Source organism: Triturus cristatus, chromosome 4_1, assembly GCF_964204655.1.
Source record: "Triturus cristatus chromosome 4_1, aTriCri1.1, whole genome shotgun sequence".
Lineage (NCBI taxonomy): Eukaryota > Metazoa > Chordata > Amphibia > Caudata > Salamandridae > Triturus > Triturus cristatus.
In genome coordinates this window covers 56,851,858-56,996,036 of record NC_140585.1, presented here as the reverse complement: position 1 = coordinate 56,996,036, position 144,179 = coordinate 56,851,858, and the positions used below count along the sequence as shown (strand labels likewise).

Here is a 144,179-nt window from a genome sequence, read left to right as displayed (position 1 = left end):
TGCGGGTTTCCTCTTCACAACGGTGAGCAGTTTTGGATGTCTGAAGATGTCCTGACTTGCACGGAGCGCTCTCCAGGATCTTCTCCAGCCTGTGACACCTGGAGTCCACTGTGACGCGCTTGGCGTTTCAGCAGCGCTGCCCGCGGCCGCCATCTTGCCTGCAACGTCCTTTCTCAGGAGCAGCCCCGACGAGAGAAATGTGGCACGCATATGCGTGTGGTGATTTTTTTCTTCTGGAAACTTCAATATTTTGAACTCCGAGGTCTCAATACATGTGGAGCCAGGTATTTTGCTCAATGTCCATTACTATTCTCTCTCGCTTTTCTCATGCCAAAGTCTGCTTTACAGGTTAGTCTGTCATGGATGGATCTCAGGAAGATCTTCCATTTTCTCTCCCTACCATCACGGAAACAGGCAGTGGTGGCCCTTGTGGTGTCCAGGTTAGACTACTGCAATGCCCTTTACTTAGGGATAAGCAAGGGACTTCTTCATCGACTTCAATTGGTGCAGAATGCCGCCGCTAGGCTGGTGATGGGTCTCCCTAAATTCCACTCAGTTTCAGCTACCATCAGAAGCCTGCACTGTCTCCCGTTGGGGAGGAGAATTGTGTTCAAAGCCTTATGTCTGGTTCACAAGGCCGTCCACAATAGGGGGTCAGAAGGCATCAACAAAATGTTTCAAAGATATCTTCCCGGCAAGGACTTGAGATCTGCAAAGCAAGAACCGGGTAATAATTCCCAGGGTGAGGAAAGCCAGGGGGGGGAGGGCTTTCTCGTTGATAGGGGCTAATCTGTGGAATTCCCTTCCTTCCCCAATTTCCACTCTGGAAACCCATTCCTCATTTCGTAAGTCCTTTAAGACCCGGCTTTTCACCTGTCCTTAATCTTTCCCCTGTCCTAACCTTTAAGCTCTGAACTCTATAGACATCTCGTACTCTGATCTCTCTCCGCAACGCCTTGATGCCCCTGGGCTAAGTTCTCGCTGTACAAAACTTATATTTATTAATTCATTCATTCATGGATCCCTGACAACCTCGCAGATTGCCCATTTCCATTGAGATCGGACATGATATCTTTTGCTATGTATATCTGATATGCAATGTTCGTTATGTCATATCCTTGTCTATGAGCCTGGAGAGAGCCCTGGTTTTTGTGACTGATTAAATAAGGTGCGCTTTGGCTGCTGTGCCTTCAAATCCTGTGCTAGCTTTCTGTTTTTGGAAAACACTTGGTTATAATTAATAAGGCTTTCACCGTAGTCACCAAGTCGTCTTAGAAATTTTACCAACAGGGAGAAAGGTATAACAAAGGTATATCCTTTGGACACTGGCAATTATCAATGGAGGTGCTTATGCCCCAACCTTTTGTGTGCAAAAACAGATGTGAAAACCTGTTTGCATGACCCTCCTTACCGCCTAATCTTTCTCTTTTGATTACGTTGCTTATATTGAATTCTATTTACGGCTCATTCAACAATACCTCTTCAAAGGTGTGGTTTTGGTTTCACTAGAACATAGCAATACTAAGTTTTCTCACATCATCTCTGTGAGAAGTTGGCCTGGTATATGATGTTCACTAGTTAAAGTGACCACCTTGTACCATGCCAAGCAACCCTTATGGTGTGGTTGTAAGTCAACCTTTTCGGACTAGCTGCCCTAGTGGTAGCGTAGGCTAAGCAGTCTTTGAGGCTAAACTCGTGAAGCGTGTTAAGCCAGCTGTTTTACCAAATGTAACCCCCTTTTATACCAATGAAAGGACACCACACAGATATATATTGAAAATATATATGTATTTATTTCTCAAAGTATCCCCTAGACTCTTTATGAGCACAGGAGCACAAATCGTTAAACAAGTATACGTTAGAATACACAGAAGTTGCACTTTATATGGATAGGCCCTGGTGGCCGCTCAAACCATATACTAAAATAGTGGTATAAGTACCACGAACAGAAAAGGGAAAAGGACTAGGGCCTCTAGAATCGCTGGGCCTACAAGGAGCTAACTTTAGTTAGTGACCAGGAGGTCCACGGGTTGCGTGTGCAGAGCAAATAGTCACACGCGGGCTCCCATAGGTTTTCAATGGGTGCGTAAAAGTTACAAAGTTACTGCAAAAAGGATCTTCCGAATGGACTATGAACTCAAGATTGGAAACACAGACACTAGAGATGATACTCTACACTTGGGCACCAGAGTGCCAGCTTTACCTCACCCACAGGAAGCGGGTGCATAGGTCTCGAAGTGCGTCGGGTTTCTTCTATCTGTTCAGTGGAGCCTGAAGACAAAGATGCTGCAGGCGGTCGATCCAGAAGAGATGCGGTGGATCCAAGAGTGGATCGGAGTTGTAGAAGACCTGTAAGCAGAGGGGACAGTGTGCACAGTCACTATCCCGTGACCAGCGTGGCACCAGGTGGGTACCAGGCGATGTCGGGTGCAAACAGGAAGAAAGGTGCAGCTTGTCTCTGCAGCCACGTGGTCCCTGAAGGTCGATGACGTCCAGGAGTCGGTTCACGAGCTGTCCCACGCAGGCTTTCGCTGTCGGCGGTGTCTGCGACTTGATCAAAGCAAACAAGCCTTGGCAAAAGCAATTGTTGTGGAAACCGAAATAAGCTGATGGTTCTGACCAGCAAGGTCAGAGGGATTGCTCCTTTGGAGGGAAGCAAGGGCCAGCCTGGAGCAACCAGACCAGCAGTGTAGTTCTTGAAGTTCGTCGCCAAGATGGCCACTAGCCAACGGGCCAGCAACCGGTTAGGCATGTCGAGTGGCAAAATGCAGAAGGGCCCCACGCAGATCGTGGAGATGCTGGAGGGCTCACCTTTGGTGCAGATGCTGCTCGAGGGTTGGGCTTCTCAGATCCCAAAGCACAACTTGGAGGGAGCCTCGGTTGTTGCGCTTGCAGCTTGTCGTGGTCGTTTCAAGATGGCTGGCTCCACGTGTCTCGGTGCCTCCACGGGTCTCCTCTTTTCAGGGACTGTGGATCGGGCGGTGAGAGGTCTGGAGGTCCAGGTCTTGTCAGTCTCTGGGCTCGGGCTCCGGCTGGAGGCGGAGGCAAAGCAGACGTTGATTCGCTGGATGGTGCTTGCGTTAGCAAGGTGGTCACTCCCTGACCACAGGGGAGATTTCCTTCAGTCTTCTGTGCAGCAGAATGTCGAAGTTCCCGTCTTCTTCTTAGTTTCAAGTTGATTCCAGGATGTCTGAAGTCTTAGGACACAGCTCCTACCTTTAAGCGGATTCTAGGGGCCGGACTACCTGCTAGGTCCCTCCCTAAGGGTGGGACCAGGAAGGGGGGTGGTTACACCCCCAATCCTTTGTCCAGCTCACCCCAGGCCCGGGACTGGTGTGCCCCAGGACCGGATTGAACTGGCATATGCACCGAGGCTCCTTGTGAGCCTCAGGCATGTCTGGTTTCTTTCAAGCCCTACCTGACCAATACACAAAATCCTGTCTGGGGTGGTGCACGCACCTCCCCTGGCAGGAAACCCTTTGTCCACACCTCCCAAGCTTGAAGGACTCCCAGCAGCAGGAGGGCAGACTTGTGTCTGTGGTGGCAGCATCCATTTTGTGGAGCTGAGGCTATGTCTGATTTTACCCGGGTTTCAGGTACTGTACATGTCGTGTCCCTCTAGAAGGGTGGAATGCTAACCCCGTCGCCAGAATTGGCGAGGGGTTAGTATTCCAATTCGTATGACACCTTACTCGACATGTTTTGATAAAGCCAAACCAAAGATAGCATTTAACCGCGAGGTTCATAATGCACTTAAGAGTATATGGTATGACGATATCTGGAAACAGTAGAAGGAAGTTGTTCCGACCACTGCAGACAGGCTCAGCTCATGCCAGAGCACCATCTCACATGGAACCAAGCACTCTGCCTTCAGGATTGTTAAGGCCTGCCATAGGAGTGACTTATAGGTTAACATGTGTCCCATTTAAGGTTAGGTATAGGTATACTACACCTAAGTAAGAGGTGGTTACACCAACTTACCCCAGCTGAGTGATCAGCCAGTTGTGTCAAATTTGTTAGGCCAAGCCTGGGGTGGCATAAACATGCTTCAGCCCCTGGCAGGCCTTGGATACACCAATGCCCTGGGTACCTAGTGTACACTGGTACAGGGGCTCACAGGGTGATCCACTTCCAATTGGTTATGCACCTAGGGTGCATAGTGTAAATTTAGTAGAGAGAACAGCAGGCTGGGGGTCTTATTGGCAGGCCCACAGCCTCAATATGTCAAAAACCAGTGAAGCAAAAAGCAAAAATTTGGGGTGACCATAGGATAGCAGACCCTACTCTCCTACAATCTCCTTGACTCTCATATGGGAAGACTTAAAAAACTAGGCTCCTCAGCGCCACGCATCACGCATACGTTCATCAAAAACTCTAGAATCTCTCTGAATTTTCTAATATGGAAGAGTCATTGGCATCTGCTTCCAAATCTTTATCTCCCTTGAATGTAGGCACTTTTACAGCTGGCAAAACTACCACCAAAAGACTAAAAAAGGACCCGCCTTCGCCGCCAAAAGCTTCTTCTCCTGTATCTTTGGATGTAGTATTGGAAGAGATAATGGCGCTTCGCCCCTTTATGGAAGATACTTTCACAGAGCTGCAATTCCTAATGGAAAACTGGTCTCTAATGAATGAGCGTCTCACCACAGTGGAACAAAGTCACACTCATGAGAAGATTAATACGCTTCAGTCTCAGGTTTCATTGCTACAGCAACAGGTTGAGTATTTGGAGAACCGAAATAGAAGGAACAATCTTCGCATTTATGGTCTGCCAAAAGTCTCAGAGGGACCAGATCCCATATCTTTTTTCAAATCCTTTCTTCGTAAAATATTGCACCTACCTAAAGAAACTTCGCTTAATATTCAGCGAGCTCATAGACTTGACCACCAACGTGCAGACAACTCCTGCTCCCAGAGACCAAGAGCGGTCATCATGTACTTCCTTGAATACACAGATCTTCTCAAGGTGCTTTCAGCAGCTAAGTCTATTCAACACATCTCATGGTCTGGTTCTACACAATTTTTTGCTCAGGATTATGCTTAATCAATAGCAAATAGACGCAAAGTATTTTTGAACATGAGACCTGCTCTACACGCTATGGGTACTGTATACAGCCTTTTTCAGCCCTGCCTCTTCGAGGTTACATATAATAACAAAACGGCGACTTATGAGGATCCCGTCAAATTGCAAAGTTTCATACATTTTTGCAAAACTGACTCTATGGACTTTTCCGGAGCTTCATCTTATCATGTTGTTTGAATAGTTCTTTCATTTAATACAATGAGATCTGTTTTTGACTTTTTTTTCAGGTCTTAACATCTATTACTTCAATTTTCATTATCTGTTTGTTTTTTGCCATTCATATAGTTGGTTTATTCTGTGGCACTGTTATTTTATTGTGCATGTCTTGTTTCCTCGTTATGATGAACGTTTTTGTTTTTTCTTCCCTCTCCTCTTCTTTACAGGTTCGTATTTACCATGTACCCTCACCTTATTTGAATTGCTGTGGTTTGTTCTCGTTTCGGTGAGTTTTGGCGCGCCATTCGTTCTTTGTGGCTTTACCTCCCCCCACTCCTTTGTGATGTCTTTTGAATTAGGTATGTTGTATCTTGTATCTCTCTTTTTTTTCTCTGTTCCTTTTATTTTTGTTTCCTTTCCTTGTATTATTTTTTTCTCTTTTGCTTCTTTTTCTCATGTCCTCTCTCTCTTGGTTAACCTCTCTGTCTTCATCTGCATATCTACTTTGCTCAGTTTCCCTTTTCTATTGTTTTTTCTACTTTTGCAATCTTATATCCTCTTTTTTCTCTTTCCTCTTATCTTTGTGCTTTTTTTCATTATTCTATTTAGGACTCTCACTGTCTACTCATTTTGGTTTCTTATCTCATGCTCATTTTTGCATATATTCTCCTTAATTTCTCTCTATCACTATATATTACGTTTTTATGGTTGGATTGTTATATATCTTATCCTCTGCTCTTCGAAGGTCATTGTAGACCTTCAACTTCCTGTTGTTCTATTGTTGTTCCTATGTCCTTGAAAATTATATCATGGAATGTCACAGGTCTGAATTCTCCCATCAAACGGCAACGTGTTCTAATGCATTTATCAAAATTAGGAGCAGATATTGTTTTATTGCAAGAATCCCATTTGAATGTTACGGAATCTTTGAAGTTAAAGAAAGGATGGGTTGGAAATGTTTTTCTCTCTCCAGGTGACAGCAAGCACAATGGAGTTATAACCCTATGTCATAAATCGTTAAATATCAACTTGCTTTTGCAACGTTCTGGTGAGGAAGGAAGATGGTTGTATACTAAATTGCAAATTGGGGTTGTTCCGGTCTCTTTGCTTAATGTTTATGCTCCCACTAATGGGGATCCCATGTTTTGGACTTCCTTATCTCAGCAAATTTCCTCCTGTATTGATGATAATTTTATCCTCGCTGGTGATTGCAATCAAGTGATGGATACTTTTATAGATTGGAAAACATTTGTTTCTTTCAAACCGCATAAAGCCCATAAATTATTTACTCAGACCATTGAACAATATAAGCTTATAGATGCTTGGAGAATTTGTAATCCCACCACCAGATAATTTACATTTTTCTCCCCAGCCCATCAAACTCAATCTAGATTAGATTATTTCTTTGTCTCGCACAACATATCCCAATCACTAATAGGTGCTGATATTGGCTCTATCCTCATTTCTGATCATGCCCCCATCTTAATTCAATTGGATATAATTTCAAAGTCTAATCAACCTATAAGATGGCGATTTAATAACTCACTTCTTCAAGTTCTAAATTTTCACTCCTCCTTTGTTTCCTTCTTCAATGATTACTTTTCTGTAAATCAAATGGAGACTTCACTTTTCCGTAATCTGGGATGCATATAAGGCAGCTGTTAGGGAGTTTATTATTTGTTTTGTCTCAAGAAAGCGTAAAAATGCTCGCAAAGTAACCAACGACCTTTTGGCCGAGATAAAGAGATTGGAACACTCCTATTATTTCTCAAAATCCCAAAACTGTCTCACAATTTATTAAGGCAAAGTTTCAATTCAATAAGGAATTAACAGATAATGCCTCACAATATTTGTTGAAGTCTCGCACAAAGTTCTATGGTGGTCAAAATAGGGCTGGCAAGTTTTTGGCGACCTACTTAAAAACTAAAAATAATACATTTGATATTGATGCCATTCTAGATCAACACAATACACTACGAACTAAGGACCCAGAGATACTTAATGAATTTCTTCTCTTTTTCAAATCACTGAATTCTCTCGAAACTTCACCTTCAGCATCTGACATCATGCAATTTCTCGCAGACACCCGCAAATCGTTTAACACTCAACTTGATCTTAACCTTTTAGAATCTGATGTATCACAACAAGTACTTCTAGATGCTTTACAAACACTCAAGAAAGTCAAAGCCCCGGGATCGGATGGGTTCACAGTTGACTTTTTCACCCACTTTGCTCCCATCCTTCTCCCCAAGTTACTCAATCCCTTAAACCTTTTCATGCAATCAGGAAAATCTACCGGATCCTTTATAGATGCCCTAATATGTCTGATACCCAAGGAGGGGAAGGATTTGAAATATTGTAAGAAGTATAAACCCATTTCTTTTGTAAATATTGATTATAAAATCTTCTCTAAAGCCCTGGTTATTCGACTTGACTCTTTCCTCCCTCGATTAATAGGCGTAGAACAATCTGGTTTTGATAATGGCCGCCTCATCTCTGACAATACTCGATTATTTTATCAAAAGCCACACACTTACTAAACTCACTACCTGTGGTGGCATTGGATGCCGAAAACGACCGCAACACCACCACCCTGCTGGACAACCTCGACAACCTCAGTCTCAAGCAGCTAGTGACCTCCCCCACCCACCACGCCGGACACACACTCGACCCCATCTTCTCATCCAGCAAGCACATCACCTTCAGCCACGCCACCGGACTCCACTGGACGGACCACAGGTGCGTCCACTTCAGCTTCAAAAAGAACACGATCCACCACCACCAGCAACAGGTCGCACGTAGAAACTGGAACAAGATCACAGCCGACCAGCTCGCCGCAGCCCTGAGCCAAGACCCCCCCGCCAGCTCTGCGAACCCCAGCCGGGCCGCCAACAATCTCGCGAAATGGATCAGCAACTGCGCAGACGACCTCGCCCCACTGAGGACCCCGCCCAGCAGACCCGGCAGTAAGAAAGCACCTTGGTTCACCGACGAACTCAAGAGCTCCAAGAAGAACTGCCGTGCCCTCGAGCGAGCCTGGCGCAGAGACCCCACACCAGACAACATGACCACCCTCAAGCTCGCAACCCGAAAACACCACCAACTGATCCACACCACCAAGAAAACCGCATTCAAGGAATGACTGGACAACAACGCACACAACAACAAGGAACTCTTCAACATCGTCAAAGAGCTCTCCAATCCCAACGCCGGAAACAAAGACATCACCCCATCACAAGACCTCTGCAACTCCCTCGCCTCCTACTTCCACAACAAGATCGCAGACATACACAACAGCTGCAGCACACAACCAACGCACCCTATGACCACACCAACGACCCCCACCACCACCCTCTGCGCCTGGACCCCGATCACCCCTGAAGACACCATCCGCACGATGAACTCCATCCACTCCGGATCCCCAACCGACCCCTGCCCTCACCACGTCTTCAACAAGGCCGACGCTGTCATCGCTCCCCACCTGCGGGGCATCATCAACACCTCCTTCGACACCACTACCTTCCCAGAGAGCTGGAAGCACGCCGAACTCAGCGCTCTACTGAAGAAACCATCAGCGGACCCCACCGAACTCAAAAACTACCGCCCCATCTCGCTCCTCCCGTTCCCGGCCAAAGTAATCGAGAAGTCCGTCAACAAGCAGCTGGCTGCCTTCCTCGAGACGAACGGATCCCTCGACCTCTCGCAGTCCGGCTTCCGGGCCAACCGCAGCACCGAGACCGCCCTCATCGCAGCCACCGATGACATCCGAGCCCTGCTCGAAAACGGGGAAACTGCGGCCCTCATCCTCCTGGACCTCTCCGCGGTATTCGACACTGTCTGCCACCGCACCCTAGTGCAGCGCCTCAGCAACGTGGGAATCCAAGGAAAGGCACTAGAATGGATCATCTCCTTCCTCACCGGAAGGACACAGAGAGTCCGCCTCCCCCGTTCAGATCAGAAGCCACCGAAGTCATCTGCGGCGTTCCTCAAGGCTCCTCGCCCAGCCCCACCCTCTTCAACGTCTACATGAGCCCCCTCGCGGCCATCGCACGCCAACACAACCTCAACATCATCTCCTACGCCGACGACCCCCAGCTGATCCTCTCCCTCACCAACAACCCCACCACCGCCAGAGCCAACCTACACGAAGGGATGACAGACGTAGCCGAGTGGATGTTGAACAGCCGCCTGAAACTGAACTCAGACAAGACGGAAGTCCTCATCCTGGGCTCTTCACCCTCCGCCTGGGACGACTCCTGGTGGCCCACCGCCCTGGGCAGTGCACCCAAACCCACAGACCACGCATGCAACCTGGGCTTCATCCTGGACTCTTCCCTTTCCATGACCAGACAAGTCAACGCCGTCTCCTCATCATGCTTCAACATCCTGCGCATGCTACGTAAGATCTTCCGGTGGATCCCCACAGAGACCAGGAAGACGGTCACCCAGGCCCTCGTCACCAGCCGACTGGACTACGGCAACTCCCTCTACGCCGGAACCACCGCCAAACTCCAGAGGAGACTCCAGCGGATCCAGAACGCTTCAGCAAGACTCATCCTCGACATCCCCCGACACAGCCACATCTCCGGACACCTGAGAGACCTGCACTGGCTCCCGATCAACAAAAGAATCACCTTCCGTCTCCTCACCCACACACACAAAGCCCTACACAACCAAGGCCCAAGATACCTCAACTTCTACACTCCCACATGCCAGCTTCGATCGACTAACCACGCCCTCGCCGCCGTCCCCCGCATCCGAAGAGCCACCACTGGAGGAAGGTCCTTCTCCTACATGGCCGCCAAGACCTGGAACTCCCTCCCGACCCACCTCCGCCTGACCCAAGACCACCTCGCCTTCAGGAAGCAGCTCAAGACCTGGCTGTTCGAGCAGTAGCGGACCCCCCCTCCCCAAGCGCCTTGAGACCCTCCGGGTGAGTAGTGCGCTATATAAATGCTCTGATTGATTGATTGATTGATTTGATCATGTTAACTGGTCGTATCTCTTTTTCACATTGAAATGGTTCGGATTCAGCCCAAAAATTATGTTCCTGATTTCTATCCTATATTCTAATCCAAGAGCAGCCGTTTTTGTTAATGGTACTTCATCTTCCTATTTTGATTTAAAAAGAGGGGTCCGACAGGGCTGCCCACTATCTCCGTTCCTTTATAGGTCTCGCCTACGCAGCGAGAATGCGATGCATAGGCAAAAAGACCTTTTACAATCGCTTTGGCTTTTCAGCCAAAAACGTGCACGTGTTCCATTGCCTTCAATGGCAACGCGTGCACGTGTGGAGATTCACTTGCGGGAACGTGCAGCGCCATATGGTAGCAATTATAGCTCCTGGCGCTGCTCGTTCTCGCAAGTGAAACGCTTTCACTTACCCCCTCCTCTCGCTCCTCCCCCTCCTTTTAGCGCGAGGAACGCGCTTGTTTCTTCTTACAATCTGTCTTCTCCGCCAGAAAATTAATGACTGTTTCCTCGCATATGGATGGGTTCCTTTTTTGCTGCCAGATACCAGCTTTGGATATCCTAAAGATCTGTCCCCTCCTAACTTTTAACATTGCTAAGCCAGTATTTTTTCATAGGTACATTAGAGTACTGCAAAACCCTCACTCTGCTAATGCGGCTTCCAAAGTACACAAGCATTGGCATAGCCAATAGGTCTCGCCTTTGTGATCTTATAAGTGTTTAGCCATGCAACTGTTAATGTTGTTGCATCAAGCATATTGTGCTGCATAACTAAATACTTATAAGGTCCCAAAAGTGAGACCTATTGTCTATGCCAATGCTTGTTATTCCTTTATGCTTGTATTTGTATCTGTGTGAAATAAGGAATAAGTCTCTAACTTTCTAGTATAGGGGCGTGATATTTAGTGGTTTTAAGAGGTGAGCCTACAGAAACAAATTAATAGTTTGTTTTGGCAGATGAGGGCGATTTCGTGGGCGAATGAGCCCACTGACATTTATGGGAGGAATTTCGTCAATCTGGAAAAGGGAAAGGCGTTACTGTGTGGAAAACGCTGAGGGAGTGGCCCATGAGAGTTGACAGCGAGACAGGAAGACATCTAGAAAGTGTGACGACAACATTGAAAGGAGGCAAGAGGAAAGAAGCGAAAGGCTAGGCAGTGACAAAGATAAAAGAGAAGATGCAGTGACAGACATGGGAGAAGTTGCATTGAGAAAAGAGTCACCTCCACTGCAAGGATTATTCTTATCAGCAAACGCCTGATGAGAGCAGTGTGATGGCTAGACCTGGATGTCTGCATGTCTATTCACTTATTTAGGGAACATTTATTGCTTACTCAACACACAACGTCATCCCAAAGAATGTCTATGGTCTTGCGGGCTATGGAAGCATTTTTAGGGATCTCAGCATGCCCCTTGGGCTACAGAGGTGGGGGCTGACAAGTAAGGTATAAGTCTAAGTGGTCAAGCATTGTGTGCAACGAACGGGGCAAGGGTGGGCACAACAGCGCATGGACACTGGAGTCTTGCATCCACTGGCAAAACTATTCTCCAGGTCTTGCTTGCTATTGGGTATCATCAACTGCTGATTCCATAAGGCAACTGCCTCATCTATCCTTATGGGAGCAATATCCCGGGATTGTCACTTGGCTGTGTAGAGTGGTATGGCATAGAACTCTTGGATGGAGTCAGTGACGTGGAACAGACACACACACAGGTGCACACACACAAGCACACACACACATACACACAGACGCACAAGCACACACAAGCACATACAGGCACAAGCACAAACTCAGATACACTCACAAGCAGACACAGGAACACACACAAGCACATACGTGGATACACTTACAAGCACATACACAAACACAGGCACACACAAGCGTACGTACAGACACACACACACAGGTGCTCTCACATACACAGAGGCAAGTGGCAGTCCGCACAGGTAAGAGCATAGGGGCAGTGAGGCGGAGCGGGGTGAAGTCAAGGGTGTTGGAATTCAACAGACGACGGGATAGGTAATATTAAAATTAACAATCACTTACCTTGAGCTCGCCGTATCACCATTAACTGGAAAGGCAAAAAACTTGGTTTCTTGTCCCACGCAGGAAAATGAGTTTCTAAACTGTGTGAGTTTTTTTACAAACACCTTAAGTCTCAGACCGTGCGTACTCAAAGCTTTCCTCGGGTGCTGACAGGTTTGCTTTTGCTGCTATTCAAGGAATAGAATGCAGTTTAAACAAGCATTTGCAATGCAATAGGTCTCGCATTTATAAGAGTTTGAGCTATTGGCATTGCAAAATTACAATGCCTTTTATTTATGTTTTGGTTTTAAAACAAATAAAAGGCATTGTCATTTACAATGTCAGTAGCATAAACTCGCCTAAAAGCAGTGTGTGGAGTGCAGCAGTGTGTGGAGTACAGCAGTGTGCGGCGTGCAGCAGTGTGTGGCGTGCATCAGTGTTTCGTGTAGCAGTGTGAGGCATGCAGCACTGTGTGGCGTGCAGCGGTGTGCAGCAGTGTGCGGTGTGCAGCAGTGTCGTGCAGCATGCAGCAGTGTCGTGCAGCAGTGTCGTGCAGCGTGCAGCAGTGTCGTGCAGCGTGCAGCAGTGTCGTGCAGCGTGCAGCAGTGTCGTGCAGCGTGCAGCAGTGTCGTGCAGCGTGCAGCAGTGTCGTGCAGTAGTGTGCGGCAGTGTCGTGCAGCAGTGTGCAGCAGTGTGTGGCGTGCAGCAGTGTGTGGCGTGCAGCAGTGTGAGGCGTGCAGCAGTGTGAGGCGTGCAGCAGTGTGAGGCATGCAGCAGTGTGAGGCATGCAGCAGTGTCATGCAACATGCAGCAGTGAGTAATGCAGCAGTGTGCAGCAGTGTGTGCCATGCAGCAGTGTGTGGCGTGCAGCAGTGTTTTTCGTGTAGCATTGTGCGGCGTGCAGCAGTGTGCGGTGTGCAGCAGTGTGAGGCGTGCAGCAGTGTGCGGCGTGCAGCAGTGTGAGGCGTGCAGCAGTGTGAGGCGTGCAGCAGTGTGAGGCGTGCAGCAGTGTGAGGCGTGCAGCAGTGTGAGGCGTGCAGCAGTGTCGTGCAACATGCAGCAGTGAGTAATGCAGCAGTGTGCAGCAGTGTGTGCCATGCAGCAGTGTGTGGCGTGCAGCAGTGTTTTTCGTGTAGCATTGTGCGGCGTGTAGCATTGTGCGGCGTGCAGCAGTGTGTGGCGTGCAGCAGTGTGAGGCGTGCAGCAGTGTTTTGTGTAGCAGTGTGAGGCATGCAGCAGTGTGAGGCATGCAACAGTATGGCGTGCAGCAGTGTGAGGTGTGCAGCAGTGTGTGGCGTGCAGCAGTGTGAGGCATGCAGCAGTGTGAGGCATGCAGCAGTGTGAGGCATGCAGCAGTGTGAGGCATGCAGCAGTACATGAAATACAAGCATCTCACTGCTAATGGGTTAAACACTGAATATAATACCATTTACCAGCACAACATGGGTCTAGAGACACACAGAAAGGCAGAATAGAGTCCGCTATTTCAGATCACATTCTCAGCCTACAGCTTGGTGCCATTAGCTGGTGCGCTCACACCACCACTGTTAAGCGCCCGGCTTTTAACTAGTGCACCACGTGCTGCCCCACGAGGCCGCCAGTAACTGCAACACTGGGGCTCGTGCCCCAGCCCTTTCACTTTATAAATCACTGTTAGCAGATCTGTTAATCCCACTGGTGCAACTCCAGTGAGGCAGGACTACGGCTCCCACAATGCATCACATTATTAAACGAATGCTCAGGACTGGAAAAGACTCGAGACCTGACTGTTCAACTGAAACCCCCACCGCAGCAGCCTCAGCGCCTGGTTACCCTTGGGGGCGATTAGACGCACTTTACAAAACTTGTTGATGTTAAATTGATAATGAATACGTGGTTGCTGGCGAATGAGTGCATCAGATAATCTGTGCTAGAAGTAAAATGTGGACTTTATGCCACACCCGAGCGAATAAACGGAAATACTTCTTTGCTCGGATACCAACCCCACCTTGTTCTCTCTCTTCAACGCACATCACGCACATGGTCACTGCTTATCATGAACTAGCATTACGGGCGCTCTATTACATAAATAAAAAGCCATGGTGAATGCTGCTGGATGCTGTTTGGCAGGTGGGAGGGGTAAATAAAAGGCCACAGTGATTAAACAAAGAAAGTGAAACCAGCCATGGCATCTTGCTGGATGATGTTTGGGAGACAGAGAACAAGAGCGCACTGAAGCTGACGAGGAGGGAGTGGGAGGGGGGAGTGGGGGCGGGCGCAGTGGTGTGGGCCGCAGTTGTAAAAGGCAGGGAGAGGGTGAGATTGAGGAAGGGAAAGATAGGGATCAAAGGAAAAAACAAGGGGGTGGCAAATGGTGTGCACTTTGATGTCCTCAGGGCTCACTGAGGACATCAAAGCAAGTGATCAGGCAGTGCTTTTCAGGCTGCCAAATGGTGCGCGCGCCCGGGGCACATGCACTGTATTTGGAGGCCTGAAAAGCCACTGTTTGCACTTCCAAAACTCGCTTACTATAAGTCTCGCCAGAGCAGCGCTAAAGCGCTGTCTCAGGCAAGACCTAAAAAGCAATGTTAGCTGTGTTGTTATTTCAGTGCAAGCTTCCTTCACAGACTGTGATTCAACTTCTCACCTATAGCCAACTTTTAGCTGTTTTCAATAGACATCTTATCAGCCATATTACAAGCTTATGGTGAGCGAAGAGCCAACCATCTGTGAACCGTTGGTTGTCGGCTGCCATGTTAAAACATGAAGCGCATTGGGCTCTGTGTTGAAAAACAACATAATAACAGCAGCACGGCCAGCATGTTAACACATGAAGTGTGTGAGGTGCTTTGTTGGCAAAAAATTGATACAAAAGTAAATAATTGTAAAGAAAAAGGTGGGTAGCCTCCACATTGTTTTTCTATTTATTTACTTTTGTAGAAATCGCATCACAGCCTGCTCTAGCTATAGATGTTTAAAGCTAAAGAGTAGCGTGCCGCGATTGCTACAAAAGTAAATAAACGAAAAAGAAATGCGGCATCGCCCGATTTCTTTTGTCTTTATTTACTTTTGCAGCAATCGTGGCATGCCACGCTTTAGATTTAAAGCTGTGAAACTAAAGCGAGGCATGACTCAAATGCTAATAAAACAAATGAATACAAAAAACAGTGGGCGGCCGACTTTACAGCTACTAATATAGTAGGTAAATGAAAAAAAACGCTTTACTTGGCAATTTTTACAGTAAAGCAGATTTTAAAACAATTACCTCCTCTGCAGTGTCACGGTTTCAGAAGCCGGCCAGAATGTCGTACCTGCTTTGTTATGCCATTATTCAAAACACGTTAGTGAACATGTGTGTAGGAGTGCAGCGCCTCAAAGCCGTGACGCTGTCAGCAGCCACTGCTTCGTGCCAAAATTAAACATGACTGCAATGAGACCCCATGAGAGCAAGTCAGATAATACCTGGAATTAATATACGTTATGTGAAAAGGTTTATTTGATCCACTGTTCAAGAAAGATTCTGTTGCTAGGGGAGGAGCTAGCGTTTGGTTACATTTCTGGCTGATAGCAGAGGGTGCAAGTTGCTCGGCAATTGCTAGGTAGAGCTCCGCTTCTTAGGAAAACGTGATTGCTGCTAGAAGAAAGCTCAGAGTGTTAGTGGATGGCGCCGGTCACAAGTTTAAAGAAAAGGTTGCTGGGTTTGTCGATTGTGCCAGTTTCCGAGGAACGTGCCTGGCGCTAAGTGAGAGTGCAGTGGAAATGCACAGCCCGTGAGTGGGCCGTGCGTGAGAGAGAGGGGGAGCAGGAGGTGAGCCCACGAGTGGCGCGCGCGCTTGGGAGAGCAGTCCGCTCATTTTCAAGCACTGCGCTCGTGCTTGTGGCGCACCGCTGCGCACTACCGCAAGGTGGATGTCGCCACAAGGGCAGTGCTACGGCTAAAGGCCCTCCTACACAGCACATGCGTGCTGCGTAGGCGAGACCTAAAAAGTAATAAACAATACAAAGACGGAGACTAGGAACTTGAAAATTATCATAGCTAGATAGAAAGTGGCGATACAAGGTAAAGAAGTGCCACAGCTCCTTGTACTGCGGCATTTAGTCTGCTTCCTTCATTGCATGTTTTTGCTCACTTCATTCCTGTTTTACTACTCCTCTAACTGCAATGGTCCGCCCCACATTTTACATGCTCTTTTTCCATTTTATTTCTTCACTTCATCCCAGTTAATGTTCCTTTTCTCTCATCCCAAGTTAACTGTCCTTTTCTCCTATCATCTTCTATCCTATCATCTACATGGCCCCGCTTGCAACTATGGTCAGAAGCCACAGACTCAACATCGTCTCCTACGCCGACGACACCTAGCTAATTCTCTCCCTCACAGACAAACCCACAGCAGTAAAGAGCAACTTCCACAATGGGATGAAGGCAGTCGCCTCCTGGATGAAGGAAAGCTGTCTCAAGCTTAACTCAGACAAGACCAAAGTCTTCATCCTGGGCTCCAATCCCTCCACCTGGGACGACACCTGGTGGCACGCAGTGCTTGGAACCCCCACCCTCTGCACAAAACCTCTGCATCATCCTGGACTCCTCAGTCTCAATGAACTTCCAAATCAACACTGTTTCGTGCTCCTGCTTCCACACGCACCGCCTGCTTCATAAGATCTTCAAGTGGATCCCCACCGAGTCCAAGAAAACGGTCACCCATGCACTCGTCAGCAGCAGAGTCGGCATCACAGTCTACACCAGCACCACCCAGAAACTCAAAAAGAAACTGCAGAGCATCCAGAACGCCTCCCCTAGACTCATCCTGAACATCCCTACGCCACAGACAAATCACCGGCCACCTGAGAGACCTTCACTGGCTACCCATCACTAAAAGAATTAGCTTCAAGATCCTCACGCATGTATACAAAGCTCTTAACACCAGACCTGCATACCGCAACCACCGCTTCTCCTTCTACACTCCCACCAGACCTCTCTGCTCCACCCAACTGGACCAGGCCACCATCCCACGGATCCGCAAGACCACGGCTGGAGGAAGATCCTTCTCCTACCTCGCTGCGAAGACCTGCCTCTGCACCTCAGACAATCCCCATTGCTGCTGAAATTCAGGAAGGACCTCAAGACCTGGCTCTTTGACTGAACACAGATCCTTCCTGCACCCCAACAAGCGCCTGGAGTCCTCATGGGTGAGTAGTCAGGTTTACAAGAAACCTGATTGATTAATTGATCATTCGTCTTCCTTCAAAAGTTAAATAGCTTATATTTTACGTACAACTTCCCTCCCGCCTACAATATTGTGTCATATCTCATCCAATACTATTACTATTCTTTCTTACTACGTCAGTCACTCCACCTTCTTTCATAATATTACTCTTTTTTCACATGTGATAGCACTGGGTTCATTGCATTACTATGTTTTTAATCCTATCTACATCAACCTTCTATTATTTCCTTTTTCTTCCTACATTTAAAAGGGCTCAATAAATACCATGAACAAGTACCAAGTTACGATGATTATTACCTAGAGGTCACTGACAACAAGATGTTATTTATCATCATGGTGCTCCTCGTCCTGGGATCTTGCACTACTCCATCTTGCTCTTCCCATTATCTTGCTTTTCTTCCTCCATTCTGAACTCTTTTGCTCCAGATCATGCTTAATCACCCATATGATCTTATTTTTCTCTCTCTAACACTTATTACTTTCTTCTTGACGCGATTTTACAAAACAATGCACAAGTATATATCCACCATTCTGCTCCTTTTTTCCTGTGTTACTCTATCTTTTCTCTATCTCATTACCTTCCTTATCTCGTAAATTAACCCCCTCTTCTTTCAATGATCATGCACTTTTTTACGCTAGCGTGTTCAGTCTACGACCATGCTACATTCCTCTACTCTCTTCCCATTATCTTACGCTTCTTCCTCACCACTTTCCTTCAACCTCTTCCCATCAATCTGTTGGTTGCCTCCATCCACCAGTACCACACACAATGTTGTCACTCATCTTCCAACCAATATAGCTTCTCCCAATTTCCCTATTACTGCTTCTTTACCCCACTCGTCTTCCTTCTACCATGATGTTGATGCAGCGTGGAATACAAAATCCCTCTTTCCGTCACAGACCATATATCACATAGACAAACTCATTCACTATTTTCGCTGGTGGGGCCCATAACACCAACATTTATTCTCTATTGGTCTGTGCTCCTAAGGAGGTGATTATTCCATTCGCTGTATTGGAAGGAAATACCTGTTTGTCTCCAATGAGCGATAGATCCACCTAACCTTCTTTCCCTCATTAAGACCTAAACATCACCATTAGTATTCCTTCCTGACGAATGCGCACTTCACCCAGAGATTCAGTAGCGCTGTTCGTCATTACAGATACGGAAGGCAGCCATCTTATGGCAGGCCCAAATGGTCAACTTAAGCAAAGAAACACAAAAACGTAATTAATACATGGTAATGACTATTAAAATGTTATTCCCTCGCTAAACCCTGTGTGTGTGTATTTATCTAGCAGAAAGCAACACTTAATGCAGGTTATACTTATTTTATAAGGCACAAATCACAATTACATCACGAAAGCAACATATAACATGCAAATTCTACTTATCTATTATTAGTATGCGTACGAAAATTAGTTTACACATTAATTAGGCCATGCGAATGCAGTTCCCACGTGTATTTCTTATATTAGTAAGGTTGGTCAATTACCACAGCAAACAATTAGTATGATTACTATTAATTCATTATTCTTATTAATGTAAACATGCAAAATGGAGAGGGTATACAATTTTTAAAGAAAACCCCACTCCAGCAATCCCCCCTTTGGTGATTTTATCACCACCACATCACTAAATTTCTTTACCCTTTTTACGGAAAATATTGAAATGCGTTCTTGCTCTTATTCATAATTCAGTTTCTTCAAATTCATCCCTTTTTGCCTTTTTATACATACTCTCTTTCCACTCTTCTAAGGTTATCTCTGTCTGGATCCTTTTCTTTTCTTTTGAGTTTTTCTCTTTTTATTTTATTCTTTGTTTTCTTGTTTCTACAACACATCCAACCTAATCTTAATATTAATAATATGATAATCACACATGTTAATGGGAATAATATCTTACCTATAAATGTACTATCTATTTTAACTAAGAAATTTTTAATAGCAGGTATTTTCTTTCCAATTCGTTCCCAAACACCTTCAACCTCCAGTGGTGCAAGTTCATCATGCAATTCAGTAATATTTTTAATGTAAACTTTCAGATCTTTACTTTCGTCTGGAATGTAAATGCAACAATGTTGAACTTTCAGCATTCCGCAGACTCCACCCTCTTTTGACAATAAAATGTCAAGGGCAAGTCCATTTTGCATTACCATAGCACACATGGCAACCATTTCAGTATTGACCAATAAGAATCCTTCAGCGGTGCTTGTAGACAAGCGATCCACTACTGTTGATAATTTTCTAATTTTGTTTGCATTCAGAGATATTCCCACTGCTGGTATCAATGCTCCAAATATATCACCCACAATTTCTGCCCAAGATTCTCTTTTATTACGCATTAAATGATTAGTTAAGCTATGTACACCATCTGCTCCTCTGTCCATGTGAAAGATTTTTGGAAATACCAGGCCTACGTAACATGTGCCATACCAATGGTCTGGCAAACGATAATATGCCCTGTTCCCACAGATAAAATATAGTCCAGGGAAAACTGGATCTCTTCCACCTTTAAATCCCCATCCATCCATGATTCGGTATGTATCATGGCACTCGTATTCCCTAGAAAATAATTGTCATACGCCGTTTGATTCCTTCTTATACATAATTTCCCTTTCTGAGGCCAACCTAAAGCCAAAGTTGGACTAGATTCTCCTTTCAGGTGTTTTTCCATGTCTACATCCCAGACTGTTTTCTCCCCTTTTCCTTCAGATACCTTTCTTTGCATTTTCAATCTCCTTTCCTCAACCATGTCTAAGAATGTCTTTTCCTTTCTCTTCAAACTGCAAGCCAAATTATTTTGAAAAATATATTCTAATGTTAGTTCACTAGTTTCTAAGAAAAATTCACCTAATACTTTAGCAGGTTTTACCTTGTTTAGTTTGTTATTAGCTGGTACTTGCGCAAAAATGTTATCTACATCTGAAACATAATACTCTAATTTCCCTGTCTGATAAAACAAACTAGCTATCACACTACATGTTATTCCATAAGTGGCTGGAAGGTGATGATAAGTCACTCCCTCTGCCACAGAAGAAGGTAACTGCATGCAGACGTAGCAGTCCCTTACATCCATTGTCTTTAGATATTCATACAACAATTTTGAAAATACATTGTTAGAAAAATCTGTTATAGACCTATCTTTATGTAAATGGTTTCTATCTGTCACAGTCGGAACTACCTTTGAAATTTTTACTATATTAATGTATCTATAGTAACTTTAAAAGAGATCACAAGAGCGAGTATGCTCCATAAAAGCATTAATAATCCTGTACAACAGCAACATGTTTTACACCATCTTTTCATGAAGGCACATCTACTTTTACTACTATCTATGTTAGCCATCTTTACTAAAATGGACCGTGTCTTTTGGCTTAGCCTTTTCTACTTTATGAGTAGTTTCTAACCCAAGGCTTCTAAGCACCTACGGGGTTCTATCAGTTTCTACTTTTACTCAAATTATTGTTTTCCACATCAACAGCTTCTTTGTTTATTCAGTTTGGCAATTCATCATCCTTTGCCTCTTTCTCGTAATCTGGATACAGAATTTCCTGAATCTCTGCTTCTTCTTCTCCAATGTCAGACAAGAGAACTCTCAGGATGTCTGATTCTTCTTCTTCGTTAACCACTTTCAGTACAGTCTCCTCTGGATTTCCTTGACTATCTGCCTCTTGTTTTTCTTCAGGCAGGGCCACGTACGTCCATTCCGGCGACTTATACTTCTGGTTAGGCTTCCTTGTTCTTTTTCCTTCTTCTTTATTCTGAATTGTTTCTTCTTCCTTCGATTTTTCTTGGCTTGTCACTTCATTCACCTGCTCTGCCCTTGGTGAATTTACTCGTGTCAGCCGATATCTCAATCTCTTTATTTTGTTTGGCCACACTTCATCTTTTGCAATTCTTTTCAATTTACCTCCTTTATTATTCTTTTCTTCTCTCCAAGCTCTTTTCCTTAAAACTCGACCTTCAGGTATCTCGTTTTCACTTTCTTCAGATTCTGTCTCAACTTGCTTTTTCTTTTCAACAACTTCCTTTTCCACCCCCTGTTTTGTTTTCCCTACTTCTGTCCCTCCTCGGGTCTCCGACACGCAATCTTCCTGCTGGCTACTTGTCCCTTCACCTAGCTGGATGTTGCAGTTCCCTACACCTCCTCGGGGGTCTTCCACAATCTGTCCCTCTCTCTCTGTACCTGTCCCTTCTTCACTCAGATCTATTATTTCAGGTGGAATTTCTCTCAGTTTTTCATCTGGGACTTCCTTTTCCCGAATATCTTTCACTACTTCTTCAGGCTCTTTTCCTTTCTTCTTTCTGTGTTCTTTTTTGGGACCTCGTCTTCCTTGTTCGTTTTCAGAATCTGAACTGTCACCAGAAATCTGCAATCTTCTTCTCAGAGAGATACTTCTGGGGACCAATATTTGATTTGGTTCTTTTTCCCCCCCTTTCAGGATTTTCTAGTGTTTTTGGCTCTTCGTTATCTGATTCAGTACTTGACTCTGATTCGTCATAGTATTCTTTTTCTTTGCTGTCCACTGGATTTGGTATCCTCAAAGTATGACTGGCATGGATCCAGTTTTTCAGTCCAGCACACTTCACAGCTGTGGTTGTGGTCAGAATGACTTGTCTTGGTTTTCCCCACCTGGGAACCAAGCAATTTCTTCTTCTGTGGACTTTTATCCTTACCCAGTCCCCTGGGCTCAGATCATGGGCTGGCTTCCTTTCAAGAGTGATGGCATCCGCTCCAACCTGATGAAACACAGAATGAACTGCGTCAGCCAGGCCTTTACAGTACTCCAATACCATGTCATCAGAAATAGTCATCAGCTTGTTGACTGGAATAAACACATGCCTCATCGCTCGTCCCATGATTATTTCATGAGGACTTAACCCTGTAGTTCTATCTGGTGTCGCTCGGATCGTCATTAGTACTAGAGGCAAGACACCGGGCCTTTCATTCTTGTGGCTAAACACATTTTTCCAATTCTATTCTTGATTGTACCATTCATTTGTTCAACCACACCAGAAGCCTCTGGTCGGTAGGCACAATTCAGTTTCTGTTGTACATTCAATGCTTCACTAATCAATTTTACAATCTCATTTGGAAATGTCCTCCTCTGTCTGATTCAAGAGTCACTGGGAACCCGAACCTGGGGATGAATTCTCTCAATAGTAGCTTTACCACTGTCAACCCATCATTTCTTCTTGTTGGGAATGCTTCCACCCACCTGGAGAATAGGCAGACTATAACCAGAACATACCTCAGTCTGTTACATGGAGGCATTTCAATGAAATCCACCTGCATTCTAGTGAAAGGCCCTCCTTCGCGGCCTATGGTTCCTAGACTCACCACTGTCTTCCTCCCAGGATTGTATTGCTGACATATTAGGCATCTCTGACATAGACTTTCTGCTACAAGTCTGATTTTTGGATTGTACCAGGTCTGCCTAAAAGACCTGATCATGGCGTCTCTCCCTATGTGTCCCTGGCCATGATACATCCGTGCCATGGTAGACATCATGCTATCAGGCATCACTGGTCTTCCATCTCGATAGACCCATACATGGTCTTTTGCTCTTGGGGCACATCCTGCTTTTACCCATTGTTTCATTTCCTCATCTCCTGACTCTTCCTGCAATTGTCTTACTTCTTCCCAAGTTCCTACAACGTTAGTGTAGTATCCTGGTCTGGTATGGTTTCAGATGTGCCAGTGGAATGCTGACAGTATGATGCTAGATAGAATGTTGGGAGTGGGAATGGACAGTTGGTGAAGGGCTGAGCACCTGGAAGGTTGCTCCTGGTGGGGCTAGACTCTGGCTGTATTTCTGATCCTGTAACCAACCTCAATAAATCTACATAAAACTACTTTCTGGATCCTGGCTTGATTACTACAATTTTATGGCGACGAGTTGAACTAAAGAACCTGCGTCTGCTACCTCTGTAACCTTCAACTTCAAGTCTACTTCAAGTCTGGAGTACCTACTCTCAAGCTAAAGCAACTCATGTAACTACAGCTGCGATTATTCAACCAACTGGCACACCATAGCCCCACCAGTGACCTCTACAACGGTCGCCCTCAACGCTACAGTGCCAGCTCCTGTCTTTTCAGCAGCTCAAGTCTCTGTCTGCTGTCCCTACAGCGTCTGTTCGGTTGCTGCTCAAGCGCTGGTAAGCCTCTGCTCTGCTGTGCCCTCAAGAGAGGGTAAGCCTGTTTTTCAAGTGCTGTGCTTTCTGCTGTGCCCTCAGGAGAGGGTAAGCCTATTCTGTGCCCTCAGGAGAGGGTAAGCTTGTGTCTCTATATCTTGTTCCTGTGCTGTGCCCTCAAGAGAGGGTAAGCCTGACATTTTACTACGTCTTGTTCCTGCATTTACATTTACAACTATCTGAAATACATCAACAACGTTTTTTTTGTGCAACAAGTATGATGGCAATCTAAGGCTATCAGTGCTTTTCAATCTCCAGAGCAAAGTGCGCTGTGACTTAAGTCTGTCAATGTGGAGTTCATTTTGGTAAAGTGTGACATTTTGTTAGCGTTGCATCTGCCTAATCTCCACTTGAACTTGTGGCATGTTTTTGGATTTGGCAACAGTGAAAGGCAGGCTGCAGTGTATGGCATTATGAGGAAACCACCACCCCTCGTGAACACTGGGGTTTCTGTAAGCCTCGAGGTATTCCAAAAGTCACATGTGCTGTGTTATTTTGTTCTGAATTGGATGTGCGACGTTCTCTAACTGGTTGCGGCTGGTTTTCAGTGTCATTTTAAAGTCTTCTGCCTGCTGCTGAAGAAAGGCATGACATCTTTGATTTGGTAAAGTATTATTTTCTTTGAAGGGCATGTTTGTTTTTCATTGCCTGTAAAACATGGCAGTTGCGCACTATTTTAAATTTAAATTTGTGCTCGCGCACCTTACCTGATCCATGGTGTCGCGCTCTTCAGCTCACGAGCCTCTTGTGACGTCCTTCGAGGTTCCCATCGGCGTTTGGAGGCATTGGCATGCCGTGAACCATCCTGCACGACGTAAGATAGCGTGGGGCCATCTTGGAATCATCTGCCTGATTTGCTCTTTCATGGAGTGTCATTTTGCCAGCCACAATTTCAGTGTTTTCTGCCAACCACGTTTTAATTAAAGTTTATTCAATGTTACTCTGTCAGCGGAGCCGTCGTGGGAGCAAGAATTACACTCTCTCTATAACTGTTGCCTGCTCGCAGTGACTTATTATTGGAGGCGGGATGCTTTTCTCGAGGGGAGTGTAATGGTGTTAAAAATTGAGAAAACTTGTTTCTGTTCATTCTCGCCGCTCTGTGCCATCTAGTGACGTTTTTTTTTTTACGAGCTTGAAGCTCCATGGTAATATTTCTCACCATTCTATAGTTGTGTTTCACCTCGAAAGTCTAATTGTATTTCGTTTTCATTTGCGGATCACACTGTTTAACCCTATGCCTTTTATGCACATGTCTTTTGACTTATCTGTGAGTTGTGACTTCTCTGTGAAGTGTGTTTTTAGGTTTCTTCTTTTTGATGTGCATATACTTTGGCCTTCATTGGAGGTGCAACTTCTTTAGTTTTATTGTTATAGGGTGTTGTGACTATGTCGGTCACAGTGTGGGGTATACATGGTCAATACCGTCTTACGAAGTGATGGTACTCTTTGTTTTTATTTACCACTTTTGTGCGTAATGTTTTGTTCCCCACACGAGGTCTGTTCCTCGCTTTGTTTTTACAACGATTACAGTGTACATTGTCTCAAGGTACACATGGTTAGGTGTGGACTAATGTCCCACTTGTGCCTGCTCTTCTAATGACCTCTCCGTGAGGTGTGTTTTGGGGTTATGTCCCTAGTTCATGTACATATCAATTGACCTCCAGTTGAGGTGCGTTGCGCGGACGTTTGTCCCGCATTTTCTATGCACAATCTGTTGACCTCTCCGGAGGTGTGTTGTGGGGCTTTTCCCGTTATCCGGTGCATTTCAATTTTTTACCTCCAGTCGAGGTGCGTCCGTAGGTGGACATTACATTATTTGTCAATTGCCTCCACGGCAGTGCACGCTGTACCTTTCTTAGTGGTCTAAGGTTGGTCATGGTTTTTTTTTCAAAAGTGCACATATTTATACCTCAACACGAGGTTGCCCATGCAGATCCAAATGTTGTTACCCTTGGTGGGTGTGTGGTTTAAGTCGCCACAGTGCAGGGGTTACGTTACTCTGGGCGTTTCAATTGTATTAGTTTTGTTTGCACGCTGTAGCCCAGTTGTATCTTATAATTGTAATCTCTTTTTCATGTTGTCGATGGGGAAGTCTGAGTACTTGGATTCCTCTTCTTCTCTGTCGTCTTGTTTTCTCCTGAGGTGAGCTGTTTTCTTGTATTTCTACCTGGCCAGTGGTTATGCAGAGGACAGTCATTAATGGATGTTTTCTTCTTTTATTCTTTGGAATGGATGTTTTCTTCTTTTATTTTGTGGAAGGGAAGATGGGTGTTTTACGTCCTTTCATTATATCTTATCCCTTTCTCTCTCTGGTGTTTTTGTTAGGTTGCTATCCTTGGAAGGGAAGATGGGTTTGGTTGTTGTTATTCTCTCTCATCTCCTTTCGTTATGTTTTGCATTTACTTTTTTACGTGTTTTCCGGTTTTCTCCTTCTTGTAGCCTGTATCTAGTTTCTGTTCTTTTTCTCTCCTGTCATTCTAGATTTTGGCGTTTCTTTTTGTTATGTTGGAACAAAGGGGGATATGTAGTATCCTGGTCTGGTAGGGTTTAAGATGTGCCAGTGGAATGCTGACAGTATGATGCTAGATAGAATGTTGGGAGTGGGAATGGACAGTTGGTGAAGGGCTGAGCACCTGGAAGGTTGCTCCTGGTGGTGCTAGACTCTGGCTGTATTTCTGATCCTGTAACCAACTTCAATAAATCTACATAAAACTACTTTCTGGATCCTGGCTTGATTACTACAGTTAGTAAACATTAAGGAGCAAGAAAACATTTCTTTTTCCTTTGCCCGATTGACTGAATTCTGATTTCGTGCGCAATACTGTGCCATGTCATTTGCATAGCGGTTCCCGGTAGTAATGTAATCACCACCTTGACCATGGGCAGCACATTTTACCACAGCCAATTGTCTAGGCAGTTGTATCGCCTCAATCAATTTTCCAACCACTTCAGCATTCTTAATAGGAGTTCCACTTGAGGTCAGAAAACCTCTTTGTAGCCAAAGTTGTCCAAAATCGTGGACGACTCCGAAGCCATACTGGCTGTCAGTTATCACAGTCACTCTCACACTCTTCCCAGTCTTGCGTGCTCTAGTTAAAGCAACAAGTTCAGCTACTTGGGCTGATCTCACTCCTTTCAGGTAAGATGCTTCCATCACTGCTGCAACCGTGCATACTGCATATGCTGCACTTAGCACTCCTTCATCCGTTCTCAAACATGATCCATCAACGAACAACACATAATCACTTTCTGGTAAAGGTACATCCTTTATATCTGGTCGTGGTTTTGTGCAAAAATCAAGTAAATCCAAACAATCATGATCTGCTTCATCTCTCACTTCCACTTTCTCTGCGTCAGGCAACAATGTTGCAGGATTAACATTCAGACACCTCACAAAACTTACATTTGTTGCTCCTAATATGACTTTCTAATACTTAGTCAGCCGACTATGCGTCATATATTGAGTGCGACTTCTTGTCAGGAGTATCGCCACATCATGAGGAACAAACACTCTAAATGGATATCCCATCACAATTCCTTCACTCTGCTCCAAGCTTCGACATGTTGCAGCCACTGCCTTCAAACAACCAGGTAAAGCTGCAGCCACTGGGTCAAGCATTGATGAAAAATATGCAATTGGTCTTCTTAACCTTCCATGTTTCTGGATCAATACAGAAAGTGCACATCCATTTCTCTCACTGCAATACAACTCAAATTATTTCTCGTAATCAGGCATGCCTAGTGCTGGTGCTTCGCACAAACCATCTTTCAATCGTTTGAATGCTGCCAATTCTTCCTTGTTCAATTCAAGGGAATCTTTTACATCACTTCTGTTCAGACGTACCAAAGGTTTTGCAATCAGGGAAAAATTACTTATCCACTGATGGCAATACCCCACCATTCCCAGAAACATTCTCACCTTTCTTTGAGTCATGGGGGCTTTCATTCCTTTTATGATTCTGATTCTGTCTATTGTTATTTTCCTCAGTCCTTTCTCAATTTTATGTCCCAAATACTGTACTTCCTTTTTACAATACTGCAATTTTGTTGGGGACACTTTCAGTCCTCCATCTGCCAAGTGATTCAGTAAGGCTATAGTGTCTACCTCACAAGCTTCACGTGTTTTCAACGCCACTAAGAGGTCATCAATATACTGCACTAGTACTGAGCTTTCGGGCATTTGCAGACTTTCTAATGACTTTTTCAACAATTGATTGAATATTGAGGGGCTTTCTGTATACCCCTGTGGGATTCGGCACCATGCCAAAATCCGCTCTCCAAAACGAAATGCAAAAATTTGCTGACTGTCATGGTGCAATGGGATAGAAAAGAAAGCATGGCATAAATCAATCACTGTATACCATTCCGCATCATGGGGAATCTGGTACAGAATCACTGATGAACTTGGCACAATGGGGCAACATGACACAACGATTTTGTTTACTTTTCTCAAATCCTGTACTATTCTGAATTTCCCATTAGGCTTTTTCAGTCCCATTATTGGTGAGTTACATGGACTACTCATTATTTCTCTCAAAATTCCTTGCCTAATCAATTTCTCAATTATTGGGGTTACTCCTTCAATTATCTCAGGTGTCAATTTATATTGAGGGACATTCGGATAGGTTATTCCTTCTTTTACAGTTATCTTTACTGGATCTACATTTCTCATCAGCCCTACATCTTCTCCAGTGAAATCCCACACTTCCGCTTTTACAGACTGTTTCAGTTCTTTAGGTAATTCATCAGGGTTGAATACTGCATATGTTCCAGTTATTTCATTCTCTCGATTGGCTAGTGTCATTTTATACAATGCATCCTCATCTGGTGTTTCAAATGCTATTCCATCAGGAGTACAAAATATGGTGCAATTCATTTTGCACAACAGGTCCCTACCTAGTAAATTCACAGGACTAGTGTCGCACACAACAAAGCGGTGCATTTCGGAGAATTTCCCTATACTAACCTTCACTGGTTCTGTAAGATATGTTTTTATCTGTTGGTTGGACACACCAACTACTTGGATTGTTTCATCCGAAAGAGGAAGATTCTTAACATCAGCTGATCTAACAGTTGATCGAGTAGCGCCAGTGTCCACTAGGAAAGTAATATTTTCATCATTAACTTTCCCATCTACAAATGGTCCTGTCTGGTCTACTTCTAGAGTTGTGCCAAGTACGCACTCTTCTTCCTCCCTTCGGCACCGTCAATAGCCTCCTTCTGAGTCACTCTCATCGCGTTGCAGCCAATACTGCGAAACAGTGCGAGCGCGTGGCGGCTTAGTTACCCGTTCTTCATTGTAGAATCCCGATTCATTACTATACTTCTGAGAGTTTCTGCTTTGCGGGAAAGGCGGTTTTGGCACCTGATTCTGTGAGGTAACCACCTGCTGCTGTTGCTGCAGTTGACCACTCACCTCATTCTGCACCTGTGGATTCAATGATGGATTTTCATTATTAGTATTCGGAGGAAATTTACACTCGGATTTCCAATGCCCTAACCTACCGCATTTATGACATGGGAACTTCTTTTTGGCTTCTTCTATATTACCTTTCCCCTTTCCTGGGCCGCATCTCGGTTTAGATCCTGGATTGTTTGCCTGTTCTATTAATTGAGCTTCCTGCCTCTCCGCTACTTTTACCTGTGCCCACATTGCCTTCTCCTTTAACTTCCGCTGTTTTGCCTCAATTTCGTCACTGAAATATTTAGCATGTCTCAATACTTTATCTATTTTCTTATTTTGCCAATCAACCATATGCTGTTTTATCATGTCACCAATTTCTGGGTGTAGACCATATACAAATCTGTATACGAAATGACTCAAATCCTTGTCACTCAGGTTCTCATCTCCACTGAACTGCTTAAATGCTAGAATTAGCCTCTCATAGTATGCATGTACTGACTCTTTTCCTTCCTGATGTGTTCGGTCAATTTTTACCCAATCTGTCTCTTTAGGGGGCACTTTGTTTTTCAAAAATACCATAACCTGTTCATATTTCTTCATTACCTCAGGGTCCGGAGCTCCAGTTTTAGGATCCCTAGGGTACTCCTGAGTTGGCCAGTTGATCATCAACTTGCACTCTGTCCACAAATCTGCCGGTACTATTATGTCAAATAGACTATTCAAATATATCCATAGTACTTTTGACAATTTCACAAATCTGTCTACCTGCCGGTACCACTCGACAGGCTTTTCGCGCAGTCGAGGAAAATCATTCGTAAAGGACAAAATGTCCTGTCTTGTCCATGGGACGTGTACATATCCTCCTCCTGGAATCTCCCTCATGGGGTATTCTGTTGCTACCTTTCCTTTTTCTCTAACCGGAAATGCTGAAGCTGCCTTCTCTGAGACATCATCACGCTTTTTATACCACTTACTTCTCCATTTATCCACATCTCCCCATTTTCTTAATAGAATGATTATGTCCTTAATCTCACCTATCCGTCCTGTGGTATTCAAATTTTCAATATCCTTTTCAGTGAAATCAACTCGATAAGGTTTTTGTAATGCCTTTACCTTCTCAATATCTATTCCCATTTCATTCGCAACTTCTCCTAGACTTTCATGCAGGTTTTTCGCTCTCCATGTCACACTTTTACACAGGAACAATAATTCCTCATCCTGATAGTTTTTCAATTTTTCAATAGGGATAGTTCCTACTATTAATTCTTCTAATACCATTCGTAATTTGGCCACATCTATTGACTGGGATTCTTTATCTTTTTTCTGTAACCCTCTGAGCCATTCACTTAATTCTTCTACAGATGGTCCTACTGGGTTTTCTACACTGACTTGTTCTGGAATCCTTTGGGGTTCAAACAATGTTTCCACCGTCATTCTACTCTTTTCTGCATAATTCTGAGTTACAAATGGATTATTTGAAACACTCGGTTCAAACATATTTATTGTCGGTCCCCATGGATTCTCATTCTGAGTCTGTTCAGGGCTCTCAACCAAATTATGGCTTCTATACTGTACTGTCAAACAATGTTCGCTCTCTTTTTGTTTCTCAAATATGGGCATTACGGGACCTATGGTTACCGGAACTGTTACAGCTTCTAGATTTTCGGTCAATTCTCTTATTTTCTCTGTTAATTCTAGAGTGGTTTTGGCTAATTCTGCAGAATTTTCTCCATTTACTCTATTTTCTGTCTGTTTTTTTACCTCTCTCACGGAGTTACTTTTCCCTAATTCTGGTGACATAGTCTCTGTTTTAATGGTTCGTAATGTTTCTCTCATTGGGTCACTTGGTGACAATGCTTCTGGTTCTGGTCGATATGGTGGTGGATTCTCATAAAACACATCATCAAGAACATCATCTTCCGATTCATTCGCTTCGTACCCACTCGATTCTACGTTATGCCTTTTTTCTACGCACTTTCTTCCGCGATTCTCTCCTACTGATCTTATGGGAAACACACCCTCAGTCATGCTTGCATTTTGCCACCATTTCATTCGATCATCATGTGTCTCATGTCCGTATGGTCTGCCAAATAAATGCCTATATCCTCTACCATTTCTTTGTCTTTCTCGTTCATGCATCTCGTCTTCCCACTCTGTCAATGCCTCAAATTGCGTCGGTCTAGGTCTTGGTTCTAAATACATCATCTTCTCTCGTAGATTCCTTAAAACAGCCAAATTAAAGGAACCATATTCTGGAAATGCCAGGACTCCATCGTCCTTGGTATATTTTACCCAATTGTCTATCCAAATACAAGTATGGTACCCATATTTCGCAATCATCAAAGATGCGGGGGTTTTCGGTGGAGGAAGTAACTGTCCTTCCCTAGTTTTGACCTGTTTATCTTTCTTAAACCACTTCTTAATTCTACCAAACCACGACTTCTTCTCCTTGTCTGGTGGCTGGGAATACATTTTCTTGTTTTCCGTGTATCGCTAGTCTTTTCTACAACTGTACCGCTATTCTGTCCACTCGCAGCGCGACTCACGCTAACGCACCAATCAGGAGCGTCTACGTCACTGTCACAGTCCTCGAATCCCAGCGCGACTCACACTAACGCACCAATAGGGAGCGTTTACGTCACCCTGTATTTCTCCACTCCTAGCGCGGTTCTACACTAACGCACCAACCCGGAGCATTTCACGCCTCTGACCTACTGTCCAATCCCAGCGCGGTCGTTCTGACGTCAGCAGCCGCTGCGGCAGCTCTGCTCCTGTCTACCCCTCCTTTACAAGTCCGCTCAGTGAACTTTTATTGCAACTTTTACAATTCCATTAGTAACAACACAAAAACATCTCCATTGTCCGCTTCGCTAAACAAAGAACAGCAATAGACCTTTCTCACGAGAATTCCGTCTTTCTCGAGAACAGCGCTTACCTCTGCCCTACTACGGAATTGTTACTTCCGTTGATAAAGTAGCACATCCCTCTACCTTACCCTTCTAACAAGCATCAACTAACCGTTTCTCTAGAATTAAGACACCTAATTAGAGACCCAATGCGCCTGAGAAATAACACTAAAGTTTCGCCATTAATTGGAATGCTTTTTTCATGCACACACTATCATGCAGGGAAAATGTAGACCATTCACACAGAATCCTGTCTTTCCCGAGAACAGCGAACAGTCTGTCCTACTACAGAAGTATAACATACGTTAACAAAGCAGCGCTTACCTCTCCTTTGTCCTTCTAACAAGCTCAGAGAACACCTGCTACCTTTTCAGTGATAAGCGTTATCGGTATGCCATATGGTTTCCTGGTACCTAAGACCAAAATTTCACAGGTAACCCTTTGCTATCATACACACTTCTCCCACACAGAGAATATTTCTAATGGCAACACACGACGATGCTACCGAATCGAACCCAGACAATGCGCTGTGCAACTTCACCTGTCACACGTTTCTCCTGTGTACCTACGGGCAACCACAATTCCGTCTTTCCCGAGAGCAGCGCTTACCTCTGCTCTACTACGGAACTGTTACAAACTTCCGACTTCCTACATCCCAGAAGCCGTGCAAACAACATAAAACTCGATGCGACTCAACATCAAATGTTAGTACATAAACCAATATCAATCAATAATCAATAAGCTATTTACAAGCAATAATCACCAAAATCAAAACCGTAGCTAACCATATCTCTGCTACCAAGAAAACTGATGCAGCGTGGAATACAAAATCCCTCTTTCCGTCACAGACCATATATCACATAGACACACTCATTCACTATTTTCGCTGGTGGGGCCTATAACACCAACATTTATTCTCTATTGGTCTGTGCTCCTAAGGAGGTGATTATTCCATTCGCTGTAATGGAAGGAAATACCTGTTTGTCCCCAATGAGCGATAGATCCACCTAACCTTCTTTCCCTCATTAAGACCTAAACATCACCATTAGTATTCCTTCCACGTAAAGGCCATGGATCAGCTAGCTGCTGATTAAGGTGGTTTCTAAAATCTATAATTTCTTTACATTAATACATTTTCTCAACAATAATAATGACCCAACACAGTTCTGTAATAATTCATTTAAATTTTATCTAAAATAGGAAATAAACCATTGATTAATTAAGCAGCTTGACCATCATATTTACCTATTCTAGCTAAATGTCGTCTTCTAAGTCAGAGTTTTGGTCAACAGTTCAGTCTGTCAAAGAAAATGGAAACAGCTGTCCTGCAGTGTCACTGTCCTCTCCGTCAGCATAACGTCAGGAAATCGAAAATCTGTGGAAGGGTCTCACTCACAACCTCTCTATTTTACCATATTTTATAGTAAAGTTATTGCAACAAGTAACAAGTTTTCGGGTCACAGTTCTTCTGATTGGTTGGTTTGGTACAGTCTTTTAAGGTTCCCATAGGCATCTTGCCATGAGGTCATCAAACTTGTCAATTCTGGTTTTTCTGGAAGTCCTTTGTCTGTAAGGTTGGCACCTCTCCCGGTATAACCTTGATGGGTACAGTCTGGCTAGGGTCAGAGGAAGGCCACTGCTGCTGCTGGTGACGCATGCGCACTTCACCCAGAGATTCAGTAGCGTTGTTCGTCATTACAGACACGGAAGGCAGCCATCTTATGGCAGGCCCGAATGGTCAACTTAAGCAAAGAAACACAAAAACGTAATTAATACATGGTAATGACTATTAAAATGTTATTCCCTCGCTAAACCCTCTATGTGTGTGTATTTATCTAGCAGAAAGCAACAATTAATGCAGGTTATACTTATTTTATAAGGCACAAATCACAATTACATCACGAAAGCAACATATAACATGCAAATTCTACTTATCTATTATTAGTATGCGTACGAAAATTAGTTTACACATTAATTAGGCCATATGAATGCAGTTCCCACGTGTATTTCTTATATTAGTAAGGTTGGTCAATTAACACAGCAAACAATTAGTACGATTACTATTAATTAATTATTCTTATTAATGTAAACATGCAAAATGGAGAGGGTATACAATTTTTAAAGAAAACCCCACTCCAGCAATGTCAGACATTTGCAAAAGCAATTTTACCAAACTCATCCGCCCGTTTCAACACTCAGTTCCCTTATCAACATTGCTATCCCCGTGCACCCATGCCGTTACTTGTGTGTGAATGCAGCTCAAGGGGGGGCTTTAAATAATTCTGCACCCGTACACAACATAAACCACCTCGTGAGCACGCTTACATATATCCCTGATTTGCCATGCACAAAACACAGACTGTGTCCCTTCGACACTCCCCCTTCCAGGAACATAACTCGTTTCCTCCCAGCCCCTCCCCGCGAACGGACACTGTCAGATTTGTACCCTCACCATAAACATCCCCACCACCTTCCGCCAAGACTCACCTGACACCACTAGGGCCTCGTTGTGTCCTACCGTGTGGCAATTTCCCAACTCCTCTAACGGGGCTCTGGGCGAAGCTCTGAAACGGAGACTGTGGATCGGTCTGTTGGAAGGGTAGGATTGAGGAGAAGGGGCTTGTATCCATTTCGATACAAATGGTACTAATATAAAGATCTTCTGTCCAGCGACATGAGACGTATGAGGTGTAGACTGGCTAGCTAGGGTGGACTCTCCGTGTAGCAGGTCCGGGGCGGGGCTGCAGCCTTTTCCACAACAAGCTTCCCGAGGCGCTGCGCAGAGTATGGCTGCCAGGAGCTCACGGCTCGTAGTCACAGCGGCACGTGCTCGACCGGGTTGATCTGCTCGTGCCGATTAGCCAGACAACTGCTGTCAGGGGTAGTGCGCAGATGCGGTTTGTGCATGCGCGGGGTCAGCGACTATGTCAGAGTCAGGGCGCATGTCTATTGGCTGTTGCCGTGTGTCCCGGTGCATCCCCAGGCCCCTCAGGCCATTCAAGGCATTACCTACAACTAATGGAGCTCGAGAGCGCGCGTAGAGAGGGGATGGGACTTTAGGTCACTCTCAGGGTCGGCAGACAGTAAATACCTCACAGCAAAAAGAGAGTTTTCTTTTACGATGCAATTATGGTACATACAACGAAATTCAAATGTGACGCAATACGATGATGCCGATTATATACAAGTTGTTACTTTAGGAAAGCAGATACACAATGTATTTTTTTACGCAAGTGAAGTCGAAGCTTTATTGAACAAGCACGGTCGGCTTTCACTTTCGTCCGTAGTGAAAGCTTTCTTGTCTTTATGGGGCCATGTGTTTGAGACACATGGCCCCATAAAGATAAGAACGCTTTTGCGATGACAGTAAGTCAAGTGAGCCAGTCCAAGTGGGACGGCTCAAATAGTGAAAACTGTATGTCAGCAAGTGCTCTTTCCCAATGGCTGGCCGCTGTTTAGCATAAATGGTGACGCCAGCTAATGGGAAAGAGGGGCGGGGCTTAAAGCCCGATACTGACACTGACCCTAAATCATTAAATCTCCCCAGCGAGATTACGCCAGGCTCAACCTAACAATCTCTTAATGAAAACGTTGTCAACGGTCTTCTTCCTCTCCTACCTCTCGCAGTGTACATGCTGGCTGATTGATCAACCAGTAGAGCCCAGTTGTATTGTGTTACGCTGTTTAAAGAGACTATGGGGCTCATTTATGAGCCCCTGCGTCACTTTTGTGCCACAGGTGCGTCACTTTTTGTGACGCACCAGTGGCTTAAAACAATCGCCATGTTGCGCCATATTTACGAAGTGGCGCATCTAGGTAGATGCGTCACTTCGTAAACCCCTGCGCTACATTATACCTGTGCCAGGTATAATGTATGCAGGGTGGGCGTACCCCCGCAAGAAAGGGTCGTAGGAGTGGCGCAGCGTCACTTCTAGGACGCCAATGCGTCAAAACCTTACGCCTGCCTCATGGCAGGCGTAAGGGTGACGCAGGCACTTTCACATGGGGCTTGCTGAAACCTTAGCAGCTATGATAAGGAATAACCTCAAAACACAGGAAGATTAGAAAAAGTCTGTTCTTTTAGTTTTCGCTTTGACATATGACTTATTCCACACTGTATTTGGTCTGGTGTATAAAATTGCTTGGTATTTTTACTTTGTTATGTACCATGATGTGCATTGGAAAAAATAAAGCGTTAAAAAAAAAAATGAAAAATGAATAGGCTGACCAGTTTAATTGCACCACTAACACGTATTCTCATATATTTAATGAAATATAAACTCACTTCCACTTGACAATTTCTGTAAATACTCTTTAGTCCTCTGCATCAGTGTTTTGAAGATGGTCATATGAAGACAAGCTGTAAATACTTTTTTACAGCAGCAACCAAGGGTGAGACCCTGTACGTGGACTGTGTGTATCTTAAAAACATTCATTTCTGTGACATCTAACCACCCAGATATTTCCTGCCACAAAATGCTTGTTTGCGTATATTCACTCCTGGAGACTGGATGTGAAGGTTCTTTAAGTAGGCAGCAGAGGGCGCGCCTCGCCTGCTGATGAAATCCACTGAACACATTGTATGAAATGGAGAAGGGTGTCCTGTTCCAGGTCAGCGGTGGCAGAGACAGTACAAGCAGCAGATGTTGACATCTTTCCTGCCTCTCCCTCTGTGTCCAGCCTGCTGCAGAGGAGGAAGGACGCCCTGGCTCTATGTGCAGTTATCTTCATCTTCAGATCCTCATAGACCCTCCTCCTCCTACCCCAGACCCCAAATCTGCACCTGCCCACCCCAGCCATAGGAGGAGGAGAGAGCCTGGACATGTCTGCACAGGTTTCTGCTCAGGTAGGAGATTGTCAGCACCTTGTGCTGTGTTTGTAGAAATAGACTGAATGATCCTGAAAGAAATCTCTGTCAGGAGCCGGGCTCTTCTATCCAGAGACCTCTGGGGGCCTTTCCGTCCGCCCTGGGGGTGTTTGTGGTCATCATTTGTTTTAAGGACAGGATCTGTGCACTGCACAGCATCTTAATGCACTGTGAGAAATCTGTGCACACTGCACTGCATTTCACTGCACTATGAGAAATCTGTGCATGCTGCACTGCATCTTACTACACTGTGAGGAATCTGTGCACACTGCACTGCATTTCACTGCACTATGAGAAATCTGTGCATGCTGCACTGCATCCAGGTAGGAGATTTTCAGCACCTTGTGCTGTGTTTGTAGAAATAGACTGAATGGTCCTGAAAGAACTCTCTGCCAGGAGCCTGGCTCTTCTATCCAGAGACCTCTGGGGGGCTTTCCGTCCGGCCCTGGGGTTGTTTGTGGTCATCATTTGTTTTAAAGAGAGGATCTGTGCACTGCACTGCATCTTAATGCATTGTGAAAAATCTGTGCACACTGCACTGCATTTCACTGCACTATGAGAAATCTGTGCATGGTGCACTGCATCTTACCCCGCTGTGAGGAATCTGTGCACTACACACTCCACTGCATCCTAATGCACTGTGGCAGATCTGTGCACACTGCACTTTACTGCACTCTGATGAATCTGTGTCACCACAATGCTTCTTACTGCACTGAGGAATTTGTGCCACTACACTGCATCTTACTGCACTGTGAAAAATCTGTTCACATTACACTGCATCTTAGCGCTCTATGAGAAATGTGTGCACACTCTTTGCTAGGCTCTTGCTGTCAGTTTGTTGACTTGCCCACCTGTACCCCTGTGTCAGAAGCATGTCCCCCAGGCAGTTGAACATCAAGGCTCTCCTCCTGCCCCATGCCCCTTTGCCCCTGTTTTCATATCTCAGTCTAGGTAAAGCCTCAGTCATTTCAATAGGTTCCAGCGGCATAGGTTGGCTTATAGCATTATCTGCTGCAGAGGTTGTGTGTCTGCTGCAGGGATTGTGTGTATGTGTGTGTGCACTGACCTTGGGTCTGCCAGGTAGGAGGCCTTTCAAGCTGTGGAACGTAGGTGTCTGTGTTTTTGATGTACCTCTGCAGGTTGGATGTGTGTGCATATGAACAGGGTAGAGTTGTCTTTGCAGGCTGTGTGTGTGTATGAGGCGTATCTACAGTGTGTCTTTTTGCAGGGTGTCAGTCTTAGCAGATGTTGGCGGGACTGTCAGTCACTCTTCTTGGCCTCCTCTCTGTACAGGAATCTTTAGGATCACTTGCTGTAAGAGGGTCTGCTCTGTGCAGAATAGTCAGGTGCGACTTGGTACACAGCAGACGTCCGAGCAAAGTCATGTGTGAAGTTCTAGTTCTGCCACATAGTTTGGAAATATTAGGCATCTTTGAGTGAGACTTCAGCACGACTTCCAAATATGTGAGTGATTACAGGCACCCAGGGCTGCTTGTATGACAATGCTACAAGGGGTTGCCGCACTCTCTCATCAACGGTGTGTTGGTGAGGATTGTGCTATGATATGAAGCCTACATGAAGGATTCCAAGAGACCCTTGAAGTCATTCTGCTCTAGTTGTCACTTCAGCAGGAAGGGGAGAACAAGATGAGCGAGCAGAAAAAGCAAGAAGAGGCCAGAGAAGAGAAATAAGAGGGATACAGAGAGAAAACACACGAAGGGTGGAGAAAAGTAATTAATAGATATCTGCCAAAATATGAAAGAAAGAAAATTGTACGGGAGGGAATGAGAGTTCTAAAATATGGCCAGGAAAAGAAATGTAATAAACATTATTTATAAATTGCCAAAAGTTGAATTATATTTCAGGAGCTAAAAATGTGATTTAAGTTTGACGTGAATGTGAGTCTTCAAGTGTTATCGGTGTAATGTGCTGTTTAGTGGGACCAATACTTCAACCAACTTCATATCTTTAGATCTGGGACTTAATCCCAATCACCAAACGATATAAATTAACCAAAGGGAGGGATCAATGTATTTTCGGGTTACCAATCTCAGCTCAAGTGAGATAGTTAAGAGGTCCCAGGTTCCAACCGTCCTCCTTTATAAATGTGTTTATGCACATACTGCACAGATCTGTGTTACCTTTGTATCAAACATACCAATCCTAATAAATTCTGTTGGAGGTGGCCCTTTCTAGGGTGCTTTCCCTCAACTTTTTTTTTGCTTTTGTCCCTCCTGGTTTTCCGCTGATCTATGTAATAGCCCAAGGACTTTGATTGCTTTTTACACTGCAATTCAGTGCCAAAGTGATGTGCTTGGCATAAACATACTGGTGATTAGCGTATACATGATTGGCTAAATTGAGTTTGCTTTAGTCCATTGTCTAGGGGTAAGACATATACCTAGGGCATGTAACTCAACACCTCCTGCGTGGGCCTGCAGAACTGGTTGTGCCACCCACGGAGGTAGTTCTTCAAATGTGCCACAGATTTGCCATGACGGGGTCTGTGTGCGCAGGTTACTGTTACTAGGCTTGGCATTTAAGAAGACGCTTGCCAAGGTCCTGCATGTCTCTTGCTATATCTGAGTACTCCCTGGGAAAGGGTGCGGTGTCGGGAAGAGGTAGGGCATGTGCGTGTGTACGCTACATACACTGGTAATGAATGGCACCGAGTAGTATGTTTGGTACAGTAGGGCCTGTTCCTCGTATTGGATTGGCCTGAGGGATCCGTGGAAAGGCTATTAAGCTGAATTTCCTGCATGCAGAAGAGGGTCAGTATATTGTTTGTTATCGATGAGTTCGTAATGACGAACCTGCTCCGGTGGTGCGAGTGAATTTGACATTATGACAGTGGAAATACCACTTTGGGAAAGTGGGAATGCGTGTACTCATGGCTCTGTATGCCTATCTGCCTGTCTCCAGTTCACAGCTGGCTGCTGGGGGGATGGCTACATCTGTGTATTTCTGATAAGACAGCCATAAACTAAGGACTTAATGTATACTGTAGACCTCTCACTCTGAGGGGACTTCCTGTGTTGGTTAAGAGGGGGTGGAATTGGCACCTGCATTCCAAGTGGCAGGGTTGTGGCCCCACTAAAGATACTGATCAAGCCTCCCAGGGTAGGATGTCAGACATGACAACATTTAGAGAGGGCCCGTGCATTTCAAAGGTGGCCTTTTGAGCTGATCTCATCTTCATAGGTCATTGTGGGTATAACCACTGGGCCTCTGCCTTTAAGAGTTAGAGACGCTTTGGGGATTGGAAACATACTATGCTGGTTCGATGCTGGGACATCAACAAGAAGAACTATTGGGGCAGGGGGGCTGCAACTGGATTATCTGCTGACTTGTGGTGGTCTGGGGTTTATTGTGCTATAGGAAGGGGACTATCACTTGGGGGATTTTTCCTGGATGTTGCTGGCCTGCAGCTAATTGCCAACTGTCGTGGCCTGGGTCCCCAAGCACTCTCCAAGGGCTGGTTGACTGGCCTCCTGTCCACGAGTTCCCAGGGACAGAAAAGATCTCCCCATTTTCACACGATGGTAAGGACTGCGCAGAGTGCGGCGTAAATGGTTGGAAGTGATTGTCGTTGGGACAAGGACCCTCCTGACATGTGCAGTGATCAGACTGTTCCAAAAAGTAAGCTGGTGACATTCAGTGGCACAACTGAGGTGGCCGTAGCGTAACGGGTTCGAGGAGTGTGGGGGAAGTTTGCTGAGTCCAATGGGCCCCAGCTTACAGCCGGAAATATCTGCTAGTTCACATTCGTTAGCGTGTGGTGTCCGAGCAGTGTTGAGAGAAGTTTGCAGAGTCCGCAATATCCAAGCTGGCAGCATAGACTGTGTCCGTCCTCCAGATTGGGAGGACGACAGTGCCTGACATCGCGGCCTCAGTCTGAGGTCACCGGCTCCCTCTCGTCGGGCCCACGCCACAAGGTACTATGTTGTTAAGGATAGCGTGACTGGAGGTCTCGTCATGCCTTGTATGCACCCACGACTGGCTCCCTGGAGCAGCTGTAGCTCCCACCTCCGCCAGAGGCGAAATCATTCTCCAAATTGGGAGCGCGCCAGCTTCTGGTGTTGCAGTCTTTTTCCTGTGGGGAGGATAGTGATCCCGCACTCGTGAAGGTGCCACTGGGTGCCTGAGGACCTGATCTGGATGGACGAAAACACGTAACTGTTTCCTTCCGCTTTAGGTGGTCCCTTAACATAATCAAAGTGTCGACAGCAAGAGCAACGTGTATCGTTGGCTGGTGTCGTTTGAGTGGCTGAGGGGCTAAGTCATAAGGTGTAGCGAGAACCTGTGAATACCTCTGAACAGCCTGGATATTTGTTTCTGTCGCTTTTAATGTGGAAGGGATACTTGTATTGTGAACACCTCTGGAAATATACACATGGGTGTATATTGCTTAGAAGGCTGAAGGGATAATGGTGCAAGCGAAGACCCAGGACAATTACATATATGTTAATGTCGTTCTGCTGCTAATGGAAGAGTTTGAAAATTTCATATAACTCTAAAGTGTATATCAGATGTGTATGCCGTTTTGATTTCAATGTGTGTGTAATACAAAGACCAGTGTTGTATACATACTGTGTGGAGTCTTTTTGTAGCATCCACAGGGTGTTACGAGGTTGAGGGTTATAATATAATAATAATCCACATTTGTAAAGCGCGAACAATCACCCGTAGGGGTCTCTAGGCGCTGGGGGCCGTCGGGAAGATTAAGCAAGCTATTGCCCAGAGTCACATGGTGCTGGGCTAATCTGCCACTGGCGCTGGGGATCGAACTGTGATCCCCAGATTCCGGAGTCAGTCGCCCTGGCCGTGGCGCCACACCTCTTCCAGTGGCAGTACTTTACACCTTGACCCTGAGGATAAGCCTGACTGCTCTGTGCCAAGCTATCCAAGGGTGGGCGTAGGTTATCCGACAAGTGTATCGTACTCATCCTATCTAGGACATTGGATTCTGCCTGGCTTTGATGCATCCCAGCCAGAAACCGCTGGCTCTAACAAATTCCTAATAATAAATACATTGAAAAAATATTTAAGCTGCACCAATTTTGCACCCAAGACCACCTCAATCAGTCCCAACTCTAGACATGTTTTTGAGGAGCCATGTCTTCAGCTTCTTGCTTAAATCAAGGAGTGAGGAGGAGGCTCTGATGTGTTGAGGGAAGTCGTTCCACACTTTAGGAGTGATGTATGAGAAGAGTAGTCACCGGATCGGTTTCTGTGTATGTGTGGGTGCGCAGTCAAAATATCGAGTTTTTTTTATCGACCTGCACTTATATCGAGTTTTAAATATCGGAGGGACAGAATATCGACCTTAAGGTAAGTAATATAGTTTTTGTTAATATCGAAGTAAGTAATATCATTTGCAATAATACGATGTCAATAATATCGACATTTATATTAGTGTTATGTATTTTAGTATATATTTTATATGTATGTGTTTAATATTTTTTGTTGTTTTTTATTTTTAAATATATGTATTAAACATTTTTAAGTTAATTATTTTTTTTAAAGTATTATTTTGCGTTTTTGTATTGTAGCGGGTTGCGGGTTTATAGGGGAATAGGGTGGGAAGTAATTTAATTATAATAAATTAAATAATATTTTTTTGAAATTATTAATTATTTTAAATTAAATTTTGCGTTTTAGTTCCGTAGCGGATTGTGGGTTTATAGGGGAATAGGGTGGGAAGTAATTTAATTATAATATGTAATTATTATTTATTTATTTATTGGTATTGATAACTAATTTATTTGTTATTGATTATTAATTGGTAATTAATTATTATTAATTGATTAATTGATAATTATATTATTTGTGTAAATATTTTTACGGAGTGGGTTGTGCGTTTATAGGGCAATATGGTGGGAAGTAATTTATTATAATTAATGTATTTTTATTTTTTTATTTATTGGTATTGATTTTTAATTTATTGTAAATGATTTATTAATTGGTAATTAATTAATAATTGATTAATTAATAATTATATTGTGTAATTGTTTATGTGCAGTGGGTAGTGGGTTTAAAAGGGAATAGGGTGGGAAGTAATTCAATTATAATTAAGTAATTATTATGTTTTATTTAATGGCATTGATAATTATTTTTTAAAAAATATTTATTAATTGGTAAATAATTTTTATTAATTGATTAATTGATAATTATATTAATTGTGTTAAACTATTTTATGAGCTTATTGTGTGTTTATAGGGGAATAGGGTGGGAAGTAATTTAATGTTATTTAAGTAATTATCATTTGTTTTTGTTTGGTATTTATTTAAAATTTTTAAGGATAGCAGAGAGTTTCAATTAACATACTTATTAATTATTTTTTTGTATTAAATTAAGTAACAAATTATTAAATTTTTACCCTGAGTGTTAGTAGTGCAAGCTTCCCTCATCTAGGTCACAACCAGTCAATAAAAAGTACATTTCTACCACATATGGAATATGTACAGCACATGTAGTAGTAGTGCAGCCTTCCCTGATGCACAAACATGAGCAGTGTAATCTTCTACAAGAAGCAGAACATGGACAGCACATACAGCAGTAGTGCAGCTTCACTTATCAATCAATCAAGAACATTTATAGAGCGCGCTACTCACCCGCGAGGGTCTCAAGGCGCGGGGGGGGTGCCATGTCTTCAGCTTCTTGCTTAAATCAAGGAGTGAGGAGGAGGCTCTGATGTGTTGAGGGAAGTCGTTCCACACTTTAGGAGTGATATATGAGAAGAGTAGTCACCGGATCTGTTTCTGTGTATGTGTTGGTGTGCAGTCAAAATATCGAGTTTTTTTTATCGACCTGCACTTATATCGAGTTTTAAATATCGGAGGGACAGACTATCGACCTTAAGGTAAGTAATATAGTTTTTGTTAATATCGAAGTAAGTAATATCATTTGCAATAATACGATGTCAATAATATCGACATTTATATTAGTGTTATGTATTTTAGTATATATTTTATATGTATGTGTTTAATATTTTTTGTTGTTTTTTATTTTTAAATATATGTATTAAACATTTTTAAGTTAATTATTTTTTTTTAAGTATTATTTTGCGTTTTTGTATTGTAGCGGGTTGCGGGTTTATAGGGGAATAGGGTGGGAAGTAATTTAATTATAATTATGTAATTATTATTTATTTATTTATTAGTATAACTAATTTATTTGTTATTGATTATTAATTGGTAATTAATTATTATTAATTGATTAATTGATAATTATATTATTTGTGTAAATATTTTTACGGAGTGGGTTGTGCGTTTATAGGGCAATATGGTGGGAAGTAATTTATTATAATTAATGTATTTTTATTTTTTTATTTATTGGTATTGATTTTTAATTTATTGTAAATGATTTATTAATTGGTAATTAATTAATAATTGATTAATTAACAATTATATTGTGTAATTGTTTATGTGCAGTGGGTAGTGGGTTTAAAAGGGAATAGGGTGGGAAGTAATTCAATTATAATTAAGTAATTATTATGTTTTATTTAATGGCATTGATAATTATTTTTTAAAAAATATTTATTAATTGGTAAATAATTTTTATTAATTGATTAATTGATAATTATATTAATTGTGTTAAACTATTTTATGAGCTTATTGTGTGTTTATAGGGGAATAGGGTGGGAAGTAATTTAATGTTATTTAAGTAATTATTATTTGTTTTTGTTTGGTATTTATTTAAAATTTTTAAGGATAGCAGAGAGTTTCAATTAACATACTTATTATTTTTTTGTATTAAATTAAGTAACAAATTATTAATTTTTTTACCCTGAGTGTTAGTAGTGCAAGCTTCCCTCATCTAGGTCACAACCAGTCAATAAAAAGTACATTTCTACCACATATGGAATATGTACAGCACATGTAGTAGTAGTGCAGCCTTCCCTGATGCACAAACATGAGCAGTGTAATCTTCTACAAGAAGCAGAACATGGACAGCACATACAGCAGTAGTGCAGCTTCACTTATCAATCAATCAAGAACATTTATAGAGCGCGCTACTCACCTGCGAGGGTCTCAAGGCGCGGGGGGGGGGGGTGCCAGGTCTTGAGGTGCTTCCTGAAGGAGAGATGGTCTTGGGTCAGTCGTAGGTGGGTGGGGAGGGAGTTCCACGTCAGGTAGGCGAAAGATCTTCCTCCGGTGGTGGTTTTGCGAATCCGTGGGACGGTGGCGAGGGCGAGGCTGGCGGAGCGGAGCTGGTGGGTAGGTGTGTAGAACGTGAGGCGGCTGTTGAGGTATTCGGGGACCATGTCGTGGAGAGCCTTGTGTGCGTGGGTAAGGAGTCTGAACGTGATCCTCTTGCTGACGGGGAGCCATTGCAGGTCTCTCAGGTGAGCAGAGATGTGGCTGTGTCGGGGAATGTCCAGGATGAGGCGTGCCGATGCGTTCTGTATGCACTGGAGTCTTTTCTGTAGTTTGGCGGTGATCCCAGCGTATAGGGTGTTCCCGTAGTCCAGTCGGCTGGTGACGAGGGCCTGGGTGACCGCCTTCCTGGTTCCAGTGGGGATCCAACGGAAGATCTTTCTGAGCATGCGAAGGGTGTTGAAGCAGGAAGATGTAACGGCGTTGACTTGCTTGGTCATCGTGAGGGAGGAGTCAAGGATGAAGCCCAGGTTGCGTGCGTGGTCCGTGGGCTTGGGGGCGGTGCCCAGAGCCGGGGGCCACCAGGAGTCATCCCAGGCAGAGGGGGATGGTCCGAGGATGAGGACTTCCGTCTTGTCTGAGTTCAGCTTCAGACGGCTGAGCTTCATCCATTCCGCGACGTCTTTCATTCCTTCCTGGAAGCTGGCTCTGGCGGTGGCGAAGTCGTTGGTGAGGGAGAGGATCAGTTGGGTGTCGTCGTCGTAGGAGATGATGTTGAGGTTGTGTTTGCGTGCGATGGCTGCGAGAGGGCTCATGTAGACATTGAAGAGGGTAGGGCTGAGCGAAGATCCTTGGGGTACGCCGCAGATGATCTTGGTGGCCGCTGCGCGGAAGGGCGGGAGACGGACTCTCTGAGTTCTGTCGGAGAGGAAGGAGGTGATCCATTCCAGGGCCTTCCCTTGGATCCCGGCGTGGTGGAGGCGGGTGGTCAGGGTGCGATGGCAGACAGTGTCGAATGCGGCCGACAAGTCGAGGAGGATGAGGAGGGTAGTTTCACCGTTGTCGAGCAGGGTCCTGATGTCGTCGGTGGCTGCGATGAGGGTGGTCTCGGTGCTGTGGTTTGCTCAGAATCCGGACTGCGATGGGTCGAGGGAGCTGTTCGTCTCGAGGAAGGTGGTCAGCTGTTTGTTGACGGTTTTCTTGATGACTTTTGCGGGGAAGGGGAGGAGTGAGATGGGACGGAAGTTCTTGAGGTCTGGGGGTCCGCGGTGGGTTTCTTCAGGAGGGCGCTGATCTCTGCATGCTTCCAGCTCTCCGGGAATGTGGCGGATGCGAAGGAGTTGTTAATGATGTCCCGGAGTTGGGGTGCGATGATGGAGTTGGCTTTGTTAAAGATGTGGTGTGGGCAGGGGTGGGTTGGGGAGCCGGAGCGGATGGTGTTCATCATGTGGGTGGTGTCATCCGTGCTGACGGGGTTCCAGGTGCAGAGGGTGGTGGTGGGGGGCGTTGGTTCGGTGCCTGGGTGCGTAGTCTGAGCGCCGAAGCTTGCGTGTATATTGGCGATCTTGCAGTGGAAGAACGTGGCGAGTGAGTCGCAGAGGTCTTGCGATGGCGTGATGTCGTTGTTGCTGGTTGGAGAGCTCTTTGACGATGCTGAAGAGTTCCTTATGTACACAAACGTGTCAGGGCAGGCACAGTTTGGAAAGCTTCTACTACACAAAGGAAATGTAAGGGATCGGAGCTTCCTCATACACAGAAACGGTGCAGCATGGACAGCAGGAGTGTATGTTTTCCTTACATGTAGCCAAGAATGGTACATCAGAGTCAGCCGAGATGTAATCTTCGCTCCCTTAATTAAATAACTGAGAAACTTACATGGCATATTCCTATCCTCACAGCTCTGTCCTGGGTATATTGCACTTGTCCAACTCCTGCCCAAACCACAAAGAGTTTATTTTTATATTTCCACAGGGATGCGGCTAGCATTGGATCATTGTATGGGGTCTGCAAATGAAGAAGTACCTCTGCAACAACTGCTTTTTAGTTGTCCAATTATTGCTGAACAAGGACCTTACAATGCTCACAATATTCCTCAACCCTGTCTTGCATTCCCCAATCCAGGACTTGATTTACAGGCCCATTGCGCCGCTGGTGCGTCACATTTTTATTGATGCACCCACAGCGCAATGGCCTTGGCCATATTTACAAGGTTACGTAAAGACACCCTGCATGACTCTTCATGGCCTTGTTAATATGGACCCCTTTTTAAGCATTACTCTGCGTGAAAGGGGCGTTCCATGGGCGTTTCTATGTGTGTTTCCACGCAACATCCATGAACCCTGACACATTCCCAGATTCCCATTTCCAGATTTACAGCGTTTTGCAATACTGGTATGGTGTCAAAATCCTATGCCTGCCCAGGGGAGGCATAGGAGTGGCGCAGCAAGGAGAAATTCTTCTATTTCTCCTCTTTTTTTCCTCTTTCTATGCATGCAGCATTCTGCAGCACACATAGAAAGAGGAAAATGCCATCAATGATTGTTTATATGCAGGAAGGGATACACTTGCAACATGACACATGGGTACCTGCGCTGGCGCATTGCAGCCTATTGTGCGCCAGAGCAGGGCAAAGCACACAGATGTGTCGTTTTGTTGTTAACACGACGCATCCCTGTGCTTCTAACTGATGCAGCTCGGCTCAGCAAAACGGCTTGCGGCGCCGTGCTGTGTCATTTTGTAGTACACGAGGCCCTCAGTTCTGATAATACAACAGAGACAAGTGTGAAGAGGTAATATTTATAGACTTTGTACATGTACACTGCTCAGATAACTCGCACTTCCACCACTGACACACTAGGCAGAAGGAGTCAAAGTGCAAAGGGCGAAGGAGTAAGAGGAGGTGCAGCACCGCGGGGCACTGGATAATGCCAGTATCATGTATCTTTACAGAACAGGCTGGCTTGGCAGAAGGTGCAAATCCAATGCCTGGCATCAGCGCTTCCATGCTTATTGTGTTCGCAGTCGAGTGAATTCAGTAAACTTGAAGAATCATGCCCTCTTCTTCTTCCTATTAATAAGAAAGACAGATTTGCATACACACTCATGAGGACACAGTGAGGATGAGAACACAGTCAAGTTGGCTCAAAGCCCCAGCGCAAGTAAGTATATGATACATGATTTAAAATATATATATTTTAGGTCGAGAGCTAAAGCTGTATCAAAGGCCAGACCTAAAAACCGAGGACAGGAAGTAAAGAGAATATAGATGCGTGGGAAGAGAGAATGTAAGGTTGAGAGGTCATGGACAGCAGGAGGAAGGGTCTGCTGGGAAGAGATGGGAGCAGAAGGCATTGAAACTGAAGAGGGTGGGTGACCGCCACTAAGACGTCACGGTCCGCCAGGTCAAGAGTGTTTGTCAACAGAGAGAGCTTAAGCTCTGCAGATGGAAACCCAGCCAGTCCTCTACCTGTGAACAGGTACATGAGGTGGGTGAGTTGCGACACTGATGGAACGGCGATTTTTGCCACATTATGGCACCTGTATCTTTCTGCCATATTCTAAATGACCCTCACAGTCTGTTAGGAGCACAATTCATATGTTTCTTCCTGTCCCCAGAAGAGACAAGGCAAATATACAGTGCCGGATTTAACCCTGTGGAGGTCCCTAGGCAGTCGAAATTTCGGGCACTCTCGCATATTATCTCCTTACATGTTTTAAGTCGAGCCTAGAGGCAGTGCGCATGCGCTGCCCAGTGAGGCATGCTGTATTGGAGTATGCACTTAAAGCCCCGCCCACTCTCTGCCCATATTTGTCATTGACTTCTGTCATTGTCCTTCGTAAATGCTTGCTTCTGATTCGTAAATAGGCTCGTTAGACCCTCCTTGGTACTGCCTTGTCAGCATTTGTTGCCTCCCATAACGACTGGACCTTTTGCCTGGCTTGTTACATGGTCTACTTTATATGTCAGTGAGCACTATTTTGTTTATTGACTAATGGGGACAATGGCAGCTGCTTCTTGTATTTGCAGTGCGCCCACACAGGACAATGGCGGTCGCTTTTCGTACAGTACGCTATGCCGCTCTAACTTTAAAAGTGGCTGCCTCCTACCCCCACAGCACTCACGGTACAATGGTGATGCTTTTTAAAAACATTTTTTATTATTTTTAAGGTGAACGTGGCGTCCGCTTCAGGGACACCGCGCTTTCGTTCAGCTTTTTTTTTTTGTTGATAAGCTTGAATGCTGAGCGCTCAGTTTCATTTTTTTTTTAAACTTTAGTGCTGAGCGTGGTTCCCGCTTCAGGGACACTGTGCACAGTTTCATTTTTTATTTTTTTTACTTTAATGGTGAGCGCGGCGCCCTCTTCAGGGACATCGCATTCTGCAATACAATAGGTCAATAGGTCTCGCTTTTGCCAAACTTTTTCCTATTGGCATAGTAAATGACAATTCCTTTTAATATTATAAAAGGCATTGCCATTTACAATGCCAATAGCTCAAAATCTCGCCATTGCGAGACCTATTGCATTGTAAATGCTTGTTAATTTTACCAACCAACAATTTATAAAACCGATTTTATTATACAAAACATTAACAATTATTGTTATTAAACAAAAATTAATTGGAAACAATTTTAAAAAGCTAGATTTTAATTTTCTTTCAAGATCAAATCAATATTATTTTGATCCGTTGTCGCTGGCCCTAAAAGGAGTCGGGCCAACAGGCCGGTGCCTACTTGCCTATTTGGTAATCCAATACTGCATATATATAAAAAAAACATTCTACAGAAATCTCCTGGAAAGGAAATGCACAAAGCCATCCTATATATGCTAAGGTACCCATTTATTTGCTTTTGCAAGATTTACCTGGCTTGTCATGCCAGTAAAGTATTTAGCACTGTATGTTCTTGTAAGGTCTTTCCCAAATGCCCAATAATTATCAGGTAGTTTGCCTGGCTTTTGTGCAGTGTAGTGTGGAAGTGGCAAGCTGCACAGATCAGCCAGTTAGCCTCCGTAGGGTGAGGCTTGAGTGCTAAGAACATATGACCAAAGTAGGGTCTATGAGTGCCAGAGAGAACCCTTCTGTGCCCTGTGCATGCCTCCTCCTTCTACTCCAGTGCCTCTGTTCTCTCAGAGACACAGGCCCTGGAGAAACGAGTAGGCCCTACCGCCTACCTCAGATATGGACAACAGGGAAATGCACATTTTTATTACCAACTGCAGAAGAGATCTAATTGTAGACCCTGTACAGAGGATTGTGGGAAGAGGTGGGCTTTTGTGTCCACATGCTTTCTCTGGCATGCTCTGTGTCTCCCACGGAGAGAGAACCAGGTCTGTCAGACCAGAGTACTCTCACTATTCTCCCTCCCTAACTCCCAACACTGTCCCCTTCCACTCTCTCATGGTACCCCCTATATATCCTCAACCCTGCCCTCTCAGCAAACCCAATACCCATAACTGGTCTTCATGACACAGAAGCATGGGGCTTGAGGCGGGTGCAGGGTCTTTAAAGGGGAATGTACTGAAGCAACAAAACGTCACAGCAGCAAAAGGAATACAATTCCTTATCCCCAGGGTTTAGTATCGTCGATGGCACATGGCAGAGAGTTCTCTTCACAGGCTGGGATGAGAGCTCCAACCTGCGCTCAGATACCCCTGCTATTGGCAGATGAAAGGATCTGCTGCAAGGGGTCTCCAACTTTTTCTGTAGGGAGAGTTACTTGTGATTAGTGAAAATCATCGTGAGTTCCTGAAGGTCAAGAAACTCGTGCATTGTTGCCAGCCACCCCCATGCCGAGCTTCTTTGACTTCAAGCCCAATGTGTATAGAGCCAGATACTGTGGTTTGAACAAAATACTTTGGCCTAGATTTACAAATGTGTTACACAATGCAGCACAGCAGCCAAAAATGCTGTGTTGTATGGCAGGGAGAGCAGGAGTGCGCCCTCTCTACAGAAACATGGCACTCTCCTCTCCTCTTCCAAGTGCTAACACAGAATTCTGCTGCCCAGCGCTCCACACACACCTTTGTGCCATAGTGCAAGGGTGTGTGCATTAGTCTAGCATAGGTTTTGTACTGTATGTCTCGACCAGTTTTAAAACAATGCAGCACACATGCTAAGTCAGAAAAGAAAGGAGAAATGAAACTATTTTTGCTTTTAATGCATGCTTTGAAGTGGGGTTAATTTTGTGGTGCAAAATCTTGTCTACTATTGTTAGTAGATGGGGTTTTGCGTGAAAAAGCATGGGTGGTTGCATGGTTGCCCATATACCACCCTTGTAACGCCCCATTGACACTAAGGGGTCCATTAGGATGGAGTTGCAACCGCCGGACCGGCGGCGGACATCCGCCCGCCATCGAAGCCCTGAACACCGCCGGTCCGATTAGCATTGCGGTCATGACCACAGCAGTGTGATTTTCCACCCGCCACTTTTCCGCTGGTTGCAGTCCGCCCGCTTGCCTAGCGTGGATCAGGGCCAAGCACCACCGGCACGATTATGATGCCGGCGGTCGCCAGCTTTCTGCGGTGGTGAAACCGCCATGGAAAAGCATGCGGGTATGTCTCCGGGGTTCCACTGTGGACCCCCAATGTGTTGGGGGGGTGTGGGTGCACTCATGTCCCTGTACCAGGTGGCAGGCACTGTACAGTGCCTGCCACACAGTGCAGGGACATGCAGGAAATGCTTGTTTGGACATCGCGGCGGTGCTGCTGGCAGCACTGCCCACCACAATGTTAACCTCCGCGAACCGACCGCCGCGGTCGGATTTCCACTGCAGAGCATAAAAATCGGACCGGCGGTTTTCCCGTGGTCCTGGCGAGCAGTGTTTTCCCGCTACCATGGCGGTCGGGGTCCTTTTCCGCCCGCCATACTATTGGACCTCTAAGTAATGCAAATCAGTGCTTCGTGTGGCTTTACGTTTCTTTAAGGCTCATTTCCAGTGCAAATCAAGTATTGCGTTGCAAAGTAACCAACAAAATAAACATTTTGTGCTGTTTTGTGTCACTTTTGTGACTAAAACCTAGAACAAAATATTTGTAACTTTACCTATTTGACTAGTGGTACTATGAAAGGGCTGCCAGGTGTGTCAATGAGAGTGCGCTCAGGGAGGATGAGACCTGGCATCCTTGGCGTGGGTTGGACTTCGTTTTTGCAGGTCTAGATGCTTTGGGCACTTTGCCACTGCTGTTCAGTGCCAAAGTGCAAGTGCTCCCTCTGTAAATTGCTGTCATGGATTAGTGTTTCCATAATTGGCTTTTTGGTTTACTGTTAGTTCAGTGCACGGTATGTGCCTAGGGCCTGTAAACCAAATGTTGCTAGTGGACATGCAGCACTGATTGTGCCACCCACACAAGCAGCCTTGAAAAAGGGTCTCAGGCCTGCCATTGCAGTGTCTGTGTGCAGTCTAGTACTGCCATGTCGACCTGGCAAGTGCACCCACTTGCCAAGCCCTAACCTTCCTTTTTCTTACATGTGAGTCACCCCTAAGGTAGGCCCAAGGTACCCCTGTGGGCAGAGTGCAGTGTATGTGAAAGGTGGACATGCCCTGATTAGTGTGGCATGTCCTGTTAGTGAAATACTGCAAATTTCGGTTTTCACTATTGAAAGGCTATGTGTCCTTGTTATATCCTTAGGTATTATATAATTATTATTAGTGTCTCGTGCTTTACTTGTGTCCTCGTGGGATTGTCCACGAGAGGGGGTAGATTCTAGAGTGTGGGGAGTTTGTTCGTTTGCCAAGGAGAGAGCGGAGGCGTTACTCTGTTGATGCTGTATTGCTGCAATAAATACTTGAAAAGGATTCCTGTCTCCGACCCTGACTTTAAAATTGGCGACGAGTTGATAAGGAAGACCCTACGCGTCAAGTTTCTACTGAATTGCTGATTTACAAGCAATTTCTGTTCCTGTGTGGCCTTTTCGTGTGTATCCTCTCTTCTGGAATTTCTATGATGGTTGACCAAAGCTTTTCACCGGAGATGAGACACACCACAGGTCGTATCCTCCTTTAAAGGGAAACTTTTACTTACTTTTTTCTCTTCTCTCTGGCATATTTGTGTTCAAAATTTCTTCGTTCCTTCGCGAGCGCATTCAACTGCCGCGTCTCGCTCTTCACTGCGTCAACAGAGTTCGCCTCTCCTTCAGTCACGTCTTTGCTGTGACGTGCGAGTTCACGTTGCGTGAACCCAGCGTGCCACCATTTTGGATTTTTCCTTAAAGGAGCCTCGTTCAGTTGTGTAGGATACACGGCTTTTCGTATGCATTGTGATGCACGCATTTCATTACAAGCGCATTAGTGTTTGGATTTCCCTTTAAGAAGTCACGTTTGGCTTCGTGTTGCTACATTGTATCCCTTGTTCACGGTGATGTGCGCACCTTACTACAAGCGCATCAAAGACTCTTCTTGCCCCTGCAGTGCACAATCTATGTTACGGTGATGTGCACACTGTATCTCTTGTTCACGGTGATGCGCGCACCTTAGTACTAGCGCATCAAAGACTCTTCTTGCCCCTGCAGTGCACGCTCTACGTTACGGTGATGTGCACACCAATTTTTTTAAAAAAAATATTATATTCCCACATTATTTCTTTCTTTATTTCTTTCTATGAGGAAGTAGCACATTTTCCAGTTACCCAAACAGCTCGGTGATGTGCACACCTTTATTGTTCTGGTGTTTTTAAATATTTTTTTTTCTCTTTGTGGGAGCAGTTCTTTGAGCAAATCCTTACGCTTCTGGTTTTTTTTAATTCTGATTGTTAACAAATTTTTTTATTCCTTGATTTTGGGATATTGCCTCCACCCATTCTTTAACATGACGAGCCAAAGTTATTCTATTCAGCCTCCTGAAGCGTTCTGGCCCGCCGGTTCTGAACCATGCATGAAGTGGCCACAATGGAAGGCATATTTTCTCAACTTTATCGACACCATTGATGAAGACGGGAAAATGACACCACAGAGGAAGAAGAAACTTTTGTTGCATTCTGTTGGGCCAGGGGGATTAAGAGCTTATGAGGAAATGACCAAAGCTTTAGGGGGCGGGGATGCAAATGTGTTTGATGCAATTGTAAATGATTTTGATACATATTTTGCGCCTAAAGTCTGTATTGGAATTCTAAGATTTAAATTTTTTCAAAGGAAACAGGAAGCCACGGAAACAATAGACGAGTATGTTTCAGCTCTGAGGAAACTTGCGGATGACTGTAAATTTGATCATTTGGTGGATCAATTGATCAGAGATCAGGTAGTTATGCATAACAAAGATCCTGCTGTCCGAGACAGATTATGGATTAACGGTGATGCTGAGTTAAAAGACATCCTTAGTATAGTGAGAAAAGCTGAAATGTCTAGTCGTAGTGCTAAGTTGCTCAAACGTGATGCTGCTATTGCGGAGAGTTCTGCAGAAGTTGTTAGCAAAATTAAAACGAATTCGCTCCACTCTAAATCTAATAACTCTGCCAAAATTAAGAATGATACTTCTGTAAAAAAAAAGGAGTACAACCGGGGTAGCAATTTGAGATGTTTCCGATGTGGTAGTCCTTCACATTTAGCTTCAAGTAAAACATGTCCTGCTTTAAAGCAACGATGCTCGAATTGTGGTATTGTGGGCCATTTTACTAAAGTTTGCAATAGGAAGAAGAAAGAGAAGGTTAAATGTCTTGATGAGGTTGATTATGACTCTAGTGAATGTGAGGACAGTATAAAAAAACTTACCATTAGTGACTCCAGGTCTCCACAAAACATGGATTCTAAGGAACTATTCATTTGGAACATTTATGATAACAACGATATAGTTCTTAAAAAACCATTATGTGACATGCTCATAGGTGGTATTTCCGTACAGATGTATGCGGATTCAGGTTCACCGAATACGATAGTAGATGAAGTAATTTGGAAATCTCTTTTTGCAACACGTTTAGGCAATAAACTCCTAGAACCTGATATTCAACCAGTAGGGTTTTCGGGTGAAAAAATCGACATGGTTGGGTACAGGTCATTACTGTTTGTCTTTAAGAATCGACAGACTACCAGCAAGTTGTACGTTGCTAAGAAGGGACCTTCTGTGTTGGGTTGGAAGGATCAGGCGAAACTGGATATTATGCTCAACCCTAACAGTCCAAACCCGGTTATGGTACTTAATGATGACAATTCGTATTGTAAAGGGTTACTTGAGAAATTTCCAAAGGTTTTTAATGGCAGTATAGGGAACCTGATTGATTTTGAACACCGCATTATATTAAAAAAGGATGCTTGTCCGAAAATCCACAAAGTTAGGCAGATTCCCGTCCTTCTTAGAGATGATGTGGAGAAAGAATAAGAGAAGTTAGTCAAGGCGGACATTATTGAGCGTATTGAATCTGCCGAATGGATTTCTCCGATTGTTGTGGCAAGACGTAGCAATGGTAAATTAAGATTGTGTGTAGACCTGAGACACCTAAATAACAATATCATTGTAGATAAATTTCCTCTTCCCAAGATTTCGGAAATGTTGTCCTTGGTAAAAAAAGCAGAATGGTTCTCCACCATAGATCTTTCTGCCGCTTACCATCAGATTTCCCTTGCTGTAGAGAGTAAAGCATTGACAGCTTTTATCACCCCTTTTGGGTGTTTTCAGTACAAAAGGCTTCCTTTTGGGTTAGCCTCTGCTGCTGCTATTTTTCAAAGGCTGATGTATCATTTGTTTGGCCAAATCAAAAATGTAAGATGCTTTCAGGATGACATTCTTGTGTTTGGAGCCAATCGGGAAGAACATGATAGAATCCTTGATGAGGTTTTTACTATTTTGGAGTTATGTTATGTTATGTTATGTTATTTATTCTTTTGTATAGCGCACGGCTACTCAAAAAGAGTGTCCCGGCGCTTTTTTTTGGAAAAGGAAGGCTGCAACACAATAACATAACACCATTAAAGGAAAAAAAAGAATGCCAGACAAATACATGCAAGAAAAAAAAAAACTACTGGGTAAACAGCCAGGTTTTAATGCTTTTTCTAAAAGCTAATAGGCTGGTAGCTCCCCGCAGAGTGAGCGGCAGAGAGTTCCACAACTGTGGCGCCAGTAGTCCAAAAGAGCGGCCACCCAGGCGAGCTCTCTTCACGCGCGGAACAACCGCCAAAAACAAAGCTTCCGACCTCAGAGACCGGGTCGGCTGATAGAAGACCAGTCTCTTTTGAAGATACTTAGCTCCCACCGCGTGGAGAGCTTTGTAGGCCAGAGTCAGAGCCTTGAAGGCGATCCGCTTCCGGATAGGGAGCCAATGCAAGGTTCTCAACAAGCCAGATGCACTGGCCCGTCTATTTAATCCAAAGATTGCTCTCGCAGCAGCGTTCTGCACCACTTGGAGCCGCTGCAGCAAATACTCTGGCAGGCCCAGGTAAAGAATGTTAGCATAATCCAACCTGGACCCGATCAGAGCCTGCACTGTCAGTTTCCTATGCTCCTCAGATAGCAGGGGAAGGAACCTCCGCAGCATCCTGAGGATGCCGAAGCAGGTGCCCGACACCCCGAGGATCTGGGATTTAAATGTTAGCCCCTTATCCATCTTAACCCCCAAATTCTTGACGACTTGGGAGGAGCAGGACGGAGGAAACATATCAATCGGCCACCAGGCCTGCCAGTCTGGCTCAGTGTCGCACCCAAAGAAGAGTACCTCAGACTTATCGGAGTTGCACTTGAGGCTGTTCAGTTGGAACCATTGAAAAACAGCCCCAAGGCAATCCCTGATACTCTCCCCATCAAAGTCTCCTCCTCTCTTACACGAGAAGAGGAGCTGGGTGTCGTCCGCGTAGGATACGATCTGGGCCCCATACGACTCCGCCAGTGCCGCCAACGGGGTCATGAAGATGTTAAATAGGGTCGGGCTCAAGATAGAGCCCTGTGGGACCCCGACTCCCAGAGGCGGCATCACGGCGGAATCTGGCGAGGCCCAGACCGTTTGCCGGCGGCCGGCAAGAAAGGAGGAAAACCAGCCGAGCACCGTCCCCCGCAGACCTATCTCAAAGAGTCTTGCGAGAAGGCCATCATGGGGGACGGTGTCGAACGCCGCCGACAAGTCCAACATCACCAGCATGGCTTTGCCCCCAGAGTCCAGGACACCTTTAATGGTTTCTGAGACCTCAAGGAGCGCAGTCTCTGTGCTGAGATGAGGACGAAAACCAGACTGGGTAGCGTGCAAGATCTCGTTGGTCTCAAGAAAATTGGAGAGCACAACCTGAACGTGCTTTTCCACAATCTTCGTGAGAGCCGGCAACAGAGAGATGGGCCTATAATTGACCGGGGCCTTCGGGTCTAGGCCTGGCTTTTTAAGCAATGGAATCACCATCGCCTGTTTCCAGGCGAGCGGGACCACTCCCTGACTCAACGAAAGATTCAGCAGCGGGTTTGCTAATGGATTAATCACCTCCGCAACTTTCGCTAAAAATTTAGCAGGGCATGGGTCGAGGGGCGAACCCGATTTAAGATTGCCCATTAGTGCTAAAGAGTCGGGAGCCGAGAGCGAAGGGAACACACTCAGCGTCACACCAGGCCCAGCCCGCGGGGATAAAAAGGCTTCAGGATTAGTCTGGCCCATGGGCCCAGGCGATGGAAAAGAGTCCTGTATGCGTTGGATCTTGCTCGTAAAAAAGTCAGCCAGGTCCGACGCCCAGGTACCAGACGGTTTTTCATCCGAGGTGTTAGACCATGGGGAGATAAATTCTCTCACAATGGAGAAAATCTCCTTGCAGGAGTTAGAAGCAGCTTCTATTCTCCTTGCAAGATACGCTTTTTTTTCCAGGCGAATGTCCCGGTGATAAGCCTTGACCACCGTTTTATAGGTCAGCTTGGCTATAGTATCATATTGTGCCCGCCAAGCTCTCTCGGCCACCTTACACTGCTGCCGCGTAGCCGACAGTGCTGCGGTGAACCAAGGCGCAGAGACCCGTTTCGGTGTCAGGCGGGGTGTCAGTTCCGGGGCAAGATCCAAGGGGTTAACCAAGTCCAAGGGGTTAACAGTTGAGCATTCCAAGTGTAAATTTGCAGTGAAATCTATCACTTACTTAGGTCACACTATCAGTAAAGAGGGGATTTCTCCTAAACGTTCCTTAATAGAGGCCATTCGGGATGCACCAAGCCCCACGAATAAAGATGAAATTCGGTCTTTTCTAGGTTTAGCTGAATTTTATTCAAGGTTTGTAAGGAATTGTTCTGCAAGGATGTTCTCCATTAGACAACTTCTCAAGAAGAATGTACGGTTTGTATGGAATAAAGAATGCCAGTCTGAATTCGATTGTATTAAACGAGCCATTATAGAGGCCCCAGCTCGGAAGGGGTTTGATCCTGATTTTGACAATATTGTCACTGTAGACGCTAGCAATAAGGGTTTGGGCGGCGTTTTGTCTCAAATGGGTCCAGAAGGGAATGAGAACATTGTTGGTTATGCTTCTCGTGCTTTGTCTCCTTCTGAGGAGAAATTTTCTGTTATTGAGAAAGAGACCCTTGCATGCGTTTGGGCAATGGATCATTTCCGATCTTTCATTTGGGGAAGGTCCTGTTTGATACGTACTGACCATAAACCTTTGGTCAAGCTTTTGACAACAGAAGGAATGTTGAATGCCTCATCTAGAATTGCTAGATTGTCTTTGAGGTTACAGGATTACAATTATCAGATCGTTTATGTTCCTGGGAAAAAGAATGTCGTTGCGGACTTCTTGTCGAGACTACCCATTGAAATGCATGAGTGTGATTCTTATGACTCGGATGATGAACAAGTTGCCTTAATTCACAATCAGGGGTTGTCCAATTTTGATGAAATTGAATGGTCCAATAATTATAGATTGGATGACACTTTACAGAAGTTAATCATGTTCATTAACAAGGGTTGGCCTTGTAAAGATAAGCTTACTAACGCATTTAAACCCTTTTGGGATGTGAGGCATGAGCTTTCTGTCTCCAAGGGGTACATTTTTAGAGGTGATAAAGTTATTCCTCCTCTTTCAATGAGAATGAAAATAGTTAAGCTTTGCCATGAGGAGCACAGTGGCATTATCAAGACCAAACAGAGGGTCAAGCAATGGTTTTGGTGGCCTGGTATTGATGTTGTGGTTGAGAGGATTGTGCGAGAGTGTGTACCTTGCTGCATGTCGGACAAATCTTTAGTCACCTTGAGGCCAAAATTAGGTGAGTCCTTCATTCCTGAAAAACCATGGCATACCATTGCTATTGACATCATGGGTCCAGTTGGTAGTGAGAAAAAATAAATTTTAGCACTCATTGACATTTTTTCCAGGTGGCCTGTAATCAAAGTGGTTGATAAAGCTGACTCTCATGAGGTTTTAAAATTTATGGATAGAACCTTCATTGAGGAGGGCTTACCTGTTCAGGTTATTTCCGACAATGGGGTTCAATTCATGTCCAACTTAACCCAAGAATATTTTAAGAGAGCTGGCCTTAGACATAGGACGACTTCTCTGTACAACCTTTCTGGTAACGGCATGATTGAAAGGTTCAATAGAGTCCTTAAAAACTCTATTCAAATGGCTGTTCAGAACAGTTGTGACTGGGAGGTGCAAATTTTTAGGACTTTATGGATGTATAGAACTACACCCCATGAGTCTTTGGAGGTTACACCCTTTGAGATTATGAGGGGTCGAAGTCCTAGAACTAAATGCAATCCTGAATGGTTACTAGAAAGTTATTCTACTGCTGTACCTTTTGATGTTGTTAGATCCAGGATTGTTGATAAATGTAACATGCGTCATGAAGTGTACAACAAGAAACACAATACTAGGGAGGTTTGTATAAAGGTTGGTTCTTGGGTCAGGGTCAAGAAGCCTTGGAAAACTAGCAAAGGGGAAAGTCAGTATTTTAAACCTTTGCAGGTTAAGAAGGTTTTAAGGAATGTGGTCCAATTGTCAGATGGGAAGGTTTGGAATTTTAAAAGGATTGCTGTTTTTCGTCCTCCTCCAAATTTTGATAGCCAAACTTCCCCATTGGTAATCAACCGATCTCATGATTCCCATTCTGAGTGGGATATTCCTTCTGAGGGGGATGGGAATGTTTCCACCTCTACTTCTACTTCTACCTGTGTTAACGTTGATCAGGATTGTATTAATAATGCCATGGCTATTCCGTGTGGAGGTGGGAATGAAAGTTCATCCCCTTGTGTTCAGCAAAGCGATGTAGAATCGTCTTCTGGTGGTGTTCATGAGGGTAATCAGCCTGAGGAACCAAGTTGTAGTACCAAACGTACTTGTTCTAAACCTAAATGGATGTCTGATTATTTTTGTGATTTTGCATCTTAGTTTTTTTTTTGTTTGTTGTTTTTTTTTGCTAATTGTTTATTATTGTATAAGGGGAAGATGTGTTATATCCTTAGGTATTATATAATTATTATTAGTGTCTCGTGCTTTACTTGTGTCCTCGTGGGATTGTCCACGAGAGGGGGTAGATTCTAGAGTGTGGGGAGTTTGTTCGTTTGCCAAGGAGAGAGCGGAGGCATTACTCTGTTGATGCTGTATTGCTGCAATAAATACTTGAAAAGGATTCCTGTCTCCGACCCTGACTTTACAGTCCTATAGGATAGAATTGAGAACTTACTTATAACTACCCATGGGAACAAGATAGGAAAGTGGAGTTTGGTATGCCTGAACTCAGGATATAAAAATGCATCTTTTAGTAAGGAGGATTTTGAGTTTGAAAATACCACTTTTAGAAAGTTTTATCTTACTCAGCCATCCAGTGTGCCTCTGTTAGGTTTGTGTATTGACTGTCTGACTTTGGAGCGACAGGGGCTGGGAATTTCCCTTCTGTTCAGACCGCTGTGGGAGAGTAGGAACTGCTTCTTATAGTTACCCCCACTTTTTGCTGATGTTTCACTGTTTTCGACTTAGACTGGCTGGGATCCTGCTATCCAGGACCCCAGCCTAGCGGCTTTCTACTATAAATTGATTGCATGTGCTTTAGGTACACTCGAGATTGGATTCTGGAGTACCCTTATAAGTCCCTAGTATATGGTATACTATGTACCTAGGGCATAGGTACCCCAGAGACCTCTCAGGGGCTGCAGCATGTATTATGCCACCCCTTGGAGACCATTTAAAATGACACAACAGGTCTGCTACAGCAGCCTGTGTAAGGTGGTGCATGCTCCCCTTACTTAGATATAGGTTCACTATATCTATCCTAATCACTGCACATATAAACCTTTCAGCCACCCCTATGGCAGGCCTTATCAGTCTTGAAGGCAGTGTGCTGGGTTTTATGTCAGAGGGTGCCCATGCATGAGCAAAGCCACTCTGCAGCTTTCAAAACCTATATTCCGGGGTTGTTTGTGATGCAGCCAACCATATATACCTAAGTGCATTATAACCTCGCTGTAAATGCTAACTTTAAAACGGCTGCATGGAAACATGTCGTGTTTGGTGTCAAACACCTTGGAATCATACCTCCACACCAGTAACTGGTGTGGGAGGTATGATTCCACCCTACTAGAGGGAGAAATATGACAGCACCGGTACACACGGTACCAGCTTTACAAACCCTGGCATCACCAAATGGATGCTGCCAGCCACAGACACGAGTCTGCCCTCCTGCTGCTGGACGAAACTCCGGCAGGGGATGACTGGACAATAGGTTTCCTGTCACAGGGGGGTGTGACCACCTCCCAGACAGGCTTTAGTGTATTGGGGCTGGGTGAGTGCACTCTGAGAGTGCTTTGATGTCTGCACTGGGGTCACATTTGGGGTCCCTGTGCATAGTCAAGCTCAAACCAGTTGCAGGGGCTATCAGCCCCTGCTCTGGCGCAAAACTGGACAAAGGACATGGGTGTAGCCACCCCACTGTCCTGACCCTCCCATAGGTGGGTCCCCAGAGTTTGTCCCACCCCTTCCTTGGGTATAAAGTAGGAGCCCCTGGCTACAGGACTTTAGATTTACCTGGACGAAACTCTGCTACAGAAACCAAGTACTTCAACTATCTACACTTCTTTGGATGACCGAAGAATCTTCCTTGGAGTAAAGGAGTTACTCCCCTGCAAGGCAGGCACCTGAAACGCATCTGACCGGTTTGCATCCTCGCAGCTCCTGAAGGACTCCGAAGATTTTGCAACACAGGAGGTGGGTTCCCAAGCTTCCCCGAGTCCGACCAGTGCTCTCAGCAAACCTGAGACCCGCAGCCCTTGTGTGGACCATGCAACCCGTACCCCTGGATACCGTGCACATTTGCAGCAGCATATGCTTTTTGGCAATCCCTGAGGATGTGCTTTGGGCTACTTGTAGTCCAGACCCCGAGCAGTGATTTCACTGAAGATTACCGGCCTACACTCCACGAGTGTTCCGTGGGCTGGTATTTTGTGATTCCTCTCGAGGTCCCTTCGCGATCCCCGGTCCGTCGACCTGTGGGTCCCTGAGAAGGGTACTTTAACTTTCAGTGGGCTTTCCTGGTTGCTCCAGATGTGCTCTGGCTCTGGTCCACACCGAAGCATCTTTCCTCTGACCGCGTGGGTTGCAGTTGCCAAGGCTTGTTGGTCTCCAATACAGACACTGACCCCCCCAGCACTCAACATCCTTCACGGGACAGCTCGCCTGCAGACTTTGGTCATCGTCGACGTCTCCTGGTCCCCGTGGCTACAGAGTCAAGCTTCACCTCTTTGCACCTGAAACACCCGACATCGGTGGGCATTCGTCCGCCGAGCCCCTGGTCACCCTGAAGTGACCCAGACTCTGTCCCCTCTGCTTTCAGGTTCTTCTCAGCTCTGATCCAGGCTTGGATCACACCGGACACATCTCATCTTCCTGGCAGAAGCACTTTGCAGCATCATGCCATTGAAAACGACGAAGATACCCGACACCATTTGACACCTATGCACCCGGCTTCCCTGGGTTAGGTAACACTAGCACTCCGGTGCTCACATGGGTGCTGGCCTTAGAACCTTCTAATTTTCAACGGGTTTGCTCAAACTCCTCTACTAAGTGTCCTTAATCTTTAAAATTCCAACCACGACTTTCCCATAGGATTGTACGGAGCTCTCAGCTGTGTTCTCACACTGCACGCAACCCCCGTGGGTCCCCTGTGTCACTACCTTGGGTGGTTCCTTGGGGTCCCAGCGATTCTACGTGCTCTAGGCACTGTGTCTAGTCAAGTCGTGGTTGTTATACCACTTTCCTAATATATGGTTTGGTCTCACCCTGGGGCCCACTGTGTATTGTGCTATTTACTGTCGTTCTAGTGTATTAATATTGTGTGCCTTGTTCTCTAATCTCATAAAGAGGTTAGTATAGATTGTTTAGAAATAAATATATATATTTTATATATACCTTGTGTGGTTCTCCTTTCATTTGGTCATTCAGGAGGTTATAATCTGGTAAATGATGCTGCTTTACACTCCTTCGAGACTTAGCCTGAAGGCTGCTCTCCATAGCTACTATTAGGATAGCTTTCAATAAAAGTTGTCTTTAACCTAATCATCAATAAGGGTCATTTTGACTGGTGCAAGGTGCCCACTATAACTAGTGGACAGCATATACCAGGCCAGCATCTCACAACCGCCACTTGGTGGGGTGAGGTATGTCCTGCCTTTCCAGGGCTGGGCTGAATAGACCTGGGCTGCATTTAGAGTAGGGGGAGGAGATTTCCTTTCACCTGAATGGACCTGGTCTGCCTTACACGATGCTGTCTCCACCTCCTGCCGGGCAGTTGCACCAGAGCTGGTTTTGGCTGAGCACAGAGTCTCTATGACCCCAGAGAACAAAGAGAAATGGACTATAAAAAGTGGGTCCCAGTCCACAGACTTTAGATTACTTATGGCATTCAAGAGGAACCTTTGCCAAGGGGAAGAGCGGGAGAAACTGAAGGAGAAGTACTGCTCCTTTGCTGTGTGATGTCTGGGGTTGGCCTGCAGTGGTTGTTTCTGCCAAGGAAAGGACATGGGCTTTGCTGTGTGCTGTGTCCCCTGCTTGTGGAAGATCTCCAAGAGCTTGAAGTAGAGCTTGCCTCCTGTTTTGAAGTCTCAGGGATACAGAGACTTCACCACAAGCTCCCCGGAACTTCCTTGCTGGGAGTTCTGACCTGCCAGGAGGAGACTATTTCTGAATTGGGCCTCTGGAGGTTGTTCCTGCTGTTGGGAGCTGGAAAAGAGAAGCAACTTCAAGAAGTGTGATGCATCCACACCTGTTTCCGAAGCATTGCCGAAGAAACTGATGCAGCGCCTGCCTGCGACTGGAGAAATTGCTGCACGCTGAATCCCGTGCACCGATCTCTGAAGTCCGAGATCTCCGCACCACACCGATTCGACGCAGGTCTTGTTGTGCGGCTGCAAGAACCAACACATCATGGGACCGCGGCTGAAGAAACCAATGCAGCGCAGTTGCCAAATCGAGAACCGACGCATCCCCAATCTCCACGCATCGCACCAGGGCACCCAGTCTACGAGAACCATGGGGTAGTAGTAAGAAACCAATGCATCACCTCCCCGCACAGTAAGAAACCGACGCATCACCTCACCATCAGTAAGGGATCGATGCATCACCTCCCCTGAAGTAAGGAACCAAAGCATCACCTTCCCTGTACATAAGGAACCGATGGATCATCTTCCCTGCGGCTGTTATTGTTTACGATTGTGGGGCATCCAAGGTACTTTGTGATGAAAGTGTTGCAACCATAGTTTGCTATGGACAGAACTGCTTCTACCTTTTAACCCTTTCAGTGGTCATGACAGAATGGTTCCATCATGAGCACAAGTTCTAGTCTTCTCATGACGGAACCATTCCGTCATGAGAAAATGCTCAGGAAATCCCTCTGCTGCAGACAGCAGAGGGATTTCCCATTTTTTATTTTCCTGGGGAGGTGGGGAAGAGCTTTCCCATCCTCCCAGGCCAATTTTTGCATTTCATTGAAAAGACGATCGCGCGCATGGCGCGCTATCGTCATTACAACGAAATCGAAACTGAAACTTATTTTCAGTTTCGGTAGTTGTGGGCTATCTCAACCCCTCCGAGCACCGAAAAAGATGGGAGGTGTATCGTTGGAAAGGGGAGAATCTCCCCTTTCCAATGGAACCCTTCCCTAGTGGATCCCTGCTTGGGGATCACCCCCAGAAGGGGGTGATCCCCAAGCAGCGATCCACCCACTAGTACCAGGGAGGGGAGAGAGGCCCCTTGGGCAAGGGCCTTTGCTCCTCCCATTTTCTTTTGGGCACAACAGTCTTTCTGCCCACTAGACACCAGGGATTTTTTTAAATTGGCGTTGGGGTGGGAGCTGCCCAAAAAGGGCTTGGCAATGACCCCACCCCCCACATAAATGCCAGTCTTTCTGCCCCCCCTTGGGGGCAGATGGGGCAGCAGCCCCCAATCTGCCTCCTTGGGGGGCAAAAAGCCCACTAAAAACCAGGGATTTTTTTTTTTCACTGACGTTGGGGTGGGGGCTGCCCAAAAAGGGCATGCCAATTCCCCCCCCCCCCCCCCCCCCGAGAAATGTCAGTCTTTCTGCCCCCCAGGGGTCAGATGGGGCAGTAGCCCCCAATCTGCCCCACGGGGGGGCAGAAAACCCACTAGGCACCTGGGATTTTGTTTTATTGACGTTGGAGTGGGGCTTGCCCAAAAAGGGCTTGACAATGCCCTCCACCACAGAAATATCAGTCTTTCTGCCCCCCCCTGGAGAGCTGATGGGAGCAGTAGCCCCCAATCTGCTCCCCGGGGGAGGCTGAATGCCCACTACAAACCAGGGATTTCTTTTTTATTGATGTTGGGGTGGGGACTGCCCAAAAAGTGCATGCCAATGTCCCCCCCACCAGAGAAATGTCAGTCTTTCTGCCCCCCCCAGTGCCCAGACGGGGGCAGTAGCCCCCAATCTGCCCCCGGGCGACAGAAAGGCCACTAGAAACCAGGGTCAGTTTTCAATATGAAAATGTGGTGTGTCCACGTTGCGTTTTGGGCCATTTCTTGTCGCTGGCACAAGGCCTACCACACAAGTGAGGTACCATTTTTCTTGGAAGATTTTGGGTATTGCGGGGTGGGTGAAATTTTGTGGATCCACGCAGATCCCAGAACTTTCCACCACAGAAATGTGAGGAAAATGTGTTTTTTTTGGACAAATGTTTAGGTTTGCAATGGATTCTGGGTAACAGAACTTGGTGAGAGCCTGTCAAGTCACCTCATCCTGGATTCCCCTGGATGTCTAGTTTTCAAAAATGTATAGGTTTGCTAGGTTTCCCTAGGTGCCGGTAGAGCAAGTGTTAAAAAACAACAGCTAGGCACTTTGCAAAAAAAGGGTCATTTTTCACTGTGAAACTGTGGTCGGTCCAGGTTGCGTTTTGGGATGTTTGTTGCGGGCACTAGGCCTACCAACACAAGTGAGGTACTATTTTTCGCGAAAGACTTTGGGGAACGCGGGGTGGGTGGAATTTTGTGGATCCATGCAGATTCCAGAACTTTCCACCACAGAAATGTGAGGAAAAATCTTTTTTAACACTTTTTTAGGTTTGCAAGGGATTCTGGGTAACATAACCTGGTGAGAGCCAGTCAAGTCACCCCATCCTGGATTCCCCTGGGCGTCTAGTTTTCAAAAATGTATATGTTTGGTAGGTTTTCCTAAGTGCCGGCAGAGCTAGGGTTAAAAAACTACTGCTAGGCACTCTGCAAAAAAAGGGTCATTTTGCACTGCGAAAATGTGGTGTATCCACATTGCGTTGTGTGGATCCACACAGATTCCAGAAGTTGTCCACCACAGAAATTTGAGCAAAATGTTTGTTTTTTGACAATTATTTAGGTTTGTAAGGGTTTCTGGGTAACAGAACCTGGTGAGAGCCAGTCAAGTCACCCCATCCTGGATTCCCCTGGGTGTCTAGTTTTTAAAAATGTATAGGTTTGCTTGTCTACTAGGTATCCCTAGGTGCCAGCAGAGCTAGGGTTCAAAAACTACTGCTAGGCACTCTGCAAAAAAAGGGTAATTTTTCACTGTGGAAATATGGTGTGCCCACGTGGCGTTTTGCGCCGTTTCCTGTCGCAGGCCCTAGGCCTACCCACACAAGTGAGGTACCATTTTTCTCAGAAGACTCCACACAGATTCCAGAAGTTGTCCACCACAGAAATTTGAGGAAAATGTGTGTGTTTTTGACAATTTTTAGGTCTAGTTTAGGCAGTGCTTGCACTGTCTGGTTGAGACATGCAGTATACACTATAGTGTGGATGCTTCATGGAAGCTCCACCCACTCTCCACCCATCGTTTTCATTGGCTTGTGTCTTAAATGCTGCCTCCCGATTGGTTGTAGGTTTGTTAATCCCTCCTTATGATGGACATGTCTTCATTTGTGTCCTTCCACGGCTATTGGCCCCTTTACTGCACAGACTACTTTCTACTGTCCCCTTGCATTGCCAATGCTTGTTTTATTTGTCTCTCCCCACCCCCATCTGAGATCTCCGTTTATTTATTTATTTTAACTCCCCCCAGGGCCCTTGGAGATCGCTGTTAATTTATTTATAATTAGGTGATATAGCCCACCTGAGGCTCGAACCCTGCTCTCCAGCTCCAAAGTCGGCAGCTTTATAAGTTGAGCCACCTCCTTGCTTCAAAACCTTAGTTTCCCTCACTGTGTCGCTCTCCCACCATGCACCCACCCTTAACCCCTTCCTCCCTCTGGCTATCCCTGAGGTCCCCCGTAAGTGAATGGGAAGTGTACAAGCCCTATCACTTAAATGTAAACAGCCTCAGAGTTCTCTTCCAGAGCCCCTCCCTGCCAGCCCTGACAACATCCACGCATGGTGCATTAGCCGAGACAAGATGGCGTCTGCCGATCTGCACTAAACCACGGATAGAGCGAGCAAAATCCTAAACTTTTAAGGATCTGAGGCGGACCACAAGATGGCGCCTCGAAACTGAAACCGCCATCACGAATGTCTCATAGAAAGTAAGTAAGCCACGGAACACCGGTGCCGACAACGACTCCCCAGCAATTAAGGTCAGTCATTATGTGCCAGGGCCCATTTGTCCTATTCCCAGCGGCGCCTCACCAGCGCAGGCAGCTGCAACGTTTCTACCTATCTATTCAAAGGGCAAATTGAGTGCCCGGGCTTTTCCCTCATTTACAGCTGCGCAGCAAGTAGTGCCAGCTGCACCGTTTAGGCCACTTAATCCTTGGGGGCAGTTTTGATTGAGTTAGAAGTGAGATGCACTCCTTTGCCCCGTCCCTTCACAGCTGCGCAGCAATTAGTGCCAGCTGCAACGTTTAGGTCTGCGCAAGTGCGCACCCTGGACTCTCGCTACATTGTCAGCAGCCCTGACATTCTTGTCACAGGACATTTGAGCCCCTCTGAGATGGACAGGGGGACTGGGAGGTTTGTTGGGCGCTAGGCCCTAATGTGACTATGTGGTGCTAGGAATCGTATTTCATGTAGTATGATTTACGCACCCTGTTCTGGTTACCTCTAAGTGTGGTTTTTATGATTATGAGGTTGTCTTGCATATTATGGTTTAGGCTAGTGAGATTATGTTCCACCCTGTGCTTTATGCCCCTAATGTTAGTGATACTTAGGAGGTTAGAGTCTAATTTTAGACTGTTGAGATTATGGGCGTACAATACGTTTGGCGCCTAATGTGATGCTGTGCATAATGTGGTTTATGCTACAGGCTGTTGCTAAGTACAGTGATTACTAGTGGTTTCTGGTTGTACGTTTATTATCTATTTTACTTTTACTAAGTTTGCTTTGTGATGGCTCTGACAGTGGTCCAGTTGGCCCTGTCATGTGTAAACAATTCCCTTGTGATTATGATCTAGTGCCAGGTGGCACCATGTATACTGTGTGATTATCTAGGTGAAGGGCCCATCAAATACCAGCGGAATCATACAGACTCCCAAGCAGTAAAGTTTTCTCGACTAACAACCTGTTCCTAATCGCCTCACTTCCCAGACTGCACATTAATTCAGATATCTTCACCTGACGTCTGGAATATGCGCCCCCTTTTTGTCCTTATACTTCTCCTCACCACCGCTTTTCTAGTAACACCCTTCTCAAATCCCCACCGCCCTCCTCCTCCTAATTTTCCCAGCATGGCCACCACTCGAGTTAAGTCTGGAATTAATTGCTACAAAATCATTTATCCTCCTAACCTGACTAAAGCTTCAGCAAAACGATTCAAGCATAACACCATTGAATGTTTCCCTGATTCCCTTTTTGTTGATCAATTTTACAATGGTCGTTATGGGAGGCTCAAAAACAATTTCATGTTTTTCACTCACGACATCCCCTCTTGGTCCACCAGCTTATATAATTCCCTTAACGTCACCTCCTCCTCCTCTATCCCTCATGGGAAACAGCTAAAAATTCCCCCCTCTGCGTGTTTCAACGGCTCCCTCACTATCTCACTCTATAACAACGGTACTGTCATGATCCAAGCCAAAGACATCTGTCTCTCTCTCTTTGACCACCTCTTCCCTTCCCTACTCCCCTCCCCTGCGACCGGGTTATCCCTTGACTCCTCACCTAGCTCCACCCATTACTCCCTTTCTCCTCCCCTGACCCCCCTACACTCCAGTAGGCTGCACCCTCAGAAGGCACAGGTCGACCCTCTTCCCTCCCCCTCCCTTGTGCCCTCCCCCATTCTTCCCCCCTCACAGTATGCCCCCCCTTCATCACTTCAGCCCTACCTCTAGCTAATATGCTCCTCGTCCAATCTGCACCGTACCGGTACTCCAATCTCTCCTCCCCCCTATCCCTACCTGCCACCCCCCTTTTTAGTCCACCTCTCCTCCAACCTTCTCCCCTAGTTAACTTTCCTTATGTTCCCATCATTCCCTCCTCTTCTCCTCTTCTCTACCCCCTCCTCCCTTCGCTATGTACCCCAATTTCTCAACAAACCCATTGCATCTCTCTCCTTCCCCCACTCCTCCAGCAATGCTTTGCTACCCCCTTTCCCCCCATGGTAACCCTTTCCCTCCCTCGGGCCTAGTAGAACCACTTCCTTTCTTCAACTTCCCTATCTCCCAACCCCCCTCACTCTGCCAGATGCCCGTTCCCTCACAGCCACCTCACCTAGCTGACAGGACCTCTCCAACCCCCTCCCCTCTTTTCCTCCCAAACCTCCTTCATTCCTATGAATCCACACATTCCTCCCCTCTCCTTCCGCCCCACCGCCTCGCTCCTCACCTATCTCCCCCTAATTATGTCCTTAATTCCTATCTGTCTTGCAACGCCAACAAAGACAACTCTCTTTTCACCTCTGTTGCACCAATGCCTGCTCTCAACCACCACCTTTCCCCACTTCTGAACCTTGTACCCCAACTCCCCTCCCGTTCCCCCACCTCTCCCTGTCTTCCACCGCCAACTGCACCCCCTCCTGTTTCCATCGAACCACCCAACATGCCGTGCTCTGCATTACTCTCTCTGGAAGATAAGCTAGGCTCTCTTATCACCTCCATCTCCCAACTCGAAGCTACCATTTCACTTTTAAGCTCCAAGATTTCCACTTTTCCATACACCTCAATTCCTTTGGAAAACACTCACCTTCCCACGAGATGCACCTCGCCCCCACACCCCATAATAGCCAAGCATAGCCTGTCGTCTGCAAACATCGCAAATGCACACAAGCCCTCGAACGCCACCCTTCTTCCACTTTCATCTCCTAGTAACCCTATTATCTACACTATTCCGACCATCTCCTCTGTCAGAACCACTCATCCACCTAAACCCTTCCGAGCACCCTCGTATAAGTACAATATCCCTATCACCCCTCATAGCCCAAGTGCCCCCGTCACTAAAACAGTCTCGACAGAGCTGCGCTGTCTGCTCCACAACTGCAGATTTGCAATAAAACATAAACTTGAAATCTCCGATACCATCATCCTTCACAATATTGAAATGCTCTTCCTCACAGAGACCTGGCTCAACGATACCTCTCACTCTGTGTTTGACCTCCTATTACCCACAAGTTATTCTATATTTAGAAATGACAGAATTGACAAAGTTGGGGGAGGTGTTGCAGTCATCTTTAGAAACTCCCTTCAACTTAAGGCTTTTCCTAACAGCTCCTTCCACACTTTTGAATGCCTATCTCTTGAGCTTCAATTGCACCACCGCTCACCCCTCCGATTCTATGCCATTTACCGCCCGCCTGGTAGCGGCCCTTTGTTTATGGAGACACTGACTTCATCAGCGACCAACACTCGCAAAGTGACAATCAGATCTCCGTGGTTGCCTTCAATCTCCACTGGGGCTCGCCTCAAGACTCTTCTGCGAATTTGCTGGCCACCTTTCTCTCTGCAAACGATCTTATCCAACACTGCACAGAAACAACACACTCTAAGGGCTCAATCCTGGACCTTGTTATTTCTAAAGCAGGCATGCTTACTATCGCTACCCCTATTCATGTAGACTGGTCTGACCACCTCCTCATCCCATTCTCTCTTCACCTATCACACTCTATAACTCTCGGCCAACCTAAGAGGGCTACCTCCTGGCTCCGTGACACTAAAAATATTGACCTCTGTACCCTCTGTGAATCAGCTTTGCTATCACTTCCAAAGCTAGACCCGAACCCAGATGTTAACAAACAAACAATGCCTCACAGTCCTTGCAGTCGAAATCAATAACATCGCTCCTCTCCAATGCAAAAAGAAAAGGCCCACTCCCTCAGCTCCCTGGTTCAACAAATCCCTCTATGAAGAATGGAAGTACCTAAGATTCCTGGAGAAACAATGGAGACAAGCGCCCTCCACCGATAATTTGGCCACGCTTCGTTCAGCAAGATCCAATTACCACAAGCACATCTTCCTTGGAAAGCGTCGCACTTCAGAACCCTCCTTGACTCAGATCAAAACAGACCCAAAAAACTATTCGATCTCATCAAGAATCCAAACTGCTCTCCCCCAACCTCCAAGTTGGAGGATTCTACAAAGAAAGCAGCGGAATTCGCTATATTCTTTGACGAAAAAGTGAAATCACTTGTGGATCAGGTCATTCATCCTACCCCTCCAGAGGAACGCAAATCCTTAGCCATTTGGCAGAACTTTGACCCCATCTCTGAAGATGCCCTCCTCAAATGCATCCTCAAAACAAAGCCCTCCAACCATTCTCTTGACCCCATCCCTAGTGCCATTGCCATTGACTTCTATACCCATTCTCTTTCCTATTGGACCACTCTGGTTAACTTCTCCCTCTGTCAAGGCTCCCTTCCTGTTTCTTGCAAAACTGGGCAGGTCACCCCTCTGTTTAAAAAAACCCACCGCTGATGCGAACGACCTCAACAACTTCCGCCCCATCATTGCGAAAATCACAGAAAGATGTGTAGCGAAACAACTCTCTCGTCATATCAAGGACAATGATCTTCTTGACAATTTTCAGTCCAGCTTCATTCAAAACTGCAGCACTGAAACAGCCCTGCTGCTAGTGATTGATGACGCGCTGCGGATACTCGATTCGGGGGAGTCTTGTCTTCTAATTCTCCTTGACCTTTCTGCAGCCTTTGACACTGTCAATCACAACACTCTTAACACTCTTCAACAGAGAATGGGCATGGAGGGCACTGTGCTTAAATGGTTTGCTTCCTTCCTCTCCCAAATGATCAAAATAGCGAACAGTCTTTCATCTCCTTTGGTGGTAGGTCAGGGTGTTCCTCAAGGCTCTATACTTGCACCCACATTGTTCAATGTCTATTTAGAACCACTAGGAAATCTCCTAAGTAAATCCGGGATCCACTATCATCTCTATGCGGACGACACTCAAATCTACCTCACTTACGATCTCTCCATCCTAAGCTCTACTCTCGACTCCATTCAAAACTGTATGTTAACTCATCAACTGATTCTGAATCCCTCCAAAACTGAATTCCTCCTCCTCCCCTCCGCACTTTCTCCTCCCCCGGTTCAACCATGGATGGATCAGATGAATCTACTTAACAATAAACCCATTATTGTCGACCGCGCAAAATCCCTTGGTGTCATACTCAACAGAAAACTCAATCTACTCTCCCACATCAATTCCATTGCAAAGTCTGCTCGATACCAACTGCGCCTTCTTTGGGGGATTTGTCGCTTCTTCCCGGAGCAAGACTTTAAAACCCTGGTCCAATCGCTGGTTCTCTCCAGACTGGACTACTGCAATTCTCTTCTTACTGGCCTCCCCAATTCCCAACTGTCCCCCTTTAAATCTGTTCTCCATTCAGCAGCTCGTTTTATATATGGGGCCAAAAGAAGCGACCACATAACACCCATTTTATCCACCCTCCGTTGGCTTCCCATCGAGGCAAGAGCTATCTACAAGACTGCCTGTATCACCCACAAAGCCTTGCACTCCTCCTCTCCTCGCTACCTGGCGAATAAACTGAAACTCTCTGGAGGCTCTAGACCATTACGTAATGCGGAAAATGTATTGCTTGAACCTCCCACTTTCAAGAAGGAAAGATCGATGGCCCAATCCTTTTCAGGCAACGCGGTGAGAATCTGGAACTCACTTCCGCCTCAGCTCCGGACCACCACCTCTTCCCAGGCCTTCAAAACTGACCTCAAAGTTCTCCTCCTTCAAAGACACTTCCAAACGTAATTTCACGCCCTCTCTATTATCTGAAGGAAGTCCTTCCATTATAGAAATTTCGTTCTCCATGACTATTGAAGTGCCTTCCCAGTGTGTTCTTGTGGTTTGAGTGTCTGCCATTTATTGCAGTATTATACTTCTACTTGTATTTTGTACTCTTTTGTAACATGCGTCACTTTTCCTCTTGTAAGGTATCGCTTGCTACCTCTTGTATTTTGTTTGCTTTTGATACATGCACAATTGCCACCATTGCCTCATGTAACGTAACGTTTGTTCTTGTGTTTTGAGGGTCTGCCATTTATTGCAGTATTATACCTATACTTGTACACTTTTGTAACATGCACACATGTCACTTTTTCCTCTTGTAACGTATCGTTTGCTACCTCTTGTATTTTGTTTGCTTTTGATACATGCACAATTGTCACTATTGCCTCATGTAACGTAACGTTTGCTTTTGTAAATTGCTCACTTGTAATTTTCTCCTCATGTATCATTACTGTTCCTATTGTGAAGCGCTCTGACACCTTCGGGTAAAGCCCGCGCTATATAAAAACGCATTAAATAAATAAATAAAATTAGAAGGGCTACTGCGACGGGTTTGTATTCCCTTTCCCTCTACTTCATTGGGTTTCTTCTTCCCTTTCCCAACGGGGACGTGCATTTCATAACAAGCATCCTGATCGCACAGTCCTTCCACATTTCACTCCCATAAACGGAAAACCTTTGCACGTTCAAAACAAGCCCACTATAAACGAAGTCGCCATCTTAGAACGTGGATTTGCCATACTAGATGTGCTAGCATTTCGATAGAAGTAATTAAACGGAAATATAAACATAGTTTATTTCAGTTTTTCCTTGAACAGAACAGCAAAAAATTCAGTTCTAATAGCAGCTACTATAAATACAGTGGTAAGTGCATTGTGTTTTGAATTAAATAGTACCTCCAAATTTGGCAGCGGTAAGCCTGCGCTGTCTCTGCTCAATAAGAAGGTCGTGTCGCGGCCATCTTGGAATTGTGTGTGTTGTTCACTTATAAGAGAAGATACTGTTTCTAATTGTGAATCTTTCAATAAATACATTAAACGTTCATTGTACGCTATCTAACACTTTGCCTAATATTGCACTTTCTGAAGTGGGAATTGTAATTTTAACTGCTACGCTATCCAACACTTTCCCTACTGTTGCACTCTCTGGAGTGGGAATAGTAATTTTAACCCTTACGCTATCCAACACTTTCCCTACTATTGCACTTACTGGAGTGGGAATAGTAATTTTAACACTTGCGCTATCCCACACTTTGCCTACTGTTGCACTCTGGAGTGGGAATAGTAATTTTAACACTTACACTATCCAACACTTTCCCTACTATTGCACTCACTGGAGTGGGAATAATAATGTAAACCCCTACGCTATCCAACACGTTCCCTACTGTTGCACTCTTTGGAGTGGGAATAGTAATTTTTACCCCTACGCTATCCAACACGTTGCCTACTGTTGCACTTTCTGGAGTTGGAATAGTAATTTTACCCCTTACGCTATCCAACACTTCCCCTACTGTTGCACTCTTTGGAGTGGGAATAGTTATTTTAACCCCTACGCTATCCAACACTTTCTCTATTGTTGCACTCTCTGCATTGGGAATAGTAATTTTAACCTTTACGCTATCCAACACTTTCCCTACAGTTATACTCTCTGGAGTGGGAATAGTAATTTTTACCCCAACACTATCCCACACTTTCCCTACTGTTGCACTCACTGGAGTGGGAATAGTAGTTTTTACTCCTACGCTATCCAACACTTTCCCTACTGTTCCACTCTCTGGAGTTGGAATAGTACTTTTTATCCCTATGCTATCCAACACTTTCCCTACTGTTGCACTCACTGGAGTGGGAATAGTAATTTTAACCCCTACGCTATCCAACATTTTCCCTACTGTTATACTCACTGGATTTGGAATAGTAATTTTTACCCCTACGCTATCCAACACTTTCCTTACTGTTGCACTGTTTGGCATTGGAACAGTAATTTTATTTCCTCCGTTATTCAACATTTTTTGTATTATTTTAGTTAATGTAGTATATAATTAATTTTAAAAATATTAAAAATAATTGTCATTTTTTTAGTGTGTTATATATATTTGTACATTTTTATTTATATTATTGTTTTATGTGTATAGATGTATTATAATTTATAAGATATTTTTTAACAATTTATAAAGTTATTAAAATAAGTATTAAAAATATTATTAAGTAAGTATATATATTATATGTATATATTAAATGTATTTTTACATTATATATATATATATATATGTTAGTTATAATCTTTAAATATTTTAAAATATGTTTAACTATGTTTATTTTAATTATATGTATTATTTACTTTAGTTTACATTATTTTTCAACTTTAAAAAAAAACGATATTTTTAACAACGATATATTTGACATTGGTATTTTTTTTCGATATTTTTGTACTTACCATAATGTAGATAGGATGTTGATATTCCTGACTTTGATATTTTTGTCCCGATATTTTTGTACCTCGATATTTTAGTACGCTTGAGATGTGTGTGAGTATGAGTCTGGCTGAACGCAGGTGCATGGGGGTTGATGGAAGGAGATGCAGTTGTTAATGTAGGTAGTGCCTTGAATGTGTGGGTCAGGAGTTTGAACTGTGGGCGCTTATGTATCTGGAGCCAGGGAGCTGTTATGTGTTCTGAGTGGGAGGTTGAGCATACGTCTGGCTGCTGCGTTTTGGGTGGTTTGCAGCCTTCTGCTGAGCTGTTTGATGATTCCTGCATAGAGAGAGTTCCCGTGGTCCAAACTACTGTTGATGAGTGTGTGGATGACGGTCTTATGGTGATTCTCAGGAGCCATTTGAAAATGTTCTTTAGGGTGTGGAAGCAGTGACGGCATTGACCTGGGCGAATTCTCGCCACCTTTTTGTTGATGAGGATACCTAGGTTACTGGCGCGCGAGCTGGAGGCGGGAATAGGTCGTCGGTTGGATGGCCATCAGATGGAGTCCCATGGAAAGGTGTTGTTTCCAAATATCAACATTTCGATCTTGTCTGTTAGACCTGTCAGCCCTAGGGTGGTCTCCCCCTCTTTTTTTGATCGTGCCTCATTTTTTCCACCCTCATTTTTATGTTGGACTTAGGTCTCTGGGCGCCTTTTCATTGCCAATCAATGTTAAGGTGCAGGTGCTCCCTTCTCCCAAGATGGCTGCCACAGGCCCCTGCTACTGCAGAGTGGCCTTTCTAGTAGCACCCTAGCTGCCAGGAGCTGGCTGGAACCCCACAACAATGTTGCGACGCCAGCCCGCCTTTTTTGTCCCATAGGTAGAATGGGGAAGCTCCTGGAATGTGCTAGAACCTTCTAGAAGGGAGGTGTGGTTTACTTTTGCCGCCTTGGATAGTGGTCACCTGACCTAGGGCTACTTAACAGAGGGAGGGAACTTTTTCTAGTTAGTTGGCCAGTTGGAGTAAAGCAGACCTGGAGGATCCACGCAGGAGTTGTAGGCGGGAGGGCCTAGCCAGGGACTTATGCCTCTGAAAGTGACAGGACTTAGGTACTGCCTTTTAAGTGAGTGAGGGATCCTGTACAGCCCCCTGATCTAGCCCAGCGATAGGAGAATCCAGGGGCCATCTGCCAAGCTTGACTAGGAGGGAGCTAGTCACCAACTCAATCCCTTTTCCCAAGGAACAGAACCCCCAAGGGCGCCAGAGACATCTGCGCCATTAAGACTGCTAAACCTGCAAGCTGAAACTGAATGCTGAAACTTCATGCTAAAACGGAATGCTAAAACGGAATGCTGAAACTTCATGCTAAAACTTCATGCTAAAACGGAATGCTGAAATCGAATGCTGAACCTTCAAGCTGAAACTGAACGCTGAAATTGAATACTGAAACCCAAGCTGAAAGTGACTGCGGGACTGCTGGGGATCAACCAGGTACTAGCGCTGTGACCCCTGCGCTCCCCGACCTTGCCTGGGATCCCCTGAGCCAGTCCCCCGTGGAGCGCTGGGCGCTCCTTCATCCCGCTTAATTTGTCACCACCCCCCTGGTGCGGGGACCAGAAGCCTGCCCCCATCGATCCGGGGCCCGCGGAGAAGCCCGGGGCCCCGTCGCTGCCGTCGCCGCGTCTGCAGGAGTCGTGAGAGACCGTGAAGCAGCCCCCCCCGGCACCCACGTGACGAGGGCGGACTGCGCGTCGCCGCCCCCGCCGCTGAGCGCACTGACTGCGGGACCCGAAGAGGTGAAGAACCCCCGAGCGACTGCCCGACCCCAAGGACGCCGAGATCAAGGTAACCCCCGGGGGCTGGGAGGTAGCGTGGCTGTGCGGAGGCCTGGGACTCACCCCCCCTGCTCCCCGGGAGGCTGGTGGAGGACCCGGTGCGCCCCCTGTCGATCGGGAGCGGCACCGCACTCCGAGACTCTGGTTCCCCTCCGTGGGATTCCCCCCTTGCATCGGAGACTCTGATTCTCCTCCGTGGGATTGGCCCTTGCCTTGAGACTGCCGCGTATATAGGGACCGCATGCTGAGGGCCTGTTGATTACGAGTAGCTCTGTGTCCTCAAGTTCTGCTCAGAAGTGGTTAATGCTTTATGATTACGAGTAGCGCTGTGTTCTCAAGTTCTGCTCAGAAGTGATTAATGGTTTATGATTACGAGTAGCGCTGTGTTCTCAAGTTCTGATCAGAAGTGGTTAATGCTTTATGATTACGAGTAGCGCTGTGTTCTCAAGTTCTGCTCAGAAGTGATTAGTGCTTTATGATTACGAGTAGCGCTGTGTTCTCAAGTTCTGCTCAGGAGTGATTAATGCTTTATGATTACGAGTATCGCTATGTTCTCAAATTCTGCTCAGAAGTGCTTAATGCTTTATGATTACGAGTAGCACTGTGTTTCCAAGTTCTGCTCAGAAGTGATTAATGCTTTATGGTTACGAGTAGCGCTGTGTTCTCCAGTTCTGCTCCGAAGTGTGGAATGCCTTATGACTACGAGTAGCGCTGTGTTCGCAGGTTCTGCTACGAAGCGCTAGTAATGCCCAGGGTAACGATAGGATTGCAAGCCCTGCCTTGAAGCGCTATTAGTTTTCGGAGGTGGCGCAGCGCTGATCATTGCTGGATACCGCGCGTGGTACCCACGGCAGAAGGAAGCGCTAGTGGTGGGAGGGGCGCAGCGCTCTGGTTAACCGCTGGGTTTACCGCTCCCCCAGATTCGCCAGGTATTGCCACTGGAGCTGTGGTGAAGAGCTTTTGAATCCAACGCTAAGGTATACAGGAGTGGCCTACTGCATAGTAATGAAGTACTGGTGAATCTGACGCTAAGGTATTCAGGTACTGCCTATGTGACCATAATGAAATGCTGGTGAATCCACTGCTAATGTGTTCAAGTGATGCCCATTGCCATCTAAGGAACGGTGCTTGCCTATCATTTGATTAGATAAAACTTGATTGATTTGCATTGATCCTACTGTGTGGCGTCCCTTATTGTGTGTGTTTCCTGCTTCAGGGGATGGGTGTGTTGTATGGTCGCTTTACACATAAGCCTTCGGGTGCCCAGCCGCTCAAGTCATGTTACCCCCTTAGGGCCCGGTGACCCCAGGTCTTACATTGGTGGCAGCGGTGGGATTAGGAGCTGTGACCATACAGCACCCTTCCGTGAAGCGGAGGGCGCCACAATTAAACGCCTATTGTATTTAAGCTCTGCAACTGTTTATTGCTGCACTGATTGCATTCCACTGTCCAGACTGAGGGTGTAAAAATCCTGGTTAGCTTGCAACTGTCACCTGTATCCTAGAATTTTTTTTCTTCCTTGGTATCTAGGTCCCCACCTGTCACGATGGAGTTCCGGTTAGCCGACCTCGAGGGGTACACTGTAAGGCAGCTGAGAGAATTCAGGCAGGGGATGGGGGTGCCTGGGGTGCGGAGGGCCAAAGGACCGGAACTCCGTACCGCCTTAAGGGCATGGGTAGAGGCCCACCCAGAGGGGAGAGGGGATGAGGGACAGGAGGCGCCAGATGCACCTCAGGAGGAGAGCGCCCAGGAAGTACTAGACATACTAAATGTAGATGTGTCTGAAAATGTGCCCCCAGGGAGACGTTCTGGGGCAAGCAGTAGGACAGGGTCTAGGAGGAGCGCGCCTCCAGAGGAGTATGAGGACAGGAGGGAGGAGAGGCAGTTAAAGTGGGAGCTGGCCAAGTTGGAACAAGAGAGAGAAAGGGAATTGGCCAAATTGGAACAAGAGAGAGAAAACAAGAGATGGGCAATGGAGGAAAAGAAGCTGGCGCAGGAGCTTCAGCTGAAGGAGTTGGAGCTGCGCGCCCTCCAGATAAATGCGTCCAACAAGGACAATGGTGGCAGCGTACCAAGAGATCCCCAAGAGTCAAAATTTTATTTGCCAAAAGAAGTCATTGCCAATTACACAGTGGGGGATGATATTGCCAAGTGGTTGGAGGCATACGAGGTGGCCTTGACAGCCCATGGGGTACCCGAGAGCAATTGGGGAGGTGGCCTGTATCGCTATATACCTCCCAATGTCAGGGACACCCTGTTATACTTAGCCAAGGCGGATCAGGTCAGGTATGCCCCCATGAAAGAGGCCTTACTAAAGAAATTTGGTCTCAACCCCGAGAGGTATAGGCAGAAGTTTCGTGGCAGCCATAAGCTGTCCACACAGAATTGGGTGGATTTTTTTGACTATGCCCATAAGGCACTAGATGGTTGGGTGCGTGGCCGCGAGGTGCAGGACTACCAAGGGTTGTACAATCTTTTTTTAAGGGAGCACCTCTTGGATAAGTGCTTTCCGGAGCTGCGCCAACATCTGGTGGACCGCAAGTTAACGGATCCCCGTGAGCTTGCGGCGGAGGCGGATATTTGGGTGAGCACCCGGGTGTTTCACAAGGGCCCCGGGGGAGATGGCCTGAAATAAGGACAGGGTTTCCCCCAGAAGAAAGAGGGGGGGAGATAAAAAGGTGGAGTTCTCGAAAGGCCCCCAAAATAAGTTTGGGAAGGGAGTAGGAACCCCACCCCGTCCAATTCCACAAAGCCCACTTACCCTGACAGGAGTCAGCAGCCAAGGATTGTGAGGTGCTACGAATGTGGGGAAATTGGACACTACAAAGGAGATCCCAAGTGTCGCAAGAGACCCCCAGCCCCAACGGGCGGGAAGAGCCCCGGGGTAAGTAGTGTAGCGCTTGGGGTGGAGCTGCCCTTAGATAGGGAAGGGGAGTGGACAGGCCTGACCCTGGTTTCACTCGGGGATAGAGAGATGGTCCCCGTAGTGTCCCTGCCCCCGAACACTGCTAAATATCAGCAGAGGGTGAGAGTTAACGGGGAGGAGGTGGAGGCTCTGAGGGACACAGGTGCCAGCATGACCACCGTAGTGAGGCGGTTGGTGTCCCCAGACCAAGTAGTCCCAGAGGAGTTCCATCCGGCCGTATTGGCTCACGGCAGTGTGAGTCACTATCCAGTGGCTCGTGTTCCATTTGAGTGGGGAGGAGTCAAAGGCCTACTGAAAGTTGCGGTGAGCCCTGCCTTGCCTGTGGGGTGCTTGCTAGGGAACGACCTGGAGTACACCAAGTGGAAAGATGTCGAGTTTCGAGCTCATACCGAGATGCTGGGATTACCAGGGTGGACTTGCGTAGTCACGCGGTCCATGGCTGCCCGGCATGGAACTCAAGCCGGGTTGGAGCCTGGAATCATGGCCCAACCCAACGCCAAGTGTGGAGAGGAAAAGGTGGTAGAGGACACGCCCCGTGAGGTGGATGGGGAGGCCGCAGAGGTGCCCCCAGAGTCCGCGGAGGTGGATGTCGTTCCCGTGGGGGACTTGCCGACCCTTGCTGACTGGCATGTGGAAGGAGGACCTACCCGGGAGGAATTTTGTCAGGCACAAAGGGCGTGCCCCACGCTTGAAGGCATGCGGCGACAGGCCGAAGCCCAAGTGACCAGTCAGGAGACGGGCGGGTATCATGTGTATTGGGAGGATGGCCTCCTGTACAGTGAGCCTAAGGTGCCGGTGCATGGATCTTCGAGGGCCATAGTGGTCCCCCAATGCTACCGGGCCTTCCTGCTGGAGTTAGCGCACGAGATACCCTTAGCCGGACATCTGGGTCAGGACAAAACCTTTGCGCGGTTGGTCCCACATTTTTATTGGCCCAGGATGAGAATTGCCTCATACACCTTTTGTAAGACCTGTAAGTCTTGCCAGGCAAGTGGCAAGACTGGGACCAAATTGAAGGTCCCTTTGGAACCGCTCCCAGTGGTCGGGACCGCTTTTGAGAGGGTCGGCATAGACATTGTTGGGTCGTTGGACCCTCCGACCTCTGTGGGACACCGGTTCATTCTGGTATTGGTGGACCACGCCACTCGGTACCCAGAGGCTATTCCTCTGAGGACCATCACTGCACCGGTGGTGGCGCGGGCACTGTTGGGGATTTTTACCCGAGTGGGATTCCCCAAGGTCGTGGTGTCGGACAGGGGCACAAATTTTATGTCGGCCTATATGCAAGCCATGTGGAAGGAGTGTGGAGTGACCTACCGGTTCTCCACTCCTTACCACCCCCAGACTAACGGGCTCGTAGAGCGCTTCAACAAAACCTTGAAGGGAATGATCCGGAGCCTGCCAGAGGGCTTGAGGCGTAAATGGTACTTCCTCCTCCCCTGCTTGTTGTTCTCCTACCGGGAGGTACCGCAGAAGGGAGTCGGGTTCAGCCCGTTTGAGTTGCTCTATGGCCATCCCATTAGGGGGCCCCTCAGCTTAGTGAAGGAGGGGTGGGAGAAGACTTCGCAGAAGCTTCCCCGTGACATTGTCAGCTACATGCTGGCATTCCGCAGCCAGATGGCCAAGCTGTGAAAGGCGGCCTCAGAGAACCTAGAGGCTAGCCAGACCGTTATGAAGGAGTGGTATGACCGCAACGCTCGGACGGTAGAGTTGGACGTTGGACAGAAGGTGTGGGTCATGGAACCTGGGGAGCTTTGTGCCCTCCAGGACCGATGGACTGGTCCGTACGAGATTGTGGAGCGACGAGGCCAGACCACCTACGTTGTTGAGCTGAAGACCCCCCGTCAACCGCCTGAAGCCGCACCATGAGCGATCAGAGCTTGCTCTCCTTATGGTGACGGATGGGAGCGAAGAGGAAGAGAGTGAAGCTCTTCCTGACCTAGCGGTACGGGAGAAGGATGGTTCAGTGGAAGGTGTAGTCCTTTCCCCATCCTTGACCCCAGAGCAACAGAGTGACTGCCGCCATGTCCTGGGACAGTACGCCTCGTTGTTCTCCCTCACGCCTGGAATCACTCATCTGTGTACCCATGATGTGGACACAGGGGACAGCCCACCGGTGAAGAACAAGTCTTACCGGCTCTCTGACCGAGTGAAGGATAGCATCCAGCGTGAGGTAGCCAAGATGTTGGAGCTGGGGGTGATAGAACCTTCCAGCAGCCCGTGGGCTAGTCCGGTGGTGTTGGTGCCGAAAGCGGCCCCACCGGGCACCACCCCAGAACTTCGGTTCTGTGTGGACTACCGAGGGTTGAACTCTGTCACGAAGACAGATGCTCACCCCATCCCACGAGCAGACGAGCTGGTGGACCGGCTGGGAGCAGCCCGGTACCTCAGCACCATTGATCTAACATCCGGATATTGGCAAATTGCCATGGCCGATGGAGTAAAGAAGAAGACAGCATTCTCCACCCCCGAGGGCCACTTCCAATTCCGAGTGATGCCCTTTGGGCTCAAGAATGCTCCGGCCACATTCCAGCGGTTAGTGAATCAGGTACTATCTGGCCTGGAATCCTTCTCAGCGGCCTACCTGGATGACATAGCTGTCTTCAGCAGCACCTGGGAGGACCATCTGCAGCACCTCCAGGAGGTATTGCAGGCGCTGCAACGTGCTGGCCTAACCATTAAAGCCAGCAAGTGCCAGATTGGACAGGGATCTGTCGTGTACCTGGGACACCTGGTGGGCGGAGGTAAGGTGCAACCCCTCCAGGCCAAAATAGAGACCATCTTGGCTTGGGAGCCCCCCAAGACCCAAACAAAGGTCCGAGCTTTCCTCGGCCTCACTGGGTATTACCACCGGTTTGTCAAGGGATATGGTACCATCGCAACCCCCTTGACAGAATTGACATCTAAGAAGCAACCTCGCAAGGTCATATGGACAGCTGCTTGCCAGGAGGCATTTGAAACGCTGAAACATGCGATGTGTACCGCTCCAGTACTCGCAACTCTAGATATCAGTAAGGAATTCATTGTACAGACGGACGCCTCAGAGCACGGCATAGGTGCGGTGCTCTCGCAACTTAACACCGAGGGCCAAGATCAACCTGTGGCCTTCATCTCCAGGAGACTCCTCCCTCGGGAACGGCGATGGAGCACCATCGAGCGAGAAGCCTTCGTGGTGGTCTGGGCGCTGAAGAAGTTGAGGCCATACCTCTTTGGAACTCACTTCCTAATTCAGACCGACCACCGCCCCCTTCGCTGGCTCATGCAGATGAGAGGCGAAAACCCCAAGTTGTTGAGGTGGTCCATTTTCCTACAGGGGATGGACTTTCGGGTGGAGCATCGGCCCGGAGTTGACCACGCCAATGCTGACGGTCTCTCCAGGTTTTTCCGCCTTAGCGATGAGAACTCCCTAGAGGTTGGGTAGCTCTCCCCTCTTTCGGCTGGGGGGGGGGACGCGTGTTAGACCTGTCAGCCCTAGCGTGGTCTCCCCCTCTATTTTTGATCGTGCCTCATTTTTTCCACCCTCATTTTTATGTTGTACTTAGGTCTCTGGGCGCCTTTTCATTGCCAATCAATGTTAAGGTGCAGGTGCTCCCTTCTACCAAGATGGCTGCCACAGGCCCCTGCTACTGCAGAGTGGCCTTTCTAGTAGCACCCTAGCTGCCAGGAGCTGGCTGGAACCCCACAACAATATTGCGACGCCAGCCCGCCTTTTTTGTCCCATAGGTAGAATGGGGAAGCTCCTGGAATGTGCTGGAACCTTCTAGAAGGGAGGTGTGGTTTACTTTTGCCGCCTTGGATAGTGGTCACCTGACCTAGGGCTACTTAACAGAGGGAGGGAACTTTTTCTAGTTAGTTGGCCAGTTGGAGTAAAGCAGACCTGGATGATCCACACAGGAGTTGTAGGCGGGAGGGCCTAGCTAGGGACTTATGCCTCTGAAAGTGACAGGACTTAGGTACTGCCTTTTAAGTGAGTGAGGGATCCTGTACAGCCCCCTGATCTAGCCCAGCGATAGGAGAATCCAGGGGCCATCTGCCAAGCTTGACTAGGAGGGAGCTAGTCACCAACTCAATCCCTTTCCCCAAGGAACAGAACCCCCAAGGGCGCCAGAGATATCTGCGCCATTAAGACTGCTAAACCTGCAAGCTGAAACTGAATACTGAAACTTCATGCTAAAACTTCATGTTAAAACTGAACGCTGAAATTGAATACTGAAACCCAAGCTGAAAGTGACTGCTGGACTGCTGGGGATCAACCAGGTACTAGCGCTGTGACCCCTGCGCTCCCCGACCTTGCCTGGGATCCCCTGAGCCAGTCCCCTGTGGAGCGCTGAGCGCTCCTTAATCCCGCTTAATTTGTCACCCCCCCCCCGGTGCGGGGACCAGAAGCCTGCCCCCATCGATCCGGGGCCCGCGGAGAAGCCCGGGGCCCCGTCACTGCGTCTGCAGGAGTCGTGAGAGGCCGTGAAGCCGCCCCCCCCCGGCACCCACGTAACGAGGGCGGACTGCGCGTCGCCGCCCCCGCCGCTGAGCGCACTGACTGCGGGAACCGAAGAGGTGAAGAATCCCCGAGCGACTGCCCGACCCCAAGGACGCCGAGATCAAGGTAACCCCCGGGGGCTGGGAGGTAGCGTGGCTGTGCGGTGGCCTGGGACTCACCCCCCCTGCTCCCCGGGAGGCTGGTGGAGGACCCGGTGTGCCCCCTGTCGATCGGGAGCGGCACTGCACTCCGAGACTCTGGTTCCCCTCCGTGGGATTCCCCCCTTGCATCGGAGACTCTGATTCCCCTCCGTGGGATTGGCCCTTGCCTTGAGACTGCCGCGTATAAATGGACCGCTTGCTGAGGGCCTGTTGATTACGAGTAGCGCTGTGTTCTCAAGTTCTGCTCAGAAGTGGTTAATGCTTTATGATTACGAGTAGCGCTGTGTTCTCAAGTTCTGCTCAGAAGTGATTAATGCTTTATGATTACGAGTATCGCTATGTTCTCAAGTTCTGCTCAGAAGTGCTTAATGCTTTATGATTACGAGTAGCGCTGTGTTCCCAAGTTCTGATCAGAAGTGATTAATGCTTTATGGTTACGAGTAGCGCTGTGTTCTCCAGTTCTGCTCCGAAGTGTGGAATGCCTTATGACTACGAGTAGCGCTGTGTTCGCAGGTTCTGCTCCGAAGCGCTAGTAATGCCCAGGGTAACGATAGGATTGCAAGCCCTGCCTTGAAGCGCTATTAGTTTTCGGAGGTGGCGCTATGTTCCCAGCCCTATTTCGCAGCGCTGATCATTGCTGGATACCGCGCGTGGTACCCACGGCAGAGGGAAACGCTAGTGGTGGGAGGGGCGCAGCGCTCTGGTTAACCGCTGGGTTTACCGCTCCCCCAGATTCGCCAGGTATTGCCACTGGAGCTGTGGTGAAGAGCTTTTGAATCTAACGCTAAGGTATACAGGAGTGGCCTACTGCATAGTAATGAAGTACTGGTGAATCTGACGCTAAGGTATTCAGGTACTGCCTATGTGACCATAATGAAATGCTGGTGAATCCACTGCTAATGTGTTCAAGTGATGCCCATTGCCATCTAAGGAACGGTGCTTGCCTTTCATTTGATTAGATAAAACTTGATTGATTTGCATTGATCCTACACACAATAAGGGACTGCGTCCCTTATTGTGTGTGTTTCCTGCTTCAGGGGATGGGTGTGTTGTATGGTCGCTTTACACATAAGCCTTCGGGTGCCCAGCCGCTCGAGTCACGTTACCCCCTTAGGGCCCGGTGACCCCAGGTCTTACATTGTCAATGTTGAGTTTGAGACAGTTCAACTTCATCCTAGTGGCTACTTCCATCATACAGGCAGTGAACTTGTTCCTTGTGTTGTGGATTTTGTCTGAGGGTGACAGTATTTGTAGGAGAGTATTTTGATGTAGTGGGTATGGATGGCGTTGGCCAGCGGGGTTATTTAAGCGTTGAATAGTTTCCGGCTGAGGGGTGAACCTTGAGGTGCTCCGCAGATGAGATTTCCAGTTTCCAAGGAGTATGACCTCAGGCTGATTGCTGGAGTTGTTTTTATCCTGGAAGGAGCAGATCAATTGCATGCAGGTTCTTGAATCTCAATCATGTGAATGCACCTGATGAGGATGGGATGTGGTACCATGTGACACGCTGCCAAGAGGTACGATAGTATGACGGCCGTACTCTCCCCTCTCTCTAGGATCATGCGAATGGCGTAGGTAGGTTCAATGAGCTTTGTTTCCGTGCTCTGGTTGGGCCTGCATCCAGACTGGGTGGCATTGAGGAGCTGGTGGTTGATGAGGTAATTGGTCAGACACTTCTTGATGGTTTTCTCTAGGACTTTGGCCATGTATGATAGGAGGGTGATTAGTCAGTAGCTGGAGAGTTTGATGAGGTCCTCAGAGGATTTACTCAGCAGGGCTGTGACAGCTGCCTGCCTCCGGGTTTCTGGGAAGAGGACCGCATTGATGGAGTCTTTCAGGATGGGAGTGAGGACTTCACTGATGGTTCTTAGACCTTTGTTGAAAGTGTTGTGGGGGCATGGGTGTAATGGTGCTCCACAGTGGATGGTCTTCATGGTTGTGGCAGTCTCTTTTGTGGAGATGGTGTTCTACATGGTCAAGGTCCATTCTTCAGCTGAGATTGGAAGACTGCCTGCAAGATTGCTGGGGTCAGGTTGAAAGTTGGAGTATGCGGATGTGATCTCCTTCCAAAAGAAGTTACAGAGATTGTTGCAATGGTTCCTGTAAGGGGTGACTCCCGCCCACCAGGTCAGCACAGTAGCTGCTCGCCTCGCCCACTCCGCCTACATAGCGCGGATCAGGGCGTGGACGCGCACAGCGGCGTGCCGGCGGCGTGCCAAAGGCAAGCCCGTCTGCACCCGTCCTCGCCAGACCGCCGTCAGACGCCTAGAGTTTTGTTTGTTTGCTCTCTCCAGGTAACTTATTGCGCCGATATGTTGCACTACTCCAGTATGGAGTTGCGTTCTCTAAACCCCCTTAATTCTCTTATGTTTAGAAAACATCCATCCCCCCATCGAGTCCTCCATGAAAAATCTTCCTTTAACCCCTTGAGTGCCCATGACGAGATGGTCTCGTCATGGGCCGCGGTTGCGCTGTGCCCATGACGAGACTATCTCGTCATGAGTCCCGCCCGCTAATGAAACGCCCGGCACAGGGCGTGGAAAGGGCGGGGCACACAAGGGGTTAACTCACAACAGAGATGAGCTAATTATATGTCCTCATGAATTAATGAACCCCCGTGCAAAAGCTACAAAAGTTGCTCCAAACCCTCTTCTGGCCTTATATCTAAATGCTAGGTCTATACCTAAACATGCCCTTGAACTTTGGAGTCTTTTAGACGAAGAGAAACCTGGTATATGTTTCATAACGGAGACTTGGCTTGAAGGCACATCTTCAGCGAGTGTTGTCACAGCGTTTCCTTCTCAATACCATTTGACAAGGCTTGATAGAGAAGCGGACAGAGGTGGTGGCATTGCAGTCGCTACTAGGGCCCCCTCAGGGATCCGAGTATTAGAATCACTTTCTTCTGCGATGCTAGAGATTCTGATTTTTAATATTGACATCCCAGACACAGAAACCTGGAATGGGGCGCGGATATATAGACCCCCTGGACCAAACACGCAATTTGTTAACCACCTGCTGGAAACAATCGCGCCACATGTATTAGCTGTAGATAATTTTATCTTACTTGGGGATTTTAATTATCATGCGGAGTTGCCATTGAACCCTGATTCGGCCCACTTAATCGGGGCGATGAACACACTTGGATTAACACAGAGAGTAATCGGCACTACCCATTTAGCAGGACATACATTAGATTTGATATACATGAACTCCCCCAAACCGATTATTGAATCTCCCTACCCAGTACTATGGACGGACCATTCTATTCTTAAATTCAGTGTGCCTATAAACATGCATAGGAAAATCGGTTTGAATAAAAGCATCTTGATCCTCCATTACAATGGCTCTGGACAAAGCCGCACCTTTTACTAGGGTTCAAGTAAAAAATAATGCTTCACCCTGGTTCACTGTCGCATTAAAAATTGATAAACAACTAAATCGGGCTGCCGAACGTCAGTGGAGGAAAACTAAAACCGAGGAACATCGTAGGAAGTATAAGTATCTACACTCAACTTACATCAACAACATTAAATTATCTAAAAAGGCCTATCTTACTCAACGCAGCACACTCCAGTAAAGAACTCTATAAAATACTGAAGGAATTCAACGCCCCCCAGGTCGAACAATCCTCCTTTTCGCCTACGCAAGAGTGGGTCGACTCGGTTTCTTCGTTTTTTGATAATAAAATCAAAACAATATATGCCTCATTTCCTCATCAGGTTGATGACCATAGTTATCATACCACTAATGTGATTAAATCTTCTTCTTTGTTGGAACCTCATAGGGCCCCCTTATTAACGGAGTTTGAACCTATAACTATCATTGAAGTAACGGAAAGTCTAAGTAGGATTAAATCCGGCTCTCCAGCCGATCCTTTTCCTCCCCGCTCCTGTGCTAAAATTTTACCGCTGTTTGCTAATGCCTTAACTACCATTTTTAACATGTTATTGAATCAAGCCAAGGTTCCAAAGAGATGGAAACATGCGCAGGTCAAGCCTATTCTTAAGACACCTTTGGCTGACCCCAGTGCACCAGTAAACTACCGTCCCGTTTCATTGCTCCCTTATTTTGGGAAGGTACTGGAGCACTTAGTTAATAAACTTTTTACTGCCCATCCTGAGATCCATGGCCTTCTTAATCCCTCCCAATCAGGCTTCCGTGACCGCAGTTATCGAGGTAGTGGATAACATCAGGCTTGCCTTGGATAAACGAGAATTTGCAATTTTGGTTCTCCTGGACCTGTCTGCGGCTTTCGACACCATCTCCCACATAACTCTGAAACATCGACTGTGGGAGGTGGGTGTCAGAGGGAAGGCCTTGGACTGGTTTGAGAGCTACCTGGCCGGCCGTTTCACTACAGTTTGTGTAGATGAAATGGTCTCCCGTACTTACCCAGTAACGGTTGGGGTTCCGCAGGGATCCATTCTCAGTCCCATGCTGTTCAATGTATACTTAACACCTTTAGCGGGTATCATCAGATCATACGGTTTTGAGACTCTGTCGTATGCTGATGATACCCAGCTGCTCGTTACTTGGGACTCTGACCAGGATGATGTTCAATCCCGTTTTAAGAGCTGTATGGTCCGGATTAACAATTGGATGAGCTTAAACAAGTTGCAGTTGAATGGCAGTAAGACTGAGGTCATCCTTTTCGGAAAAGCTGAGCAGTTCTGGACTCAGGACTGGTGGCCCACGGAGTTGAGCCCGTGTTCCTCGCCCAAGCTAGCAGTGCGCAACCTGGGTATTACCATCAGCAACTCCCTGTCCATGAATGTTCATATTAATCAGGTGCTCGGAGTTTGTTTTGGGATTATGCGTAAACTTCGAAAGATCTTTAAATGGTTACCCATTGAAGCAAGGAAACCGCTGGTCCAGGGACTTATCATTAGTTGCCTTGACTATGGTAACGCCCTGTTTACCGCACTTAATCAAGATCTACTTTCCAAACTTCAAATCCAGACTTGTTCTTAACCTTCCCTCCCAGACTCCATCGGTTCTGACTCTTAAAACTTTGCATTGGCTCTCGGTTCGCCAAAGAGGACGTTTTAAAATCCTAAGCATCACACACAAGATAAGGAGTCTTGTCAACAAAGTGCTCCAGGACTGACCAGAACTGGTTTGGACCAGGTACAGACACTCTCTACCTTCAGAGAACAAAGAGAATAGGTGTATAACAGGGGGGACCCAGACCCCAGAAATTTAGATCACTTTTGGGAAACAAGAAGAACCTTTGCTGAGGAGAGGAACCAGAGAGAAACTGAAGGAGGAGACTATCCCTAAGCTGATTGCTGTTTGGGGGATTGGCCTGCAGTGGTTGCCTGACTGCCAAAGAAAGGAGAAAGGAACTTTGTGCTTCTTTCATCAACTTGTAAAGGATCTCCAAGGGCTTGGAAATTGAGCTTGCCTCCTGCTGAAGTCTCAGGGATAACAGACTTCACCAACCAGCTCCCCTGAGTTCCCTTGCTAGGAATTTGACGTGCCTGCTGTTGTGCTGGGCCTTCTGAGAGACTGCGTGTCACTGGATGCTGGAAGCGTGACTCACGGAGAAGAAGCGTGATGCCGCCGCAGCCGCTGTCATCGCATCACTGAAGAAGGGTGCCGCCGCTATCGCATCACTGAAGTGCCTCGCATCACCGGAGAAGAGTGTCGCAGCAGATGCTGTCGCATCACAGGAGAAGCGTGTTGCAGGGCCTGTCGCAGCTCAGAAGATTCACACGCCCGTCGAGCGTGCACGCATCGCCTCGTCGCATCAAGAAGACGACGCCATTTTGTTTCATTGCATCGGATCTTCATCGCATCACGGCGTTGCGAGTTGCATTGCCACAGAAGTGCACGAGGGAACAGACGCATCACCGTTCTTGCGTGTAAGGAACCGACGCATCTTCTTCCCTGCAACTCTTTCGTTGTATAGCGTTCCGCATCCAAAGGTACATTGAACGTAAAGTGTTGCATTTACCATCTAAAGAGAACTTAGCTATTTCTACCATTCTAAAGTACAGCATTGTGGATTTTTGTTTGTGGTCTTATATTAAGTCTATATAAAGATTCTTATTTTTGACATACAACCTGTGTGGTGTCCATCTGTAGTGTTGTCACTGCACTACTGTATGTGTTCACATAGGCTTTACACACTGCCTCTGAGATAAGCCTGCCTGCTTGTGCCAAGCAACCAAGGGGGTGAGCAAGAGTTAATTTGGGAGTGTGCCTCTTACCCTGACTAGATGCAAGGGTCCCTATTTCAAATCAAATCAGGTGTTTGTTAAGCGCAACTACTCACCCGTAAGGGTCTCAAGGCGCTGGGGTTGTTGTGGGGGTTCGCAGGTTCCAGTCCATCAAGAAGGGGATCTGTCGAAGAGCCAGGTTTTGAGGTTTCTTGCGAAGATGGGGAGCGATGTTATCTGTCTGAGGTGGAGCGGAAGGTCGTTCCTGGCACTGGCCGCGCGGAAGGAGAAGACGCGGCCTCCTGATCTGGTCTTTCTGGTTTGGTCAAAGGTACCTACCTCTGCCAACTAGAAACCACCAAATCTAACAACCAGCATTACAGGAAGCAGGCTTAGAAGCAGCTGTAATCCCAGAGGCACTGGAAAGGGAATCTGAGTTTGAGAGAGTGAACTGATAGCAAATGAACCTTGGATCTGTTGTGGCTACGCCCCAGCTGGGTGTTCCTCAGGATTCAAAGAACAAGCGTGCCCTTGGCATAAATTCTATGATGCTGCAGCATGAATGCAATACATGAGAGCGATTAAATGCTACTAGAAACTGATTGAAAGAGCCCATGTTGAATTATTTGCAGACAAATCAAAAACAACTGTAAGCCTTCTAAGGAAATCTTCTCTAATGTGAACAACCTGATTAAACCCACCTCCAGTCCTGGATTAGCGGAAGCTTCTAACAGCCACTGCAACAAGCTTGGTCAATGATCTTTATCTTGACTTTAACAGGGGTGAGAAAACAGTCAAACCTGTCTCTCTTGACACAGGGACCTACCACTCGCAATGGGCTCCCTTGGACCAATTGGCTCTACATGACGCAGATTCTATTTCCACCTTAATGCGTCAAATGAATCTGGATCTCCGGATGACCTATTTAAACCTGATTATATTTTTAAATTTAAGTAGAGGGTCACACCCATATTTCTAGAATCAGCCAAACTCTCGCTGAGCACTGAAGAAGTATCAATATCATGGAAACACGCCAAGGTGATCCCTTTTCTAAAAACGTCTTCGCTAGATGCCACTCAGCCAGAAAACTATCGACCCATTTCTCTTCTGTCGTTTTTTTAAAATTATTTTTTAAAATTATTTTATTTTACCCATTTCAATAATACAATACAGACAAAATCATAAAAATATAAAGTTAGAAAAAATATGGCCAATTTCCATACAATAAAATGACAATACAAAGACATAATAATCGTGAATATTCCTACCGACCAAAATTCAAATAATACTCTACCAAAGCGACAGTTCACAATAAACAATCAAATCATACAATACTTGACTTTACAGTAGATGTAATTTCCGTAGCACAACCAGGTCATCCTTCCAGTATCACCGCTGCTTTAGCAAATGCATCACTCTTTTCAGCTTATGCATACAAGTACCAGGTAAGGCATTTATGTCTATTGTGGCAGTGGATTCCCCTCCGCCAGTAGGGGTGTTACTGATTGTGCTGAAGTTCGAGTCTCAATGTAAGTGGCATATAGGGTCCAAATGTTATTCGGGCGGTTTCTAGGGAGGAGCAGCTCACTGTATATTTCCGTGTGCGTGTTGCAGTATAACATATCTCTGGACCATTGTTTCAATGTGGGGGGGAGGGCCTCTGGACCAATGTATCGCCAAGACTCGCTTGGCGACCAATAGTGCCATGTCTACCAAGCGCCAAATGGGTTTCTGTATTATTCTTTTTTATATCCTAGAAGTGCCAGTAGCGGGTCTGGGCTAAGGTCTACCTGTGTTATCGTCTGGAGTTCTGCAAATATCTGTATCCAGTAATTTGCTAAAGGTGGGCAGAGCCATGCTAGGTGCAAAAAATCAGCCTCAGGGGCCCCACAGCGGTCACAATTAGGCGCATCTCAGAGCCCATATTTGTAAAGGCGTATTGGCGCATGTTAGATGCGGTTTAAAATTGTAAACTGTATAAGCCTATGGCGGCCATTGAGTGAGATACGTTTAGTTGCCTCGCAGCAGTACCTCCACATGTTGTCATCTATGGCCAATTCCAAGTCCTCCTGCCATTCTAGCCTGGCCTTACTGTGTCGGTCCCTATTCAGCTCCTGTGTCTGGAAGTATATCCTTGCCACTATGCGTTTAGGGGATGCTGCCTGAATCAACGCAGAGAAGGAGTTCACCTCTTGAGGCACCAACATCTTGTCTCCTAGCATCTGTCTCAGCGCACTCCAGGCTCTGAAATTAATGAAACGTAGCCAGAGGTGAGGGCTGTGCGGATCTCTCTCTCTAGAAGGTCTGTCCACTCTCTGCCCCTTCCTTCACTGAAGAAGTCTCCTATCGTATCCAGTCCTAAGGTGTGCAATGCCGCTCGCATTTCTGGGGAAGTTAGAGTCAGCAGCCATTCGCACCAGGCTACAGGGGTATTGGGTGAGTATAATATAGTTGCTGCTTCCCTATTTAAAAGGCTATGCCATGCATGTACCATGGCGTTAATCGAATCTAGAATAATAGTATTTCTACTTGGCGGGTGGTGCAGAGCGGTCGCCAAATGGGCTGGAGCGTGTGTGATGCGTTATATGTGTAGATGCGGTGGGGGAGTCTGATGGTGTAGCCAAAAATAGGCATGGGAAGCTTGAGCTGCCCGATAATAAAGATCAAGATCCGGTGCACCCAACCTGCCCATCGAGTAAGGCAGCACCAAGAGTTTCCAGCTCACGCGGGGCTGTTTGTTAGCCCAGGCCATTTTAATTAACAATGAATGAAGTTGTTTGAAGAATTGTGCTGGCAGGACCATAGGTATATTAATAAAAAGGAATAGAAAGCGGGGTAAGACAACCACTTTCATTAATGATATTCTACACAATAGGGAGAGGGGAAGGCGAATCCAGCGTGCAATGTCGTCTTCTAATTTAGTAACAGTGCGACCATAGTTTTCACAAAAAACAAGGTCTGGATCTGTGTGTATTTGGATCCCCAAGTAGCGTACCGTGTCCGTAGACCATTGTAACGGAAAGTCTAATTCCTCAGGGGAAGTCGCTGAAGTGAGGGGTAATATCACTGACTTCGTCCAAATCGTACTATTTTGTGCAACACAGGAGACACATTATTGGCCGGATCCCTGATATACAGGAGAGGATCATCTGGGTATGTGGATACGATGAGCTCTTCTGTCGTTTCTGTCGAAGGTTGTGGAAAAACATGTAAACAATCTCCTAACCAAAATTTTAGAACATAATCAAATATTAGATCGTTCCCAAAATGGATTAGATCACACGGCACCAAAATTGCTCTTTTGACAGTTTTTGAATCCCTTTGCAGTACGGCAGATGGTGGCAAATCCCAGGCTCTGTACCTCCTGGATTTAAGTGCGGCCTTCGACCCTGTCTCACATGCAATAATATTAACTTCTCTCACTGACCTGGGGTACAGGGCAAAGGTCTGGCCAAGTTTACCTTCTTTTTAAAGGAGCGGTCCTTTCAATTTATGATCCGCCCCCTTTGCCTCATCCCAAAGAGGACTGGCTCCTAGCATCCCTCTGGGTTCGGAGCTCGGTCCTGCCCTTTTTAATATTTACGTCAGACCTCTGGCGGAGGTTGTGTAATCTTTTGGAATATCTCACTAGTGTTGTATGCTGATGGCACTCAGCTAATTATTTCCCTGTCAGCAGTCGGCTGGCTTTTGTGCCATATCTAAAAACTGTGGTGGCCAGATGGATGCATAACAACTGTTTAAAACTTAACTCCAAAGAAGCAGAGATCCAAGGAGTACCCAGTCTAGATGCAATTTTACTTGCCCTCCAGAACACTACGCTTCGCCAATTTAAACCTGGCCCACATCCCTCATCATAGCAGAGCCAGAACGAGAGGTTGCTCCTTCCATGTCTTAGCTCTGACCCGATGGAATTCTATGCCTCCTAACCTTAGAAAGATTCAATATCACTTATTGATCCGGAAACAGTGGAAGACCCGGCTCTTCCGGCTGACGATTTCGCCTCTCTGCTGCTGTGTATTTTGGGATCCTTTTATGTTCCTTGCTGATATTGTCTGACACCTGGACCCCTACCTTCCCCTCACGCCAGGAGGTCTCCAGGTGTTGTGCATTCTAAGGGTCTGCTCCCCTCTTGTAAAGGGTCAAAGCGGTAACACCCATGCAGTAAGTGCCTTTATCAGCAGCGGAAATAAGAGACAGTGCACACCAATACCCAGCCCAGAAAGGCCTGATACAAACCCAAATAAAGGAGCATGTACCTACATGTTCGCCTCCTCTGTTTGTACCTCATAAGTATCTACCTGTGCCCTTACTCCGTTTGTATGCCCCGGGCGAGCTTCTCTGATTACGCTTGTGATCCTTGTACTGCTGAGGAAATATGAATTTTGTGATCAGTTATGTCCCCTATCGTAGACCCCAACGGCTCCATGTGCATGCTACAAGTACATGTATGTTCCCTCCAGTTCCAGTTATGAAGACGCAAATACATGTGCGTCCACCGTCAACATGTCCTCTTTCAGATCTGCCATGAATGGGTCAGATATTCCATTCCTAAGTATGAAAGGCCACCGACTTTATGTGGTTCACTTTCCACATTTTACAGATTCAGGCGAGTAGGCCCTGAATTCTGTCATCAAGCCTTTTTCTGCCTTCTGCCTCTGAAAGCTCCAGTCCGAGCCCGCATCTGTATCCATGAACTTTGTCCTACTCCCTGCGCGGCTAACGGTGCCTGATCCAGCCTGTTGCCTGCCAAAAACTGTATTTCACCTTCAAGATTATCTGCTCCGCTCCTCATCCGATGCATTCCTGTCTAGTAGTTTAGGTAAACATTCTTCCAGCTACCGAGCAAAGGGCCAGGCCTCACTGTCCTCATGCAAGTAATTCATAGCCCTGTTACCATGGAAGATTCCTGCCCCCTCGCATCTCATGTAGACACTTAGACGCTTGTACACGCACTAACAGTCAGTATAGAATAGATTCCATCCTAGAGACCTTTCCTTTTGGATAATACAGTTCTTTAAACATAAGATATTAGATATGATTTGGGATTAGGTTGACATGACCCCCCAGACTTCTGTCTCCACATGTAGAGCTAAATGTCAAGTCCCCTTCACCCTCTAGTTGCACGTCAATCACACGTCATGCGGCTGCGCGCGCATCTCTGCCAAATATTTCTGCTGACATTGCAGGATTCTCTTATGGATCCACCCACTTGTGACATCATGTTTAATGACGTTTTTAGTTACGCCTATGTTTACGCCTTTTTTCATTACGTATGTGTATCATTATCTGTATTATCAGCTGTTACGCCTCTTGCATCTGTCTTAATGTAATACTTTTCATATAAATATCATTACTTGTCAATAATGTATTGCCTTCCCTTCCTGAACCTTCGTGGTGATGGAATTTGAAGCCTACGGTTCGAACTGTAATTCCTTTGTAGAGGAATAAAGCCTTTCAGAACCTCTAATACCACGGATTCTGCCTCCTATTTTTACTGAGTTATTCTTACTAGGCTTTACCGCATAAAAAATAGTATCGGTAATGAAATATTTACCACATAAATTGGCGCCCGAATAGGGACACTTTCTCATCTCACGCGCCGGAGGTGCGTTGCAGGCCCGGTCTCCTGCCACAGCTGAACGGACAAAAACGCGTACCTGCAGGATTTCCTGTATCTCCCTCCGGCCAAGCGGGGGCGACTGAGGCTGCGATCAACACCCAGACGAGGCGGTGAGAAGTGCGAAGTATCCCGACCAGAGCCTAGCTGAGAGAGCAAGATCCGAGGTATACAGAGGCCCACCAGGTTCCGAAGTTCCGAGTCCAGTCGAGTCGAGTCCAGTCCGGTCCAGTTTCAGTTCAGTTCCGAGGCCTTCCGTTCCGTGCTACCCGGTGAGTACCATTGCCGGGGAGGCATTTAAACGTGCACATAGGTTGTGCCGGTCAAGACGGGTTTGGGTACACAAATCCGGTCTGCACTGTTTCAGCAGTGTATCTGTACTGTTTAGCAGTATATCTAGTATGTCTTGCATATAATTAAGTATTATCTAGTGTTAGTATTATGTCAGTAACTAGTTTTCTATTAGTTATCATCGTTCGTTAAACTGTTAAATGTTAAATGTTTTAATACGTTCTACATATTGTGGTGTGAATGATTGTTCATTATTGTGTTTATGGTATTAAGTGTGTTCAATTAATAAGGTCTAAAAATGCCGCTCTTTTCAAAATTAAGACAGATCAAAACCAGAAAAGGGGTACTCGAAGAAGCTGTTCCCATTCCACCTAGGGACACTCCAGGATACTTTATGTATCATAAGCATGGCCTAGAGGCCGTGTTATTTCTTGATTTATGGGTGGACTACACCAAGGATTTGCCAGAAAGTCAGAGATGGCCCGCAGCTGGGACCTGGGATGCAGATTGCATCATGAGAGTAGAAGAAGAATTATGGAAAAAGAAAGCCAGACAGTCACAGAAAGATGCCATTGAATTATGGCGTAAAGAATCATATAGACGTACAGAAAAAGCGCTCAGACAGGAAGAGAAAGGTAGGGAGAATTCGAATAAAATCCGAGAAAATTTATTAATTGAGGAAGGTACCCGAGTAAAAGCAGACCAAGTAGACAGACAACGAAACACTCTTATGAATGGTATGTATCCTCTTCTGGCCGAAGGGTTACCTCAGGCCACCCCGGAAATACCGAAAAACTTGACACCCCCATTGCTCCCGATAAAAGCACATCCCAAAACAGCAAAAGATATTTTCCTTTCTTCCTATTTAGATGATGTAGCTCCTGAATATGCTAATGTTCCGCCACACGCACCGCCCACCGATGGTGCTCAACGCCAAGATCATCCGTCTGTATCCCCGCAACAACAAACTCCTACGCACATTCCCACAGGTCCATCTGTTTCTACCGCTTTTCCTACCTCTACAGTTTCTATCTTACATCCAACAAATCCTTTTGTGCCTAGCACCTCAGACGGTGCGACAGGAGCTACGACCGAAATTTTTGCCACGCCACCCCGAGGAAATAAATTGTCCCTTAGAGATTTAGCATACGAACGTACACCCCAACTAGCAACTTCCGACTTGTTTAAAGAGCATCTAGTGGATTGTAGATATGATCCTGTGCCCGGTAGACGGGACGGTATGCTGCTGTCATCACTACGTATACGACGAGCTTCAAGGTATTTAGCGACGCTACCAGGAATGGTGGCACATTTAGACAATATATATCACTTTGTCCAATCAGGGCGAGGCCCTGAAAGTATTGACGAAGCTATGGAATACCAGAAAGTGGATGTACAGAGACAACTGTTACGCTTCTTCATAAACTGTGTGATCAGAAACAGAGATAGGCCTGGGGTAGATCAGGAGGAAATGCATGTACTTACCAGATGGGGTCAGAATATATCAGAAGGGAAACATGATAAACAGACATGTATAGTAGTTATGTGCCGTAAGATTCGCAAAGAAGTAGAACGAATACATACAGAAAGATTAGAGTCAGATCAACATGAATCAGAGGGAGAGGAGGACGAAATGCCTACAGGACAAATAGAAACGATGGCTTATGTAGGTAAAGGAAGATCTTTTAATAATACCAGATGCTTTAATGATACGATACGTCCGATACGTCCAGAATGTAACAGACATTTTCAAGCCCCTATGTTAAATACAAGGTCTCCTGAACACCTATTCCAAACCGCTGATAAATTACTCCGAGACCGAAGGGGGTACCATATGCTCGATTCCATGGACGAACAAGAATTAGCCAGGTCAGCAGTACAATGGGCTGACAGTCCCAGTAAATACAGTGATGATGCACTAGCACACACGTTTCTGAACCTTACCCCATACGAACAGCGTTTAGCTAGTATATACATGATTCAACACCTCCTTATATTATATAAAAGCCAACACTCTGATACTGGACCCCTACCTGACATATTGACAGAATTACTCACGAATAAATGGAGAGGTTCAGGTACTGATTTAATTAAAGAAATTCTAGAATTTCGAAACCAGTATATAGTTTTCGTATGCCCAGAACATGTTCCAGTTCCCACTATGGGAAGAAAAATGTATCACATAGATAGACAGAATCCCTTACGCGAAGTACACCCAATCAGAGGTGAAGATAATAACTTTACACGCGTGTTTGTGTACACGCCTATAACTAAAATTGAATTATTAGAAATGAAGAAAGTAGTACCCAGCCATGACAAGGATCCAGCAGGTTTCCACCGTGAGATAAAAGACATGTTACTCATGGGAGAGTATACCTACCCCGACATTATGAAAATATTAAAAGTGTTAATGCCTGCCGGTGTTTACGAGAAACTCAAAGAAAAGGAATGGGAGGTGGGAGACCAAAAGATAGATTGGACAGCATTAGAAAACGAAGAAAAAGCCCGAGCTGCAGGATCAGGGCTTGGGGAAAAGACTACAGCACTACCAGGATTACTAGTGCAGGTACTGCCACGTTTATTAACTACGAAAAAGGAGGACTGGGGTGCAATTTCAGCCTGTAAACAAAAGCAAGATGAAGACACTAGTGATTTCTATTCCCGATTTGAAAAATGTTTTGGTATTAATAGTGGCATAAAAGCAAGTAGCGAGTCATATCCACATCTGTTTGTGACAAAATTAGTTGAAAATTCCCTGCCCCAAGTTAAGAATAGGGTATTAAAATTCGAGAGTACCTGGCATGGTAACACCCCGTCACAGATGTTACAGATGTTACAATATCACCACAATAGAATTAGAGAAGAACAAGAACATGAACAAAGACGTATGAAAGATACGAAAATGAAAATGCTTGTTGCGCAGTCAGTTCCAGCTGATGGTCATAAAAAGGGTGATTCCGCAGGTCCGGCGAAAGGGACATGCAACTATTGTAAACAACAAGGTCATTATATACACGATTGTCCAGTTCTGAAACATAATATCGCCACGGGTAGAACCCAGGAAAGACCACGTCCACCTAGACAGGATCAGAACCAACAACAAATCCCTCAGCATGCACAATCTAGACCAGCTCCGCAACAGGCAGCTCCACAACAGACCGTAGCACCACCACAAGCGCAGCCTATTGCTGCAACACAAGCAACGACACAACAGATGTACCAGTATGCACAAACTGACTATCCCGATTATCAGCGCTACACATGAAATAGCCTAGAGAGGGAAGTTGGCTTACCCCTTATCGAGGTTCCTGTAGATCAAGAGGGACCTTATGTACATAGTGAACTATTAGGGGAAGACAGAAAGTTTTTACTTGATACAGGGGCAAGCAGAACAACTATACGACGCAGTGAAGTTCCAGGGGCACCCCTCTCAGGCTCACAGAATATTTCCCTTGGGTTCTCAGGAAAGCCTATCATTAATGAAGTAACGCAACCCCTTCCACTTACGGTTGGTCCATTGACACGAACCACAGATTTATTGCTTACTAAATCATGTCCAGAAAACTTGTTAGGTGTAAAAACATTGAAAGCTCTAGGAGCTATAATATGTTGTTCTCCGGAAGGAGTACGATTATTTTTACGTGACTTCAAAGGTCACTACGTGTCCAGAGATATGGATCACCGGCTGCAGAATTTACCTACACATTTATGGGCACAAGGCCCCACTGATGTTGGTTGCATGAACATTACACCATATCGAGTCACACTAAAAACAGGAGTAGTACTACCACGAATGCGACAATACAAGTTACCACCAGATGCTGTTGTGGCTTTGCTGCAAATCATTGACGAGCTCATTGCACAAGGAGTGGTTGTAGAAACCGACTCCAATGTATGTAATTCCCCGATAATCCCGATTCTTAAAAGATCGGATCCAAAAGCACCACCAGTATATCGATTAGTTATTGATCTGCGCGAATTAAATAAATGTATTGTACCACAATACCCTGTGGTCCCAGATATCTCTTCATTATTAACAGCTATTGATTCAGAAGCAACGTTCTTCACTGTAATTGATCTCAAGAATGCTTTCTTTAGCGTCCCAATAGATCCGGAAAGTCAATATTTGTTCGGATTCAGTTTAAATGGCCGAAGTTTTAAATTCACACGCGCACCTCAAGGATTCACAGAAAGCCCCAGCATCTATAGCCAAGCACTGAAACGAGAACTTGACAGTATACACATGCCAGTTAACACTGCCTTGCTTCAATATGTCGATGATCTGCTGATCACCGCCCGAAGCGAACCTGAATGTGAAAAAGCGTCACTGACGGTTTTAAAATTTCTGGCTGACAAGGGGCACAAGGTGTCCCCTTCTAAGCTGCAATTCTGTGTCCAGCAAGTTGTTTACCTTGGGCACTTGCTGTCCAAGGAGGGAAGACAGCTTACACCCGACCGCATCCAGTTAATTGCTAACATGTCACCACCCAAGACACAAAAGGAGGTGCGGGCTTTTATAGGTCTCACTTCATACTGTAGGCAGTGGATCCCTCAATATGCATTTCTAGCAAAACCACTCATCCAGTTGACAACACAGGAGGCAGCCACATCGACTGTCCTCCCTTGGACTCAAGAACATACACATGCCTTTGAAAGCTTAAAGAAAGCTTTATGCCAAGCACCTGTTTTAGCAACACCATGTTACAGTAAGCCTTTTACACTCTTTGTTACAGAACGCGAAGGTACTGCCTTGTCAGTACTCACTCAGGAACAAGCAGGATCACACAAACCATGTGCTTATTTCTCTAGTACATTAGATCCAGTAGCTCAGGCTCTTCCTGCGTGCCTGAAATCAGTGGCAGCAACAGCTTTAGCAATCAGACAAAGCGATGCCATAGTGTTAGGACATCAATTGACAGTACAAGTACCACACGCAGTAGAGGTTCTCTTGAACCGCACACAAACACAACACTTGACTATAGCAAGACTCACAGGTTATGAATTAACATTGTTTCAGCCACACATAGAAATCAGACGTTGCAATACATTAAATCCTGCCACACTTTTGCCAGTAAACGGAACAGATCCACTAGCACATGATTGTATTGAAGTCATTACTATCACGACGAAACCCAGACAAGACTTAACCGATATCCCTTTATCAGATTCAGACCTGACATTGTATGTAGATGGTTCATGTATGAGAACAAGTACAGGAGAGTTAGTGGCCGCTTACGCAGTCACAACAGACACTGAAGTCATTGAAACAAATTGTATTAACACTTTGTCAGCTAAAGCAGCAGAGCTCATCGCTCTGACACAAGCCTGTATTCAAGCCAAAAATAAGAAAGTCAACATATACACAGATTCACGTTATGCATTCGGAGTCGTCCATGACTTCGGCGTACTGTGGCGAGAGAGAGGTTATTTAACTTCTCACGGTGCCCACATCCAACACGGACCCCTCATTCAAGCTCTATTAGACGCGATTCATCTACCTACTGCAATATCGATTATGAAATGCAAAGCCCATACCAAAGTTACCGATATCATTTCTCAGGGTAATGACCTAGCTGACAGAACAGCTAAACAGACTGCTCAGAACCAGACTCATACAACTGACACGACAAAGACAATAGTTCCGACACCAACACATTGCATGACTGTTAAGGATCCCGCCCTTGATGTAATTGACATACAGACACATGCTACACCAGAAGAAATAAAGAAATGGACTGAATTAGGAGGGATCCAAACGGATCAAGGATGGATGACGAAGGGAAAATCTATATGGTTTCTTCCCGACTCCATGGTTCAAGTCATCATTAACACAATACATAGTCCAGCGCACCTAGGAGAAAAAGCTATGCTAGACAGCATTCAACACATTTGGTTCAACAAACACTTGCGAGCAGCAGCCAAACAGAAAGTACGTACCTGTATGATATGTTGTCAGTTTAATCCAGGTAAAAGCATCCCCGTAGAGCAGGGTGGATTTCAACCTCCCGATCATGCTTTTGAAGTCCTCCAGATGGATTATATCCAGATGGAACGATGTCGAGGATTCAAATATGTTCTCGTAGTTGTCTGTGCTCTTTCCCGTTGGACAGAAGCCTACCCGGTTTCAGATTACACTGCCCCGACTACTGCCAAACAGCTAGTTCGAGAATTCTTCCCACGATTCGGTTTACCACGTGTTGTATACTCAGATAACGGCCAGCCGTTCTCATCCGAACTAATGAAACACGTTTCACTTCTATTAGGTTACCAATGGAAATTTCACTGTGTCCGACATCCCGAGGCAGCAGGTCTCGTGGAACGTCATAATCAAACTCTGAAAATTAGATTGTCCAAAATATGTAGAGAAAAAGGTGTCGATTGGATAGTAGCCTTACCAGTTGCGCTCTTTTACATGAGAATGGTAGCACATTCTCGAACAGGGCTATCCCCGTACGAGGTGATCTTCGGTAGACCACCAAATATGTGGGGGACGCCTATACCTCGTAAAATCACTGATGTTGACTGTAATATGCTGACAGATTACCTGGCTTCCTTGATGTCTGCACTACAATCTGGTCGTTCACAGGTAGCTGCAGCTTTTCCCGATAACACTGAGGTGAAGCCCCATGACGTGGTTCCAGGGGATCTGGTCCTTGTGAGGAATTTCGACCGGAAGACCCAGCTGGAGCCCAGGTGGAAGTCGCCCAAACTCGTCTTGCTAACAACAAGGACAGCCGTGAAGGTTGAGGGACGTAAAGGGTGGTTGCACTCGAGTCATATCAAGAAATTTTATGGATTACCGTCCGATGTGAACACTCAGCCCTGCATTCCCTCACAGACAGACTCAAAGCTCCCCTTGGTTGAACAGACAAAAAACGAACTCTATAAACTGAAACTAAGGTCTAGCAAGTCAGACAATTTGATTGTTTAACCTCTCCAAGGTGAATCGGTTGAATTTGTCTCTGACATGTATCCTCTAGACCGAAATAGAGAGAGAAATAGACAGATACAGCTTAGAAAACATGCGTACTGTAAATCGCTTCGTAGTCATTGCATAGTGACATTATTAATTTTGTTTTTTCTAAGTCTTCTGATCATCATTTCTAGTGTATTGCTACATATGTATTACCCTATTTCTAAGCGTGCTTACAATGCTACTACTGAACATTCTTTTAGCGAATTACCTCCGCATGAGTTGTCTTATAGATTTGCGCTGCGCAACAACACATTTATTAGTATGTTACATCATTCCCATCAGACCAGCAATGCTACAAATTGTTGGATATGTGGCCGACTCCCTCCCTATCAGAACTATAAGGGAGTTTTGCCCCTCTTTCCGTATCCGTTCACACACAATGGCTCCTGTGGAGCATGGTTTAGTTTGATTAATTCCCTAGATTCAAATTCAGCAGTTTATCAAGACAACTGGGTATGGGGAAACCTGAACCTAGTTTTGCTTAAAGTCTGCTACCCTAACAAGGAGGGACTTCCCAAAAGAACAGGAACTGATCTAGAAAATGAAGTATATGGATTAGGTAACTTTACACTTAACCTCATGATTCTGAATGTTGAATCCGAAGCTACACCAATCTTGCCCGCTATGTCAGTATTTCCAGTTAAAGGTGAATTATGTGTAAGAAAGAATGGTTCCATACACCTGGGCCATAGTAAATGCACCACTGTAATAAAATTCAGTGATCAAGGCAAGTCTACGTTTAGAGCTTCCCGTCATTCCTACTTCATATGTGGTCAGACTGCATATATACGTTTACCTCTAGATTGGGATGGTACCTGTTACATAGCATTCCTTCTGCCACCTGTTTTCCTAGCCCCTCCTGACTATCACAGAAATACCCATTTAGTACACAATAGACAGCAGAGAGATCTCCCGATTGTCGATTACACTGAAACGGCATGGGAGCAATACACAGATTTCAATAAAGGTTTCTTTCCCTATATAGGTACAGTCACTAATAGTAAGCTGATACGTAGATTAACTAGAACCCTTGAAGCAGTAGTGAATGAAACTACTTCCGCCCTAGGCAACTTAACAGAGGAGCAGTCTGCGATGCGGATTGTTGTGCTTCAAAATCGTCTTGTCCTTGACGTCATCCTGGCCGACAGGGGCGGAGCTTGTAGGGTCATCGGATCAAGTTGCTGTGTTTTCATACCAGAAAATTCGCCGTCAGTATATAAAGCCATAACTCGCCTTCACAAGATTATAAGCCAGATACACCAGAGTCCAGGCACCTGGACTTGGTCAGGTTGGTTCTGGAGCGTGTTGTCAGCCTGGGGATGGAGGATCCTATCCTTCCTAGGTATTGGCTTTCTCATACTATTCAGTTGCTGCTTATGTCTACAATGTGGGCCAGCGATTTGTGGTCTGTGTGCCACATCGTGTATCCCGCATCCAAGTTTTCGTTCAAGATCCCGGAAGAAGAAAGAAGAACAAATGATGCTATACGAACAGATCGATGGATTGATGAAGATCGATATCTCCTGAGGGTCCGTAGGGGACAAGGAGGGAATGAGGAAATATGAATTTTGTGATCAGTTATGTCCCCTATCGTAGACCCCAACGGCTCCATGTGCATGCTACAAGTACATGTATGTTCCCTCCAGTTCCAGTTATGAAGACGCAAATACATGTGCGTCCACCGTCAACATGTCATCTTTCAGATCTGCCATGAATCGGTCAGATATTCCATTCCTAAGTATGAAAGGCCACCGACTTTATGTGGTTCACTTTCCACATTTTACAGATTCAGGCGAGTAGGCCCTGAATTCTGTCATCAAGCCTTTTTCTGCCTTCTGCCTCTGAAAGCTCCAGTCCGAGCCCGCATCTGTATCCATGAACTTTGTCCTACTCCCTGCGCGGCTAACGGTGCCTGATCCAGCCTGTTGCCTGCCAAAAACTGTATTTCACCTTCAAGATTATCTGCTCCGCTCCTCATCCGATGCATTCCTGTCTAGTAGTTTAGGTAAACATTCTTCCAGCTACCGAGCAAAGGGCCAGGCCTCACTGTCCTCATGCAAGTAATTCATAGCCCTGTTACCATGGAAGATTCCTGCCCCCTCGCATCTCATGTAGACACTTAGACGCTTGTACACGCACTAACAGTCAGTATAGAATAGATTCCATCCTAGAGACCTTTCCTTTTGGATAATACAGTTCTTTAAACATAAGATATTAGATATGATTTGGGATTAGGTTGACATGACCCCCCAGACTTCTGTCTCCACATGTAGAGCTAAATGTCAAGTCCCCTTCACCCTCTAGTTGCACGTCAATCACACGTCATGCGGCTGCGCGCGCATCTCTGCCAAATATTTCTGCTGACATTGCAGGATTCTCTTATGGATCCACCCACTTGTGACATCATGTTTAATGACGTTTTTAGTTACGCCTATGTTTACGCCTTTTTTCATTACGTATGTGTATCATTATCTGTATTATCAGCTGTTACGCCTCTTGCATCTGTCTTAATGTAATACTTTTCATATAAATATCATTACTTGTCAATAATGTATTGCCTTCCCTTCCTGAACCTTCGTGGTGATGGAATTTGAAGCCTACGGTTCGAACTGTAATTCCTTTGTAGAGGAATAAAGCCTTTCAGAACCTCTAATACCACGGATTCTGCCTCTTATTTTTACTGAGTTATTCTTACTAGACTTTACCGCATAAAAAATAGTACCGGTAATGAAATATTTACCACACTGCCAACCATGGCGTTTGACTATCAGACAATTACCTTATGTCTGCTGTGTGCATCGAGTCACTCCCTTGCTTTAGCTGTCAATGAACCCTGCTGAGCGAGTATGCAGACATAAGGGAGTATGGAAGGTGATGAACAGGGAGTAAGGTAAAGCTGAAGGTAAGAAATGGGCAACGGTGTAAATGCTGCACTCACCCTCAAGCAACGGACATCTTGTCCCACTCTGCCAATGCTCCATCCACCGACAGAGAAGCATGCTGGCACCAAACGCAAAACATTGGCAGAAACCATTGTAAGGTAGAAAAAGACAAAAAGCAGACACGTATTGGCAGCAAAGATATCGCAGGTATATGACTGGCTGGGATGGAACTTCTATTATAAATGCTGCAATCTTCCAACAAATGCTTGAACCATCCCTAGGAATGTGGCAAAGATAACTTAACAAACAGAAAAGTAAAGACAGGAGTTGGAACTTCAGCTGCTCCAGTGTGAACATGAAAGTACTGTCAAGAAGAGTGTGAATGGAGCTACATTTGTTATATACTTCCTGAAGCGTTACCTTTATTATAGACTTCCTGGAGCGTTACCATTATTATATACTTTCTGAAGCGTTACCTGCATTCTATACTTCCTGAAGCATTACCTGTCTTATATACTTCATGAAGAGTTTTCTTTGTCATGTAGTTCTTGAAAGGGTTACTGTTGTTATACACTTCCTGAAACTGAAGTGACAGCAGCACATTCTGATCCATCTCTTTTTCCACAATACCTTCTTGTTTAAATAAAATCTTGCATCTTCCTAAAGCTGTACCTCTGGCGAGTGGGCACTCCATGTTCGCTCTTTCTGTACTAAGTTACTCTGTGAACACTGGAAAATCATCTCCTTTTCTGAATTAGGTAAGAGTGATATGTTCAATGGAAGATTTAGTTAAATATCTGTGTATGGTGAAATAGCCCTTGGTAACTTTCAAAAATGGTAAAGAAGAGATGTCTTTTACAACTAGTTAAATATTGTGTATTCACATTCTCTTACATTTCCATTTAGTGATTTTAAGTCTCTTTACATCCAATAGGAAACCAGCCTTGAATGCGCAAATGATTGTGAATAATGACAGTAATCGTGCAAATCTAAAAAAGCGGTCTGAAAAAATGAGCTCCAGTATTCAGGAAAAGATGTGCACAGTCAGAGACTGAGGAACCTGAACATAAACTGCTAGATCCTGGAAGAAGCAGTCAAGAGCAATTCAGTGGATATGAGCCTGAGCTGTGTACCGCCACGCAACAGGACTAAGAAATGACCTCTTGAAAACTAAGGCAACAACACTGACAAACCACTTCCTGTATAAACAGGCCTCCACCACCAGCTTTGATCATGTGTTCGAGGTGGATACAGCATTGCTCTGCTTCCTGTAATGATGGCAGACCACCATTGAATGCGCTAGGTGTATTGTAATCTCTTTCTGGCCAAACCACAGGAGCAAGAGAAAAGGACAATGGAGTGGAGCCAGACAACTGACGGGTAAAGAAAAGAGAGGGTCTCTGATCTAGTCCCAATTTGCATCGACCTGATGTTGTTTTTCATTGTGAAATCTGAAGTCAAGCATCCAAAATATCACACACATACAGGGAATGTGAGAATAACACAAGTGCTTTATCGACCATGTTAGCTCTTCAGGAAACGCAGTCATGGGATGCAGACAAATATAAACCCGACCCAGAGACACTAACCAAGAAAGAAGAATCATACACATGCAGCAAGAGCTTTAGTTTGTCTTCACTACTAAAGAGTCATCAGCAAACACACACAAGAGAAGCAATGTGCAATTGCAATGAATGTGTGAAGAACTTTAGTCAGTTAGCACTTCTAAAAGATAATCAGAAAACACACACAGAGGAAAAACCATACCATTGCACTGAATGTGGGAAGAGCTTTCGTCGGTTATCACAACTCCAAAGACATCAGCAAACACACACTAGGGAAAAAGCATACCATTGCAATGAATGTGGAAGTAGTTTTAGTGATTCCTCAAATCTCAGGATTCATCAGCGAACACACACAGGGGAAAAGCCATACCATTGCACTGAATGTGTGAAGAAATTCAGTCATTTATCAACCCTCCGGAGACACCAGCGAACACACACTGGGGAAAAACCATACAAGTGCAGTGAATGTGGAAGTAGTTTTACTGATTCCTCACATCTCAGGAGACATCAGCGAACACACACAGGGGAAAAACCGTTCAAGTGCAGTGAATGTGTGAAGAGCTTCAGTCAGTTATCACATCTCCAAATACATCAGCGAACACACACTGGGGAGAAGATATTCAAGTGCAGTGAATGTGTGAAGAGCTTTAGTCGATTAGAAAACCTACAAAGACATCAGCGAACACATACTGGGGAAAAACCATACCATTGCAGTGAATGTGGAAGTAGTTTTAGTTATTCCTCAAATCTCAGGAGTCATCAGCGAACACACACAGTGGAAAAACCATTCCAGTGCAGTGAATGTGTGAAGAGCTTCAGTCAGTTATTAGACCTACAAAAACATAATCGAACACACACTGGGGAAAAACCATACCATTGCACTGAATGTGTGAAGAAATTCAGTCAGTTATCAACCCTCCGGAGACATCAGCGAACACACACAGGGGAAAAACCGTTCAAGTGCAGTGAATGTGTGAAGAGCTTTAGTCAGTTATCACATCTCCAAATACATCAGCGAACACACACTGGGGAAAAGCCATTCAAGTGCAGTGAATGTGCAAAGTGCTTTAGTTGGTTTTCACAGCTACAACGTCATCAGCGAACACACACAGTTTAAAAGCCATTTAAGTGCAGTGAATGTGTGAAGAGCTTTAGTCGATTAGAAAACCTACAAAGACATCAGCAAACACATATTGGGGAAAACCCATATAATTGCTTTGAAGGCGGAAGCAGTTTTAGTGACCCTTCAACATTAAGAAATCATCAGCGAACACAATTCGGGTAAAAGCTTTTCAAGTGCACTAAATGTGTGACTAGTTTTAACGATTATCAGCTCTTCAAGGACATCAGCATACACACACAGGTGGAAAACCCTACCACTGCAGTGAATGTGGAAGTAGTTTTGGTGACCCTTCAACATTAAGAAATCATCAGCGAACACACTTAGGGGAAAAGCCATTCAAGTGCACTGAATGTGCGAAGAGCTTTAGTCGATTTATCAATTCTACGAAGACATCAGCAAACGCATACAGGGGAGAAACCATACCATTGCAGTGGATTTGGAAGTAGTTGTGGGAAGGATTTTCAGCAAACTACAGGGATTAGTGATAAAACCTATTAACACAACACACTTGAATAAGTTTAAAAGCATAGACTGGAGAATATTTCTAGCTGATTTGGGTGTTTGGTCCTTTTGTGCAACAACCGGTTCAATGACAGCTGCTAGAGAACAACGTCCAAAGACACAAGAAGTAAAAGAAGGAAATTGTGACCTGTAACTGTGAGAGATAATGCTTGCAGTGCACAACATTTACATCACATGCATCTGTAAATGCACCCACCCTAGTGGCACTTCCCAAGAGGTGTCCAATATCAAGCTGGACTCTTGGGAAATTTGCTGGCTCACCACTGACTGTAAATGATTCACGGCCAGAATAATTGTATATGAATATATTTTAGACTTTTCTTATTTACAGAGAATCACCCAACCAACTCCTAACTGGTGAAAGGTCAAAATCCGTGCAGGATGGCAAAATTATTGATCAGAGAGAAAGTTGTTGAAAAGTTTAGTTCTTAATAGGTTTCTGAACGCTTGACGATTAGGTAAAGATTGAATCTTGAGCAGTAAAGAATTCAGCTTTTGGAATCCAGAAATATTCACTCGCTGCTTCACATTTCTGGAAAAGAATTCTGGATTCATAAGTAAAGGAACACAAAAGATACTGAGTTTTGACACAAATCATATTCAGGTTTGCATTTACAAGCTTTAAGCCCAACCCTTTTTAACATCTATATCCACCCTCTGGCAGCAGTGACCAGGAGCAGAGGATTAGCTGTGGTATCTTACACGGATGACACACAGCTGGTGGTGGCATTCTCTGATGACTCTGGGCAGGGTGCACTTAAGTTTCAGGAAGATTTAACAGCTATTGCAGATTGGATGACGGCCAGTTGTCTTCAGCTCAATGGCAACAAATCGGAGATCTTGTTGGTGGGCAAAAACATCCATCTGTGGAGTGACCTCTGGTAGCCGTCCTCTTTGGGCCCTCCGCCGGCTCCTAAACCGGCAGTAAAAAATCTAGGAGTCTGGATAGACTCCGCTCTTTCATTTCAAACCCAGATGAAGGTAGTTGCTGGAGTTTGTTTCGGGCTCCTATGTGCCTTTAAACATTTGCTGGGTTTCTTCGATCCTACCATCCGTCAGTTAATCATTCAGACCACAGTACTCTCTAGACTGAACTATGCGAGCTCCCTATATATCGGGGCCAATAGAACAGAGATACTGCATTTACAAAAGGCACAAAATGCGGCAGCCCGGGCCCTCCTTGGTCTGCCGAGAATCTGTTCCATCGCTAGTTCCATCCGCAAACTACATTGGCTGCCGGTGGAGAAATGCATCCGAGACTCTCTGTATTGGCCACAGAATCATGATTCTCCATTCTCCTGCTATTCTGGCTAGCCTCATGGTGTCCTATAGACCTACCAGTCAGCTGCGCTCCAAGGACCAGCATCTAGCGGTTGTTCCTCGGTTTAAGAGAGTACAGACCGGAGGGCGCTCCTGCCGCGTTTGTGCTCCTAAGCTTTGGAACTCCCTCCCTGCACATATTAGAAACATTCAAAATCAGTTTCTCTTCCGTAAAGCCATCAAAACTCACCTCATCCCTGCATAATTGCCTCCTGGGTGTTCTTGCCTTGCTTATGGCAGTGACATTTTAGCGCTGGGACGCCCATTGCTGGGGTGCGCTGCGCGCTTTATAAAACCCCTTAAGATAACATAACAAGCAAAAACAAACCCTCGTTTTATAAACTGCAGTGAATGAATGGACATAAAGTATGTGCTGCCTCGCGAGCAAACAGTGAAACTTTGTGATGCATTTGGGATGTCCTCAGATCACAAATAAGATAGATTGTAGCATTTTGAATCATCTGTAAGGTGCTTTTGTGTTGCTGGAGCTGCCATATACACAGTGTTCTCATAGCCCAGCCTTGTGTAGAGGAAGGAGTTCACCGATCTAATATGCACATCAGAAGAAAGATTACATCTTCAGTAGCCAAAGATAGTAGAAACTAATGCTTTCCATCGAGTTCATTTTAACAAAGTGCTGAGTCCGGGACGTTCTTATTGCTGCCGACCATCATCATCACTACACCACCACACAGCCAGTCAGGGCACCAAACAAGACTGCTCTTCAGCACACCCATCCTATACATAACACACTACAGGGGTTTGCTCCAGGGTCAAACTCACTTTAGTTTTACGTGAACAGCAACAAGTTCTAAACTGGACAATATATATTTAAGAACAAGTGGTTTGTACGGCCATTAGTGGCATAATAAATTTGAAACCCAATACTTTATAAATCTTTATTAATGATACATAACCAAACATCCAAACACCACCCATATATGGACATCCAAGAGCCTTTAAAACACCACACTGCAGAGGTGTGTACCAGGATCAACCTCAATTTACTTCAAAGTTAACATGAACTAAATTATGATTCAGCAAGAACAATCATGATGCTATGAAATATACACAATGATGACTAGATTTTACATATTAATAGGAAATGTATGTTTTTTGATATGTAATAAAACAACACATTTATTTGAATTCATGATATTTGACTGCTGATTGTATAGGAGATCTTAAATGTGATTTATTCCCTAAACTATAAAGATAATTTGTGAAGTCAGCAAGGAGCCTGGTTTATTTGGCAATAGAGGGGTCAAATCTCGATAACATGACTGCTTTCAGCAGGAGTCTGCCGCAGGTGGTATCAGAGGAGAATATTCTCGCCAGTGTGCTTTGTTTCAGAGTGAGAGGTGCTAAAAATATGTCTGTATCCTGGCACTTCTCTTGTTAATAATCCATAAAAAGACCACAGAATGTTGAGTACTTGAAAGCAGTCTGCCATACAAGGGATTTAAACATGAATTTGTCAGATACAAAATTGACTTTTTTATTTTTAAGGTTCTTATATAGCGCTGCTTTATCTAATAATGTCTGATGGGTTTTCTTCGAGAGCCCTTTCTCCTTCGGAAGAAGTTTTCCATCGACATACCCAATAAGATTTCCGATGAAAGGCTGACAATCCGTCCAACTCTAAACAGGGCCGGTGGGTGGACCGTTAGTTTGGCTGGTATAAGGCTTAGTTGCATTTTTGATAGTGTCCTGTTCACCACACCCTGAATCCAGCCCGTCTTTCTTTAGTGATTTTTAGGTCTCGCCTGACCCAGCGCATGCGCTGGTCTGGCGAGACTTTTTGAGAGGGCTCCAAAAAGTGCTACCAGGCCAGCCTAGAGCTACAGTGCATGTGCGCGGGCGCGCGCGCCGCGCTTGACCACAATTACTTTCACTTTCACGGCCGCTTTGATGTTTGATCGCGATCACTTAATAGTTCTCACTTTTGGGACCTTAGAAGTATTTAGTTATGCAACTGTGTCATGGCTAAACATTTATAAGGTCCCAAAGGCGAGACCTATTGGCTATCCCAATGCTTGTTCTATTTTGAGTTACATTTGAATACTGTCCCCCCTCATTTATAGTTTGACAGGTAACCCGGGGTCTGCCAGAGGAGCAGGCGTAACAAATTCCACTACCCCGTTGGACTACCATCCACCATATTTAGTGATCTCCACCAACCTGGCTATCACTGTGTCTTCAGAGGCGCAACAGGAGCTCCTCTAAAAGCACCTAAGGTTTGCTGAGTGGCTGCCATGTTTCCCATGTGTGCCCAACACACTTTTTTGTTTTACTCCTTGTTGTAAAACAAGGCATTAGTTGTGAGGCCTGCACAAATAATGGGTTTACATTTGTCCTTCACTGGGAGCCAAACACCCCAATGTAGCACTTGACTCTCAGAGGGTAGCGTTGCAGAGCAGTCTAAGGCTTACTCTAGGGAGGTGGTGTGGGCTAGTAATCGCCATTTAAAGGTACGCAGAAATAACACTCACTAAGTGATTGTCCAGTCTGTACTTTTCTTTATAAAAAGGAAGAGTGCATTTATTACACACACACTACTCAATAATATACATCAATTTACAAATATACATAAGTTGTTGGCAATACTTCTTGACATTGCGTAAACACTCCCACCCCTCCCGCGGGGGGATCTAGTACCACCACTAACATGTGTGAACATCATCAGCCCCCAAATGCAACTGGTTGACCATAACCTGGAGTGGCGGCCCACCCATTATTTCAACAAGCACTTATAATGGGAACATCTGTCATAGTGACACATGACCCTGACTGAGAGCATCTCATACTCACCATACAGTATACATATTTAAATCACAGTGGCCGACAGTCTGGTTGTTCAACTAACGCATTAGCAAGAATACATGCCTAAGCATCACTTGGAATGACATGTACTTATCATATTAGGTAACATGATCAATGCAAGTCAATCACAGCCCCTAAAAGGCATTGTATTCATAATCACTTGATTATGAAATCTTGACATTGCGTAAACACTCCCACCCCTCCCGCGGGGGGGCCTAGTACCACTACTAACATGGCTCGGGACAGAAGGAGTTAACTAAAGTTGATGATCCAAGCAGAATAGAAGGGCAAGCAACAGTGAGGACGGAAGAATTACGAAGCTAACAGAAATGGATGCCACAATCAAGATGGCGTCAGCTTATGCTAACGGAAATCATTTCTGATTTCCACAGGAACGCCCCTAAAGCAAAGCGTTTCTTAGTAGGCATGTATTTCCTGTGCTTGACACCTTAGCCTGGCTATCGCCCCTTGGGACGGGCAGTCTCTAGGGACTGTGCTTTCTGTGGCTCTGCTCTCCTATGGTAAAGGGCCAAAGCAGTAACAACCCACTCAGTACGTGTCCACGCAAGAGTACGGAATCAGAGGAGACAGGAATGCACAGGATCAAAGCTATGACTGACCACCTGTAAAGCCCCATTCGGCCTGGTCTGGAGAGCACCCCACTGTGGCAAGCATTAATTATCAACAAAGAGCCATGCGCACTGTCAACAGACTGCCTGCTAAAGGCACTATAAGTCCCAGGAGATCTGTTAGTCTGCCGGTGGAGGAGGAGGGGCCACATCTTCTACACGCTATATAGAGCCGGACGGACTCTAAAATGCAGCACTGGACGCCACACCACTGCAGCTGCCTGGTAAAGGGACTACAATTCCCAGGAGAGCTGTTGTCTGCTGGGGCAGGAGGAGGGACTGCATCTTCATCCTGCTTTGTAGCTCGTACTGTCTCCTGCAGCACAGGATGCTAAGCGCACGTCTTCATTCAGCCTGAAACTGTTAGTTTAGCAGAGAGGCTGCTCTGCATTTCCCTGTAAGCAGCCAGCTGCACAGAGTAACTTCACAGCTGGAAGCCCCTAAAGTAATTGTGAAAGTGACACAGCTCAGAGCTCTGCAGTCACGGACTGTCTGCACAACAAGTTGAGTTCTGTTCAGTTTCATGAAGCTGGCTCAGGCCCGCTCACCGCAGGCGCCTCTCACGAGTGCCGTCACTTATATTTCAGGTTCTTTGCAGCAGTAAGGTCACTTAAAATAATGAAAGGAAAAGATAGTGAAAGAACAGACTGCAATACTTTGTGAGCTTTTGAAAATATATGGAGTCCGTCAAACAAATGTAAGTTATCGTATAGCAGCCAAAGAAACCATACATCAGTTTATGAAAACCACTTATAATACGCAACACTGTTGTCTCGAAAGTGTGCAAACATCAACCGATTTCACAAAAAACAAAAACAAATAGTACAGTTAGGAAAAAAGCTCTCTGACGTGGCAAGCACGGGCTGCGTCATAGCTGTGGTTGACAGAAATGTATGCGCCAAGGATGTGCATTTGTCAGTGACACACATTCACAGGGAGAGTTTAAAGTGTACGTGTGATTGAAATTAAGAAATAAACAAAGAATGTTGAGCAAAGTATTTAAAGTTTGCAGTCTGGATGTGCATCTGCTAAGGGCAGAGTTACAAGGCAAGTTTAAAATATATACGTGAATATCATTAAAAGAAAACTATTGAATGAAGTATTAAAAAGAGAAAAAAAAGCCTCTGGTAACGAAATACATTCACACAGAGTATCCCTGTGAGGCTAAAAGTGTTTGTAAGCAGACATCAAGGAAGCAGGGAAAAGTAGATCCTACAACCCAAACGTGGAAGGACACACAAGTACCTTGGAATGCTTCAAGGAAGGTCGAAATTAACGGAAGACGACATGGCAGAATGCGCTGAAACATACATATCGACAGACCTGATTCTGGTGAGATACTCATGATTTTTGAAGCAAAAAATGCCTTTATTTTATGTGTGACAAATACCCTTTTAAAAGCCCATCAGTAAGCCGACCTGTAGGTCGGTCACTTGATGTAAGGCTGTAACCGAATTATACCAGGTGATTCAAATGTAGAACATAGGAGGAAACATAGAGCAAACAATTCACTGAGGAGAAATGGGACGAGCAACGGGGCTACTCACAACTGGTCTAAAAAAAATGCCACGTCCAAATACTCATTTTTTATCTATCTGCATCAGAAGTGTCTTTGGCTGCGCCGGTGACGTCGTGTGACTCTGGTCAGTGGTGACGGAGATAGTGTCACTCATAGTCATTGAAATGTCACTCATAATTACACTGAAAATATGAAAATGTCACACATAGCAATCTGAAACCTTGTTAGTTATGTATGGATAGTCTTGTAAAAGCAAATAACAGATATGGCACAAGTTTACATGAAGACGGATGAATGCTGGCTCGCTCTCAGGTACATACTTCTACAACGGAACACTGGTGCTTCTGCAACAGACGGACCCCCTGTATGGCCAGCCTGCAACAACTCGTCAGGCCAGTGGTGCAAACATCTCCCCCCCTGCATGATTCATGGTCATGTGCCACTGTACACACACTGATGGTACTCACTTTAACACAACCTGAAGGGGGGAGAGGTGACATCCCTACTCCGACCTCCCCAATTTATGACTGCAATACACACAAAGGAGTGGGAAAGTGGATAATAAAAGGTGGCACATGCTCAGTGAGAAAAAACTGCCCTCACTCAAAAAATTGTGACATACTTCATCATTGGGCTTGCTTACTAACACCCCTATGCAAACCAACGCCTGGGGTAGAGCAAAGGGGAGGGGAAAACAATACAAACAATAAAAATTTGGCATCACCGAAGAAAAGTGCAGCTAGTGAAAGTTAAAACTAGCTTGCATGTGTTCCCACTCGAAACTTTATTCCTGGGTTGTCTGGTTAGTTTTTAAAACCTGAAGGATGGTGGTGACAGGAGAAGATTAAGATTCCTTCACCCCTCCTTACTGCCAAGGCGTCAACTAGTTTCTGCAGTTTAAATCGTGCCTACAGGGGCGTGGCCAAGATGGCAGTGTGAGCAGACGTGTTGCTCTGTCGCTCCCACCGATGGCCCAACATAGCGCCAGCTTTTTTCTGTATTAAGCCACAGACCGACCACACGCCTGAGCTGGTTTAAGACATAACAGAAGTTACGTCCCGGTGTGCAGTCGACCGCCGGAGCCCGTTTTCCCGCTGTGCATGCTCTTTCATGAAGCCCTCACCCACCAACCTAGTTAGTGGCATGCTTCATCATCGGGCCCACATGGTGACACCGAGTGTGTCCCTGGTGTGCTACAACGCCTCGTTTACAGCGGAGCAGGTATTCTTACTGAGTGTGCAGTGTGGTGGTTTGATAGTGACGTTAAAAACTGTACAGCGGTCCCATTACCCACAGGGTTTTCTTTAATGTTTGGCCCACTGGTAGTATAAACAACCCTGTGTTCCAACACAGATCCGACGCAGACTAATACGAATAGGTCTTCACACGGGTCAGGAGCTGCGATGCAATTTTATCTAAAGAGCCAGAACCCCTATCGGAATCTCATGAGGCGTTTCCAGCTAATCGCTATTGAATGCCTCGAGAGGGAACTCCCCACTTACACATAATGCACCTTAGAGCGTGCAACACATTTTTGATCTAAACACCCAGATTAAGTTTAGACTTCACACTTTCACGCACACTATTAGGTCCAGAGGAAAGCCAGAACATATCCAAGGCCTGGCTGAAACATGTAGACGGACTTTTGGATGTAGGAGTTCTTAATTACCACTCCACCCACATCCTTTGCCTTGCTTTTAATACTGCCAGTGGCCCAAACATTAAAGAAAATCCTGTTGGTAATGGGACCGCTGTACAGTTTTTAACGTCACTATCGCTGTACTAGGTTGGTGGGTGAGGGCTTCATGAAAAATAAAAGTTCTTTTCTTTTTCTTCAGCTTACAACATACAGCTCCTTCATTATCACATATCCTTAGACTAGTTCTTCTTGATGAGACACGCGGATAGCTGAATCCCAGGGAGACAAGGGGTGAGGCTCGAACTCCAAATACGAGAACCTAACACTGAACATTTCTTCTTTTTGGTGGACAAGGTACAGGGTGGGGGAGGGATGGGAGGATGGGGTAAGTTTCCCACACAGTATATGTTTTGTTTTGTTTTTATGCGTCCCTGATCTTCTACAGCCATTCACTAATGCTTGCAGTAAATCGCACAAGGGTTGTGTTCCAGCCCAACACTCTGGAACGTATTGTTTGTTGATAAAACTCAAAGATTTAAACCATAAATCGTGACCACAGTGTTGGGTCACTCCGGCATTCATCAGGACCCTCCGGATCCCAAAGGGTAGTACCCTCTGATCCTGCCTTAGGTATCTATGGAATGCATCCCTTCCAACATTGGGCTCCCTATGTGGGAAAAGCACACGGAGGGGAGAGGATTATTACCAGATTGCATTTGATCCTCCAGAAAGTATCAGGGAGTGGAAAATCCAAACCCCTGGATGCTTCTTCCCTCTTTGCACCACATCCACGCACCACCTCAAAGCTCACAGTACCCTACTGGTATATTTCAAGCATCTCGTCCAAATCGGTCTAAACATCCATCGTGGAACAGTGTCCACATCACATAACACTCAGGAAAACGCTTTTACCATCACCGAAATCCATTTCAATCAAAAGCACCCACTAATGCTGCGCAAGAAAATCTCACCGAGTTTCACCAAGCGAATCGCTAGAATTAGCGAGGGCTTGAGAGGGACCCTCTGTAGTCAAACTCTATAAGGAGATAAAAACATATACATAATGGTGTTATAAATAGGCATGATTATTTGATGTGTTTAAATGGGGAAAAAATCAATAATTCTGGAAGCAACTCATAGTGCCATTTCACACAGTCCTAAGGGTCATGACTGAAACAATGCCTGGATTAGAGTGGAAATGCTCCAGTTCACAATATAAATGCATATACCACCACACATAGTCAAAATTAAAGTAAGCAATCACTTATATACTTTGTCGGTGTAACTGCACACCCAGTATAAATGTGGAAAATTAATCAATTTGGAAGCAACTCATAGTGTCATTTCACACTGTCTTAAGGGTCATGACGCTGAAAAAATGCCTAGATTACATTGGAAATGCGCCAGTTCACGATATACATTCGTATACCACCACACAGTCATAAAGTAAGTGATCACATATTTACTTTGTCGGTGTAACTGCACACCCAGTACCGTAATCTATGTCCATATCTTGTAGATGTTCCATTCCACAGAACCCCACCCCTAGCTCCTTACTTCGTCTAGTTGGGTACACTTCCTGGACATTATCCAACTCTTGCCGTGTAGGTGGTAAGTTGCTGTCCTCCTCCTACCCTAAGACGGTAGAAGTTCCGATCACATGGGGGCATAGACGTCACATGATCTCAACGTTTATGGCGCCATGCGTCCGATCTTAAGATCTATACTGTGATTTTTTTTTACTGGTTATTGGAAAGATAACTTTATTGAATGCTTGTCCATTCCTCAAGGTTGCATGGCGATATAAACATATATGCCCCCCAGCTCGTTGCTGATAAATTATGATCGGCTGGATGCGCGAATGTAATATACAGATTCCCTTCGGGAGGTATGTGTCAGGCTCCGGCTGGAATCCCAATCAGAAGTACCACGTTCCCCAGGAGCGAAGAGAAATTCTCTTCCTTTCTCAACGACGATACCGTCTCCCCAGTGGTTTTAAAGTATACACTAGAGGACGACAAGTATCGCCAAAAAATGAAGAGACCAAGGAGGAGTATTTGACAGGGTCCAGAACAGCCAGAAGCAGCGGGTCCAGGTAAATGAATGTAATATCTATATATAACGACAAAACATAAAATATTACTTAGGAAAATACTTTTAACCTCTACACAGCAGTGCTATGCACTATCTCATACCTACCATTATAAAGGTTATCTTAGGCACCAATTTCAATAGTGATGCTGGATGCTGGAGACTGAATAACCTTGGTCTCTTTAAAGAAATAACAATGGGACTGTGCCAGTCGCACGAACAAAAACAATGTTCAGCCAAAGTTACAGATGAATTCTCTGTTAGGCTCTTGCAGGGAGAGCGGTGCGTAGAAAACGAGATAAGTCTTTTATTTTACAAAGAGAAGTCCTTCTTGACTCAGTCAGCAAAAAAAATAAAGAGCAGCAAGCCACAAAACGAAAATGTTAGCAAAGCAATGCTTCCTTAATTAACACGACCTTGTGTTGCCAAAATGCAGGAGAAAGGTTAAGAGCTGACAGCTGGAGTCTCTCTCGGAAATGCAAGATAACTTTTTCTTTCAAGGAAGATAAACTTACGGAAACCTCCGTGGGGTGGGGAAAGCAGCTCGTTATGAGAGGGACGGCTGCTGGGACACTTCTTTGGAAAAAAGGATGAAAACGACAAACAATAAAGTCTTATCTGTTTTGTGTTGCGCGTCCTCGCGCTGAAGAGGGAAAGTCGGGTATTGTAATCCTTGACGACCAGATCCACTCCTTGCTTTGTAACAGCTGCAGAACAACACGTGGGTTCAGGAGGCCAAAATTTCAGGACGTAGGAAAACACATTCCAAATGGAGGCATGGAAATCATGCAGTTAAATGCAGACAGCAGGTTGTAAATAGGAGTCTTCAGAATCATGATGCACAGGACTTGATCCACAATGAAAGCCAAGCACAGAGGCAGAGTAGGGAGAGGCTTAAGAACCTCCTAGTCACCTGACCAGTCCCAAGGCAGCATGGGATAGCACACAACCCCCTTTCACTCGCTAAGCATTGTGGGACAGGTAGTTTGAAATGTTACACAGGACTTTTGGGACCTAACAGTTCTCCCCCCTAAAGGCCTCCTCACAGATCTGGGTTTGGAGGGGTGTAAGGCATGAAAGCGTCTAACTAAGAAGGGCGCATGCACGTTTTCAGCGGGTTCCCAAGTTCTATCCTCTGGAGCATATCCCACCCAGTCTATCAAATACTGCAATCTACCTCGATGTCTCCTAGAATCAAGAATACGCTTAACTTCGTATTCCACTTCCCCTTCTACATTAATAGGAGGCGGCGGAGGCTCAGGGCACGAAGGAGGGTCGTAGGGTTTTACTAGTGAGGTATGAAAAACAGGATGTATTAACATTTCTGGGGGGTGTCTTAATTTAATAGCTACAGCATTAATCACCCGAGTGATGGTGAAGGGACCTAGATATCGGGGTTGTAATTTCCGAGGACCGTCTAACTTGAGATTTTTTAAAGCTAACCAAACCTGGTCTCCCACTTTGTACTCAGGAGCAGGGCATCTGTGCTTATCTGCATGGATTTTCATGGTCTCTTTAGCCTCAAGTAATTCATGTCTGGCTTGCTCCCAAACAGATAGGAGGTGTGTATGATGCTCTGCTACAGCTGGTGTGTTTTCAACAGAAGGGGGTAACTGCAAAGGAAGGAACTTGGGGTGATATCCCGTGGTAAAGAAAAAGGGTGAAATCTTGGAAGCCGAGTGTGTAGTGTTATTGTAAGCAAATTCGGCCAAAGGTAAAGCTTGTACCCAATCACCCGTGACAGTGTTCAGTAAACATCTCAAGTACTGTTCGAGGGTTTGGTTTGTTCTTTCTGTTTGGCCGTCTGTTTGGGGGTGATATGCTGTAGAGAGACGGTGGTCTATGTGCAGAGCTTTACATAACCCTTGCCAAAATATGGATATAAATTGGGGGCCCCTATCGGATACGATCACAGAGGGCAAGGCATGAAGACGAACAATATGTTGTATAAATGCATCAGTGAGTTCCATGGCAGAGGGCAATTTCTTGAGGGGAACAAAATGAGCCATCTTTGACAACATATCCACCACCACCACCAAGATGGCTGTATATCCTCTAGTCTTTGGTAGATCAGTTATGAAATCCATGCTGATGGATGACCATGGGCTGTCGGGCACAGGTAGAGGTTGCAAAAGTCCCGCAGGAGCACAATGTGTGGCTTTCTGACGGGCACAAGTGGGACAGGCCTTGACGTATTCAGCGATGTCGTGGGTCATGTCTTTCCACCAGAACCATCGCTGACACGTCTGTATAGTCTTAACTATTCCAGGGTGTCCAGCCAATGGCAAAGAATGACACCATTTCATAATCACTGTCTGTGTTTCTTTTGTGGGAAGGTACAATCTATTGTCATGAAAGAAAAGATTGTTAGCAATGGTATTATGATTGTCGGATAACCAGTCTTCTTGATCAAGAGAGGCAAAGGCTTGTTCTAAGTGAGGAAAAAAGGTGTCTGATTCCCTAGCACTCCCTTCGCCTACAGCAATAATTTTAGGTTCTGGAATAATAGGTACCGGTGCTTCCACAGTGCTTTTGTTTTCTTTGTCTAAACGAGATAAGCCATCTGCTTTTCCTTGTTTCACTCCAGGGCGGAAATGAATCACAAAATCATATTCACAAAAGAAGGCTACCCATCTCATCTGCCTGGGAGTGAGAGCTTTGGCAGTTCTGAAATACTGCAGGTTTCGATGGTCGGAATAAATGACAATCACATGTGGTGACCCTAACAAATAATGGCGCCATTCTTGAAAAGCCATTTTAATAGACAAGAGTTCCCTCTCCCCAACCGTGTAGTTTTGTTCGGCCTGAGACAAAGTCTTTGAAAAGTAAGCTACGGGGTGAAGAGTTCCAGTGTTAGGATTTCTTTGCGATAATACCCCACCTACTGCGTATTGGGAGGCATCAGCTTCGACATAATAAGGCTGTGTCTCGTCTGCATGGCGAATAATGGGAGCAGAGGTAAAGCTGTCTTTCAAAGCGAGAAAAGCCTTTTCAGCGTCTTGATTCCACTCGAACTCCACTCTTTTTTTTAGAAGTTTAGTGATGGGAGTAATGAGTTCAGAAAAAGGACTAATAAACCTCCTGTAGAATTTGCGAATCCTAGGAATGATTGAACCTCCCTTACAGTGGTAGGGCTTGCCCAGTTGGTGATAGCGGACACTTTGGTCGGATCCCTGTGTATCCCCTCTGGTGAGATTGTGGAAATATGGATTTTTATGATCAGTTATGTCCCCTATCTTGGACCCCAACGGTTTCATGTACATGCTACAAGTACATGTATGTTCCCTCCAGTTCCAGTTATGAAGACGCAAATACATGTGTGTCCACCGTCAACATGTCCTCTTTCAGATCCGCCATGAATGGGCTGGATATTCGATTCCTAAGTACGAAAGGCCACCGACTTTATATGGCTCAGTTACTCCATTTTGCAGTTCAGGCGAGTAGGCCCCGATTCTGCCATCAAGCCTTTCCCTGCTTTCTACCTCTGACAGCGCCAGTCTGAGCTCGCATCTGTATCCATGAACTTTGTCCTACTTCCTGTGCGGCTAACGGTGCCTGACTCGGCCGGTCTGCCTGCCTGCCAAAAACTATATTTCACCTTCAAGTTATCTGCTTCGCTCCTCAGCCGATGCATTCCTGTCTAGTAGTTTAAGTAAACATTTCTTCCAGCTACTGAGCAAAGGGCCCGGCTTCTCGGTCTTCATGCAAGTAATTCATAGCCCTGTTACCATGGAAGATTTCTGCCCCTTGCATCTCATGTAGACACTTAGACGCTTGTGCACGCACACACAGTCAGTATAGAATAGATTTTGTCCAAGAATCCTTCCTTTGTGGATAACATAGTTCTTTAAACATAGGATGTTAGATATGATTTGGGATTAGGTTGACTTGACCCCCCAGACTTCTTGTCTCCACATGTAGAGCTAAATGTCAAGTCCCCTTCACCCCCTAGTTGCACGTCAATCACACGTCATGCTGCTGCGCGCGCATCTCTGCCAAGTATTTCTGCTGACATTGCGAAATTATTTCATAGATCCACCCATTTGTGACATCACAACCAATGACGTTTCTTTGTTACGCCCAATTACGCCCCTTTCAGTTACGCATGTAGGGTTTTATCTATACTATCAATTGTTACGCCTCTTGCATCTGTTTCATTGTAATGTCTATTCTATAAAAGTGATTACTTGTCAATAATGTATTGTACTTCACTTCCTGAACCTCCGTGGTGATGGAACTTGGAGTTCACAATTCGAATTGTCCATTGGAATAAAGCCCATTCCGAACCTCTTATACCACGGATTCTGCCTCTTATTTTACTGAGCTATTTTTATTTAACTTTCTGTATCAAATTAAGTCCCGGTAATTAAATTATTTACCACATGATTGGCGCCCGAATAGGGACACTTTCTCATCTCACGCGCCGGTGGTGCGTTGCAGGCCCGGTCTCCTGCCACAGCTGGACGGACAACAACGCGTACCCGCAGGATTTCCTGTATCTCCCTCCGGTCAAGCGGGGGCGACTGAGGCTGCGATCAACACCCAGACGAGGCGGTGAGAAGTGCGAAGTATCCCGACCAGAGCCTAGCTGAGAGAGCAAGATCCGAGGTATACAGAGGCCCACCAAGTTCCGAAGTTCCGAAGTTCCGAGGTTCCGATGTTCCGAAGTTCCGAAGTTTTCGAGTCGAGTCCAGTCCGGTCCAGTTCAGTTCAGTTCCGTTCCGAGGCCTTCCGTTTCCGAGCTACCCGGTGAGTACCATTGCTGGGGAGGCGTTCTGACGTGCACATAGGTTGTGCCGGTCAAGACGGGTTTGGGTACACAAATCCGGTCTGCACTGTTTTAGCAGTGTATCTGTACTGTTTAGCAGTATATCAAGTATGCAGAAGCATCTAGTTATTGCCGAGTATTATGCTTAGTGACTAGTTTCTTAGATTATCATCATTGTTGTTCATTTAAATGTTAAATGTTAAATGTGTCAATACGTCCTGCATATTGTGGTATGAATGACTGTTCATCATTGTGTTTATTGTATTAAGTGTGTTCAAGATTAAGTATCAGATCAGTTGTCAATATGCCGCTCTTTTCGAAATTAAGACAGATCACAACTAGAAAAGGGGTACTCGAAGAAGCTGTTCCTATTCCTCCTAGGGACACTCCAGGGCACTTCATGTATCACAAACATGGCTTAGACGCCATATTATTTCTCGATTTATGGGTGGACTACACCAAGGAATTACCAGAAAGTCAGAGGTGGCCCGCAGCTGGGACCTGGGATGCAGAGTGCATCATGAAAGTAGAGGAAGAGTTATGGAAAAGGAAAGCTAGACAGTCACAGAAAGACGCCGTTGAGTTATGGCGTAAAGAATCCCATAGGCGTACAGAAAAAGCACTCAGACAGGAAGAGAAAAGTAAGGAAAATTCAAATAAAGTTCGAGAAAATCTGTTAATTGAAGAAGGTACACGAGTAAAATCAGAACAAGTAGATAGACAAAGAAATGCCCTTATGAATGGTATATATCCCCTTCTGGCCGAAGGATTACCTAAGGCTACTCCGGAGATACCAAAAGACTTGCCACCCCCATTGTTTCCAATAAAAGTACATCCAAAAGGGCATCCCAGAACCGCAGAAGATGTTTTTCTTTCCTCATATTTAGATGACGCAGCTCCCGAGTATGCTAACCCCGCACCACATAGACCGTCTGCTGGGGGGGGTTCAACGTCAAGACCCTGTGTCTGTACCTTTGCAACAACAAACTCCGACACAAGTTCCGGCAAACACATCTGTTTCTATATCTGTTCCCACAGCCGTTTCTACAGCTGTGCCCACACCTATAGTTGCTGTATCACGATCAACGAATCCTTTCGCGCCCAGTACCCCAGATGGGGCTACCGGAGGTGCTATCAACGATTTTTCTACGCCACCCAGAATAAATAAACTTACTTTTCAAGAATCAGCACATCCACGTACGCCCAAACTTATAAATACCCGCACGCTTAAGGAACTTCTAGTAGATTGTAGATATGACCCTGTGCCCGGCAAAGAGGACGAAATGGTCCTGGCATCATTACGTATCAGACGAGCTGCGATGTATTTAGGGAAGCTACCAGGAATGACCATGCATCTAGATAATATATATCATTTTGTCCAAACAGGGCGAGATTCTGAATGTATTAACAGAGCAATGGAATATCAGAAAGTGGAGATACAGGGGGAACTGTTACGTTTCCTCATAAATTATGTGATCAGAAATCAAGACCGACCGGGGGTAAATCCGGAAGTAATGCAAATTCTTACGAGATGGAGCCAGAATATATCAGAGGGGAAACATGATAGGCAATCATGTATAGTAGCCATGTGCCGAAAGATCCGTAAAGAAATAGAACGAATACATGAAGAGAGATTGGCGGTAGACCAGTTTGAACAAAACGAAGAGGGAGAATTAGAATTACCCACAAGACAGTCAGAAACTATAGCCTATGTAGGTAGAGGAAGATCTTGTAATAATACTAGATGTTTTACTGATCCGATGCGTCCGATATGTCCAGATAATAACAGGGCTTATCCAACACCTATAATAAATATAAGGTCTCCCGAACATTCGTTCCAAGCCGCTGACAAATTACTCCGAGAACGAAGGGGTTACCACCTACTCGATTCTATGGATGAACAAGAATTAGCCAGGTCAGCCGTTCACTGGATTGACAGTCCCGGAAAATATGGTGATGATACAGTAGCACACACGTTTTTGAATCTCACCCCAGATGAACAGCGTTTAGCTGGAATTTATATGATTCAACAACTCCTTATATTATATAAGAACCAACATTCCGATCCTGGTCCCTTACCTGATATATTAACTGAATTACTCACGAATAGATGGAGAGGTTCAGGTACTAAGTTAATTAGAGAAATACTAGAATCCAGAAAGCAGTACATTCTTTTTGTATGCCCAGAACACGTCTCACTGCCCATCAAGGAAAGAACGCCGTATTACATGGATAGACAGAATCCCTTGCGAGAAGTGCACCCAATAAAAGGCGAGGACAATCAGTTTAAACGTGTATTTGTATATACGCCCATATCTAAAATAGAATTGTTAGAAATGAAGAAAGTGGTACCCAGTCATGACAAAGACCCAGCGGGTTTTCACCGAGAAATTAAAGACATGTTACTCATGGGAGAGTATACCTATCCCGACATTATGACAATATTAAAGGTATTAATGCCTGCTGGCATTTATGAAAAACTTAAGGAAAAAGAGTGGGAAGTGGGAGACCAAAAGATAGACTGGACAGCATTAGAAGCAGAAGAAAAGACACGAACTGCAGGAGCAGGGCTTGGGGATAAAACTAAGGCACTACCAGGTTTACTAGTACAGGTACTGCCACGTTTATTAACTACGAAAAAGGAAGATTGGGGTGCAATCTCAGCCTGTAAACAAAAACAAGATGAAGACACCAGTGATTTTTATGCCAGATTCGAAAAATGTTTTGGTATAAATAGTGGCATAAAAGCAAGTAGTGAGTCATATCCACATCTGTTTGTGACAAAATTAGTTGAAAATTCCTTGCCCCAAGTGAAGAATAGAGTATTGAAATTCGAGAGTACCTGGCAAGGTAACAGCCCGTCACAAATGTTACAAATGTTACAGTATCATCACAATAGAATTAGAGAGGAACAAGAACATGAACAAAGACGTATGAAAGACACGAAAATGAAAATGCTAGTCTCCCAGACAGTTCCAACTGACGGTCACAAAAAGGGTGTGACACAGTCCGGTGATTCAGCAGTTCCTGTAAAAGGGACATGCAATTATTGTAAACAGCCAGGTCATTACGTACACGATTGTCCAGTCCTGAAACGTAATATCGCCATAGGTATTGCAAAGGAAAGACCACGGCCACCTAGACAGGATCAGAATGAACAAGGAGCCCCGCAGCATGCACAGTCCATGCCAGCTCCGCAACAGTCTATACAGTTTGTGCCAGCTGCACCAGCGCTGCCTGTTGCTGCCACACAAACCACGACACGACAAATGTACCAGACCGCACAGTATGAATATCCTGAGTATCAACGATACGCATGAACCAGCCTAGAGAGGGAAGTTGACTTACCCCTTATCGAGATCCCTGTAGACCAAGAAGGACCTTATGTGCACAGTGAATTATTAGGCCAAGATAGAAAATTTTTGCTTGATACAGGGGCAAGTCGAACAACCATAAAACGTAGTGAAGTTCCAGGGGCACCCCTCTCAGGCTCACAAAATATTTCCCTTGGTTTTTCAGGAAAACCTATTGTTAATGAAGTATCACAGCCTCTTCCACTTACGATAGGACCCTTGACACGAACTACAGATTTATTGCTTACTAAATCATGCCCAGAAAACTTGTTAGGTATAAAAACATTGAAAGCTCTAGGAGCGATAATATGTTGTTCTCCGGAAGGAGTAAGATTGTTTTTACGAGATTTCAAAGGTCACGATGTATCCCGAGACATGGATCACCGACTGCAGACTTTACCCACACATTTATGGGCACAAGGCCCTACTGATGTTGGTTGCATGAACATTACACCATATCGAGTCACACTAAAGGCAGGAGTGGTACTACCACGAATGCGACAATACAAGTTACCACCAGATGCTGTAGTGGCCTTACTGCAAATCATTGACGAGCTTATTGCCCAAGGAGTGGTTGTGGAAACCGACTCCAATGTATGTAATTCCCCGATAATTCCGATTCTTAAACAAACTGATCCAAAGGCCCCGCCAGTATATCGATTGGTTATTGATCTGCGCGAATTAAACAAATGCATTGTGCCACAATTTCCTGTGGTCCCAGATATCTCGTCATTACTGACAGCCATTGATTCAAAAGCAACATTCTTTACTGTAATTGATCAAGAATGCCTTTTTCAGCGTCCCAATAGATCCGGAGAGCCAATACTTGTTCGGATTTAGTTTAAATGGACGAAGTTTTAAATTCACACGCGCACCTCAAGGATTTACAGAAAGCCCCAGCATCTATAGCCAAGCACTGAAACGAGAACTTGACAGTATACACATGCCAGTCAACACTGCACTGCTTCAATATGTCGATGATCTGCTGATCACCGCCCGAAGCGAACCTGAATGTGAAAAAGTATCACTGACGGTTTTACAATTTCTAGCCGAAAAGGGGCACAAGGTGTCCCCTTCTAAGCTGCAATTCTGTGTCCAGCGAGTTGTTTATCTTGGACACTCGCTGTCCAAGGAGGGAAGGCAGCTTACACCCGACCGCATTCAGTTAATTGCTAACATGCCAATACCTAAGACACAAAAGGAGGTGCGGGCTTTTATAGGCCTCACTTCATATTGTAGGCAGTGGATCCCTCAATATGCATTTTTAGCAAAACCACTCATTCAGTTGACAACACAGGAGGCGGCCACATCGACTGTCCTCCCTTGGACTCAGGAACATACACTAGCTTTTGAAAGCTTAAAGAAAGCTCTATGTCAAGCACCTGTTTTAGCAACACCATGTTACAGGAAACATTTTACACTCTTTGTTACAGAACGAGAAGGTACTGCCTTGTCAGTACTTACTCAGGAGCAAGCAGGATCACGCAAACCATGTGCCTATTTCTCTAGTACATTAGATCCCGTAGCTCAGGCTTTGCCTGCGTGCCTGAAATCAGTGGCAGCAACAGCTTTAGCAATAAGACAAAGCGATGCCATAGTGTTAGGACATCCGTTGACAGTACAAGTACCGCATGCAGTAGAGGTTCTTGTGAACCGAACGCAAACACAACACTTGACCATAGCAAGACTTACAGGGTACGAATTAACATTGTTTCAGCCACATATAGAAATCAGACGCTGTAATACATTGAATCCTGCCACACTTTTACCTATAATCGGAACAGACCCACTAGCTCATGATTGTATTGAAGTTATTACAATCACGACGAAACCCAGACAAGACTTGACAGATGTCCCATTGTTAGATCCAGACCTGACGTTGTATGTAGACGGTTCATGTATGAGAACAAGTACAGGAGATTTAGTGGCCGCGTATGCAGTCACAACAGATACTGAAGTCATTGAAACAAACTGTATAAATACCTTGTCAGCTCAAGCAGCAGAGCTTACTGCTCTGACACAAGCCTGTATCCAAGCCACAAATAAGAAAGTCAACATATACACAGATTCACGTTATGCATTCGGAGTTGTACATGACTTCGGCGTGCTGTGGCGAGAGAGAGGTTATTTAACTTCTCATGGTGCCCACATTCAGCACGGATCCCTCATTCATGCTCTGTTAGACGCTATACATCTACCCACTGCAATATCTATTATGAAATGCAAAGCTCATACGAAAGTTACTGATGTCATTTCTCAAGGCAATGATTTAGCTGACAGAACAGCTAAACAGACTGCTCAAACTCACACATCTGACATGACAAAGACAATAGTCCCGACACCAACACATTGTATGACGATTAAGGATCCAGCTCTTGACGTAATTGACATACAGACACATGCTACACCAGACGAGATAAAGAAATGGACTGAATTAGGAGGGATCCAAACCGACCAGGGATGGATGACGAAGGAGAAATCTGTATGGTTTCTTCCTGACTCTATGGTCCAAGCTATCATAAATACAATACACAGTCCAGCGCATCTAGGAGAGAAAGCTATGCTAGACAGCATTCAACACATTTGGTTCAACAAACATTTACGAGCAGCAGCTAAGCAAAAAGTCCGTACCTGTATGATATGTTGTCAGTTTAACCCAGGTAAAAGCATCCCCGTAGAACAGGGTGGATTTCAGCCTCCTGATCACCCTTTTGAAGTCCTCCAGATGGATTATATCCAGATGGAACGATGTCGAGGATTCAAATATGTTTTCGTAGTTGTCTGCGCTCTTTCCCGTTGGACCGAAGCGTACCCAGTCTCAGATTACACTGCCCCGACTACTGCCAAGCAGCTAGTTCGAGAGTTCTTCCCACGGTACGGTTTACCACGTGTTGTCTATTCAGATAACGGCCAGCCGTTCTCATCCGAACTGATGAAACATGTTTCACTTTTGTATTGTATTGTATTGTATAAAGTTCTTCTAAAGCGCTTTCTGTCGCCCTACGGGCATCCTGGCGCTAAGAGACTAAAGAAGAAAACCTGAGACAGTAGGAACGTTTGCCGTTGTGCCAAGAATGTTACACTCTAATCTCTGCCAAAGAGCCATGTTTTAAGATTCTTCCTAAAGCTCAGCAATGATGTAGCTTGGCGTAGATCTTGGGGGATTTGATTCCAGAGGCGGGCTGCCGCCGTACTGAAGGCCCTGCCTCCCGTCTTAGTGCGTTTAACTCTGGTAACCACTGCCAGACTTTGGTTGGTGGACCGAAGAAGTCTTTTTGGTTCGTACCATGAGAATCTGTCGCACAGAGGAGGAGGACCGATTTTGTGGAGGGCTCTGTATACCATGACCAATGATTTAAACTCGATCCTTTTATTGATCGGGAGCCAGTGAAGGTCCCTCAATGCCAATGCTGTTGAGGAGTCACGTTGTCTTCCCAAGGCCAGTTTGGCTGCGGCGGACTGTATTCTTTGCAGTCCCTGTACAGTGTACCGAGAGGCACCCAGGAATAGTGAATTACAGTAATCGAGCCTACTTAGGATCACGCTCTGGACCACCAGAGATCTGGTCTCAATAGGGAGGAGCGGAAGGATTTGGCGCAAAGCTCTAAGTAGGGCAATACAGGTGCCTATGGTCTTGTTCGCCTGGGATTGCAGCTGGAGGTCTTCATCCATCATAACCCCCAGGTTACGGACTGTTTTTGCTGGCAGTATCGGGGCGTCTACCGGCAAAAGTCGGAACTCACCCAAGAGATGTTTAGGCAGTCTCGCTGCACAGCAGTGTAGTAGCTCCGTTTTCCCGGCATTCAGCTGCAATGAATTGGCTCTCAGCCATTCTGAGACTTTTTGCATGCAGGCCTGGAAGGAATTCATGGGCACTGCATATTCTCCTTCCAGGGAGAACATTAGCTGGATGTCGTCAGCATAGTTAACCACCTCGATCCCGTAAGATTTTATTAGAGGGATCAGGGGTCTCAGATAGGCATTAAAGAGTATAGGGCTGATAGCTGAGCCCTGAGGTACTCCATGGCGAACCGGGGTCCAGGAGGAAACAAACGGTGTTAATGTCACTGCCTGTTGACGATCGGTCAAATAAGACCGTAGCCATTCCAAGGCGTGACCTGTCACCCCCATATCTTCTAACCTTGCCAGCAACACTGAGTGATTGCTAGGATATCAGTGGAAGTTTCATTGTGTCCGACACCCCGAGGCAGCAGGTCTCGTGGAACGACATAATCAAACTCTGAAAATCAGATTGTCCAAAATATGTAGAGAAAAAGGTGTCGATTGGGTAGTAGCTTTACCAGTTGCACTCTTTTACATGAGAATGGTAGCGCACTCTCGAACAGGGCTATCCCCTTATGAGGTGATCTTTGGAAGACCACCGAATATGTGGGGGACGCCTATACCCCGTAAAATAACTGATGTTGACTGTAATATGCTGACAGATTACCTGGCTTCCTTGATGTCTGCACTACAATCTTGTCGTTCACAGGTAGCTGCAGCCTTTCCCGACAACACTGAGGTGAAACCCCATGACGTAGTTCCCGGGGACCTAGTGCTGGTGAGGAACTTTGATCGGAAGACCCAGCTGGATCCTAGGTGGAAGTCGCCGCAATTAGTCTTGCTTACCACAAGGACAGCCGTGAAGATCGAAGGCCGGAAAGGCTGGGTGCATTCAAGTCATATCAAGAAATTTCATGGACTACCATCGGATGTAAATACCACACCTCGTGTGTCTTCACCTATTGACTCAAAGCTCCCTTTGGTTGAACCAAGTAACCAGGAACTATATAAATTAAAACTGCGGTCTAAAAAGTCAGACAATTTGATTGTTTAAGTCCTCTCCAAGGTGAAGCGGTTGAATTTGTCTCTGACATGTATCCCTTAGACCTGAATAGAGAAAAAACCCGAAAAATGTTGAAACGACATGCGTACTGTAAATCACTGCGTAGTCATTGTACAGTGACGTTATTAATTTTGTTTTTCTTAAGTCTTATAATAATCACTGCAAGTATATTGTTACACATATATTATCCTATTTCTAAACATGTCTATAATGTTACTGCTGAACATTCTTTTAGTGACCTACCCCCGCATGAATTGTCTTATAGATTTGCGCTGCGCAATAACACTTTCATTAGTATGTTACATCATTCCCATCAGACTAGTAATGCTACCAATTGTTGGATATGTGGACTCCCTCCCTATCAGAATTATAAGGGAGTTCTGCCCCTCTTTCCATATCCGTTTACACACAATGGCTCCTGTGGAGCATGGTTTAGTTTAATCAATTCCTTAGATTCAAACACAGCAGTTTATCAAGACAATTGGGTATGGGGAAATCTGAACCTAGTTTTACTCAAAGTCTGCTACCCTGACAAGGAGGGTCGTCCCAAAAGAACAGGAACTGATCTAGAAAATGAAGTATATGGATTAGGTAATTTTACACTTAATCTCATGATCCTGAATGTTGAATCCGAAGCTGCACCAATTTTGCCTGCCATGTCAGTGTTCCCAGCTAAGTGTGAATTGTGTGTAAGAAAGAATGGTTCCATACATATGGGCCATAGTAGATGCACTACTGTAATAGAATTCAGTGATCAAGGCAAGTCTTCATTTAGAGCTTCTCGCCATTCCTACTTCATATGTGGTCAGACTGCATATATACGTCTGCCTCTAGATTGGGATGGTACCTGTTACATTGCATTCCTTTTGCCACCTGTTTTCCTAGCTCCTCCTGATTATCATAGAAATATTCATTTAGTACACAATAGAGAACGGAGAGATCTCCCAATTGTCGATTACACTGAGACGGCATGGGAAAAGTATGTAGATTTTAATAAAGGCCTCTTTCCCTATATAGGTACAGTTACCAATAGTAAGCTAATACGTAGATTAACTAGGACTCTTGAAGCCGTAGTAAATGAAACTATTTCCGCCTTAGGCAACTTGACAGAGGAGCAGTCTGCGATGAGGATTGTTGTTCTTCAAAATCGTCTTGTCCTTGACGTCATCCTGGCCGATAGGGGCGGAGCTTGTAGGGTCATCGGATCAAGCTGCTGCGTATTCATACCAGAAAATTCGCCATCTGTATATAAAGCTATAACCCGCCTTCATAAGATTGTGAGCCAGATACACCAGAATCCAGGCACTTGGACTTGGTCCGGGTGGTTTTGGAGCGTGTTATCAGCCTGGGGATGGAGAGTTCTATCCTTCCTAGGTATTGGCCTTCTTATACTATTCAGTTGCTGCTTATGCCTGCAATGTGGACCAGCGATTTGTGGTCTGTGTGCCACATCGTGTATTCCACATCAAGGTTTTCATTCAAGATCCCGAAAGAAGAAAGAAGAACAAATGATGCTATATGAATAGATCAATGGATTACTGAAGATTAGGGGTGGGCGGAATTTGCGGAATTGCATTACGCAAATCTCCGCGAAACGGTAAAAAATCTCCGCGAACACGCAGAAATTCCGCGAACACGCGGAATTGCTTGTTCGCGATGCTTTTTTCATGTTCGCAATTGCTATTTGCGTGCTCGAGGAGAAATATCTCACGAACATGCATTTTGAGAACGCGAACAAGCAAAAATTTCGCGAAATCGCGGAAAGCAGACTTTTGAGCAATTTCGCGTTCTCCGCGGAACGCGAAATTACGCAAATTCCGCAAATTCCGCGAGCGGAACGGAATTTGCCGCCCAGGCCTACTGAAGATTGATATCTCTTAAAGGGCAAGTAGGGGACAAGGAGGGAATGTGGAAATATGGATTTTTATGATCAGTTATGTCCCCTATCTTGGACCCCAACGGTTTCATGTACATGCTACAAGTACATGTATGTTCCCTCCAGTTCCAGTTATGAAGACGCAAATACATGTGTGTCCACCGTCAACATGTCCTCTTTCAGATCCGCCATGAATGGGCTGGATATTCGATTCCTAAGTACGAAAGGCCACCGACTTTATATGGCTCAGTTACTCCATTTTGCAGTTCAGGCGAGTAGGCCCTGATTCTGCCATCAAGCCTTTCCCTGCTTTCTACCTCTGACAGCTCCAGTCTGAGCTCGCATCTGTATCCATGAACTTTGTCCTACTTCCTGTGCGGCTAACGGTGCCTGACTCGGCCGGTCTGCCTGCCTGCCAAAAACTATATTTCACCTTCAAGTTATCTGCTTCGCTCCTCAGCCGATGCATTCCTGTCTAGTAGTTTAAGTAAACATTTCTTCCAGCTACTGAGCAAAGGGCCCGGCTTCTCTGTCTTCATGCAAGTAATTCATAGCCCTGTTACCATGGAAGATTTCTGCCCCTTGCATCTCATGTAGACACTTAGACGCTTGTGCACGCACACACAGTCAGTATAGAATAGATTTTGTCCAAGAATCCTTCCTTTGTGGATAACATAGTTCTTTAAACATAGGATGTTAGATATGATTTGGGATTAGGTTGACTTGACCCCCCAGACTTCTTGTCTCCACATGTAGAGCTAAATGTCAAGTCCCCTTCACCCCCTAGTTGCACGTCAATCACACGTCATGCTGCTGCGCGCGCATCTCTGCCAAGTATTTCTGCTGACATTGCGAAATTATTTCATAGATCCACCCATTTGTGACATCACAACCAATGACGTTTCTTTGTTACGCCCAATTACGCCCCTTTCAGTTACGCATGTAGGGTTTTATCTATACTATCAATTGTTACGCCTCTTGCATCTGTTTCATTGTAATGTCTATTCTATAAAAGTGATTACTTGTCAATAATGTATTGTACTTCACTTCCTGAACCTCCGTGGTGATGGAACTTGGAGTTCACAATTCGAATTGTCCATTGGAATAAAGCCCATTCCGAACCTCTTATACCACGGATTCTGCCTCTTATTTTACTGAGCTATTTTTATTTAACTTTCTGTATCAAATTAAGTCCCGGTAATTAAATTATTTACCACTACCTTACGGGTATGAAAAAGACATAGTTTAGCAAAGAGGTGATTCTCTTGTAATCGACGTAATATCAAACGAACATGTTCCACATGTTCTTTCTCGTTCTGGGAATAAATCAATATATCGTCTATGTAGACAATGACAAAGATATCTAAATATTCTCTCAGAATCTCATTTATAAAAAACTGAAAGGCCGCTGGAGCGAGTCCAAAAGGCATAACGCAATACTCCTAGAGGCCAAACTTGGTACGGAAAGCCGTCTTCCACTCATCTCCCTCTCTGACTCGAATCAAATGATATGCCCCTCTCAGATCCAGTTTAGTAAAAATGGTGGCTTTTCTAACCTGATCCAGGAGATTGGAGATGAGTGGAAGAGGGTATTTGTTTTTTACGGTGACCTTGTTTAAAGCGCGATAATCCAAACACGCTCTTAGACCTCCCTCTCTCTTGGGTATAAAAAAAATAGGAGATGAAACAGGGGATGTCGAGTGTCCTATGAACCCCTTCTTTAACATATCTTGCAGGTAGTCCGACAAGTACTTCGTCTCAGGTTCAGTAAGTGAATACACTCTACTGACAGGTAGATCCGCGCCGGGCATCAAATCTATCCTGCAGTCATACGACCTATGGGGTGGCAGGGCTATGGCCTTGACTTCGTCAAAGACATCAGCAAACTGTTGATATTCCACAGGGAGGGAAGAACTGTCAGTCGTCGATAGGGTACAATACACACGAGAATTCAAGTGCGTGATTTCTCTGTAGCAATGATTGATACAATAAGGAGCGCGTAAAGTTACCGTCCTAGAGACCCAATCTATTAGAGGGTTATGTTTCTGGAGCCAGGGAACTCCTAGTATGGCCCCAAAAGTAGGGGTATCAATCAAGTCAAACACGATAACCTCGGAATGACTGTTATCACACATTATGATGTCAGAAGTTTGGTACTTTATCAAGCCAGAGGACAACTCCAACCCATCCACTGCCCTTACTCTTTCGGGATGCTGTTTGTGGACAAAGTGTAGTCCCAACGCTCTAGCAACGGCTATATCCAAGAAATTACCGGTTGCTCCGGAATCTAGTAAAATGGGCAAGGTTTTCCTTGTTTGAGAAGGCAGAAGGAACACCACATTGATGGAAAAATGTTTTGGTATTGGAACCAACGTAGTGGCTAGTTTATGATAGGTCTGAGACACGAGAAGACTTGGAAGAGCGACCTCTGTACCCCCCAAGTTCTTTAGTTTTCCGACTGCCCCATTACACTGGTTCTACCACTAGTCGGTCTTGGAGCTGTTTTGGGTTTGGATGGGCATTCTCTCGCGAAATGTCCTCCCTTACCACAGTACAAACAGAGATTCAGTTTCCTGCGTTTCTCCCTTTCTTCCGTGGTCTGTGGACCTCGAATACTACCTATCTGCATGGGTTCGCTGGTGTCTCTAGATTCTTTCTTTCCACTTCTCGCCAAAAATAATCGAGAATAGTCCCCTTTGGTCTTTTCTCCTTTTCTCTCATTTAGGAGATGATCTAACTTAACCAGTGTTAGACCCGGCCCTCGTAACATAGCTAGACATGACCCCTGCACCTCACACCAGCCCCTAAACCCACGGCCTCGCCGATCCTTCCCACCAGAACCCGCACGCACCCAACCCAGCCTTCCCCGTCCGTGGCCTTCCGCCCTTCGGCCACACCAGGCCCGCGTGCCCACTTCATGCACCAAGATGGCCGCCCAGCCCCAGCGCGACCCTGGCCTAGAGGCGCCACTCCGGCTGGAGGACATCACGCTCCCCTTGGGATGAGAGAGGGAGGAGCAGTTTCTATCACACCTCTGCGCTTCCCTGGGACGGTGGGTTTCGATCGACCTGCCGGCCTCCCCGAGGGCTGGCTCCACGCCTGCTGGGTGTCTGGGGCTCCTCCCGACCCGGCCCTGAAAGGATCAAAAGACAATGGCAGGAAACCCCAACAAGCGACCCCCAGGTGACAAGACCCCTGCCTGCACAGACTCCGGACATCAAAGAGGAGTCGCCCTCTAACAAGGGGTGCTCTGGGACTGTCCGGCAGATTCGCCTTGGAACACCTGAGCCCTGCTGAGTGACTCGCGGCTCCCTGAAGATCGTAAGACCTCCGAACTTGTGCTTGAGCCCTGCTGAGTGACTCGCGGCTCCTCGAAGATCGTAAGACCACCGAACTTGTATCCGAGCCCTGCTGAGTGACTCGCGGCTCCCACAGCCTCTCTTGGTCCCGCCGGACCCCACAACAACAAGCGTATCCCCCAGCTCGAGGATTGTGAGCTGTGCGCCGGGTACGCTCCTGCATTTGATCCATATCCCCAAAGACTGTCCCGCTACCTCCTAACCCCCTCCAAGACTCTGGGAGCCCACGCTCTGCTTGTATATATCTGCCTTGCTGATCATAAAGATCTTACCACTCCGATCTGATAAAGATTTGCTCTTAAGAACTCCTTGTGTGGTGTCTCTCTGTCGTGTGGCGCCGAGTGTGCGATCCTAGGTACGAGGTTCCTCCCCTGAGGAGTCTCCCGCCAGTGCCCGGCTACGATACCTCGAGGGTGGGTCTCAGGGCTGTCAGGGCCCCCTCGGGGCCCCTCTGGGGTCGCCTTCTAACAACCACCAGATCCATGAACGCAGAGCATTCTTCAGGGGTGTCAACAATCTGCGAGAGTATGTCCTTAAGTTCGTCTTTTAATCCTCTGTAAAACAAAGACGTTCTCTTATCTTCAGGCCAGTGGGTTTCTGTGACGAAACGATTAAAGGTGGTAATATAAGTCAATAGGTCCTTCGACCCTTGCTTGAGGTTCAGTAATTCATTGTCACTGGCCTGCATGTAGGAATGTCTAGCAAAAAGGTTCCTCATTCTATCCTTGAACAAAGCTAAATTGTACAATATCGGATCATCGTTTTCAGCCAGTGGTACTGCCCATAGAGCAGCATTGCCACTCAAATAAGATATTATGAAAGCGACTTTTGCTGCGTCATCTGGAAATGAGGATGCTCTACAGAGGAATTGCAAGTGACACTGATTCATGAATACCCCATACCTATTACTATCCCCATTGAATCTCTCGGGCATGGCTAGAGGTGTCTGTGGAGGTGTGACTACTGTGACATTTACAGGAGAATGGGTAGATTCTGCAGGCAAGGAAGTGGAAGCGTGGGCAGGAGCTTGAAAATGTGCAGGTAATATGTAACTACGTTTAAATTTAGGGATGGGATCTGTAGCCCTACCTTCCTCTTGTTTGTGCATCTTTAACATGCTTAATTCGGAGAGAAGACGCTGGTTTTCGCCCTTCACCAACTTAAGCTCCGTTTGTAGGTTGACTACAGCAGCCGATAATTCACGCAGGGTGCTTTCTGTAGTCTCGGCAGGCATAGCCTCATCCATTAGGACTGTACCAGAAAGCTGGCTAGTGTCTTCGCTCGGGGGGAATAAAAGTTCGTGGGCTTGGCTTTCTGTCAGGCTCCGGCTGGAATCCCAATCTGAAGTACCACGTTCCCCAGGAGCGAAGAGAAATTCTCTTCCTTTCTCAACGACGATACCGTCTCCCCAGTGGTTTTAAAGTATACACTAGAGGACGACAAGTATCGCCAAAAAATGAAGAGACCAAGGAGGAGTATTTGACAGGGTCCAGAACAGCCAGAAGCAGCGGGTCCAGGTAAATGAATGTAATATCTATATATAACGACAAAACATAAAATATTACTTAGGAAAATACTTTTAACCTCTACACAGCAGTGCTATGCACTATCTCATACCTACCATTATAAAGGTTATCTTAGGCACCAATTTCAATAGTGATGCTGGATGCTGGAGACTGAATAACCTTGGTCTCTTTAAAGAAATAACAATGGGACTGTGCCAGTCGCACGAACAAAAACAATGTTCAGCCAAAGTTACAGATGAATTCTCTGTTAGGCTCTTGCAGGGAGAGCGGTGCGTAGAAAACGAGATAAGTCTTTTATTTTACAAAGAGAAGTCCTTCTTGACTCAGTCAGCAAAAAAAATAAAGAGCAGCAAGCCACAAAACGAAAATGTTAGCAAAGCAATGCTTCCTTAATTAACACGACCTTGTGTTGCCAAAATGCAGGAGAAAGGTTAAGAGCTGACAGCTGGAGTCTCTCTCGGAAATGCAAGATAACTTTTTCTTTCAAGGAAGATAAACTTACGGAAACCTCCGTGGGGTGGGGAAAGCAGCTCGTTATGAGAGGGACGGCTGCTGGGACACTTCTTTGGAAAAAAGGATGAAAACGACAAAAAATAAAGTCTTATCTGTTTTGTGTTGCGCGTCCTCGGGCTGAAGAGGGAAAGTCGGGTATTGTAATCCTTGACGACCAGATCCACTCCTTGCTTTGTAACAGCTGCAGAACAACACGTGGGTTCAGGAGGCCAAAGTGTCAGGGCGTAGGAAAACACATTCCAAATGGAGGCATGGAAATCATGCAGTTAAATGCAGACAGCAGGTTGTAAATAGGAGTCTTCAGAATCACGATGCACAGGACTTGATCCACAATGAAAGCTAAGCACAGAGGCAGAGTAGGGAGAGACTTAAGAACCTCCTAGTCACCTGACCAGTCCCAAGGCAGCATGGGATAGCACACAACCCCCTTTCACTCGCTAAGCATTGTGGGACAGGTAGTTTTAAATGTTACACAGGACTTTTGGGACCTAACAGTATGTTGTTTCTGGCTCGGGGTCACTCATGATAGTGTTATAAATTATAAGAACAGTACCTGATGTGTAATTAAGTCTATTAGTCAAACTAACAAGGATAATTCTTATACATGTTTAAACTAATACAATATATAGATAATGTTAAATGTAGTGAACCTTGTTGCACCTAAGGTTCGCATTAACGCGTATGTCTCCTACGTTTTCCTTCATCAAGTTTTTACTATTGCCGCCTAGCATGCGCAGTTGTTTGTATTTCTCATATTTCATTTAGTTTTATTCACAGATAGATGCTCATGGGGCAAGGGGCCCACTAATCAAAACTGGAGTCTATATAGTGGTCAACGTTATATATTCAGGGTGTTCCAAGGAATATCATCATTCAATCCCACCTCGTGGCTTTTTAGTCTGTACACCCTATTCTGTTCCCTCATCAGGAGTAATCTCTTTTTATCTCCTGTAGATTGTCTGATTCTGGGTTAGTCCAGCACCGTCCAGGATAGGTCATTCACTGTGTGGTGTTCCTCCAGGTAGTGTGTAGTAAACTTTTTATTGGATTTCTGGTATCTAATGGTACTTCTGTGTTCTTACACCTAAGGTTCGCATTAACTCGTGTCTCTCCTACGTTTTCCTTCATCAAGTTTTTTCTATAGCCACATAGTTGTTTGTATTTCTCATATATTATTTAGTTTTATTCACAGATAGATGCTCATGGGGCAAGAGGGCATCATGGAACATAGGGTTATTAGTAAGCATGCCCAATGATGAAGCATGTCACAATTTTGTGAGTGAGGGCAGTTTTTTCTCCCTGAGCACGTGCCAACTTTTATTTTCACTTTCCTACTCCTTTGTGTGTGTTGGGGTGACAGTACTCACTCTGGCATGGGGGCAGGCTGCTGACTCGGACTGGCATCAGCTCTATTGCCAGCGCTGGTGGGCTCCGCCTGTGTGTGACATGGTAACTCACGGAATCCATACCGCTGGGCTGGTGAGCATATGGCAGTGCTGAGCAGCTTCACCAAAATGGCAAGTCAGGCGTGGCCAACTCTGGGTCCGGCAAACGATCCTCATCTACAATGTCGTGGTGCGAGCAGCGAGGAGGACCTACGCTAACATTAATTTGCCCAACACACTGACAAGTGTCAGCGAACACTTCCTGAAATGCCACGCACTCGCACCCTGCGGGTAGCGCGGACCGGCAGCTCTGCAGGACTGACCCCGTGACTCACCCCCCCCCCCCCACCTTTTTAAAATGTCTCAAGGCTTCACAATTATATTTTAAGTATCTAAGTAGCCAAGCCATTGGATAGTGACTCCTCAGTGATGCTGCGTGGTGTCGGCCCGGGGTGTGTCCAGTCCCAATACATTGTAAGAAAGTAGAGAGCTGTGAGGAGCAGATCATGAGCACGCCCCTGAAACCCAACGGGAACAGCGCGCAACATGCATTGCCACTCAGTCATGGTGCATTATAGCAGCTGAGGAGGCGCTATAATGTGTGACTTCGCATTTCAGTGCGGTGATGCGGACCGCCACACTAAAATGCGTTAGCCTAATGCCTGATGCATGGTACGTGGCAGGGCTGGCCATACTGATGCAACTAAACTGAGGTCGTGGGCATGTGGCGCGCTGGCTCACGTGGTAGTCGGAATTTCAGCTGTAATGAATGACTTTTATTTTGCTTCTGTGAGTTGTCAGTGAGTGTCTTTTGAAATTCAGCAGCCTGCCAGGCTGTAACCTAGACTGCTGTTAGCGGACTATAATTATGAAGGGTGAGGCAGCGGAAATCTGTGTCAGGCCTCTCACATCCTACAAGACTGGACCCAGGTCCTGCGTGGGACAGAGAGATCCGCCTGGCCATTGATGTTCCTCCGTTGCCTCGATTGATTGCCAGCAAAAAGCCTAGGGCCCAGTGGGTGTACAAAGGCTGGTGAAAGCTGGAATGACTAATTGCTTTTCTGCGGGTGTAACGTTGTTTTGAGCTCCCTGTCTTTTTGTGCCCTTAGAACACCGGCCCGTCCTCCAACAGGTATCCAAGGCTGTAGCAACATGTCCCTAGTTCAATTTCCTACCTGCCCGGGCCCCTGGAATTGTTGCTGTCTCCTGGCAACACTATAGTACTCTGAAGCTGGTGACATCCACCAGGTCAGAGAGCTCCTCTCACGTCCAGCGTGCCTCCTGATTCGAGACAGAAATCACAGCAGTCCGCATATATCCTTATGAATTACATTTGTGCTGCATGTTTAATACAGAAATAGACAAACAGATTTAGCTCCATCAGTTAATATCACAGAAATAGCTTTACACCATGGCATGCATGACGAAAATTAATGGTGAAACCATAGTTGGCCTAACGGCTATGGCGGTCGACCTCGAATCTGGGGAACCGGGTTCGAGTCTCGGCCGTGACGCTGAACATCCTGTGATTCTGGGCAAATCACTTAATCTCCCCGTGCCTAACAAAATGATGAATGTGTCATCATGTAACGCAACTGGTGCTATGTAAAGCGCTCTGATACCCGATACCAGGTCAAGATCGCGCTATATAAAACTCTGTAAAAAAAAACCAAAAAACAGCTATTGCTAATAAATGGTTTTAGGAGTGTTTTAGATATTTTAAATAGTTGCAGCAGGTAACAGGAGTGTTGTGCCTCTGACTTTACAAGGGCACTAGGTTAGTGCACTTCCATTTCTGGTGCTTTAAGGCACTTAACGTTTTAGTTTCTTGTTGCTCAGATGGGTGTCATTTCTGATATTTATACGCTTTCCTCTTCTTCTTCGTTTAATTATGCTAGCCAGAAAGTGTCACTCATAGTCATTGAAATGTCACTCATAGCAATCTGAAACCTTAGCAGCTATGATAAGGAATAACCTCAAAACACAGGAAGATTAGAAAAAGTCTGTTCTTTTAGTTTTCGCTTTGACATATGACTTATTCCACACTGTATTTGGTCTGGTGTATAAAATTGCATGGTATATTTACTTTGTTATGTACCATGATGTGCATTGGAAAAACCCGATAAATAAAGCGT

At 45.6% G+C, this 144,179-nt stretch overlaps 1 pseudogene across 1 annotated transcript; it reads left to right on the top strand.

Annotated features, from left to right (window-relative positions):
• The first annotated feature begins 36,600 nt into the window (after positions 1–36,600).
• Positions 36,601–112,866, top strand: LOC146839488 (uncharacterized; annotated as a pseudogene). The gene is made up of 3 exons (XR_014981089.1): positions 36,601–36,795; positions 108,122–109,843; positions 110,095–112,866. The product of XR_014981089.1 is annotated as an uncharacterized LOC146839488 (transcript).
• The last annotated feature ends 31,313 nt before the right edge of the window (positions 112,867–144,179 follow it).